At 35.6% G+C, this 144,179-nt stretch overlaps 5 protein-coding genes across 10 annotated transcripts; 2 read left to right on the top strand and 3 right to left on the bottom strand.

Moving 5' to 3' along the window:
• Window positions 1–32,235: 32,235 nt before the first annotated feature.
• Window positions 32,236–44,116, bottom strand: CUNH12orf50 (chromosome unknown C12orf50 homolog; the record flags this gene model as incomplete). Its single annotated transcript, XM_071422037.1, has 8 exons — window positions 32,236–32,785; window positions 33,370–33,461; window positions 35,576–35,773; window positions 38,711–38,830; window positions 40,116–40,229; window positions 40,327–40,404; window positions 41,601–41,777; window positions 43,984–44,116. Coding segments are annotated over 8 exons (972 nt in total), but the record flags the coding sequence as incomplete, so codon positions are not given.
• A 2,252-nt stretch (window positions 44,117–46,368) lies between these two features.
• RLIG1 (RNA 5'-phosphate and 3'-OH ligase 1) lies at window positions 46,369–52,956 on the top strand. Its single transcript, XM_071423318.1, has 7 exons — window positions 46,369–46,544; window positions 48,280–48,397; window positions 49,022–49,117; window positions 49,506–49,622; window positions 49,989–50,183; window positions 51,287–51,456; window positions 52,004–52,956. Exons 1-7 carry the CDS (start codon window positions 46,455–46,457, stop codon window positions 52,190–52,192), a joined length of 975 nt encoding a protein of 324 aa, XP_071279419.1. The 5' UTR covers window positions 46,369–46,454; the 3' UTR covers window positions 52,193–52,956.
• On the bottom strand, window positions 52,952–100,450 carry CEP290 (centrosomal protein 290). Of its 5 annotated transcripts, none has more exons than XM_071423311.1 (55): window positions 100,210–100,450; window positions 98,095–98,151; window positions 97,439–97,563; window positions 97,223–97,300; window positions 96,716–96,785; window positions 96,476–96,522; window positions 96,047–96,190; window positions 95,804–95,857; window positions 95,284–95,304; window positions 94,983–95,135; window positions 94,465–94,647; window positions 94,018–94,107; window positions 93,820–93,942; window positions 91,866–91,989; window positions 91,158–91,330; window positions 90,578–90,740; window positions 89,834–89,934; window positions 89,654–89,741; window positions 89,072–89,184; window positions 88,256–88,340; window positions 86,969–87,111; window positions 86,632–86,796; window positions 85,558–85,707; window positions 84,421–84,536; window positions 82,848–82,950; window positions 81,322–81,552; window positions 80,006–80,179; window positions 78,691–78,802; window positions 77,707–77,912; window positions 75,487–75,638; window positions 74,409–74,520; window positions 73,208–73,663; window positions 71,972–72,136; window positions 71,640–71,747; window positions 71,427–71,561; window positions 70,494–70,757; window positions 69,281–69,388; window positions 68,508–68,698; window positions 67,596–67,809; window positions 67,268–67,405; window positions 66,937–67,158; window positions 66,264–66,380; window positions 64,718–64,863; window positions 63,714–63,869; window positions 63,005–63,128; window positions 60,656–60,784; window positions 60,292–60,378; window positions 59,198–59,362; window positions 58,752–58,874; window positions 58,295–58,455; window positions 56,488–56,629; window positions 54,773–54,846; window positions 54,525–54,628; window positions 54,024–54,127; window positions 52,952–53,739 (listed from the first exon to the last, which is right to left on the bottom strand). In XM_071423311.1, the coding sequence occupies exons 3-55, from the start codon at window positions 97,538–97,540 to the stop codon at window positions 53,554–53,556; spliced, it is 7,395 nt and encodes a 2,464-aa protein (XP_071279412.1). In that variant the 5' UTR covers window positions 97,541–97,563; window positions 98,095–98,151; window positions 100,210–100,450; the 3' UTR covers window positions 52,952–53,553. The 5 variants fall into 5 exon arrangements, with proteins under 5 accessions (XP_071279412.1, XP_071279413.1, XP_071279414.1 ...); XM_071423312.1 differs by having other exon boundaries at window positions 54,537–54,628; XM_071423313.1 differs by lacking the exon at window positions 95,284–95,304.
• On the bottom strand, window positions 60,799–62,983 carry LOC139588229 (RNA polymerase-associated protein LEO1-like). The gene has a single exon (XM_071423320.1). It carries the CDS (start codon window positions 62,475–62,477, stop codon window positions 61,773–61,775), a length of 705 nt encoding a protein of 234 aa, XP_071279421.1. The 5' UTR covers window positions 62,478–62,983; the 3' UTR covers window positions 60,799–61,772.
• An 18-nt stretch (window positions 100,451–100,468) lies between the features above and the next one.
• On the top strand, window positions 100,469–130,214 carry TMTC3 (transmembrane O-mannosyltransferase targeting cadherins 3). 2 transcript variants are annotated; one of them, XM_071423316.1, is made up of 16 exons: window positions 100,469–100,620; window positions 101,225–101,267; window positions 108,167–108,282; window positions 108,871–109,087; window positions 110,194–110,412; window positions 114,136–114,235; window positions 114,940–115,055; window positions 116,700–116,872; window positions 117,705–117,957; window positions 120,743–120,891; window positions 122,740–122,860; window positions 123,466–123,577; window positions 124,306–124,409; window positions 125,592–125,761; window positions 126,550–126,776; window positions 128,267–130,214. In XM_071423316.1, exons 4-16 carry the CDS (start codon window positions 108,899–108,901, stop codon window positions 129,076–129,078), a joined length of 2,745 nt encoding a protein of 914 aa, XP_071279417.1. In that variant the 5' UTR covers window positions 100,469–100,620; window positions 101,225–101,267; window positions 108,167–108,282; window positions 108,871–108,898; the 3' UTR covers window positions 129,079–130,214. The 2 variants fall into 2 exon arrangements, with proteins under 2 accessions (XP_071279417.1, XP_071279418.1); XM_071423317.1 differs by lacking the exon at window positions 101,225–101,267 and having other exon boundaries at window positions 100,503–100,620.
• Window positions 130,215–144,179: the final 13,965 nt, after the last annotated feature.

Genomic DNA, 144,179 nt, shown 5'->3' with positions numbered 1-144,179 from the left:
GAAGGAAGGAGAATAAGAAGCAGCAGATGTTAAACTCTCAGATTGAGACATAAAATAGAATTTAATCTGGGGAAAATTAAAGAATTTTTTTATAGTTCAGTGTTGCAATCCATTGACAGATACATTTATAACAGATTTTTATTAGAATCCATGCTCTAGACCACAAAAAAAAAAAAAAAAAAAGAGAAAGATTACATTACATTTTCCTTTACCTTTGATAAATCTTAACCACCAAACATCTTGCAGCATTGACTTTGTATTCATTATGGAACTAACTTAAACCACCAGTTATAGTGATGTTTATTAATTCACTCTTTGCCTGTCCCTCAATAGCAAACATATTTCCAGAATATGAAATTTTTTGATGCATAAGTGAGGTGGAATTCATAAATGAGAGTATACCTACTCTGCTCTTACAACTGAATTATCATGTTATTCCAAACAGAGGGTTCATCTGGGCTATGCTGCAGAACAGCCCTTTAAGTGCTCAGGTCAGAAGGAAGAATCTATTTGTTATTTCTCATAGAATAAAGCTAACACTGAAGACCCATGTAACATATCACAGGGTAGGGTTGATTCTTTCAGTGACCGTTCAAGAAATCTTACTGATGGTTCTTCATACTGTGTTTTTTTGCTAATATTGTAATATTTGCATAATGTGTGTGGAGGTATTATTGGAAGCATCTTGAAGAAAACATGTTGCAGAAGGAGAGGAAGGGGAGTTGAATCTAGAGCAAAATTTTGTTATTCCATGCTAAACCTGGAAGCTGGCTTGTTTTCCATAGCAGTTGGGAGATACTGTGACTACTTTGGCTTGTTTCTCTTGGACTTTCCTTGTACAGTGTGTTTTCCAACCTGTACTGGTTTGAAATGATCAGAATGGCCCTACCTTAGTGGTCCAGAGTAATTGTCAGGGTACTGAAGTCAAAAACACATTTTGGACTTCTTTCTATCATAGTTTTAGAAAAGATTAAAGGGAGTTTGTGGTGCTGCTGTGCAGTACTTGTAAAAGGTCTGATATCTCATCTGTAATAAGAGGAAAAATACTTATGATTTTTTGAGGTGATACCTAAATATTGTGTCTCATTGATCTATAAAAAAATTTTGCGTTGGTGGGAACATGGAAAATAAAGGGTTATTTACAAGCCGACTGCTAACATTGGGGATTGGAAGGTTTAATATAAATGCTAATTATTTTCATCTGTAAACAAAAGAGAATTAGTATACTACATGCAGTCAAAATAGATGAAACAGTGGGATGCATTTAATTTAGTATCTTTTTTTATGTCAAAATATGTGAGTTTTCTTTGATTCTGGCATTTCTCGCTGAGAGAGAGGTAATATCACATTTTGGAATCATCATTTAATAACAGTCCTTCTCTTACTTACTTTGCACATAAATGAAAAGAAAATACAAAACATATCTTGCTTGTAAAGTGTTAATTTTAAATTGTCTCCTAATTGAGTTTCTCATATTGTAATCTCAGTTTTCATTTATACCTGTGGTGATTCTAACAAAATCATTCATGTTTGAATGAAAATTTAACTTATAAGAGTGGATAATAATTGCTACATTAATATGAAACTAAGTAAGGGACAGTTTATGTTAAATATCATTAATTTTTTTTTTCCCCAAAAGATGGTTGGGCATTGGAATAGGCTCCACAGGTCATAGCACAAAGCCTGACAGAGTTAAAGAAACATTTGGCAAAACTCTCAGGAACATGGTGTGATTGTTGGGGTGTCCTGTGCAGACCAAGAAGGAGTTGGATGCCATATGCCATCAAGTGCAGGGACACGCACCAAAGCTTGCCAAAATTGATCCCCGCGGAAGGCCGAAACAGAAAAGAAGGACTTACCAACACTCTGGAATGGAGATACCATCAAAGGAAATGCAATTGAATGGAAAAAAAAATAGAAAATTGGGAAATTTAGTGACTAGAAGAAAATGGACCAGGATTACATTAGGTTCAGTGCAAAGGACAAAAACCGGCCAAAACTAACCTCACAGATCTTACAAAAGCAGGGGAAAAAATCAAGGAGGAAGACACAACTTGAAGGGGAAGAAATCAGGGACATGGCATGAATAATTAAGAAAAAAAAAGAAATTTTCTCCAAAGTCAAAGCCATCAAAAGGCATGCCATATGCCATCAAGTGCAGGGACATGCACCAAAGCCTGTCCAATTGATCCCCATTGAAACCGCAAGATTTTGTTTTCCTTTCAGGAAGGGAAACGGGATGGTGCGAAAAAGAAAAGAAAGGCTTACAGACACTGTGGAAAGGAGATATGATCAAATGAAATGCAATAGAAAAAAAAAACCAAAAAAAACCAGGAAATTGGGAAATTTAGTGCCTTCAGAAAATGGTTTATGAGGAAATGAGCTGCAGTGCAAAGGACAAAAACAGGCGAAAACTGACTTCACAGATGTTGAAAAAGCAGGGGAAAAAAATCAAGGAGGAGGACAGAACTTGGAGGGGAAGATATGAGGGACATGGCATGGATACTTAAAAAAAAAATTTATATCAAATTTTTTATATCAATAAATTTCATTTTTTTTTTTTTTTATCCAGAGGGTGGTTGGGCACTGGAACAGGCTCCCCTGGGAAGTCGTCATAGCACCAAGCCTGAGAGATTTCAAGAAACATTTGGCAACAGTCTCAGGCACATGGTGTGATTTCTGGAGCATTCTGCGCAGCCCAGGAAGGAGTTGGACTCTGGACTTGATGGATCCCTTCCAACTCAGGATATTCTATGACTATGACTTGAAATTTCAAGTTAATACAGTTTGTCAGATAAAAAGTGATATTATGAGTTTTATTTCATCGGCGGTGTAATATGACTACAAAGTAAGTTCTGCCACTGCTTAAAGCAGCAAACATTTCTTACCTCTTTAATTCATTCATTATAAACTTGTATTTTTAGAACAAACCTTAAAGATTAGATTTTTAGAAAGAATTTGTGGACTTTGAACATATTCTGAAGATTTCCTTTCCACTTCTGTGCTCAGTAAAATTTTTCCATTAACTTTGACTAGCCAGATGCTGAAACAGAATAAGCTTATGTATAAAAAGTTTTTGTTAATGAAATCACACTTTATATGAAATCACAATTCATATGAAAATATCTTGTCTTTTTATTATTTTTTCTTACAGTAGGGGAAAAAAGTGTGAGAGAGATATCTTTATATAACAAGACTTAAAGAATAAATTATAAATTATAAAGATAGAGACATATTTACATGTGTGACATGCATAAATTCAAAGTCCAGAGTAATGGAACCTTTATGTTAAAGAGGAGGCTTTGGTCAGCTACTTAATAGCCAATCCTTTTGAAGGAAAGAATTCATTCTGTAAAACCCAATAGCAAAATTTTAAATAAATTATATTTCCTTAGTTTCCACTATGTCTAGTGCTGTGGTGATCCTTGCCACCAAAGAACAATTTGAAAAGCAATTAATTTCATAATATTTTTAAATTAAAATTTCACGTTACTATTTGATCATAGTTAGAGTGGAAAAAACTAAGGACATGGAGTTTAAGTCCTCATTCACTTTGCTTTTCACTTACAGGTTTGATGCTTACACTGAGCATAGATTAATAATTAGCTCCAAGGCAGGATTTGTTCCCATAAGAAATAGTAAGGGTCATAAAAATATACCAATTCTTGCTTAGCTCCAACTAATCCAGCACTTTAGAAACACTCATCATGGAATCTATTCTTTTGAATGCTGTGTGTCAGGAAATGTATCACTATTATACATATAACCATTAAACCTTAGCTTTCCCTTAGGGCCTGTTTCCAATACTTTATTCATGTAGAGTTTTAAGTAACTTGCTCAGCACTCATTTCAGTGTTATAAGGAATAGATTATACTTTAGCTTACTGTTATGCATGGGATTTTTATTTTTGCTGAATAACAAATCTAACAGAAATATTACTTCTGTAATGGACACTGATAATGTATTGTTGAACTCAAACCAAGGTAGTATGAAAACACACAAATGCTGTCAAGAAATGAGGAATAAGCTGAGCAAAAACCAAAAGTCCCCATGCATTTATTTTTATAGAAATACACATATATATATGTGTGTGTGTGTGTGTGAGTGAAAGCTTGCCCACACAGGTATGTAAAGTGTGATTGCTGTTTGCTATTCAGAAATAACTAGTACAGTGTAGCAGTTCAGCACTAGTGGAAATAAAATGCAGCCATTTCCATATATTTCCAAAATATATTCCCATGGAATATTCCGTAGGAAAGTGGAATGCCAGATGTATCATTCAAGGACTATGAACTAAAATGCAGCATCAAAAAAATGTAATTTCTGTAAAAACTACAATGAATAGTGCTGTACAGCAATGACACACCTGCAAGGTTTTCATTGACCCTTCTTTCTGCATGTGACCAGAAATATTTGGAATTCAAACTCCCAAGTATTTACATGGAAAAATCATTCTGAACTTTCCAGCACAGTGCTCCTGTTTGCCTGTGCTCATAGCCTTCAGAAATTTACCACCTAGCGTCTTCTAGAAACACACCTAGCACTGGTATTTCTTTTTGTTACTAGCTATGTCTCAGTATCTATTTCAAATTGTCACCTTGGCCTTTTGTCCATTCTTGCTCTTCCCTGCAAGAAGTTCTCTTTATCCTTCATTGGACAGAGATGTTCCTTCTCTCTCCTCATCTTTCTCTTTGGCCTGTATTTTCCTCTCTCCTTCCAGCTTTGGTAGGACAGTAGTACATAGAATAAAGCATAATGACTCTCAAAATCTTGTCCCCTCACAGGAGAAGCCAGCAGGCAGTGTCAGTATGTTGGTCTTTTCAAAACTTTTCAGTTCCTTCTTGTGAATGTGTTTGCCAGGGAATATGTGGTTGACCTTTCTGTCTGCCTTCTCATTTCAGCAATCACTAAGTGTTTCCTGTACATAAGCTGCCTAAGAAAAGTAAAAGTTTGAGGTCCTATTTAAGGGAATTTGTACAGATGTCTTGGTCCCTTTCTGCTTTCTTTCTTCCTTTACAAGTATCAGAACTTAGTTCTTCATCTCTTCGGTTAGTGGTCTGTTATTTGGCAATTTTGGCTCAGATTGGCTAGACTGCCTTCATAAAAAATTAGAAAATATTTCCCTGAGATGCCTTTATACTAGTTATCATATGCACCAAAGGTTTGACAGCACAGTACTGACTGCTTCACACTGCCAGAGAGATATACCAAGGAGTAGAGCAACCCTCCTAATGAGGAAAGGCTAAGAAAATTTGGCTTGCTCAGCCTGGCAAAGTGAAGGCTTCAGGGTGACCTAATTGTGACCTTCCAGTACCTGAGGGGACCCTACAAGGAAGATGGAGACTATTTACAAAACCATGTAGTGAGGACAAGGGAGAATGGCTTCAAAGTGAAAGAGCACAGGTTTAGATTAGTCATTGGGAAGAAGTTCTCTGCTGTGAGGTTTGTGGAATAGGTTTCCTGAAGAAGTTGTGGATGCCCCATCCCTGGAAGCATGTAAAGAGAGAGCCTCAGCACGTACACACACACGCACCTTCTAACCAATGCATTGAGTGCCAAGAAAATTACTAACCAATTGGAATTAAACATGCTAACTTGGAAAACTGGATAAAAATAGGCTGTAACATTAAAGTGGGGCTTTTACCACTGAAACTTTGAAGTGTTATGCCCATCATTATTTGCCACTATTGTCATAAATCTCTATCTCTGAAACACCTGAGAGAGGAATAGTTTTCTGTATGGTAATCTGTAATCTTTCTGACTGTCACAGTAATTACACAAAAGAAGCTACTTTCCTCCTTGTCTCCCCCTTATTTAATGAATATAACATCTCTAAAAAATGTACAAACATACTTGGGAAAATTACATTAGTTTTAACTTTTATGAACTTTAAATTCATATTCTGAACAACAAATTCTCAACCAAATAACTATAATTTCAAATCAAATCTTTTTTTTTTAAGTTTCTTCCAATTTTCCAGAGCTTGCAAAAGGAGAAGCAACATTGGATGGTCAGGAAAAACTCTACTGAAATGTTTCTTGAAGGAGGAAAAGAGCACCCAGTGTCATAGAATTGTAGAATGGACTGAGCTGGAAGAAACCTTAAAGATCATCTGGTTCCAAGCCCCGTGCCATGAGCAGGGACACCTTCCACTAGACCCTGTTGTTCATAGCTCCATGAACCCAGCCTTACACACTTCCCGGGGTAGGGCAGTCCCAATTTCTGTCCTTGGAACTAGGGTAATAATTTTAATTTTTTACTAAAAAAAAATCCAAAGTAGAAGTAATGGAGGAGTTGAACAGCAAACTGAACTGAGAGGTTTCAACAAAATTGTAACACCTGATCCAATTGCCTCACCTCAGAGGGGCCAAACAGACTTGGCTACAGTGCAATCTCAAGATAATGGAGGGAGGGAGCTGCTTAATGTGCCTAGTGAGATTGCAGACAAGGAGAATCAAAGATCAAAGTACAATTTTGAGAGTGTCAAGAGCCATGGCATTCTGGAAAGAAATGCACTAATAACACAAGAAAGCATTACAGATGTATTATTCCAGGTGCCCTCTCGTCAAATTAACTCCCTAGCAGGCATACAGTGCTTGTATAGAGCACCAAGTGAAAGGTTTTTTTTTTAAACTACCATGAAGTGAAAATCTAAGGTATACAAATCCAAGTGCAGCAAGCATTCGCATTTTCAAACACAAAGAATAGTCATGTAGCTGTTTTCTTAAGCAGTGCTCTTGATTGATGGGCTACCTGGAATAACAGTCTATTCTCTGTCTCTGGAAATAGAAATGTTTATTTTGCGGTTACTATGATTTCTAGCCTTCACAGCTGAAGTCTACAAGTGATGTTTGCCCAAAATAAATTGTTTCTATTCTTTTCCTGAAATCTCTCATCTCATGGTCTTGTGAAGTTTTATTATTCCCTCCTGTATTAAGAAAACATAATGGCAAAATATTGATTTTTATATATGCATATATACCCAGCTAAACACAGAGACAAATACAAATAATTTTTCTCATCTAAATCCTTTTTCTGCTGCACTTTAACATAGTCCACTACTCATCAAAATATAAAATGTAATGAGCGTTTCTATTGAGTCAATGTGAAATTTTACTGAGAGATCTAAACACCCAGTCAGTAGTGACTTGAACCCTTCTAACCCACCACAAGTACAGATAACTGCATAGGAGCCAAAAATTTCATAGTACTGGTCTTCAGCTATCCTGTCCCTGCCAAAAAATTACACATATGACCTGGAATAAATAAACAGATAGAAATTTCCATTTTTGAAGAATAATTATTTTTGGTAATTGATCCCATGGAAATCTTTGGCTGACATACAAAATTATTTGCAAACCATTTACAGACACTACTTCATTTTTATTTGGAAAAAAATAGAAATATGGTGATAATGGATTATTTCAAGATGTAGAATGGGCGGTAGGGAAGGAACACTTAGCATAACTACATTTAAAAAACACTTTAAAGTTATATGACATGTAAAACCCAACAATTTTATTATATTATCAGATCTATGATAGAGGGTATAGCAAAATAATACTTGTCAGAGACTTCTAACAGCCTACACTTTCTTCAAAACATTTTTTATTGTATCAGTTTTGTACAATTAACATTCCTATGGTTGTGGGGGCACCTAGTGGCAAACCAAGCATGTTTATATATAAAGTAGCTGATCCTCAATTATCAGAAACCAGATTTATTTTCAGAGAACTATTCTCTTGCTTGAATAAAAAATGCTTTTTGTGTAAGATTAAATTCAACATGAAGTCACATTAAGAAATAACAGCTGGACATAACACACTGGCAATTTCCCCGACTCCCTCTCCCTTCCCTACTCCTGTCTGATATGTGTCTATAGGAGCTGAAAAATAGACTCTGAAAATAAAATCCCTTTATATCCTGTATTCCCTGTCAGAATTCATTACTCTCTGAGCAGCTTTTCTTAGACATTTCACATGAGAAGGGTTTAATGTTTAATGCTAAACTTACTTATTTGAAGATATTTCATGCTACACTGGATTTTGATTTAACAGAGGGGTATGACAGAGCAGTGAAATCACAATACAAGCAGAACATAGTAATTCAATATATAGCAGGAACACAATGCAAATATGATTCCTATTACTGGTCCTTATATGTTTTTTATGATGGCACTGGGTACCCCAGTCACCAGGAGGGAATATTTATATTGAATCCAGCCCAAGCCTGTTTCTATCCAAGTTCATTTTGTTGCCTGAATTTTTGCACTCTACTGAGCAACTTGCACCCTTCCTCCATGCTAGTCAGGCTAGCTCAGGAAAACACTCACATTCCTCATTAGCTTGAGAAATAAATAAAATAATCAATTACAAAACCAGCTGATCCTCTCATCAGGTACAGCCAGCTGATCTCAACCAAAGTCCACGCTCCAGTCCTCCTTGTGCTGACCTAAAATCAGCTTTCTTTGAAATAGCTGTTGTCACTCCTTTCTTCCCTGAGCTACATGAACCAATTGCCTGCACCCACCTTGTCTGAGCAGTTTTCCACAGCAGCATGAGTGTTGTTCAGTCACAACACCATCTCTTTATCTCTTTTTCCTTGACTCCATCTGGAGGGGACTATGCAGGGGCAGATTTCCCAATTACATCAATGCTGTGCTCAGATACCATGAGGAGATCAGGAGATCACCTGAAAAAACTGTTTTCTCTCTTTCATCCCAAGACATGCAACATAATATATGCAATAGGTACAAAGGTAAGGAGATATTTTTCATTTACATTAGTTTCCTAAAAAAGATATTTAAAAATATTTCATCATTTCAAAAACCAAGAATTTTATATGAACAGTGAATGTCTCTCTGGAGGTTTTATGATTTTATGATTAGATTTGTTTAATTATTGAAATTTCACATGCAGCTTTCCAATAAGCTTCCTCAGTTGTCTTCCTTAAGGCTTTCTCCCTGATCAGTTGGGCAAATTCATCTGTGAAATTATTTTTCCTTTTACTCATTTTTGTCCAAGGCCCATATGAAGAAAAACAGGCAAGCATTCAGGCTAAGCCTTCATTCTACAGAGCAAAGTCCCAGTGTTCCCAAGGTGCACCATACAAGGATGCTTTACTTGCTCCTCACAGAATCCTTGGCACTAAGTTTTGTCCTACACCTTATTTGATGGCACATTCTGGATGCCAAAGACACTGACATTTTGATTATGATCTAGCCGTGTAATTACAGCACTAATTCACAAATGCCAGATTTAACTTGGTTTGTTTGGTTGGTTTGGGGTTTTTTTTTTTTGTTGTTTAGTTTTGGGGGTTTTTTTTGCCTAGATATATCCAGCAGCAAGCAATATCTCCACACAATCTCCAGTGGGCTGTGCAGATCCTGAACAAAGTCTTCAAGGCTGGTAACAGGCAGTGCAGCTCCTCTCTAGAGACTTGGAGAGGCAAAAAAAGAAAGTAGATTTTTCTATGGGACTACAAAACAGTTTTATCACACTTAGGAACAGAAAAAGCAAGATAAATTTACAGTCTAAATCCAAACACATATCTGTGTTTTGATCCTGTACTGGTGCCTCATGGGGCCCACCTCCAGAAGCCAGGTCCTTCCCCAGGAGTCAGTAACCACCTCCCAGCAGGCACAGAGTCCTGACTGTGCAACCTGCTCCTCACAAGAGAGAAAGAGCACTGATCCTGCTCTCCTCAACGACCTCATGTAGCTCAGTCACCAACATTTTGACTAACAACACTTATCAGCTGGATCTCATTATCAGCTACAGAGAAAGTTCACTGAACTCATTATAGATAGCAGATAGGAATCACTTGTTCATCTTTTTGTCAGGATACAGAAATGCCGTGCAACTCTGTTGCTGTATTATAAGTTTTTCTCTGTAAAACTGCAGATTTTGACATGTCTCACTTAAGCGAACAAAATTTTTTTATGTACAGAAATGGATTCTTTTGTTCAAATTATTCTATCCAAACTACCTCTCACCATTACACTGAAGCATTATAAAGTAGGAATAAAATAGCACAGAGTGAACTGCCCTCTGAATCTCTGGCACATGGTCTTGCAACTTTATCTAGGACTTTTCTAGAAAAACTAACTGCATTTAAGACTGCTTAAAATCACAGTGTCAGTCTTTTCCAGCCCACATTAGGAGACCATAAGTGAGTAAACCTATAAACATAAACAAACACAGGAAGAGGTTAGTCAATTAGCCAACCTGATTTTCAGTGTTTATACAGCTGTCAGGCAGTAATTTCCATGTATGGATGAAATAAGTAAGATATGCTCAGCCAGAGAGGGATGGCCATAAATGTACAAAATACAAATATTTGTGTGAAGATTTTGCTATAGTTTAGATATATAAAGACACTGCATTGCCTCACCCATGACAATTAAACTGTTTTTTATTGCATCATTATTATAGTGCTGAAAAGATAGCATTACTCTCAAAGTGACCTGAAAAATACTTGCTGTACAGTTAAAACATTAGAATTAACTTTTTTTCAGATTACTTGAATCAGAGAGATATCCTTTCACATGGCAACAGAAAAGGGAAGTATTATTTTTACCAATTATGATGTGCAAGTGTGAAAAATTACAGGAAATGAAAACTATAAAACAGATGAACAAACTTAGAAAATTTACTGACATTTCACAGAAATTGCAAATGTATCTACAGGGTCTCTAGCCAGTATCACTAAGATGTATTTTGTCATTGTCATCTTTTCATCTTTATTTGTCCATATATAGATATCTTTTCTCTGTTTAAGTGATGTATCTCCTCTATACCCTCTTTATTGTCCTCACACAATCTTACCATTTCTCTACAGCCTTATCATTTCAATACTGAAAGCATACAAGATAAAGTTGATTTTCATCACCCAAAACTAGGATACCATGATTTTTGTAGACCACAGATAAAGAAGGCATTCTGGTAAGACTTATTTTCAGCACTGAGGAGATATTCTGGAGCATTCATTCACACATGAACCAGGTCATGTCCTAAAATGCGTTCAAACAGATGATGGAACTTCACTTTTCTCTCATGAATAGTCATCTGTATTTATTGTTATTCCAGAAAGTCCAGCTAAGTTCACCTATATCAGAACATAATAAGTTCTCTCCAGGTTAGGGAACTTGTTCACCCAGCACAGTATTCTGTCTCAGACAATGGCAACAGGAGATTTCATGGAAGGATACAAGCCTGAAAACTTTCTTATGTCTGCTTCCCATCTACTTTCCCAGGACCTGCAACTACTATATTTATGATACTAGTGGGTGCGCCCTAACCTAATCTCTTATTTTCCATTAGAATAACTCTTTTCTGTAAATCCTTTTTGTTTTTTTAACTGATGATACCCTCTTCTACAGCCTTCAGTAGCAGCAACTTTCAGAAGATCACTGCCTCATCTATAAAGAATTGCTTTTTTCTACCTGTTCAAATCAACCTTTTCTAGTTTAAATGCCCTTAAATTCTTTTACTATAGTCTTAGAGAATAACATCTCCAAATTCAACTTCTTTCTCAGCCTTCTCTGAACTTTCTTTCTAAACTGAGGTCCCTGTCTTTCCTCATTGCCTTTTCCTATTACCTTGTTCTTGTCCATATCTTACAGAACTTTAATTTTGTCTTAATCTTCATGTATTCCTTGATGATATTCAATATTTTGCTGACCATTTTGACTGCTGCTGCATTTTAAGACAATGATTTCTGTCCAAAATGACCATAAGGTATTTCTCTTTAATTGTAAGCATCAATTCAAAATTTGATACTGTGTCAACCTGGATGCATTCCTTATATTGCTTACCTTAAAGCAGTTCAAAGTGGAACTCAGCTACCACCTTTTCTCAAATCTCACAGTTTTGTAACATCTTACTTGAAGCCTTTGCCACTGACACAGCATTTGGCTGTCCTGCAAATTATCTACTGCACTTTGTACAATAAATCTAGGAGCCTTCATTCTGCTGGGGGACTTTTAACTGCTTATGAGCTAAAAATTTATTAGGTTTTGGAATTTCTTATTAATTTAATTTCTCCTTTGAAACTATGCTTAGGATTACCATGCTCTTACCCAGCTCTACACTGATTAGGTTGGCTACTAACACATGGGACATATGTGATCACATCAAGACAACAGGAATAGGCTGACCTGAGTAGTTCTGGACCTCCACTAACACATGTGCCCAGTGCAAATCACCCATTTTGTGGATCTTTGTTCTCACGTGGACGGAGGAAGGCTTCATCCCTTTAGAAAGGTCTTTCTAAGCCTGTTCACACCTTTTTTGCATAGCCTTGAGAGGCAGGCACACAGCAAGCCTTCAGATGTTTGCTTCTAGCAAATTTGCCAGCTGTTCTTTCAAAGTATAAGACTGTTACCAAAGAATCATCCTGTGCTGCCAGGAGGTATATACTCCCTGAGTTCTCCTGTACTTCAAGAAGTTCTTCCTTATGTCCCTGCTGAGCAAAGCTGCTGTGCAGACTGCTTGGCTAGCTATGGTTTCATCATCACTCAGCTACTGCTTTTTATCATTTTCTGAACAAGCTTAACATTTCCCCTCAGAGGGTTCATTAACTCAGAGACAGGGGAGCCTAGTTCCAGCTATCACTCCTTACCTGAACATCTGCAAAAATTGATCTCAGCTTTGCCATTTAAACTAATCATCATTAAACAGTTAAGATAATTAACAGAGATATAAGCAATCTACAGTCTGAAACTGAGCTGACATTTCAGTTTCAATACCTTCCTTTCTGGGCTGAGTTAAGCAGTGCCCACAATCAGCCTAGCCCACTTTGAAATGTCTTTCAGACTAACATGATTCACTCACGTGTCTATGTGATCTTAAAATAAATGTTGAAAGTTTCCTCAGGAGTTATGTCAAGCAGGGGCCACCCATCATTTCTGGTTTCCCTTCTCCCACCAACATAGACCTTTTCTAATCAGTAAATACCTGAAATCCATCAGGTATGGGTTCAATCCAACCTACAAGTCTGTATGCTTGTGTGACACATTGTCTTCTGACAGCATCTTTTCCTTCTGGCACTGTATGTGTATGGAAAAGGCCTTGATGAAAGATGCAGAAAATGAATTTAAAAAGAGAGAGGAGTATTATTTCAGGGAAGAAGTAGTGAATATGCACTAAGATCCCTTTGATTTGAGCACATTGTGAGAGAATAGGTGGGGTCACAGAAAACTGCTCTCAACAGTGCAACCGGGGAGTAGAAAATGAAAACTCCTAACAAAAGACGCTATCTCAAGGAAGTTTCTGTAAATGCAGACCAGTGGAAGATTACAAAACTGACACAGACATGTTTTACTAGAAGAGGATTAGAAATAGGACGTTGGTCAAAGCACATACCCACATCCAGAGGCGAAAATTCTGCAGTCAGCCATTAAAAATATGTGCATGAGTTAGAGGAAGAACATGCTTCCAATTTCTTGCTTATAATCTGTTTCTGTCAACAACTTAAACACCAAGATGGATAGTAAAGGGAAGTAATGTGCTACAAGAAAGTAAAGGCAAGATACTGAGGTCCTTCATTGCTGGCATTGAACTCCATCCCCACATGCTTTCCTAACTGCAGTACTGAGAACTACTAAAAATGATACAGTTAAACTTCCACATGTGCATGTAGTATCAGATTTATGCCATTGTTTGAAACATTTAAAGTCTATTGAAAGTATGAAAGTCTAATTGAAAATATAAAATATATAATTTAAAAAATATAAAATAAAAGTCTAATTGAAGTTATAGCATTCATTGATGTTAAAAGAGAAACACATAACCTTAATTTGAAAGTTCCTTAGAGAAAAAAAATGTAGTCTTAAGATATATTTCTCACTAATTTAGGTGAAGAGAGAAGCATGAAATGAGGAAAAATAGGTGGTTATTTTTTCCAGTAAACATTACAATTATGAGGAAAAAAATAAACCCACCAGGTTTAAGTTATTCTTTTTTTTAACAGTAAAAACCAGATTACTTCATTTTGTTTTCAACTGATTTTGAAATTGATTGATAATCAAAGTCATATGGTTTATTTTGTTCAAATATATAATTTCATCATGAAGCAAAACTTATTAACAAAGCCTTGGATCCTGCAAAGATTTATGTACATGCTTACAGTTACAGTATTTGGCTATTCTCATTGATTTTGATAAATCTTTCCAATATCCAGGATTTTCCGTACCTACTCACAACATGTACTTCTGTGTGTGAATGTAAACTTCCTCTTCTTGCATTTTTAAATTTTCTGCCTCTCTCCAATGTTAATTTTTCTAATTCTGAAACTGGATAAGTCTGTGCATCAATTTTTTCCTGCACTCTAAAACGTTCCCAGAAAAACAAATGTAAATCAGACTAGTAATAGAGAAACAAAAGATCATTTTTCTAACATTGACAATGGTCTAAGAATACTGCTACCAAAACCTGTAGGATTAAACAATGCTTTCGTGAGTAAATTCAGCAGCCTAATCATTGTGTCCAGACCTAAAGCTCCAGCCTCCTTAGTTATTTATAAAACAACTACAAAACCAAACACAAAGATTTTTGTCCTGACTTTTGCAGTAAGATATGGATCCATGGTAGTTAAATATATTTATTATATATACCTTATAAAATCAGTAGATTTTAGTTCAAATTACTTCAAATCAATAAAGACCAGATTCCAAGAAGATTGGTTTTCAAGAAGTGTTTGAACAATGCTCTCAGGCACATGGTGTGATTCTTGGGGTGTCCTGTGCAGGGCCAGGAGCTGGACGCGATGATCTTGATGGGTCCCTAAATTAGTGAGAAATATATTCTTAAGACACACTTTTCTTCCCTAAGGAACTTTCAACTCAGGACATTCTAGGTCTCTACATTTCTATTTTTTTTCTAATTCTTGGTCTGATATGCAAATTCCTTATTTTTTTATGCATAGTACACAGAATATCTCATACGGAACAGATAAGACGGAAAAAATATTCTCTCTTTAAATGTACAAGATCAAAATTTAAAAGTTTTAACAGCAAGAACATGGATTCTTTTTAAAGATTTCCTTAATGAAGTTCCACTTAAAGACTTTTTACCACTTCTATATTGAGAAGCCTGCTTTTGTCAAGTTTGTAAGTGGCAAGTACAAAAATACAGGCTGTTGAAAATAAACTCAGATTTCATAATACAGTACCTCTTGCAGTCTTTACTATTCAAGGCAACATCCTGTATCTTACCTTCTCATAATTAAAACATCTTCTACATAACAATAATACCACCCTAAAGATCCACTCAAATAGTTGGATTTGTCTTCTATCTAGATAAAGACATTTTCTTCTTTTTTATTTTCATGCTAGATTTTACTTCATTCATGATGAGAGATTTCTGGCACACATTATCCTCTTTGAGAAAGAAGGGATACAATAACCGAGACATTTCTGCAGTGAAAACTTTCTAAGAAAGGGTCTGTTCACTAGCCATTTATCTTATTAACATTCTTTGTGGGTTACTTATAGATGAAGAAAGTCAGGCAGAACCATGGATGTTACTGTAATTCCCCTCAGCCACTGCAATCGATCTCATGGAAGTATCAGTTAAACTAATTTTTAATAATTGACGCAGCTACAGTGAGTTTTAGTCAAGTTCAGGCTATAACTTAAGGATAACTAGATGTTCATTTCAATCACTAGCCCCACATACACACTGTGGGATCTGAGAATAAACTACAGCTGAGTAAGTACAGCAAAATTCACTCCAACACAATGAGCAGAGTCATAGCAGCAGTAGTCACAGTCATATCTGTAGTTCTCCAGAGCTTTGATTTATATATGTCTAATTATTTTCAGCAGATATTCAGGCTGAAATACAGCAAATTGAAATGAACTGACAGTTGTCTTGCTTTGTAAGTTGCCCTTTATATGCTTTGAACATGGTCTCTGATGCCAGTTAGAAAGCACTACTAACAACTAAACAGGAAGACATCCAGAACAGTCAGTGTTACTTTGTCAGTATCAGAGTTTGGGCACCTTGGACATAATGAATAGGCTTAACCTCTAGGAAGTTATGATTACCATTAGCATCTGCAGGGAAGAGACAAGAGTCGTAGTTCTTCATTTGCTGTATGAAAAATTGAAATGGTGTAAACACTTCACAAATAAAATAAAAAAAAAAGAGAAGCAATAAATTTCTAATTGTATTGCAGTGACTTCGTGATATAAGAAATCATTCTGCTTCAGCATGTTGGTTTATAACTGTCTATTTTATCTGGAGTATTGTATCTGCAAAGTAATTGTAAGAGAATAAAGAAGGAATAAAGGGCCAGAGGGGGTTTCTTTTTATTTACTTCAGCAGCATTTGACAATTCACTGGGCTGCTTTGTTATGTACTAGACCTTGCAGACCACATCAAGACAGCTTGCAAACATCTCATTTTTTATTTAGGCAATGTATACTCAATGACTTTAGTATCTGAAGTTTCATCTGAATTAAATTTTGTGTAATGCCAGCCTTGGTTTCTTTTCATTTGGAATCTGGCAGAAAAGAAGTCACAGAGGGGAAAACATGAAAACCCCACATTCTTGGTTTATGTCCTTTCTCCCAGCCACATTAGAAGCAGACTATGAATTAATTATGAGTCCATATGAAGCCAATAACTTGGTGACTGAGGATTTTTACGTGTTCTGATGTTTTATTACAGTATTATACTTTGTGATTGCATTTTTGCTTATATTCAGACTTGCAAAGATCTATGTGCATGTGTTTCTCAGGGGTTTTTTAAACAGATGAGTTATCTGAACATAGTTAATTTTAGTGCTAAATATGTTCATTTGGTACACATTCAAGCAGTTCCTCTGAAAAAGCAAAATTAATAATACCAAAGGGGAATACTGAATATCTTTTTTAGACCAAAAAAATTGCTGTTCCCCTGGAGGTCCAAATGAGCTATGGGAATTAATATTTTTTTTATCTCTGGAAATGAATAGAGACCTGTGACATTAATTATGGATATGTCTTTATGGAAAGTATGGATCAAAAGAGAGTATAAACAAATAATTATACAGCAAATGTATTCAATACCATCTCAGAAACAAATGTTAATCATTCTGTAACCTCAGAAGACACAGTAAATAGTTCGAAAGTTATTGTTAAACAAGAACACAAATCATTAAATAAATGATCACAGGGCTACAATGTTTGTTACAATACAGAGAAATACTGGATAGCTGTGTCCAAAAACTCAGATGCAGGTTACGTGCTTAGTATACAAGCCTATTTACTCAGAAGGGTCTCAACAATCTTATAAGTAACTTTCTCATGACTCACCAAAACATCTTCTAAAAGAGGTAGCAACAACATTATAACAGCTAACAAAAAGAACATTGAGTTTACACGGGATATCATCATGTCTCTGCAAAATGCAACACTACTCAGATTCCCTGCCATGTCAGTTCCTCCAAGGTGGACTGATATTGTGACTCTGCACAGAGCCTCAGCTGATAATGCTCAGCTATGTGGCCAAGGCTTAGATCTGACAAGAATACTCTTGTTAAGATGAAATAAAGCTAGTGAGCTAAAGTCACTTCAGATAACAAAATTAAAAAAGGAGTGTACTTATTGAGATAGTGAGCGGCTCAAGGATTCAGGAGGAAAAACGCTCACATGAAAGCAAATAAAGCTCTTCAGCTTTGTTTCTGTTGTTAGCGTGCCTAGTAGAAAACTTCAAACAAAAGTGACCTAGTGAGTTGGATTACAGATAAGATCCTACCACAAGCCATGTAGAACATCAAGACTTATAAGGCATTTGGGTTTGATGTAAGCTAAATGTAAAATCTGAGATCCTATCATTCTGAGGAGGTAAGACTACATGATTTAGAAATCCTTTTTAAGTTTAATTTCAAAAATTTGACTTCTCTCCCAAGGAAAAGATAGCTTTGATTTTTAAAGAGAACCACTAATAATATTAGAATGCCACAATGCTAAAAGCAGCATCTTGCCTAGCCTGTCAAGGACCATGCAGCAGGGGACAAAGAACAGCTTTGTGAATATTTGCCATGAAAACACAGAATTGTGCCTGATGGCAGTATGAAAGAAAATTACACTGAAAAATACCTTAACTGCATGCAATAAAGACAATTTTTTTAATCCAAGTTTAAAAGGTGTCTGTATATTACTTCTCAAAAGTCAAAACAACATGCCAGAAGATTCAGCGCACGATAACAGCCTTGACAATGTTTAGGTGGCCCCATGTGTCAGGATTGAAGGTGGCAAAATATTTCATATTTTGGCCAAAAAGCCTTCCTGGTTGACATATTTGATTTTGTCAAAAACCTTTGAAAGTGCAAATGAGCCACATACAAATTCAAACTCTCAAACCTTTGAATTCAAAAAGTGACTTAGAAGTGAGCGAGAAAGAGCTTCTTAAGAAGGAATTTTCAGAAGTACAGAGATGAGACAGCAAGGAACTCAGCAATTTATGAGAAAAATATTAAGATAAAAGAGTAAAATCTTCAAGGGGATGTTGTCATCTTGTTGCAAAGCTCCATACCTTCTCAGTGATTTCTCATGGGCAGCTCCTTACAGCACTAACTCCTTATCTCTCACAACACAGCAAACAAAGTTTTCTAACTCTCTTCTCAACCACCTAACTCACTCTTTTGTAGCCCTCTTCTTCTTATTGGACACAGCTATGGCCTATTAAAGGCAGGGCTGTTCCTAATCTTTGGTGATTAATGCAGCTGCAACTCCTCAGGGGTGAGATTGCCTTCTGCATTATTCTTTTACATTCTATCCTTCCACAGGGGAGAAAAAAAATAAAAGCAGACTAAAAGACAGCAATGTAACATTAGGCTATACAAAAGGGCCTATACTGCCCCCACTGGAGAGGCAAGTGCTGGATTAACAAACTCTCTTCATTGGATGTGGTGAGTATATTAATACTCAGCCTCCTAGCCAATTAATCTTAGCTATCTAGCTCTCTATCTTGTTGAACCACCAATAAGCAATTGCTGCAGATCCTCTTTGTGACTTGTAAAAGATCCTAAATTGATTCAAAGTGGGTGGAAAGAGAACTCTTAGCAGTCACCTGTTATAACTTGTTTTCTCACAAGCTAAGTTAACTCTGCATTATTTAAAATATATAAGACAAAAAAGTCATGTTATCCACATCCTTTTTTTTCAGGTGTTGGGAAACAAACTGAGAAGTCACTTCACACACACTGTCACTACATATCCTCCTGCAGCAGTCAAGCTTTGAAAATTGATTGATTAGCTCTTATTGGTCCTTTCAGAGAATGCTTAAAAATGTTCATGGATTATTTTCTAGATAAGATTCTACTTTCTGAAATTTAAACAGAATCATGTCTTTTGCTGAAGAATGGTCTAACTTCAGCACCAAGTTCCATGGGGTAAACAGAGATTAGATGTATTTATTGTTTCCCACCAGCTCTAGATTTAGGCTCCAACTAAACTCGTAATTTTTTAATTTCCTTTCTGAAGTTCTTAAGTCTCCCAACACATGGCATAAAGATACTCATCGGCCTTCATAATCTATCCAAGACCATGCACCCTACAGTTTAGAATTTTGAGTGTGTGAAATTACTGACATGTGCGGACTGGCTTTCTGGGGCCTTGATGGACAGCTGTATGAGGAGAGGCTGAGGTCACTTGGTCTTTTCAGCCTGGAGGAGGGGAGACTGAGAGGAGACCTCAGTTTACAACTTCCTCATGAGAGGACAAGGAAGGGCACACACTGGTCTCTTCCCTGTGGTGCCCAGTGACAGGGCTCCCCAGAGACATTGCTGGTCACAGCACCAACCTGACAGAGTTCAAGAAGCATTTGGAAAATACCCTTGGACATGTGGTTGACTCTTGGGGATGGTCCTGTGCAGAGTCAGGAGTTGCATTCAAAGATCCTTGTGGATCCCTTCCAACTTGGCATATTCTGCCATTCTGTGATTCTTTTGGACATAGAATTACTGATATATTTTTCTAATTTCAAGGATAAGCTCTCAACACTAAGATAAATATATATAGCCCATATTAAATGCACATAGATAAAAATGTCTTGAGTAGTATTAAAAGTCTTCTTATTTCAAATTATAAAGCTATGAAGGTAAAATTAGGAAACAAACAAACAAACAAAACCACAAAAAACCAACCAAGCAAAAAAAAAACCAACAACAAACCAACTAAGTCAACCCTCTTTATTTCATAGAAATCTTAAATATTTATTGCAAATTGGTAAGATTTAATCACTTGGGAAATCAATAATTAATTAGTAGAAATTAATGTTTCAGATATCTTATAAATATCAAAGGCTCTTAATTATTACTTTACAAATCCAGATCAGCAGAAATCATGAAGGCTTTAAACATTGTGGGAGGTGGAAACAAGCTAAGAAGTTGAGAACTATAAAATTATAAAAAATGAATCAAATACTCTTTGATCTTACATTGTAGCCTTGTTACAGTGAAGATTAATACTAAAAGCATGATCCAGTATGGATCTTTTGATGCTCACTGCAACCAACAACAAAGCTTTCCCAGCTTTAATGATCCAGAACCAGACCCATAGAAATGTCACAGTATCGATCATATACACTTCAAGTACAGCTCTTCAAAGCAAGGAAGCCAGCAGTTGCCAAAGGAAAGCAAACTTGCTTTTGAGTCTTACAAGAAAACATTTTAATGATTTCCAAAGTACCATTTTATGTGAGCAAATTAATAAAACTCTGGATAACTAAGTTCAATTTTAAAAAACAAAAAGCCGCTCCACTCCATCCCAGGAGACTGAAAAAAACCAACACTAAGCCTCACTATGTATTCTTGAAGAAAAGCCCACTGTTTCAACTTTAAAGTCAATGTTGGCCACTTCTATCTATGAAAAAAAGGCATAAAAAAGGCATTTAAATTAGACAATATTACTGATTCCCTTGTTCTGACATCTGTCTTGTAAGCACAGTATATATATGAAGTTTTTTTTAAACTCTGTGCAAAAATAGAAGTTTTCCTTTTAATTCAACTACTGGATAAATGCTGTGAAATTTTATGTTGCCATTCTTGATATTTTTTTGATATTGATATTGTTCTTGAAATTGATATTTTTATGTTTACATAATGAAAAACAAAAATCCCCAAACATTGGAGTAAAAAATCTTGTCAAAAGTTTAATTGTTTTATTAAAAATTGAAACAAAATGATCTTTAGGGACCCCAACCCAAACCATTCCATATTTCCATGAAAAATAAGCATGTATAGCCTCATTAAGCTCTCACTGGCAGAAGACAGAGAAAAAATTGCAAATAATCAGTTCATTGTTGAGTATGTGATTTCTTGTATAATATAAATATGAAAAAAATCCTGTGAAACTGTAATGGCAGGAATGGATAACAGATTGATTTGCACCAGAACCAGATGACAAACAGATCCTGAAGAACCAAAGGCATTATCATCAACTATCCCTCAGAAGATATTAAAATCCTCTGCTCCATCCCAAGTCAAACAAAACACAAAGATATCATTTTCCTGGTGTTTTGTGACACTTGCATTTTTTTTCAGACATCCAACAGCATAAGCTATGAGACTTCTCAAAAGACAGGCATTCCTCAGATAAATCATACATGGTACTAAGTTCAGCTCTAAGTTCACCTTTGATCTGTGCATACTTAGTAAACCTGAAACATCAGATATACTCAGCATGCAATAAAGAAACCCTCAGAATCTGAGTGGTACATCTATCCCAGCATATAAACACCTCCAGTCAGCAGCTAATAGGATTAAAATAGCTGGGGGAACAGAAAGGGGCCGGTAACTAGTGTAGTGAAGTACAGAGATACAGAAGTCTGAGCATTTATTATAACCTGGACAATTCAGTCTATTTGTCACTTTATTCAGTAGCCAAAAAACCTATTTACTATTAAAACATATCTTGCTACAAAAGCATGCAATTATATATATCACTTTGCTTGCAAGAGGAAAAGGCGAAAGCATTTTTCTCTACCACATACTTTTATGCTTCAGTAGTTTCAATTTGCACCTAATATTTGGAGTTTATCTACGTTTCTCATGCAAAATTTGTAAGATGGTAATAAATGGGCATATAATTTAGACTGTATACTGTAGTCTGCCATGTTTAGTTAAGAAGTGAATGCAATTAACTACAGTATCTGGCATAGATTCGTCCTGTGTATTTAATAGGAGGAAAAAGAAGGGAAAATAGAGCTAAACCAAAGCAGCTGGATAGAAAGAAAAATCAATCCTGGTCATATTAGAGGATTACATCCAGTCATACAGGATGGCTCTAACTCTGATTATTCTTGAAAGCCACAGTCTGTGGCCTGCCCTAATTCACCATCAATACTGATGGAGAAAAGAGCACACTACGTTCAATTCATCAATGCATTTAAGAGGCAGGCTTTGACAGTGGAGTTCTGCTGGCATCCCTCCACAGCTAATATTTCTTGAGAAAAGGTCACTCTGTTGTAGATCTACATCCTGGTTCACAGGAATATGTGGGTTGTCCCTACCTGGTACAGCATGAACTGAATTCTTTGTCTGAGCTGTCTCTATTTCACCAAGGAGGATGTATTGTGTTCATCACCTATTCACTAGATGCTTTTGTTTTTCTTCACTCTGACTGATTTTCACTTCTATTTTCTCTCCATCTGTATTTTGCAACAGGTCAAACACAAGCATCCTACTTTTTATTTCCCCACAATTCATTAATGCTAACTTTTATTTCCAGCACATTCCTTTGCCCACTGTGGATACCATGCTATGAAAATTAGAGTCTTAATCTTCCTAAACACCCAAGCTGACATGATATAATTGCATTCTCCTAATGAGTGATTCATTCATAGAGCAAAGTCTGGCTGGACAGAAAGTAATATAATTGCAATGATTGCCTGCAAGACCTCAAAAGGCAGAACCTCACAAGACCTGAGTTTTAAAACTCATAAAAGATATAGTTGAATCTCGCAGGAGAAGATCAGGCAAGGCCAGAGAGGATTGGCCACAAAAGAAATCTCTCGCAGGAGAAGATCAGGAAAGGCCAGAGAGGATTGGCCACAAAAGAAATGTCTTGATTGTTGTTGAAGAGTTATCTTTTGGCAAAATTAAGACTATTTCTCATTTATTAAGTTCCGAAGTGATGGTGACAGCAGAAATTTGGGTACAATGGGGACAGCCAAAAGTTGGGTACAATAATGCTTTATTTACTTCAGTACAGAGTATCAAGGGCAGAGCATAATGAGAAAGAGCAAAACTTTGACCACTACTTAGCATCTCAAAGTAAGTGATTATAATAGCAGGATTTGTTTGCAATGACCAGAAATTATAAATACAGTTATATTCTCTTTATTCTGTTTCATTTTATAGTGACTCTCTATGATTTGTTCTAGCTTTTAATCTTTCAGAACGAAATCAGCTCCCAAAAGAAATGGACATGTATTTTTTGATTTTTGCTACCATCTTGACTACCAAAAAACTTGCAGAACAAGGGAAGAACTAGAGTCTGACAAAATAGCAAAGTTCTCACTGTGAAAAAATAGGCAAGCAACTACAAGGGAAAAAAAGACCCAAACTCCTTTGCCTAACTCTCTCTTCTGTTCCTAAGTCACAATAAGCAAGTCACAATAAGTGCTTATTATTTTCAAAAAACTCACAGAGCTCCTCCATCTCAGAACGCATTTCCAGGAAAAACTCTTTAAAACCTCAAGTTGATCCAAAAGCTGAACACAAAAGGCAATCCACAGTACCAAGAAAGAGAAGGCACTTCCAGCTTCTGTAATAGGTACAGAAGTTCTGCTGCTTTCCAGGCATTCCATTCTGAACCAGGTCCCCATCCAGCTGTACCTGAGGACTTTTCCCAACACATTTTCACTGCATCTACATGACATCTCATATGCCTGTTCCTGCTTGGGGTATGTATAAAGCAGATATTGCCAAAGGGTCAGGCAGTGCATACATAACTCAATATAATTTGAGTTATCCTGTGGATTTTTCCTCCAAGGTGAGTCTCCTTCAGCTACTTTGATTCCAGCATTTCCCAAATAGCTTCTGTGCTTCATGCTTTGTCTCTACCTGGCCCACACCTGGCATTACAGTTATCTTGGTTACACTTCAATTAAAAGGACAATGCTGTGGGGTTTTTTCAGAAATGAGCCTGAATTTTCATGACTTCTCAGTCCTCATAGTTTGTGGGAGGTTCCACTGAGACATCACTCCTTTGCTATCAGCCTGAACAGCCCTGCAGGATGGCTCCACATCACCATCCTTGGATCATGCCTCGGAGAGTGACTGTCGGATGCTGAAGCCTTCTGCCCTACCCTGAGTTTTCTCTTGCCAATTTACACCCCACACTGTGAAGACAAAAACTGGACAAAAACAACTGTCCTCGCTGATGCCTCTGAGAGTGATATAGCTGTTCTATAATTCTAAGGGAAATTCCTGGGGCCAGGTGAGAGAGGAGAAACCAGAGAGTAAAGTGTCACCTCACAGGGAAGGTACCATTTACCCTATCGGCTTCACATTTCTGCAGTTAAATTCCATTAGATAGAGAAAACCTTATCCAAAATAAAGAAGTCTTGTGCATTTACCCCCAACACAGCAGAGAGGCTGAGCAGGATGCTGCCAATTCTCATGCTTCATTAACAAGCTTATTTTTTTAAACTCTGCTAAGGCACACCTGAACAATCTGTGTGTCCTGGATTAGCCATGGTGCTGTCAATAAATAATCTGAAGAGTGAAGTTTTCACAGGAGTCATAGAGAAGTTAATTTGATTCTTTCTTAATTTTTAATATTGATCATTCCTTGAGAAAGTAAAATAAAACCAAAAATAATTCATATTTCTGGAGGCCTGGCTGAAAATTTAGTGCCATCAACTTACAAGGCTGGGCAAGGGGGAGGTTTTTTTTAAATGGGCTGACCATTATTATTAGATTATTCAGTGGTAACAGTTTTATTGTTTTTGCATCATTTTGCAAGAATAACCAGGAGGATGTGTAATCAGGAGGAAGAGTCTCTTGTGACACTTGCTTTTAATCATCCTTATAGGGCATGACTGAGTAAGTTACAATGAGCAGGCTCTCTCTTGGACAGTACTCCTCCAGAAAGTAATTGAAAGTTAAATTGCGGATATAACTTGTGTTACTATTGAGTTATAAATGTACGCAAAGAATCATTTCTAGTTCAATGTTTTAGTAGCTGACAAATTTCTTTTATAAGCAAGTACTGGCAAGAAGTATTGAGTAGGAAACCTGACACAAGGCAGGTGCTTAATCTGCCAGGAAAAAAAAAGAATCTAGTTTAATCCTTGTTATTTGTTTTACAAGCAGGAAAATGTTACACTGCAAAAGCCCAAGACAGTAAGCTGATCTCTTAACAGGTGCCTACTAAAGGTAGAAAACATTCATCCATGAAATCTAGATAATTTATTCATTTAAATAGCTTTCCAAGATGACCACTCTAATATTAAACTTTCTCTTCATTTTGATGGGAAAAAAAAAATTAAAATCTCCATGCTACCATACATTTTGCTTTTTTTTGTTATTTGCTCTTTGTATTTGCCTGTACCAGATAGCCTGTGTTGGTTGTTCAGTGTGCTCAGCTCCCCAGCACGGTGTGCTCAACTCACAGCATAGTTTGCAGAGAGGAACACCAATTAAAAGCACATATCAAAGAATAACAAAATCCCAAACCACTGAGCATTTTGACAACAGTCATGAAGTTAATTTTCAGGAAGCCTTCAGTTCCCTTAAAAATAGAATATTTAAGCAAAGGCTACAATTTTATCGGACTGAGATTAGCAACATAAATTAAGGCAGTTTTCTTGCCAGTTCTCATCCTAAATCCTAGTGCTCACCAGCTATGTATGTATCTGATGATTTTTAGGGTAATACTAATATTACTTCATTCAATAGTTTCTTCATACACCATAATTTGCAAAAAGCTAGGCTTCTGAGTCACAATTCTTTGAGAGAACTAAGGACATGGCACCTTCTCCTCAGTATTTTCTCCTCTGATAACCTGCAGCTGGAATGAGTAATTGTGAGAGCAAGAGGGGGGGGGTCACACTGATGATAAAGAGGACAGGTCTCTGTGGGGAAGATTTTCCATGCCTGTGCTGGACAGTGGCTGGTGCAGTGTGCTTGCAGAGTCCCAGACCAAATTTCAAGCTGTGCACCTTGGGGGGAAGCCTGATTGCAGCACCACTGCCTGCCTGCCTTGCAGAGCTCAAAAAGAGAAGCCAGTGATACACATTGGAAGAATAATCTGACCTACTAATCCACCTTACAGGTCTCCAAATTATCTGCAAATGCAGAGGGGAATAAAGGACTTGGATACTTCTGAGAACCAGTCAATAACAGTCTCTGCTCAATACATGGCATTGATCAAAAGAACAAATGTTAGGATGCAAACAGAGTAATGTTAAAAACGGTACTGAAAATGAACACCATCATAAAAATCAATGAGAGAGCTTCCTCTGAACCACTGTTCAGTGCTGACCACTTCATCAAAAAGGCATGTGGCAAACAGTTTACAAACAGACAACAAAAATGAAGAGATGCTTGGGTAAACATTGATTATGTAGTGAATTAAATGACTGGGACAGCTCAGCTTTGAGAGGTACTATTTAGGGTGCCATGAATAATACATTCACTAAATCTAACTTCCAGAGAGCTGGGAATTTTCTAACAACCTGGTTCCGGTAGAAAATATGAATTTGTCAAAACAGAAGTGTTCTGTCAGAATGTACCATTTCAAAAAAAAAACGTTTCAAAGGAATAACAGCCAAGATTACTTCTTGTCAAGGGCTTTTCTCCCTTTAGAAAACGGATTTGTTTCCTCCAAGTGTGCTATCTGGGATCCCAATTTTCTGTGGCAGATGTGTGTCACAGACCTCCTCAGACACAGAGCAAATGATAATTTATCTTCAAGACTCCAAGGCAAAGCCACTGTAGAGACAACCAAGAATTTCAAACTCAACATTTCCAGTGCTCTGGAAGCTCTAGATGCAATAACACTGGGCTCATAGAAAGGCAGAAAATCCTAAATCTCCCCAAGATGAATCACTCTGGATTTTACAAGTATGAGTTGACTTCACAATATCCTTAATTTTTTATTTAGCATGCTCCTCTTCATAAAGGAAACCAGGAAGTACACACAGAGCATAATTCAAGGAGAACCAAAGTGTACAGGCACTACCTGAACAGTTACTATCCTGAACAGGCCACTATCCTGAACAGTTACTCCTGAAAAGCATTTTGGTTGAACAATGAAAAAGTCATGGGGCTATTTTTTGGCAGAAGGCCTCCACTGTGCCCTTCCTCATCCAAAAGTCTGCCTGTATTCATTGCAGGTCTTCCCCCATCCTTAGGAAAATGCTGCCCCACAAGTTGGACATTGCATCACGTACTAGACATGATCAACTAGGTGGAATACCCTGTCACAGGAGAAAAACAGGTTTAACAGGCAGGACTTCCATCTCATGAAGATATGCTGTCTGTGACCAATGACTGTGTTGTCCTCCAGGTGTATTTTCAATACTTCCCAGAATAATTTTTCCTTGGTTTTACCTGGCACTGAAATGAGACTAACAGGCCTGTCATTTCTGACGTCCTCCTTCTTGCCCTTCTTGAAAATCAGGGCAACATTTTCCAGCTTCCTGTCAGCTGGGTCTTTTCCAGATTCCCAAGATTGCTCAAAAATCTCAGCTCAGGCCACTGACACTCCCTTGGTCCATCATCCATGTTGAAGACAGAGGCAAAGAATGCATTAAACACCTCTGCCTTGTCTCTGTCCCTCTTTGTAAGACAACCATCCTCATCCTGTAACATCATGATGTTATTTTTACACTGCCTTTTGACAATAATATATTTGCAAAAAACCCTCTTTTTATTGTCCCCCACAGTTCTGGCTAGCTTCATCTCCAACTGAACTTTGGCTACACAATTTTTTTCCCTACAGTGGCAAACAGCATCTCTGTATTCTTCCCATGCCACCTGACCTGGGTTTATACCTTCTTTAATTTCCAAATGAAATCTCTGTTCAGCCAAGCTGGCCTTCTGCCTCATCTGCTTGACTTATGACACTTGGGAATTGCTTTCTCCTGGGATCTTAGGAGGTGATGTCTAAAAAGTGAGCAGCACTGATGAATGCCAGCACCAGCAAAAATATTTTCCCAGAGGACTTCACCCACTAATCCTCTGAGCAGACTCAAGGCAGTTCTCTTCATATACAAGTGCAGGGTTGAAGTTTTCCTGGCATGTTTCCTCCTGTCTAAAGAGATTTTAATCTCGAAAACTTTGTGGCTGTTGAAAGGAAGGATGCCCAAAAGGAAGAATTTCCTTTCAGGAGAGGGAATGAAATCTTGAGATTTCAATGAGGATAAATTGGGCAAGCTAGCTTCGCTCCATATTCCTGCACTTCATGTCATCCCATTGGCTTTCCTTGTTTTCATGTTGTATCACGTTGGGTTTTTTTTTTTAATTTAATTTTTTCAGTCCCTCCTCTGTCTCTTTGTTTCCCTTTCTTCACAGATTTTAGGGATTTCAATGGGAATAACTTTGGCAAGTTTTGGTCCATTTCACTGCACACAATTTCATCTCAGTATCTCCGTACAATTGGTTGTAGTCACTCCATTTCAAATTTTTGGGATTTTACAATTTCAGTTTTGATTCAAGAATTTTCTTTCAGGAGAAGGACTGAAATCTTGCAATTACAACGAGGATCAATTCGGCAAGCTTTGGTCCATCTTACCTTTTCAAATGGCCCTGTTAATATGTAAACTTGCTTAACATCCTTTTTCTTAGGAAGTAAAAAAAGGAAAGAGGGAGTAGGATTTTAAGCATAATGGTTGTGCTCTCATCTGCTTCAAATCTTACATATCACAGTAGCATGTTTCTATCATTATTTCTACTTGTAAAATACCCCAAATACAAATAAATGAAAGGCATTAAAAAACATCTAAAATGTTTCCTGACAGGAAAGATTAAAGGAGACTCAGTCTGGAACATCTCTTTTCAAAGACTTCTCAGTTTCCCTGAGAAACTTGTGGTGACAACTGTCCAAAACAGGAGATAACAGAAAACACCTTTTGGAAAGTGTGTAGAATGAGAGATAAGTAGGGTTATATCACCACTCTGTTTTATGAAAAAAAAAATTGCTATTTAGCAATTTTGAATGTAGGTTGTTGTAGTTCTCCCCCAAGCTGGCCAGTAAGGCTATTGTGGCCTTTTGTCTGAATGCAAAGCCCTTGCACAACACGGCGGGGAGGCTTTAGCTCCGGAGGGAGCGAACCCAGCGCACGCCAAGGAAGCGAGGGCTCTGCTAGGCGTTGTTCAAACCCATTCCTGGGACTGCACCGCACCCTGGTGGCCGCAGGCCCAGTTAAATAATCGACAGACTCGGTTGGTTTTTTAAATAAATTTATATATTTACATAATGCATTGCTGTACAAGGGAGCTTTCATCAGAAAATATCTTTATTGGCTAAAAAATGTCAAAATACTTCTTTTTAAACAACGTCTACAATTCCCAGGGACATTTTACTTCATTTTTATTTTACAACAACCAATGTTTTTCTTGTTCAGGTGCTAACTTGAGATGGACTTTCCTACCTTAATTAATAAACAAAATATTTAAAATATCAGTGCTGTTGAGATGCTGGGAGTCAATGGTGTTAATTTAGGCATATAGGTTTGTTAAGGAATGCAGGATCTCAAACTGGAAGCTTTGCAAACTTTTGTCAAAATACAGGTGGTAGCACTGTTATTCTATTTACTAAGGAATATGGTTCACCTAGATGAGATGTCTGATGTGCTTTTATAAGTACCATCTGGAAAAACATTAGCATATTTTAACATATCTAGGTTGAAATCAACAAATCACTTATTTCCCCTGGGCCTTCCAATTCAGCAGCAGATTATGGCTATGCATACTTAATACCAGGGCAAGTTCAACTCTGCTTCAGTGGCCCTCTGCCTCTGATTTTTAGCTCATTATCTCAGAGCTTATTTTCGACCACTGTGAGTGTAAATCAGTGGGGGGGGGGGGTCTGTCATGCAGTGATTATGTGGAAGTACAGAAATGCAATCAATCTTTAGGGCCTCACTGCATGAAATCCTGAATACTCTCAGTTTCCTTTGGCTCCTCTCTGGGGTTTTAATGATAGAGAAACCCAGGCAAGATTAAAAAATATAACAGGGAAAGTGTCTGTGATCTGGAAAACAAACAAGTATTTTTATTATTTTAGAGAATCTTAGTGTCTTTGAAGCTGTAAAAGGAAAATCTTAATTAAGTGTTTGATCACACAAACCACTTGATCCCTTAATGTTCCTCTCATTTCTGTCAAGAGCAGCTAACACCTGACAGGAACTTTAAATATCTTGTTGAGCCATATATTTAATGTGCAATGCTGAGATATTTTTTGGTATCGGTGAATTCCTGGGTTGAGCAAGCTATAACTAAAAAGAACGGTATTTGTATTTTCTCTACAGGAAGCTCCAGGGAAAAGAGAACTGAAGCTGTGATTCCACAAAAATTGAGGATCAGCCCAGTATTACCCTCATGGCCACATCCTTTTCTTCCTGCATTTCCTTGTGTTTCCCTTGAGAAGAGTCTGACACTTAGCCCAACCATCTGCTGGGTTATTTGCATCTTAAGATGCTAGAAAATTATTTTCTTTTGGTTTTGGTTTGTTGGGTTGCTTTTTCAGGGTGGGGAGGTGGGTTAAGTTGTATAAGGAGGTGCCTTGTTCTTTGTGATCCCAGTCAGAAAGGTGCTCAGATTCGATAAAAGACCTCTTAAGATCATGATTTTTTGAGACCACACTAAAAAGAAAAGGAAGATAGTGGAATTAACCATATGCTGGGAGCCCCAAGTCAAATAGGGCCTCTAACCACAGCCCAGCACCATGGGTGAAACCCTGCAGATTTCACCCATGGGAAATCACCTTATTTTGGTCACTTACAGGATTTTCCCGAAGAGGCCAACTCTATTCCTCATTTCTACTGTCAAACAGAAAGGATGTCCACCTGAGAACTTGCTGCCCTGATAAATAAAGGTGAGGCCCAGCAGGGAGTGTAATCACCTCTACCAAGCAGGAGCTGCTGATTTTCTCCTGTGGTAAGGGATCTGTGTGGTACAAGTCTGCAGGCAGCACATGCAGCCTGTGCTGCACTTATAGATCCACATAGTAACAATACTAAATACTTGCACAAATTGAATATTGAAATTCTTTTTAACGGAATGCTAAAATCAGACCAGCATAATAACATTTGCCCGTGCCTATTTTTGGTCTTATCAAATTTAATACTCTAAATTGTGGAGACACCAGACAAATAGCAAATGTAACATTTCTATTACTTTTATGTGAAAAAAAACCAGAATTAAAAGGCTTTATCGAGATATTAAAAAATAACTTGACACAACAGCCCTCTGAATTGAGATTATAAATTGCCTCAGGCAGACAACATGTGAAATGTTGCTTCAAGGCATCATGTGCTACAATTTGAAACACCAATGTCTAATGAGAGGTGGAAGGAACATTTTCAACACACCTAGTATTTGATTTTAAAAAGATGCTTCTTGTTTTGTACATTTTTACTTAGATAAACCAAATCCTCTAGGTTTTTCTATTCCTCACTTAGTTAAGAACAGTGATGCATAACTGCATACATGTCTATAATCAGTACATCATGTTCTAACTTAAATGATTAAAAATTAAATTTCAAAATAAAATAAAAATTACATCACTATTGAGATAATCAAGTAGGGCAGAGAAACATACGACTATATTTCTCATAGAACAATAGAATTATTTCAGCTATAAGTACCCTGGAAGGTATCTGATCCAGCCTCATGTTCTAAGCAGTCACAGAAGAAAAGGTTCCAAGGTGGTAAAATGTTTTCATTCTCAGTTACATGTGCCACCAAGACAATAACTGGATCCTAGTGTTACAGAAAGAAGTTTGAAGGGCTGTCTACAAAAACTGATTGTGTTCTAAGAATGGCCAAAGGTCAGGTAAATGCAAAAATCTGAAAAAACATCTGAGAAAAAGGTATGAAATCATGTATATGTAACACGTCATTAAGAGGTTTGTTTCCCCAGAAAGGAATATTAAAGTATCCTTCTTATCAGTCTTTATATAACTCTTCAAATTTCAGTTTGAAATGCATTTAAATACATATCTCAGTTAATTCTGAGTTTTCTTGTGAATTTCTTTAGTTCATAACACATTATGAACTGCTCCTCCGTTAAAATTCCAAAATCTCAAGATCAAATTCAGAGTGAGTCCCCAAATATGTGACAAAGCAGATAAACCATGTAGGAATCTGGCTTTTGTACCAGGAAACCACATTCTAGAATGCATTACACTATTGCTGTTTACATTAAAAGTCCTCTGAAACTGCTAAGTATAACTAATAGTATTTATTCATATTAGGAATTATGCCTTAAAAATCTATCAAATAAAATAGGGGAAGGATCTGCTTAAGGATTTTTTTCTCTATGAACTATCAGTCTATGGTGTAGAGCCGTAGTCTGTAAAAATAACTTCAAGTGCCAAAATTTTATAGTAGATTAAACATAGTGGATATAGATCTTTATATGTCACCATGCAGAGCATACTTTTAAGAATTTTTAACCAGTTTTGAAACACTATAGTGTGCTTCCTTCCTGCACCTTCTTTTTGGAATTTGCAGTTTCTTCATCTTTCTTCATCGTCTATCACATCCAAGTGGATAATTTCCTTATTTCCCTTTAGATGTTTCTTTTTCTCCTTTTTTATTCACTTCCATGTCTTCTTTACTCTGCTGTCAAAACAGATATACACAAAATTCTGTGCATAATTTCTTAGAGTAAAACTACATGCTCCTTCAGAAACATTTTAAGAAGTAAAATTAAACATGAGATAGACATTCTAATCTCAGCTTTCAAAGCAGCTGTAAAATGTATGAATGGTCTTTAGGGTATCTTGCAAACATTTGTAGCCTGAGTCCTTTCATGGCTTCAGACTTGAGCTAGTTATTGCAGTTCAGCTGAAGCTTCACGAACAATCCAGCAGAGAAACAGATCAAACTTATGTAGTCTCTACTGTGTTTGTCTGGTGATAGAATCCAACACTTGCCTTTTGTAGCACTTTATTTTAGCGTATGCACTCTGCTTTCATTTAAGTGTTATTGGTAAAAGAAATAGAAATCACAGATTAGTTATTCAGGCAAAGGTACATGACTGTAAACAAAACTATTAACTGCTCTTTCAGCTACTGAACATTGATCAGAATCTTGCAAGTTTTGAATGAGGAAGTTTTACAAGCAGTTTTACATTTTCTAGGTGGGCAGAGACGTGCCATTTCTCCTAAAAAGGCTGAATTGTAACCATTTCTATCAGTTACCTGAGTAGTTATTTTAAATTTAGAGAATGGTTTTGCTTGTGGATTTCTTTTCCTCCAAGCTGGTGAATTAGAAGATCCTGAAGTATATTTGCCTGTAGGAAAAGCATACACATTGTTTCCTAATTTCAGCCACAATTTCAAGAAAGAGTCCCTTATTCTGATATGTAAATTAAATATTGCATTGACTGAAGTTTCAATGAATGTAGCAGATCAGTCAGATATTGCCTCTGAAACACAAGCTAGTACTAAAGGCAGACTCTCTAGAACTCTGAAGATAATTTGCAACATCGTAGCATTTCCATGACAATCATGTCATCTTCCAAACAAGGAGATTCTGCTATGAACATCCTTGGTTTTAACCAAGGGAATGTTCCTGGGCTAAAGACCTTCCCAAAGACATCCACAGCTTCTGTTTTATCCCTGCTTGTGAAAGGGATATATATACAGAATATATATATACAGAAGGCTATATTATGGCTTTTTGCTAGACATTCAATCGTGCCTCAGAATATGCTGCCTAATCACAAATCATTTTCTAAAAAAATCAATTAAAAATTAATATTATTAATATCTTTCTTTTAATTCCATCTTAATGCAAGTAATTAAAATTATAATTTTGTAAAAATCCTACAATTTTCTGTTTATGCACAATGTGTAAATGTTACCATAGTTTTCTGTTTGTGTCCAAAATCTCCTATTGGTGTCAGGCTGATTCTTTTGTTTGGAGCCTTTCTGACCATAGGACTCAGGTACTGCTGAAAAGAAAGGCAACAAAAATATAAATGATTGTTTTTAAAGAAAATGCTGATTCCCATTTTTTCAAAAATGTTCCATCATTTTTTAACCTGAAAATTTAATAAAATGCATTCTTCACATAAAGAATGTTCTTTCTACATAATCTCTATACCACGTTGTTCACATTTAATGAAAGCAAACATTCAAAGAAAAAAAGAAAAGACACAACTATTTGTCCTCAAAACAAAGCATCAATATTGGAATTTGTTTCGGTTTATTCACTTTAAAGTAGGCATTACTCTGTCTGAAGGAGGTCCTTGTTATTAGAAATTATGACAGGGAGGCACCTCAAAATGGAGAATGAACCCAGCTTAAGAGAGATGACTGAAACTGCCAAGATGAAATCACTTTTTTGATTTCTGATTATTTAAATAATTTACCACAAAATCTGTTGACAAAGTGACAAATAGAAAAACAAATAAGCCACAGAAACCATGAACAGAGAAACTGAAAATTCAAATTAAGCCCAAATGATGTACTAGATTGGGTGAGGCTATATATATATTAGCAAGATTAAAATAAAGTGAAAGATGTAATAAATCTGAAGCAGATTGTCAGAAAGAAAGATGCAAGACTCAGAATCCCACCTGTAGGCTTCTTGTCAAATTAATGACATAGCATGTACCATCAAGAAGACAGTAGAGTAAGATGAAGGAAAGTACCATCCTTTATGAGCAGCAGAAAGAATAGATTCAATCCTCTGTCCGACATAATTAATGTGAAAAAAATAATACTAATGTTAAACACAAAGATTTACACTGCATTTAAATTGATAACAGAATTGTGAATATGACCAAAACTCTTGTTTATTCAAGACAAAAAATAATCCTAAATAATGAAAGTAAATACAAATTCATAATCATGAAATCTCCAGTGAAATCCCAGTTATGGAAATATATGCTGCAAAGCAAGCAGCATATTTCCTACTGGGAAAAATAAGGTTGAACAAGAAACATTTCTCGAGACACGACTGAAATTCTACTTAAATTCTACTGAAATTCTACTGCGAAACTTCTACTATAAGTAGTTAGAATAAAATAAGAGCTTAAAGGTGGATTTTTCAAGGTTTATTAAATATTTGAAGAGAATAAATCACAGAAAACATGCTGTATAAAGTGGGTATCACTATATTTGTGCACATCACCACTTCATTGCATCCATGAATTCCTACTGTAGAGATGGCTCAATTATTTTTCGTGAACATTCTGTCTGACAAACTGTAAAGCTTTATAAATCTTTACGTTTCTGTCTATGGACATGGCTAAAATCAACTTGTGAAAATTATGCATGATCAAATTTACTCATGCCTGTATTTAAGCATAAATAACTTATTATTCAGCTGCAGGGGCCCAATTGAGAGCAGCACAATATAGACAGGCCTTTTAAGAATTCTGTGTACGAAGGAACCCACCTGTAGGTCCATTGAATTTCGGTTTTTGAGTGACAGTCCGGTAGACGACATAAGCTGATCGTCGAGGTTCTGGAGAATTTAAATGAGTGTATCTTCCAGTGTCTCTCCCATATGGACTGGAAGAAGCAGTTTCATCCTCCTTACTTTGACCCCTTTGTTGATAACCTGGTTTTCCTTTGGGGTCTGGAGTATGAATTCCTAAAAGTGAAAATACAACCAAAATGGTTGTCCTATTATTCAAAATTTCACAGAGTGCATGCAACTGGAGACCAAGCAAGATTAAAAAAATGCTCTTTGTAGATAGACCAATCCAAGTATGGGCTGCCCATATTTGACACTAAGAACAGAAATTTACTAGATAGTGCTAAAACATCTCACAGTTTAGTAAATAGAAATTAATAAGCTGATGATTTTTTCAAAATACCTTTGCCAGTTACTGCATTAGCTGAATTTCTTCGCTCCTCAGAAATCCTTTTATTTTCCTTTACTTCCTTAAAGTGGTGGTTCTTTACCAGTTCAGTGTTGTTTGTTTCTGAGGGATTAAAATAACATGTATTCACTTTTTAGAAAGCACAAAAAGTGTTCATAGCCAAAAATACTGTGGTATTTTTATTTTATAATCTCCTAATTCATAATAGGTCCCTTTGGATGGAACATGGTTTCACATGTTAATTATACTAAAAATGTCATTCCCCAGAAGGAGAGCAACAGTGTCTATATTTCCTCTAGCAGAAGAAATCTTAAAGACCAACTTAAAAATTAACTCTAAATGCAAAAATCAGACCATCCTTTCTCTACACTGCATAGGTGTGGACCTCTAGAACATCCATGGCTGAGCCCATGGAGGACAACCCATGCACTTCAAAGGATACCAGGCTGAACCATGAATGACTTCAGCCTGTAGCATCTGGATACACCCTGGACATGTGCAGTGCAGGAACATAACAAAATACTACAAATGATGGAGGTAAATTTGCAACAGCACTGGTTGCATAGGTAAGCCCACTTCAAACTACAAACTGAACTACACAGGGAAAGTTGCATTGCAAAGTAGCCACAGGACTCTTCTGGCCCTGCTACTCTTTGGGAAGATGGGGCTTTGTTCTCCTTTTTTTCCTGCTAATGTAAATAAGCACTTTTGGTTCCTGCCATTTCAGGCCAAAATGAGGCAGAAATGCTCTACTTCTGCTTCAGTTTATGGGGTAGTTCAAAGACCAAAATCTGTCCTTTTTTTTTTCTTTTATTCTAAAACTGCAAAGAAATGACTGGATAACAATCTACTCACAATAATATTTTGTAAATTGACAAATATACTCTGGAACTCACTTGTGAAAAGGATGAAACTTATCATTAAGGTACTTTAGTGTAGGTATTTTAATTTGCTTACATGACTAGTTTTTGATAAACATACTCTATCACAAGTGTTATGTTCTTTCCTTAACAATATTTTTACTGGTTTTATTAAGTCCTGTGTTCCTTGAGATACTACCTACAATCAAATCTGTTTTACTTGGCCAAAGTGGAAAGTGAACAGCATTCCCCATGATCTAACGTGTGCATCAAAGATTTTAGTAACTCAGGGACTCATAAAAGAATCCATCAGAGTATGCAAACTGGCTGAAAGAAGCAGAATTAAACCATAACATACAACAACTGCTGTCATCTTGCAGTGAAAGAATTCACACTGTTAATGGAAATTTCACTTCTGATTGGTTTTACACAAAATGTATACTGTTCAACACACTTGCAGAGGAACAAAAGTAATCTAATCTAAAAATTTGGAAATATATAGTAATGAAGTACCTTTCACATTGGAATACTTTGATGTAATTGGTTCTTTTTCCCTAGGTAGTGCCTCAAATCCATTTCCATCAACAAATGTGCTCCTCTGTATCACAGAACCACCACCTCCTGCAGGAAAGGAGTTTCATAGTTATCTATACTTGAGAGCACCCTGAGAAAGGTGAACAACGCAAAGAGTCTGCTATTTAAATGGCATGTCTTTAGCTGAAGTGAATAGAAACCAAATAGCTGATTTGAAAAGGCCCACAAAAATTAGAGAAAATAATCTGGTAAGCAGAGCTGTTAAATAGTCTGTTAAAAGCTTTAAATACATATAATTGTGAACAGAGATTCAATTATTGAATTGTGGCTCAGTGTTAACTGTTTATACAGACATAAAGAATATCCAAAAAGAAAGATACTTTTGTACATAAAGGTGACAGGAAAAGATGTAGAATGTAAGATTCATTTCTACTGTGCAATAGTTCTGGAGCTAGAAGACACACACCAGTTTGCTTCAAGCTAGAGGAAGCAGCCCTAGCATGGTATTGCACTATTTTGTATTGACAAACTAAGGGGGAATAAAGAATACTACAATTATTACTATTTTTATCATTAATAAATATTTATGAAAAAAGGATTGAATATCACTAAGTATTAAGCAAATTCAAGGAGAATGTGGCATTCTTCAACTCTATTAACATGATTCAATACTGAACTCAACTGGTCAAAACAGTGTGTCTTCATTAAGGTCAACCATGTTAATGCAGAGGGATTGGATCCTGTTACCCAAGTTGCAGGATTACAGCTTTCCTATTTTTCTGTAGGATAACTGAAAAATACAAAGCTTTTTCATCTTAACTATGGATAGTCTCACAAAAGTAACAGTTTTTGAAAGCATTTAGACTTCAGACAGTCACAGAATCACAGTCACAGAATATTCTGAGTGGGAAGGGACTCAAGGATCACCAAGGCCATCTCTTAAATGAATGGCCCATACAGGGATCAAACACATGTCCTTGGTGTTACTAGCACCAGGCTCTAACCACTTTGTCTGCATCTCTATGCCTGCTTTTTCATAACTCCACAGAACCCTTTCTTTCCCAAAATCTACTGTAATCTGCATAAAGGATTTTTTCCACTGCAATCCTAAAATAAGCATAATATATAATTGTAAACAATGTTTATGATTTATTGTTATAATTAATGATTCAGCATGAGAAAGAGTGTCTAGAACATAAAGAACATATAATAACTCAAATGCAAAATGTGGAAGTTTAATGCGTGCATATTTAGTTATTTTATTTATCACATGACATTCAGCAATGAGAAGCTGATGCTACAGTATATTACCTCCACTGTCAAAGGATTTATGGTCTGTTTTGGGAATACTCTCTATTGATAATCTTCTTTCTGAACTCTCCTTTTCTTTTCTTGTATTATTAAATCTGGTAGGAATCGTGTTACCATCACCTGGAAAGGTAACAGAAAGAATGTTTAGCTGTGTGTAAGCACAGGTAATGGCACTGACATTCTCTTCCTCCTACCCCTATGAGCCATTGATTAGTTTAGTGCAATTTCTCTTAACCTCTCATTTCATAACCTTCTTTCTCTTTTATTAATTATTTGAATCCTGTCTAGTGTAACTGATATCTATCTTTCATGCTCTATAAGAAAATATCATAACTCATCGACTAAAGAAGACTATGGCTCCAAAGTAAAGACCTAGCTATAAATTACCTGTTTATTGATGAGCTTTTCTCTACTCATGAATTACATTTATTAATCCTATCTAATGGAATTTATGGCATTTCCAGAATGCATGTCATCATAGTACCTGAAGCCTCAGAGAACTCAATTGAAAAACTGTTTTAGAGAAGCAAATCAATCTTTTTCTATTAATGTATCTAATGATAGATGACACTAAATAAAGACACTTTTAAAAGGTATGTTCACACATCTGTCACTGATTCCCTCATCTATACACTAAATATATCTGTGTATTTGTTAGAAAGAATTATCAAAACTATTTTAATAACAAACATTTCAAATTTAGAAATTAGAAGAGAACAGTAAATGATAAACAATAAGAATTGAGGTAAATGTTTATAAATTCGTATTCCTTTGACCCTAATTATGATGGATAGTCCAGAATTCAAAACAAAATGTAATTCTTTTGTTCTTCTCTTTTACAAGACAGTTGAAGGAGGCATTTAATCTAAATTTAGTAATAGAAAAGTTTGATTTAACACTACATTTTGACATCAAGACACCCAAGCAGAGGTCCAGGAGCACCTCTGGAAAAGTGGCTCATCTCACCCTTTGGCAATGCCTGGTGATTCAATAAAAAGGAGATTCATTGGAGTTCCTGTCTCTCTTCATTTTCACCAGAGATCCTAGATGAGAAATTCAAACTACATTCCTAACCTTAGGATGGTTAAAATTAGACAACATAAATCTTTATCCTGAAATTATATGAAAAATCGATGTTGTGTATGTCAGAAAAGGTTGTGTTAATAGCCCATTTCTACCTTTTCCGTCCACAATTGATGCAGGTCATCAGCACAAGTGTGACTATATATGGCAAAAAAGAATGAAGTGTTTGTGCAATTTGCTGACAAATGAAAATATGTTTCTGCAATATTTTATTTTCACCTAATTTAAAAAGCAGGGAGGAAGTGCAAACTATGTAATAGTTTCTCCTGTTACAGCAGTTTTAGAAGTGGTAAATACAATCCAAAGAAATCAAAATACTTGCCTTTCTGCAAGTTTTGCTCAGTAGTTTCCAAGGGTAATAACTCATCTTGCCACGGTGAAGACACAGTTTTTGTTGATTGGTGTTTGTAAGGGTTCTGAATCCCATAGTACTCTCCTACACATGCCCCAAGACGGGAAAAAAAAACCCCTAAAGTTCACTGTATTGGAAGCATTATTTGCTTTAAGGAAAGAATGATTAATTTCATATTTACCAGATTTATAGCATATATCCCTTATTGCTCTTTCCTCTTCAATATCTATAACAGTCTTAGGCATCCAGCTAGAAACATCTGCAGGAAATATTTGTAAAAGATTACAAGATAACTATACTAAGACCTTCGATAATTCTTAATAATAAAATATGATAATGACTTTAATTTTTGTCATTGGTTATTTTAGGTTTTGACTGCAACCTGTGCTTCTGGACTGAAAAATGATTACTTAATATTAGGTATTTTCATGTGCAATGGGATTGCAGTTAAAACACATTTTTAAAAGCAAACATTTGCTAATTCAAAAGGATTCAAAAATATATTTAATATTAATTTTCAAAATAATCTTTCATTTATTCCCACAAGGAAATCGGATTCAATGTGTCACCAGAGAGTGCTTGTCACAAAACCTCTGCCCAAAGTTACAAAGCTCTGTAATGCCTGCTGGCAGAGCTGGTGAAGTGAGTGCTCTGGATCTCTCTCAGTTAAGGCTATGAGGGTTAGCAAAGCCCTGCTTTCTATACTGTTTAAGTGGCATACTCAGGCTGAGGCCAAGTTAGGAGGCACTAACAGGCTGGTCTACCAGACAACCTGATGGGCAGTGGGAAGGTGAAAACTGGGTTGGGGCAGCACAGCAATTTGCTGAATGCATGCCCGAAAGTAGGTCATTCTTTCACTTTTCACTCTCCAGGAATGTGTCATTTGTTCCATCCCTATGAGTCTCTTATCTCTAAGTGAGATATGCTCAATGGTTTAACTGTTTTAACATATATGTATATATAAATGTAAAAACATTCAGTTCAACTACTGGAGAGTTTCGCATCAACTCTCATTGCTAGATTTAAGAATAACTTTCTCTAAAAAAATTACTGCCTACAGAGTTTGGTAAATCAGCTGAAAAAATTACTTAAGTCACAATTATCTTTTGTAAAAAATTTGTGACTTCACTTTCACTGACGAGCGCATACAGCCCTTGTTCAAAAATTTATTTCTCAGAAACAAATACCTCCCAAACTTGTCATTTCATCCCAGAATTTTGAAGAGTTTTTGATGGCCATTTGAATTGGATTGCAGGCTTTAGAAAATACTGCCTGCTCACATCTGGTGACTACCAGTTCCAACATTTTAAAGATCAGCTGAAAACTATCTCAAAAAACTTTTCAACAAGTCTTTCCTAAAAATTTAATGGTTATTATAATAGGCCAGTTGTGAGGTACATTGCAAGAGCTGACAAAACCCATAAAACTTGCTTATAAAAGAAAAAAACTGTTTACAGCTGTCTTCCTCATCATCATCATCTTCATCATCCTCTTCATCATCCTCTTCATCACTGAGGTTTATAATCAGTGGAGGATGAATCGGTACTAAAACATTGTCTTGATTTCTGAGTGAGTCCTGACGATGGGTTGGATGCAGAATGCCTCCTTGGACATCCTGTTTCAATGGGACATCTGCAGACAAGAACATTAAACTTCATTCGGTAGAAGGAAACCAAAGTATCACATCCAGACTGGCAGCAGCAGGCATACTTCTGAAAACATTATCAAGATTAGGCATTATCTTGTGCAGACACTGGCAAGAGAGTACCTTCCAACTCCAGAAAGTATGAGAAACACAGGTGCCAGCTCCTCTGAACAGACACAGGCACTGCTGAGTACAGACTTTTGAAATGTGGAACATTTTCATCACTGCACTATTTAAAAAAGTTGCAAACATGCTGTAGCAATCCCTACAGCATCCATTTTGAAGAATTTAGCAATGCTAAGCACAGGATTGCTCATTTTAAATTTGAAGACCTTTTTTTTATATCAAACTAAATCTCAACTCTCATTACAAGGTACAAAATAGATTTTGTGAAGGAATGTAAAGCGCACAAAAATAATTTACACTTAATCAGAAAAAAAATCAGAATATATATAATTTTCCTAAGGAATTTCTATATTAATTTATATATTAATTTATATTAATATATAAATTCCTAAGGAATTTATATATTAATTATATTATTAATATATTAATTTATATATTAATTTGAATTTATATATTAATATAATATATAATATATTCTATTAATTCGCTAAGAAATTTATCTCCATACATAATATTTCCAGCAAAATGGCTTTAGTACTGGGACAACACATTCCAAGAGCCAGGAAATACAATGGACTAAAAAGAAAAATTATGAAAGATGGTGAGTCTACGGGTATTGTTCAAGCTGACTGATTTTCAACCACAGTATTCTGTGCATTATATTAAAAATAGTGAAATTTGATATATTTTCCAGTCTAAAAGAAAGAGTGGGCATTTTTCTATTATTCCAGTTGTTTTTATTCTTGTGCATCTCTTGCTTGCCTATGAGCAGCATGTATATAATGTTAAACCTATTCTCATAACATGATTGCAAATAAGAGTTGTTGCACCTCATGTAAGAGATGTGTAAGATACAACACTAACTTGATGGAGGCTTTTTCAGTGTTCACAACAGGCTATTTTTAGCCCCATGTAGAATAAGCTAAATTAAATTAGTTTAACAAGATTTTTGAGTATAAGAACAACAAAGAAAGCACACTTAGTATCTGCAATGTGGCACACATAGGCTTTGAACTTGTACATATTTCAGTAAAAACTAAAAGGGTTTGGTCTGTTTTCCAGCTGTGATAGCTGTGATTGTCAGACATTGCTCTGGCACAGGATACCCTTGCCCACAGTGTCTTTTGGGCACAGTCTCTGACTTGCACCACAGCCAAAAGTGTGCTGTGTAAGGGGGAGCTGTGCTGAAGGCAGAATGGGCACTTGGAAAAACAGCACTCCAGGTCTTGCCTTCATCCTGTGTGCTTAGTTAGGCTCCACATGCCCAGATACCACAGGCTACGTTTTCCTGGGGCAATTTCAGGAACATCAGGTTTCATGGTGACTTGCTCTCCTCACTCCTCCTTCTGACAGCTGTCTTTGTTGCTTGCCCTGGACTATTGCCCTGTTCCAGGTTCCAACTGTCTACCACAATTTCTGGTATTTAAGAGCTCCTCTTAGAAATGGATGAGGAAAAAACTGGACTTGTAATGGTGGAGTTTTCTACAAATAAGAGTGCTGCTTTATACACTATTACTGTACTTCAGTAATATTTAACCAATGTTCAAGCCCCAAATTTTTATTCAAAACTACAAACTGGAAATACATCTGCACAAACAGCTCTGTGATCTGATGTTATCTCTACAAGGGGTGTCTCATCCATACATGTTGTGCTCTATCAACAGATATTGGTGTCCCTCCTCATCCCACCACACACATTGCTTTTGATTTCTCTTAAATTATTACCTGCATACTAAGCATTTGAATTACTAGAGAGATTTAATCTATCAGAAATTCAAGTTAAGCAACATTTTTATTCCATGGATCTAAGCAACCTAAATGTGGCTTCATCTTTTATATCACTAATAGGTATGAAGATTCATAATATGACAGCTAAAATAATTCATGTAGCAATCTTATTCAAATTCCTTTCTTTCCCTTAAACTTGCTGGGCTAGCAGATCATACCTGATTGATTCATCATGGTGCATTTCTTGACCTTACTATATATTACATAAGCACTGGAAGGATATTTTTGTCTATTTCATTACTCAAGTGAACAAATTGTTTAGAAAATATTTTTACTCACTGTTACTAGGTGGCAAATAAAGTCCATTTATATTACGGGGTTTTCTGTGAAAGAAGTCACAGCTTATCCTCCTACAGCCTACGGGCTCTGTCTCCCAGAAACAGGAAAACTTGCTGTAGTTTTGCTGCAGGAGAAAACAGTTTTCAGGTGTTGTAAATATAACAATCAAAATGGAATAAATGGATTAGTACATGCTGTGTGAATAGAGGATTGAATATATGAGAATTCACACTGCTATAAATGTATGATCAAGATTTTGTGGGACCACATTCTTACCACATAGTTTACAACATTTCAAATTATCTTTTATGACTTTTATCATAAGGTCTAGATAGCTCTAAAGTTACTGAGTTAAGTCAATGGTGTTTGGTGAGGTAAAATTTTTTCTAGATTACAATAGGGGTAAGACAGTCTACTTAGTTTACTGCAGACTTTTCATGAGCTGGTGGGAAGGGAAAAAAATCTCTTAAGTCATTTAACTGACGTGGCTGAGTTTACTTTTCTGTACCATGGAAAAATCAGATAAATCTCCAATTAAATGTGCTGTACAAGTGCAAATCTTGCACTTGTACTGTCTTACTATTAAAGGACATCAATCAATGGGAAAACACGTGGTAAGAAACAAAACCCAGAAAGATTCCTGACAAAAACTGAATACATTTGGCATTTGATGTTGGCACTACTGCTATTACACTGCTCACACCATCTTTCAGCTGTTTTTAAAGATGACAAACAAAAACCTAATGGGAACAATAGATTGTCTACATGGATTTGTTTAATTATTTAATTGTTTCTTTCCTCATACATATGCTCATACTGCAGCTCTCCCTCTATTGATCAATGTGACACCAGTTAAAAAGTCTGCACAATATTGCAGAGATAGTACTTTCACAACACGAGTCATTCCTGTTAGTCATACATAAAATTGTTGTTCCACATCTCATTCTTATCAGAGTTTGCAGTTTTTAGCACCATCTCTGATGATGCAATTCACTTCTCCTTATAACCTGAGGTATCTGTCTCAAACATATGATAAACTTGTAATTCCAAAGAGGCAAGGGCTCACGAGATTCACCCTGAATATGTAAACTCAGGCTTATATCCTGGATGTAAATGGCATCCCACCTGAAAATTGTAAATGTCAGGTTGGGGGTTATTTCAGAATGAGTTTCTGAATAATTTTTAAATGAAAACAAGGCCCTACTTGAAAATATTGGAATGTTTGGAAGCAGGTTTCTCCCAGTTCCAGACATTAACAGCTAAGTCTAAGAGCAGCATCTCCAAAAACTTTTGGACTGTAGTCAGTACAATTGGGCCACTCCCTGAGACACAAAGCCCATCTCCCAGGCATTAACACCTAACTCCCTGACCCTTAAAAATGGATGGAATAACCAAGAGCCCTAAAACCATCCCTGGATTTTTACCAGGTGGAATGTAAGTACTTTGAATTAAAGCTATCAGCAGTCAGGCAAATCATCTTATCCTGAAAACAGTTTTCTTCCAAATTCCAAACCTTCAGACAACAATAAACTCAGTGGATAGTGTAGCTAAAACAAAAAATAGTTGAAGGAAGCATGTGGTACCTTCTCCATGTGGCTGAACTGTTGAACTGAACTGAGAGCAGTTGTTAGCCAGGATGGAATGTTACATTTTAACAGTTGCCAACTGCTCTTCCAGCTTGGGACACCAGCATGATGCTGCTACATGACCTGTCCAGGCTGAACACCTTCCTTTCTCTCTACTGCATCCAAGTAAAATATAGAATATCATGTCGTTTCAAAGAGTCGCCCATTCTGGTACTTTTTTAATGTGAAGTGGAACAAACCAATTTAGTGAAGCTTAAATAATACCCAACTTCTTGCTGATGCAACTGTGGTCTTAAAAACAAATCTCTGATACCACAAAGATACCACAGCCTGCTGGGCAACAACAGTCAGAGGGAGGAGTGAGAATATGTGTGGCAGAAAGAACCCTCGGCCACCAAGGTCAGGGAAGAAGAAGGGGGAGAAGGTGCTCCAGATGCCGGACAGAGAGTGTTTCCTGCAGCCCGTGGTGAAGGCCATGGTGAGGCAGCTGTGCCCCTGCAGCCCATGGAGATCCACGGTGCGGCAAACATGGAGCTGCAGCCTGCGCAGGGCCCCACGCCAGGGCAGGTGGGTGGGGGGGCTGTGAGCCTATGAGAAGCCCGCGCTGGAGTAAGTTCCTGGCAGAACCTATAGACCCTGGTGTCCATAGGTGTCTACTCTCGCAGGAGCCGGCGCTGGAGAAAGCGCAGCTGCCCCCGGCCGGGCCGTGCCGGGCCGGGCCGGGCCAGCGGAGCCGGGCGCCGCTGGGCCCGATGTTAGACGGGAGGCGGCCCCGCCCTGCGCAGCAGCAGCAGCGCCCCGGCCGCGCCGGACTCCATTTCCCGTGGCGCAGCGCGGGCGGGCGGGCGCAGGCACGGCGGCGGGCGCGGGCGGCCGGCCGGGGCCATGAGGCGGCGGGGCGCGGTGCAGCGCAAGGTGCCGTGTCTGTTCGTCACCGAGGTGAAGGACGAGCCCTCGGCCAAGCGGGAGCGACAGGTGGCTGGGGCAGCATCGGGACGGGAGGACGGGGGGCAGGCATGTGGGGCTGGGCTGTGCCCGAGAGCAGGGGAAACCGCTGGGCCGCGGCTCACAACAGCACGGACCGTGCCGGAGCCCCCAGCCACGGCCGAGTGGCCAAGAAGGTCGGCTGCAGAGTTAAGGGAACCTCACGGGGCAGGCTTGTGTAGGGTCTCCCGCTGAAATGCAGAGGGGAAGGCCTGTCTGAGAGCCGTGCCAGCTCAACCCCACGCTTTTCGTGGCAAGTGCATACAGGTGTTCACCCTGATGCTGTGTTTGCTTTTTCTAAGTGAAGGCCACTCCAGCATGGCCGCACGGGGAGCCTGTGTGAAACCTTCCTGCCATTGCCGCCTGTGAGCCCCGTAGGAGGAAAAATGAGGTCGTGAGATGTGGACAATCTGGGGCGGCACACTCACCTGTCTAGCTGCAGACCTCCAGCTTGTGTTCCCTGATTTTAGTAGCAGCTGTGTAGTGGGATGGAATGCAGCTGCGGGTGATATTCTCCCCTTGGTGATTGGCTTCTGGATGAAAGAGCTGAAATGGTTGCCAAAACAACAGTAACATAATTGTTCAACTTAGAGTTAAACCATCTCAATAATGCTAATATAAGGCTACCTTCCTACACTGGTGATTGTTCTCACGGGAAAACCTGACAGAGTAATAGATCTGGAACTGGCATGTGCTATTTTTGTTTGGCTGATTTTGGCTTGGGTTTTTTAATATTTTTTGTTGTTGCTTTGATTTGTTTTTGTTGCGTTTTTAAAGTTCAGGCAAGAATAAAACGTGGTTATGATTGGTAGGGAAGAAAGGGGGTGGTACTGGTGGTAAAACCAATGGGAATGTTTTGTCACTACCCTGAAATTTTTAATGTAATCTTGATATATGCTATTTGTTGTGATTACACACCTTATAATATGAAACAGTCATGTCGTGTAACACAGGTTCTCATTTTATGAACTCCACATTCTGTTTCAAGACTTCTGCAAGACAAGGACTTGCTTTGTGTTTTGCTAGCAGAGAGAGTCCAGATTAAAAGACAAAGTTGACTGGGGAGAGAAGAGGGAGGTATGATAATTATAGAGAAAAATATTTGAATCCAAACACCACTGACTGCATGTTTGCAGTGAAACTCTTAGAGAAGCTGTACAGAAGTCCTACAAATTTGTACTAGTTGGCTGTTTGTTTAAGATCCACAGGTCAGGTATTTCTTTCTCTTTCAGAGTGCGAAAGTGTTTAACTGACATTGCTGATACTAAGTATTTAATACCAGGATGCTTTTGCTACCTTGCAGAAGCACACCTGCTCTGTGTATTGCACTAACATGGTGCTATTGACTTTCATCTCCAAACTGAAAGCTGGGGTGAGCTAGTCAGGAGGAATTTCTATTGCAACCTTAATGCAGGAAGGTGGATCTCAAAATGTTGCTGTGTTGGAGTGCAACCCTTGTAGTTTATATGCCCTGTTTAAAGGGGAAAGCAAAATCATCTTTAAATAATAATCAAAAATGGGAAAGAGGGAGAGACTTTACAAACAGATTGCCCTAGTTCTTCTGTCTTAGAGTACTTTGCAAACTATCAAGTTTTGAAGAAATTAGTAGAAATCAGCCCTATAATGTGTAATACTTAAAGGGCTGGATTTATAGAGGCCAACTGAAAAACGAGCACGAATCCCTATGAGAGCAAGGCAGTAACATAGCCATTTGTCTTCTTTTCAGCCATTTAAAGTTTTGGCAACTGACACTATAACTGGAAAGGCATTAGAGGCAGATGTGCACAATGCAGTTCCTACTGAAAAGGTGGATGGAACCTGCTGTTATGTAACAACGTATAAAGGTAATAAGGAAGATCCATTTGCAGATTTCTCATGCTGACTAGAACTTGTTTTACTTAGTTTTCTCTTTTTTTGTATGATTTATTTACAGCTGTTGTGAACTCAGGTGTCATTAAGCATCTTCACCACAAAGTAATAGTTACCATAGACTTGGAACGTGTTTCTAAAGTTGTTTTAGCATTTACTCTCTAAAATATGTGAAGTATGATTTAAATGAATATCAACATCCAGGAACTATTCCAGTTTTTAAACTTCCTATTAGTAAGTCTTCCTTGCAAACTGGGTCATGTATTATATAGTGTCTAATTTCCTTGGGGAGATTTATAGAAGTAGAGAGGTTGGGAGGAAATGGGAAGACTGTGGTTCATTGACTCACTGGGGCTCATGCCTTCACCTGCAGTTGTGAGTAAACTCTGTATTACACGAGGCAGGACTGTACATAGAATCTAAAATAGATTTGGAAATTCACATAGTGTACTTTGAATTTAGAGTGGATGGCTTTGCTTATAAAATTTCTCTAGTGGCAAATGGGAATTCCTATCTTGCCTGTTATGTAGCTGGTTTCAGTACTCTGCAGGATATGGTCACCTCAGTAAAGTGCTGGTTTTGTCTTTGGAAACTCCTAGGACAACCCTACCTATGGGCAAGGTTGGATCGAAAACCCTCCAAACAAGGTGAAAAAAGGTTTAAGCGATTCTTGTATTCATTGGAAGATTGCAAAGGTTAGTGAAGATTTCTTGCCTTCTTTTTGACAATGTGAGGTATCCAGTTAGAAAAACAGCTAGGCTAACAAATAATCAGTTATCCTGCTCCAGTTTTTTTAACATCACCCTTTACATTGAAGAGCTTTAAACTGGAATAGGTAGCTAAATTTTTAATCCTAATTTTTGAACTTTTAAACTTCTTAAAGGCTAAATGCATCTTTAAACTATCCTAATGGTAAACCACTTGAGTGTGACAGATGTTGGTGTTTGTACAAAGTAACTGGGACTACTGTCTGTAACAAACAAGGTTTAAATCAATCGTATTTTGATAATTGCATTGAAAGACGACTAAAGCAAAGTTGGTTAACAGTTTATCAAAAACAAAGTGTTGCATTTATATGTCTAGAATTTGTTTGGAATATTGAAGAGGATTTCAAGCCTGTTCCAGATACTTGGATTCCAGCAAAGGACATAGAGTTCTCTAATGGCAATCCTTTGCCTGATGAAAATGGACATATGCCAGGTACCTATGATGCAGCACAGGTAAAACTGGGGAAAGATGTGTGTGAATTTCTGAAGTGAATTAGAATTAATTCCAGAGTTAAAAATAGTTAACATATTCAGTAAAAATAAAATTGGAATGTCATTCATTCACTATCCAGAAAGGCTTTGTTTTTCTGACACATGGAAATAATTGCAGTTTGCTGTACAAACTTACAGGCCTTCAGCTGAAGGCATAATTGTCATATTTGCATTCTTCTAAGATACAACAGTTTTTACTCTTTCTCTTTGTAGTTAGCTGTAGGGTTTTTTATAATGCCTTTAAAAGCTTCTCGTATGCATTTAATAACTTCAGATATTTACTTTGGTAAAATGTGTTTTGTCATAGGTTGGGTGCCTGTGGAGAAGAACAGTAAGCAGTATTGCTGGCACTCATCTGTTGTAAATTATGAGGCTGGAGTAGCACTGGTATTGAAACACCATGCTGACCCAGGGCTCCTGGAAATCAGTCCCGTGCCGTTATCAGAAATTTTAGAACAAACATTGGAGCTGATCGGAACTAATATCAATGCAAATCCATATGGTAAGTTTATATGGTCTGTTCTTAAATACTTTTTTCTTAAGTGGCATTTTTGAGTGAAATCAATGCAATTTCTTTGTGTTAGTTTCTTAAGAGTTTCCCAGTAGCAACCTTCTTAGAAAGGAGAGAAAGGGCTGGCTCAAGGACTCTCACCCAGAAATACCTTAGAAAGCCGAGTTGTCATGGGACTAGTTATGTCTATTAAACCTCAGTTACTATAAAAATGCATTGCTTTTGTCTTCCAAAAAACCAGCAAAACTGTTGTAAATATTACTGTTAAAATACTAGTAGAATTTTTTAAGTTTGTTTCTTGGAGCCTTCACTTTTTTGCATACTCTTTTGATGAATTGAAGTAGAAAACTTTATTCAGCCATTTTTTGGAGCCCCTAAAGTTAGTTTTTGGAGCCCCACAAGTTGCAATTCTTAGATGATAAAATAGGATTTTTTTAAGGAAATGTAATTTAGCCTAAATTTCAGTTGTGGCTTCTTCATTTAAAGGCCTTATAATGAGAAACCAATTACATATGAGCACAAGTGAGTTCTAACTTCTGTGCTTTGCTGTTAGGATAACTTGCAAGGATGGATAGGAAAAACAGTCCTCCCTGGTCCTACTCACTTCCTCAGTACGTACAAGACTTGCAACAAAAAGTTCTAATAGCTGTGTTCTTAAATGAAGATTTATGTTAACAGGAAAAGGCAATGCAGTTGTTAACAGCCCAGTTTTAAGTATTCATGCAAAGATATGTCAGATTTTCAGGAACTAAGATGTTTGTGCCATTGATCATGATCTGAAACGTGGAGGATTTAGCTGCTAGCTGTATGGTGACTGAGGTGGTGACCACAATGGAAAACAGACAACTGTATAAATCTGTCATGTTTATTTTATACAGAGGAGGAGGATGTTTTAATAAATATAAATTAAAATGTGAGGAGAGACAGCTGCATTTGGTAGTTAAAAATTTAATTAAGTGTTCTGTTAAAGGCAGGACAATATTGTAGTATCTAATAGAAGTTTACCTTTACAGAGTGCTTTTAAGATATCTGCAATAACAAAACTGAGGAAACACTCTTAACTAGGAGGAAGGTATTTGTTTCTTTAAATGTAGGATTGGGAAGCAAGAAGCACCCTGTACATCTTCTGGTCCCACATGGAGCTTTTGAGATAAAGAATCCACCTGCCTTGAAGCAAAATGACATACTGTCTTGGTTTGAAAGCTGTACGGAGGGTAAAGTTGAAGGAATTGTGTGGCACTGCCATGATGGATGTTTAATCAAGGTAAGTATGTGGATGGACATGTGGAAAGCACTGTAAGAATATAAAATGTGATGTACTGTATTCATTTTTTGTCTTTTTTTCCAAATTCTTTATTAGTGAATGTTCTTCAACAAATGAGATGACAGTACAATTAGTAAAGCCACTGAATGACAACATAACATGTTGAACTTTCATTCCCAACATGCTTATAAACTAATTGAGAATGTATTTTCTTGCCTCTCTGTATAGAAATCATTAAAGCTTAATTCCTCTATTTAAAAATTAAGTTCTCATAATGTTGACTAATAGAACAAGTATTATTTAATAAGAATGTGATTTCTGATTAATTAGGAGGTTTGTATTATTTCTGAAACTGTGGAGGACACCTTGGTTCTAGTTTGCCTTTTGCACTTTGTTGTTCATGTTATAGAGATAAATTATTAATGATTTTAAGTGCCCTGATGCAGAGGATCCTAGAATCCACAGCCACCCACACACTTCCCAAGCTGGGAATTTTTGCTCTACTCTATCAAAATGGCTGAACTGATCTTCTTTCCTTTTCTTTTAGCTCCATCGCCATCATCTTGGTTTACCTTGGCCACTTGCAGAGACTTACCTGAATTCTCAGCCTGTTGTAATTTCTTTTAATGGAACTAAATGTGACTATGACTTTGAACCAAAGAGTTTGTTTCACCATTTTTCAATGTTGGATGGACAAAAATTTGACAGACTGAAAGATATCAAGTTTGAGGCTTGAAATTATTTTTTTGTTTTAAGTTAATTTTTGTATGTTCTGCATTCCTCTCACTTGTGTCTACCACAGAATTCTTCATGAATATACTCTTCTAGCTTAGGCAACAGCCCAGGTACTACTGTATCATTTTAAGTTTATCCTAAATGACTAAATAACAGAGATATGACTGCCAGAGCAGAGATCTAGCTTCCAGCATGTTTATTTTATGAAAAATCCTTGATTTTTGAACACATTCCTGGAAACTGTTAGCATTAAGTGTAGGAAGTATGTTTTCTACCACTGGCTGGTCCTATAAGCTTTACTAATGAATGCAATCAACTGGAAAAGTTACATAGGTTATGCTTCTACAAATGTAATTATTTTGACACTGTTGTATGTAGATTTGAGACTTATCATAAAGCTTCTTAACAGTGAAAAGACATATTTCAGTTGGGACCAGAATTAGTCTTAAAATTTGACAATTTTTTTTGAAGTTGTAACTGTTTCTTACGGGGGAAAACTTCCTGGTATCACTTAACTGTACATCTGCAGCATTATACTATTATAAAAACCCAGTTAACCTATATCTTAGAGGCACTTGCACTATTTTGGGACAAAAAGAGTAAATAATAGAAGATAGTTTAATTTTGGAGGGCCTAGTAAGTAGACAGAGACCTGACTTGGCTTAGTAATTCCCATTTACAACTGTGTCTCAATTACAAAACTTCATCACAGGCATATTAAGTAAGATAAGGTATATAAATAATAAAGGTGAGACTGAACGATCATTTGAGTTGGCTTTATTTCATCTCTGCTATAAAAGTATACATCCAGCAATATAAAATAAACAAAATGAAAGATTAATTATGTACAAAAATACCAGTGGTTTGGCTGAGATACTACAGCTTCATTTTCAGTTCCTTGTTCTTGGAATTTTTAACATTGAGGTAAAAATAACCAGGAATGTAAGAAAAGACATCCAGCACATTCACCCTGAGTTCAGAGTTAAACATTATGGTTGCACTAGACAACAAGAGCAAATTACATATTGTTACTGATCTGGGACTTAGCATACTTAGTATGCTGACAGTTTAAATGCTTATTAACTTTTAAGAGAAGCCCAAAGTTTCAATTTTACCTGACGCCTTATTACTCAAATTAACTGTTCTGAATAAAAATATATTATTGCACAAGAGCTGGGAGAGGTAAAACTCCCTTCTATTTTGACTGTTGTATATAAATACTGACAATGAATTGTTGAATAATCCAATTCTGCCCTCTTAGGTGTGTGCAAACTAACATAACTTTAAGAGACTTGTATAATTCCAAGATAAACACAGACAATTTTATTTTTTGTATCAATGATGAGGATACTGAACACTACCCTAATCGACAGAAATATTGCCTGGACTATCCTGAATGCCAAACTCTTCACAAAGCTGCTTCAATCTCTCTTCCAAGATAACATTTTTTTTAACTTCTTCTTTGTAGTTATATTTTAGATCCTCAAGTTCTTCGAAAAAGGAAGGATTATAGGTTTCTAGTTCTCTTCTCAGCTCTTTTGTCTCTTCCTATTGAAAAGAATGAAGGAGTACCACCTTTATCCAGAACTTTGATAATACTACACAACACCTTTTTTGCCTTTTTCTTGAGGGCAAAAAATTATATATGATAAGAGAATAACAATCTTGTCTAGAAGCAAAAAACTCTACTCTTCATAAAAACAAAATAGGCTTTGTAAACAATGTTTAAAAATTGACTTTGTCATTAAATATTAATTCAGCTATTAAACAGCTCTTTCGAGCTAACCATAGTTTTGCTTGTTATCTTGCCTAGGATGATCCTTGCAGCTCACCTTTAATTTCTGTTTTTCGAGCTCTGAAGTCTCCAGCTGTGACTGGAGATCATCCATTTCTTTCAGTAGTTTGTCAATTTTATCCTCCACAGTTTTATCGTGTCCTGCAAAAATAAAGATTTTTTTAAATGAAATATTAAGTAGTGAAAACCCCTGGCACAAATAATCTTGTTTCAATAATTCTGCATCTCCTGAAAGATGAAACAGGTAAATAAAACGAATTGAGAACACCAAACAAGTCACCTGGGGAAAATCATACAAAGTATACAGCCTGTTGCTCAAAATAATTGATTATGGAGATTTTTACTGAAAATTCTCTTTAAAAAGCTTGTACATGTACTCAAAAATCCAAGACCTTAATCTGCCTGAGTTTACACTACTTCAGTATTCATCTACTTCAAATAATTCTGTAGATTTATTATCACTTTGCACACACATGTTAAGTAGTTTCAGACCCTAAATACAAGAAGATAATTGTTTTAAGGTATTGAAAATTACTACCAGCTGCAGGACCTTCACTTGTAGAGGTGTGTCTTTCATTCCTATAAGCGTTCATCTGATGCACTAGTTCTGCTTTTTCTTTCTCTAATTGATTATTAGTTAATCTGGAATATAAAAAAAATAGAACTTTTTTAATTATTAGAGCATTTTAAACCATAAAATATTTAACTAAAAATTGCAGTGACCATTTCCTGATCTTATTTCATGTATATTGGCTGAGGTGTTTAGTTAGTTTAGAAGTACATTACCTTAAAAGCTGAAGCTCCTTCATGATGTTTTGCTCTGTCCCTGCAGCTTCAGGAAGATGTTTAAGATGCTCAATCTTAAGAGAAAAATTAAGGACATTTTATTGTTGAAAACAATATCCATGGCAGTGCAGTTCAGATAGAGTTCTCTTGAATACAAGATTAAAAAAGAATGAAAATAATACTAAAGATGTATCCAAACATTAAGCTATCAGAAAAAAATTAATTGTTCCTGTACAGTTTCTGCACCCAAAGCTCATTCTTGAAAGCCTTTCCAAAGTTAGTAAAGATCATTGCTACATATTTCATGAAGGGTGAAGAAATAAGTATTTAGAAATTAGATTTACAAAAAAGTTGGATACATAGCTACACCAACATACTGTATACATATGCATAAGGAATTTCTATGTCTAAATAATTTAAATGCTTTAAAAATATTACTGATGTGCTTATTTGCACATGTTTGTCCCAGTTCATTTTGAAAAACTGTATAAAAACCCTGTGATTTGCAATGCCAACCCCAATGAGGGTACACTGACTAGGGGTGACCTGCAGTTAAGTTATAAGAGGTTTATGACCAGAGAGGGAGGGAGCCTCTGAAAGAGATGCCTGGTGAAGATGCAGGAGCACAATAGTGGTTTAAATATATGATTATATACAGGTAATAAATGCAGTGACAGTGCATGAACGTGCATGAGGCTACTGGCAATTACAGGTTTTTGTTCTGTTACTACCTAACGTGGTAAGGATTTGGGTTACTTTTTTTAACACAGACAGGCTCTGTTTTTTGAAATGTAGTTAACTTTGATTTCATCACTTCATCAGTACTTGAGACATGAAAGAAACTGGAAACTGTGTTGCTCCCAGAGTAATACTTCTATCTGTTAAATTTGCTGCTGGTATACACTTCATGTTAATAACACTGATGTTAGAAAAGGAAAACCAGGGAAAAATTAACAAAGTAATGGTTTTACAGGAATCAATTCCAAGTTCTATTTATTGAACACATCTACTTCCTCACATAATATATATATATGACTTCACAAATTGGAAGTTTTGTATTTGATACCTTACACCGAGAAGGGCCAGTACCAGATGCCTGGGGAAGTAAATCATCTGCATATAAGTAAATGAGATGAAAGCTGATGTAGGGGCAATTCTAGCACTGCACCTCTGTACTTAAAAGCCAAAACATGATGCATTTGTTCAAAGGTTCCTGAGTTCAAAATTCATTAACTCCTCCCCATGTACAATAGTACTTGTTAGACTACTAGAGACTGCACATGAGAGGGCAGACTGGAAAGAGAAATGAGGATCCTGTTTGGGATAGCGAACTCAATACGCTCCTGCCCCCCACCAGAAAAACCAAACTGGAGGGAATAGGGAAATCTCTGCAGCAACCTCACTGCAGAACAAGCTGGAAAGATTGTAAGACCTTTTGAAGCATCCATCTACAGGCTTTCATGTGATCACTGAAACTATAGTAAAAAACCCAACAGAAGAACACAGTAGAAAAATAATAGTTGACTGCAAGTCAAGAATATATATTGACAATATATGGTAAACCTCATTAATTGGCTAAAATATGTAAATATAGCAACTATGACTGAAAAAACCTACAAAGTAAAGGATTGGAGAAAAAACAAGTATTCTGCCACTACAGACATTACAAAGACAAGCATTCTACTTTTACAGTTATCTAGCTTAATTTTACTCACTTGTTCTTTTAGATCTTGTAAATTTTTGTCAGCATTGTGTTCACGTTCTGTTGCTTCCTGAAGCAGCCGTTTAAGGTTAGCAATGCTTTGGGTTTTTTTAGCAATATCTATTTCCATTTCCTTCAACTTAGTTTCCTGCATTCTGGCAGTATTTTTATTTAGAAAGAATAAGAGCAAAAGTTAATACTTATGCAGAAACAGAGATTAAAATATCTTTAGGAGAATAAATGCTGTAAAATACACCCTAAAATATATTTGGGGCATTGGCCTTGAAATAACCACTGGCCTTATAAATACAGTTTTCTGAAATAAGCATTATGAGAAACACGCCTTTAATCCTTGAATAAATAAAGGTTTTTCTAGATGTTACACTTCTGTAGTTCTCTTTTTGTGCCTACACTTTATTAAAAGGGGACAGGAATCTTTTTATGCTATTGCACATAAACCCCAAACAGCTGCTGCTAAACGTGTACATACTGGTTCAGTATATACACTAGTTGGATCTTACTTCAGTGTTGTAACTTTGAAAGTATTTTTTCAATGATTTAGTAATTTATGGAAAATGTACTGAGAAAAGGGTTAATACAGATGGAGAAGATGAAGACTCCAAGGCCAAAACTATTCTGCAGTAAATTGTTTACCCTGGAGGAAGAGCAGTCTGAGGAAGATTCCATTTTGCTTTGAGCTTTACAAGGCTCCAAAAGGTTTGTGTAGAATTTGAAATGTTGTAAGGTACCTCTAGAGGTCACACAGCCCAATCTCCCATCTGAATCCATCTGGATTTTCAGATAGCAATACAGTGTCCAACACCTTGCTACCTGCCAGAGTCTTCTGAAGGGTCACTGGGATAACACCCCTTTGTCTACCCTAAGAAACACTGTTACCATGTATATGCATTGGTAGATGTGCTGGTGAGGTGGATTGCATGTTAAAGTTCTCCAAGCAGCTTCTCTAGGTTAGTAAGGTCTTTATATTATTAACTTACTTTAAATTCATGTTAAAGTAAATGCAAATAGATGGCTTTATTCACATGAGTTGAAATAGGCAAGTACAATTAAACATGACCATTATGTATGACATGTATTTTGTACCTATACATAACTATGTATCTCTCAACTAAATAGAACCAAGTAGAAATGTTTTTCAAAAGAGGTGAAGAACAAAAAGAATAAATGTATGAATGCTGCTGTGCCGATATGCCAGCTGTTAAGGGCCTGTGATCTTCACTGCATGCTCATATCCTCTCTAGCTGTAGTCATTAGCTACTTCTGTCCCGTCCTGCAGTCGGTTTTGCCCTCCTTAGACAAAATATGGTTGTCATCTGGCCTTGCATAGAGACATTTTACCTCACTGGATAGTTCAGGGGAAGCTTAAAAACAACCAAATGGCTTTTTGGAAGTCTCAATGAAGAAATGGCTCAGCAATATGTCAGAGTAGCACTAGACCCTCCAAGGGATCCTGTGGGAGTGCAAGATCAGGAAGGGAGTAAAATCTTGGACATCAACAGTGATCTGACCTAAGATGAAATTAGACAAGTCTCTCTCCTGTCCAGCTGATATTATGTCCTAACAAGTTTACTGTCAGAGGTTCTGATTTTGTAGATACCTTCCATTTCCGTTTATTAAAGAGTACTTTGCAACACATCAACTTACTTCACCCTGAAGTCATCCAGGAGTCCAGGACTAAGTATTTCTTACCAAAACTTTGCTCTCTGCCATCCTTACACAGAACACAGGTTCTTTATTTCTCTCAATAGCATAAGCATTGTATCATTTTTCTGTCCTCTTATTACATTCTCAATTCCTACCTTGTTACAATGGACTTCCAGTTTCTGCTGTCAGCTCCATCAAATTGGCTCTCAGCCAAATTTAGCTTCTTAATGGTTTCCTCCAGCTGAACATTTAACTTCCCATTTAATATCTCCAAGTTATTCTTCTCTATCCGTAGCTTCTCTCCACTGTCAGCTTCCTATTGTTCAATAAAAGCAAAGCTTTATGGAATACTTAAGCTCACGGGAAGCATCTCAAACGACGGTGAGAGAGGGTCAGTGCTGATGTAGAGGAAAATTGCATCCAAGACTACTAGCACTACAACTTCCAGATTTGGTCTTGGGCTGGACTTTGGATATCTCCTCTCCACATACAGTGGGATAAAACTGTCATGGCAATATCAGTGTTATATCAACCATTAAGAAAAATAAAAAACGTATACTTACCATAACCAGTGCCTAGTGGAAATAAAGGGATGGATTAAAATGATCATACCTTTTTCAGTTCTTTACGCAGTCTCTCATTTTCAGTAATGAGTTTTTCCATTCCTTTGGTTTTAGATTCATAACGCACATTCAGCTGGCCCTCCAGATCAAGTTTCGTTTTTTCCATTTCAGACTAAAGATCAAACAATTTGTTAAAACACATTTACATAACTTAGTAGAAGACTTCAGATTTCCATTTTTAAAGCACAGCACAGTTACAGCTGCATAGCACAGTGAACATTTTATCACACAGTTAAATATATCCTTAAGGTACAAAGTACCCTTAACTGTGCAGTATATTACGCTAATATTAAATTTTGCCTTTCTGTTCTATATATTTCATAACTGGTATTTTCAAAACAGTTTTGTGCCAATCAGTATCAACAGGCTTGCTACTCCATTTTGTTACTAACTTGCATATAAACTGTTACCTAAACATAGTTACTAAATCTGTACCTTTAGCCTCTCATTTTCCTGCTCAAGACCAAGTAATTTCTCATTAGAAACCACAGCTGGAGCTTTTTTCAGTTCTTCATTTTCTCTTTGGACTCTCTCTACAACCTTTTTCATTAAGCCAATTGTTTTTTCCAGTTCTGGGACTGTCTTTCCACTTCTACCACCCTACAGAGGAGGGAATGAAAAAAGTAAAAGTGAGAAAATAGTTCATCTTAACATTCTGAGATACTCCAAATCTTACCTTATTGCTAATTTTCCCATTGCAATTCACATTTATAGGAAAAAAGATGCTTTATTTTGATATGACTTGAACCCTAGAATTTCCAGCATACTTACCTCTCCAAAATACCTAATGATTTATTAATTCCTCAAATCAACAAATGAACTCCTTCATTTTCTACCTTACCCTAAAGGGCTGCAGTTAAGTCTCAAAATCTGCTGTACTTGTGAACTAAACTGAAACATTAGGAAAATAAATCAAAGAACTACCTAATTTATTTATCTTTTCTTTAGAAAAATTCCCCAATCCAACAGACTATGCAATTACTGTTGAGGGCATTGGGGAAAAATGCTGGGCTGGAAGCTTGAGGAAAGAAAAGAGGGCCCTTTTTAGCAACCCTCCTTCTGCTGAATTAACGTGACAAAAGAACTATATATTTTTCCCTTTGGAAATACTATTCTATTAAGGTAGTTGACAATAGCTAGGGTAAAATTTAGCTGTGTCACCTTCTGTAGCACAAGAAACAAAAACCTTCACTAACAGTAACTTACCCTTTCTACACCTGCATCAAATCATTTACATAAATACATTATTATAATTTTCATTATTATGGTTGTAACTGCTATTTATTGTACAAATATGCTTCTGAAGGTAACTAATGCAAATGACAAAATAAGGCCATGATAGTGCAAATATTGAATAGTCATTCTAATGGTCCTGTTAACTTAATGTCATTAATTCACTATAGCATTTTGTCAATAAAATAAACAAGAACAATTCATGTTTCGTTTTGGTTGATTCCAAATTATTTCACTTCAATAATACTTAGCTGCTTTTTATTTCATTTACTTATGATGAAAGTTAGAACACTCACCCCTCTAATGCTGTTCAGCTTTCGTTCAGCTTCTGCTTTCTCTTTTTTGAGAAGTTCACACATTTCTTTTAAGTCGTCTACTTGGTCCTACAAACAAACAAAAAAAAAAAGTAATAAGCAACTTAAATCTCAAATTGAGGTGAAAAACTGGTGAACAAAATTGCAGTGGTTTTACTTGGAAAAATTTTAGAGAAAGCAATTTCCCATCTCAATGACATTTTCCATTATTTCTACTAGTTATTCAACCATCTCATCTTCTGTAAACATGTGAAAAATTTACAGTACATACAGAAAAAATATCCATTTCTTTGTAAGCAATTCCCTGACCAGCGTGAGGGTAAAGGGGACTAAAGTAAGATGTTACCTTTAGTCTTGGCAAATCTTTACTGGCCTGCTCCAGTTGGAATCTTAGCTCAATGTTTTCAGATGACAATCTTATATTTTCCTTTTCTTGTTCTCTTCGATACTGATCACTTGATCCTGTTCCTGATGTCTTGAGAAAAGAGGGAGAAAAATTATTATTAAGCGGCAATGTACTAATTCAATACAACTATCAGTTGTAGCTGATTAAGAGCAACAGAAAACTAGTATTTTTCACAGAAATTAAAAAAGAAAGCATTATTACCAGTTTTGATCTAATCTGCTTTGTCTTTACCAACTTCTCCTACATTTCTTAAACTTGCTTAACCTTTAAGGGAAGTTTACAGATCAGTATAAATCAGTAAACATTTTGTCAAACCAAAATTACTTCTCAAACTATTCTGCAGAAGTAAACCTCAAAGACTAAAAGATAAAGAAGATACTGAATGAAGTAAGCTGTGACACTGTACCTGGGAATAGCACCTAATTTTAAGGGGATACTCTGATAGTTTTTTAAATAGTGCATATGTCATAAGAAATTTCAATTATGTCAAACGGATCAGAGAGCAAGCCAGGAATAGTAGTATGTAACTCTCATTGAATCTGTTAGTTCCCAAAATCTTAAGTCTTTATCCATGGAGGATAGTGATTTCAACTACACAAAGACAGCTTTGCATACTTAATAGTGCCAACTGAAATCATTGTGATACAGTAAATTATTATGCCTGACTAGTAAAGAGTAAAACCATTTAATAACTTAATAATCAGTGTTTTTGATTCATTACTTTATCACTAACTATAGCAATCAAGTATTTGCTTCATTAAAGCATTTTTTTAGTGTAAATAATAACATAACTCTCTTGAAGAATGAAAGGCATCAATTAGCTCCATGTATCTTTAGGGTTATTTGTAAACTCTCTGAATCAAAATTTTAGAATTGACAGTAGCTTACTTGCAAGCTGACATGCATGCTATTATGAAAGTAATAAAATTTGCTTTATGGACCATTTGGTGAGTACTTCAATATCCCTGCAGACCATGCATAGGAAAGCACTGCATTATCAAGATCAAACTATTCTACATCATTTGTACTGAAGAAATGCTAGAGGGCCACTACAGTATCAAACCTTGGGCATTTCACAAAATTCTGGGGTAGTTTCAATCCCTTCTGTACAGCTTGGGTCATTTTCCTGCTTATTCTCTGTAGTGTGTTGATTCATTTCATTATTCATATTTATTTTCTCTGCTTCACAGTCATTAGCTTGATTAGGAGGTTGCCCTGAATTAGACTGATTGCAGCTCATTTTGTCAGCATCAGGCTCCTCTACACATTCTTCTTCATCGACATTTGACTGCTTGAAGATTTCTTGCTTCCGCTCTTCTTCTTCATGTTTCTCATTAACTTTTCCATTTTCAGGCTGGGTTATATTTTCTTCTTTTTCACCACAGTTCTCTTTACCAGCTTCAGCTACAATTTTGGTTTTCAGTCCTTCCCTAGAAATCTCTGTGTCCTTGCATTTCTCACCATCTTCAGGGTGCTCTTCAGGAGACCCTCCTCTGCTTACATCTGCAGCAGCCTCCTGGACTTCATTAGGCAGGATGCATGCTTGCATCCCTGTGTCCTCATCTACTTCACTGCCATCAGTAACTCTATTATTAGTCTGATGTTTGATTTCAGCCCTATTTGAAATAGATTTCTTGTGAAGGAAATTCAGATACTTTTGTTTACTGACAGTGATAGGAACAGACTTGGTCAGTTCAGTTTGGTCACATGTACTCTGAGTCAAGTTGAAGACAGAGTGAAGCATGAAAGAAAAGCAGAACATAGTAAAAGAAAACAGGAAATAAAGGAAACTAGAATGTACTAGTTAAGTCTATTAAGTCTATTCTTGAAAGATTCGGAAAACTTAATAATGCAAAATTTGCAATGTAAGCAGCCTTGTAAAAATCAAAGTGGGACAAAACCACCTAATGCAACTGAAATGAAGATCAGTATTTCCCCAAACTCTGTGCATCATTAATTTTAAATCGCTATGTAATATAAAAGTAGTCTCTCAGTTGCAGACTCGTGTTTAAAAAGCTATTTTTTTTATTTCTCCACATATGCTAGGATGCTGAATATTTCATCTTCCACCTGTAGGACACAGAAACTTTAAATTTTGGGGATTTGGGTTTTTTTTTTGTGTTTGGTTTGTTGGGTTTCTTTTAAACCACTAGAAGTTGAGTATATCATATCCTGCTGTAGGATACTGTCATTTAAATAAAACCAGCTAAATGACATAGAATACCAAATAGAAAACAAAAACTTTTCCTAAGTAGTATTCTGTGTACTATGGTTACATAATTAACTTACCGATGGTTTCAAAAACGTCTCTCTTGAACATTGTTTCTGCAATGCATGAAGTTTTTCCTGGAGGTATTGATTTTTGAAGTGTAAATCTTCTACAACAGAGTCTCGTGGGATTGCTTGCAGTGTTCTACATCAAAAAATGAATCAAGCCAAAACAAATAGAAAAACACCCCTTAATGTAAAAGCATTGTGAAATTCTGGATTTCTACACTGGATTTTCCCGATGTTTCTAAGCTAGTTATTCTGAATCAACGTTGGCCATATTTCAACTAATCCTAATGAATGGAAGATACTTGCTTTGGCAAAAGGAATCCACTCTTTTCAGATGTATACAGTTTCTATTACTCAGGTACATTATCCACTGTGATAGTGGACAAATGGTTAAGCACTTCCTAACTGCACTTAGCAGTTCCAGTAACTTTCACCAACTCTAAACTGCAGTTAAATTTTTTCACAATACAAGCCATATGTTTTTCATATTATTTAGCTTTTTAGAATAATGAGCCAATGCTGCATATTCTCTGAACATGCACAACTGCTCCCAAATACTTTTAAGTTTGCTCATCATGGACTCTAAGAAGAAATTTTAAAATTCCTATTTCTTTTTTTCCTTCTTGAATTACAGTTTGCTTATTAGAGACTATCTCATTCCACGAATTTTTTTACTAATTTAGACTTCTCACTTTTTATATTCTTTTAAAAAGTCTCCCACCTCAAGTGTGCAACTTCATTTTCTAACTCTAGATTCCGTTTTCTTAGTTCTTCCACTTCTCTTTCAGTTTCTGTGGCTCTTACTCCAACAACACGGTCAACAGTAACACCAGTAGTTTTCAGTTTCTTCTGCAGAGCAACTTTCTCTTTTTCACTCCTGCAACATCCAGTAAATTTACATTTTAAAGCTTATTTGCTAAACTGCTCTCTTAAATAGAAAATATTTTCTGTCTTAAAGAATCACATTTGCATTTTATCTGCCAACTGAACCACACCCCCTTTTCTATTTAATAAGGTTACTGTATAGACACTAAACCTTACCAAAATCTCAACTCAAAGCCCAAAAAAAACCAATGGACGTTAAGTCAGTATCATGCACATCATAAACCACTTGTTTTTTGCCTTGTTCTATGTGAAATTCAGGCAAGGCTTGCTAAGAATAAGAGCCATTTTGAAGCAGTTTCAAATCACAATTTACAAACAGCTACAATCACCACCACCACATCTTCTATCAGTAAAATCTTGCCATTACTTCACTGAAGTAAACATCTGCAGAGCGTATGGACATATGGTTGTTTCCTGAAAAGGCTTCCAACTCACAATCCTAGAACTGTCATTACTGCAGTAACACTACAAGTATCCAGTCCTAGCAACCTGATTAAATAACACCACTGTGAGAAACAGACTGTCTTGATAAAGCTGTTATTTCCTTTATGAGAATCATAGAATGCCAAACCAGGAAGCTTAATAAAGGACTTAAATTAATTTTATCTCAGGACACTTTCTTCTAATGAAGGTAGTTGGCTTCCAAAAGGGAAAGGGTACTAGAAGAGTCAGCAGCCTGCTGCTTGAAAATTAACTAATCCTTTTAGTCTCAACAGCAGTGTCAAATTCTCGCCATCAATCTTATAAACGTAACAAACTGCAATAATTACTGTATGTCAAACATATCTGGATTTCTCTTATGTCATCATTTTGTAGCTGAATCAATTAAAACCAACTCACTTGGTATAAATTTCCTTCAATGTATTCAACTGTTTGGATAAAGCATCTGCTTCTTTTTCCTTTTCCCTCAGTTTGTTCCGCAATCCTTCCATTTTGATTTGCCATTTTTTACCTTCATCCCATCTAATTATTTCCTCCTTGGACGTCTGTGAAGAACATAAAGAGATTCTGTATTCCCCTTTGATTTCTTCTCTTACAGCAAAACAAGCAAACACATTAGAAAACTAAGAATCATATATTCTTCATTTATCAGATTAAACCAGGAAGCCATAGCAGGCATATTTTATTTGCCATAGTTAAGTAGCAGGTTCAGCTGGATACATTGCTGTGATTGGTGGATAAAGCTATTGCAGTTGATTGCTCCTACCAAATTTGCACTTTGATTTTAATATTCATTTTACAAAAAAATAAGTGAAGCATTTCATGAAATTAGAGGTGCTACTGCAATGTGTCCTTTTACTTCAAATTACACATTAGATTTAAGACAAAGTAGGTTTTTTGTATGGCAATTTACAACAGATGTGTCTTCTACAACTCACCAAGGGCTTGCTTGCCCCTGCTGCAGAGCTTTTTTTTTCCTACAAGAAATGTAATCTCTACTTAGAGTTAATAAGTCAGTAACTATAAATTATACATTGGTTAAAACCTGAACCAATAGAATCACAAATGGCTACTGAAAAATCACAGTCAATATTCCTGTACTAAATTTTTGGTTTGGTTTGGGGTTTTCTTTGTTTATTTTTAGTTGGAATTTTTCTTTCTCTGGTTATTCCCTGTACTGCATTTTCTGGTTTTGTTCTAAACAGTTACTGCTATGAAGCGATGGAATGAAAGGAAAATCATGGAAAAAAGGAAAAATGCATGCCAAATCTGAGAAAAATACCTAAAGACACAAAGCAACAGGTATTTAAAACATTTCAAATTAATTGAAAGCATACGTGCAGCTGTAGAGTAATATTTCACATCATACATCAATAGTCTCTCATTACACAAGTATGATATAATATTCCAGCATACTTAATAATTAATATGAGCAGCCACTAATTAGTTACTGACATAGTAACCAGCAAGAAACCAGCAAAAAACTTATAAATTAACATAAATTAATCTGAGTGATTAACTCCAATCACTCAGACTTCCTGTATGTAAAGATCACAATTGTCAAGAACAATCACTTATAGAGACACCATCCCTTTTAAGATTCACTTTTTTGCTCCTCAGTATTTTATGCTTTTACTATTGCATTGATTTCACAAAAGACATTTGGCAGAACTCATGTAATCAATTTCACCGCTACCTAAAAAAATCTTAGTTTTCTGAGATTTTGTAGAATTAAACATCCATTAGAAAAAGGCAGGAAAACATTAAGATACTAAGTAACAAGAGCAGTAACAAAGAGCATGGGAAACATGAGACGTTGCAGCCATGAAACTGCTTTTTTTCTGATCAAGTTTGGCTGGGAGGTTTTAGAAGAAATTGGGAGAGGTGAACAACCTTGACCTCAGTTGATGAGCTCTTTCAAAGCCATGATATAAATATCACATACCTTGTCCTCTCTTAGACCCTTTTTTTCTGTTTCTTCACACTTTTTCTCAAGTTCACTTTCCAACTTTTTAATTTTTTTTTGAAGCACATCTATCAGATTTTGTTCATCAGCTTTGCTCTGAAAAATTACAAATTTTTACAGCTTCAAGTTTAGTGACTACTGAGATTTTTTTCTCCAAGCAAAAAATAAGGATTTTAATTCCAAATTGGTAAAATTAGTTTAAAACCTAAATGATATTTTTAAAATTATCTTTAAATTATTAAAGTATTGGAATGTAACTTTTCCCTCTGAATTGAATAATCAGCAGCAAGTAACTGAATTTTAAAAAATAGATAGATGACTCTTCCGTAAATCCTTTACTTTTCTTCTAAAAGGAGAAATAAGGAGAGCCAGGAAGAAGACAAAATATCATTTTTCCAAGAAGCTATGAAAGTGGTTATTCAACTCCTCAGACTCTTTCAAACATATTTCAAGAAGTACATAATTTCTTTTTTTTTTTTTTTTTAGCTGAGGCAAAGAAACAAGGTAATAGCTTACATGTAATCCAGCTGATTAGGAAAAAAATAAATTTTTTAATCAAGTGTAAGATACTTAAATCTTTCATCCCCCCAGACCAGCTCATCTATTCAGAAACTTGACCAAGATCAAACATAGTTTGAAAAGTCACTTCTACCTGAATGCTACTGCTTAGCCTCCTAATCCGGTTCTTCAGTTCTTCATTTTCTTTATCTATTTCATTTTTTTCCCTCAATATTTTAGCAAGTGCTTTTTCTTTCTTCTGAAACTCTTGGTTTAACTCATCCCTTTCATCAGACAACAAAGCTTCCTTGTTTTTACTTATTTTAAGGTTCTCTGTAAGTTTTGTAATCTGATTATTCAGTTCCTCTATCTGTGTCTGGAAGGAAACAAAAAAGTCAGCAGAGGTCCCAGTTCAGGTTGAAGTCCTGTTCCCTAACTGCTGTAAAACACAACAAAGCAGTACAATGGCATTACCTAGTACTCACCATAAGCCCCTTGGTTTCTCTGTCAACAATCTCCTGCACATTCATATATGCCTCTTTTTGTGACGCAGCAGAAATAATTTGCTGTTCAGCATTGGCAGTCATTTCTGCTCGGAGCTCTAGAAGTGCTCTACTCAAAGCCTGAAAAATAATTAATTCAAGTTTTTTTGTAAGTGAAGATGCTGCTACAAAACAAGAAAAGGCAGTTATATTTTACTCTGACATGTTATGCAGTTATATTGGATCTCCTGCTCAGCTATACAAAGAATTCTTAAGCATTATGAAAAATTTAGTCGTTAAGTGACATAGAGATTAATTTTTGTTGACTAACTTTGTGCTGGTTCTCTTTTATGGCTAACTGCCTCTTCAACTGTTCCACCAGGTTTTTCATTGTTGCTGTGGGTGCTCTATTATTTGCTTCTTTTTGGACCTCTAGTTCAGCTTTAACATTTGCCAACTCCTTCTCCTTCTGAGATAATATGTTCCTCAGTTCATTTGCTTCTTCTTTGATTTGTTCCACATCAACTGTGTGCTTTTCTTGAAGCCTAATAAAAAAATAAGCGTGAATAAGGTACAGTGTAATAATTAAGTTAGCAAACTCTAAATAAATCACAAAGGACACAACAACAACAACAACTATTATTATTATTATTATTATTATTATTATTATTATTACTATTATTACTATTATTAAAGAAAAAGACACTTGGATTTGGAAACAGCAAAGAAAGACTGACTCAACAAAGGCAGCCCCCATTTAATAAGAGAATTATTCATGAAGGTCAGCAAAATTACATTAGAGCGTTGTTAATTTGTATTCCTGGCCCTTACAGGTAAAGAAAGCATCATATTTTTTTTCCTTTTAAACATGGGTTAAACTTTCATGAGTTTAAACTTGCTCAGCAGTAAACCCAAATGGATGTGTCATGGGGAGAAAAATGACAGAACACAAGCCAGCAAGTAATGAAGTACCTTAAACACAACTTACTTTTTCATTAAATGGCACAAAGCTAACAACTAAACAGCATTTTTCCAGGCCACAGTATTAGCCCCAGTGAAGGGCTAGAGATTAAAAATAACTCACAAATGCCAACTATACTAATGCATTTGAGATTTTTTTTTTTCAGCTAAATCCTAAAGTCAGCAAAAACACGTTCATTTTGATAGATCAGTCCTGAAGCAGCAATACATAATTGACTTGAACCACTCCAATGTGCCTTATATTAATAGTTAAAAAACTTACTGGGCTCTGATTGTCTCAAACTCATTGATTTTCAATATAGTGATTTGTTTTTGTTTCTCCAAATCAGATGATGTTTTCTTTAATTTTCCAACAAGTGAAGCAAGAGAATTATCCTGTTCTGCTACAGTTTGCTCTAAGTGATGAAAATATTTGCTGTTGGATAGGGACATAGAAGTCTTTCTCCCTAATTCCTGTAAAACACAACAAATGCAAATGATAAACATTTTAAGCTTTAAGCAAAAGATAAGCATTAGTGATGCATTTTTAACTCATTCCTAAATATAATCAAGAATTAATAGCTACCATTTATTTACTGGGATGTGATTCTTAGTTCACAGAAAAATGGGTCAGGCTGGTTTGAAAAGAGCTTTGTACATCTAATGATCAACAGAATACAGCAGAATACAAGCTTCACCTTATCATAAGGTGCAGAGAGGAATTTTGAATTGAAATGGATCAGCTTAATATAACCACACATTGAATGAGAAGAATACAAAGCAATATATAACTTCCTCCCCTAGAATTCTCTATAAATTAGAATGATATGCAAAGGGCCCATATATACTGAGGTCATAACTCTGTTTTTTTACAGTTGACTTCTAGCACCTCTCATGTGAAATCTTTCAAAAACAATGCAACAATTATAAATCAATCACCATTTTATTTTTCCTGTCACCAGTTATTACTCAGTTTTGACTGCCAAACTGTTTTTTCCAGCAACAAAGCAAAAAATATAGGAACGACTTCACAAATTCTACAAATACACGACTCACCAAAGCAGCCGCTTTGAAGTTATTAAGGGAATTTTCAGTGTACAAATCTAACTTCTGGTGTAGAATTCTTAGGTCTTCCTCATGCTTCTTTGCTATTTCCTCTTGTTCCTGGTAGTTCAAAATAAAACTCTAGTGATTATCACATTATCACAGAAAGTTATGAAACTGCAGTGCCTTCAAGTTGTTTGTTCACTCATTGCTCAATAATGCTCCCCAGATTTTCCTCTAATTCTCCAAGTTTTTAAATTATTTTCTTCTAACTATAATAAATTTTTTTTTTTCCTTTTTACACTATTGGGGGAAAAAAATCAACTCTTGCACTTTTAAACTAAGTAGCAAGTAGTGTGGTGTAACAGCACAGAAGCTGGAGAACAAAACAGTTGGTGCTGGTCTTCACCAACTGTGACTATCAGTATGGACAGTAATTTCCATACCAGGTACATTTTGAGTTTATATACCTTGGAATATAGTGTGATCCCATGGCTGGAATGCTAGCACACAGAGCACAACAGGCTCATTTTAAGACTGCATCTTCTGGGTGTTTTCCAAACAAAACCCCTTGATTTCTCCCAAAAGAAATAGCTCCATGTGTTAACCAAAGTACACTAAGTGAAGATGATAAAATCTGCTTTGGAAATGTGCTTCTGATCTAAAACCAATGCATGTTTGGTCTTGAAGTACCTCTTTGACAAAACATTTATGTTTTAAAATACACTTTATGGATATAAAGAAAAAACAATATGAATTATACTTGAATAATATAAAGTATGCTTAGATACACTTTTTATGCTTTAAAAAAATGCTTTTGTTTAAAATATGCTTAAAGAACAATGTTACACATAAATGTATGTCTTTCTTGTACTTCCGAAATTCACTGCCAATGTAATCCAGAGATTTGCTGCAAACACTGAAAAATCCCAAAGAAATATACAAAATAGACTGAGACCACTTCAGCAGAAATTTAATTTTCTTCCTGTCACACTACTTTAAATCCTAGACAGACATTATATACATAGCCTCTTGACTAAGTAAACTTACTATTCTAAAAAGCAAAAAAATTCTATATGAACTTTCCACATATAAAGTAAGTAATTGTCTCTGTTCTGTGTGAGATCAGAAACTTTTATTTTTAGATTTCACTAGCAAGGAGAAAAAAAGAATCAACTATAACAACTTGAAAATGGAAGAAATTTCAGAAAAAAGGTTTAACTACCTCTCTTGCTTTGGCAAGCATATATTGATATCTTTTTAACACTTCCTCCTTTTGATTTAATCTTGCTTGCATATTTGCAATGGTTTGATGAGCAATTTTAATGGCATGATGGTACTCTGGGTCATCTTCTTGTTTGCTTAATTCAGACATTATTTTCTCTCCTGATGTTGCAGGTAATCGAAGTCTTAATTCATTTATAACTTTGTCTCTTGATATAACATTTTGTTCAGCTTTCCACAGAGCGGTCTCCTTTTCTTCTAATTTCTATAACAAAAGGCAATTTCTGCATTTTCAGAATTCAAACACTGCAAAAAGATCTCACTTTTCAAGAAATGTACCAGAAAGATTTGTCTAAATATACTTATAAACACAAAACACTTTGTCCTGGGATCTGTCTGTATGGGATTACTATTAGATTAAAATGTCCTAGAATATCATTACTATGTCTCTATGTATTATTTGCTTGGCACATGACACTTAAACAACTCCTTTTGTCCTACCAAATGAAGAAGCTGGTGTTTTACCAATTATTTAGGAACCACAAAGTCTCTTCTGTAGCAGAGTAGCAATTTAACAACCCAAGATAAAAGTATTTTGTAGCACTTGCTAAACTTAACTATGCATAGTCAACTGAATTTTGTACAGCAAGACTAAATGTATTAATAAAACATTATAAAATTCTAAAGACTAAATGGATTAATAGAACCTACTAAATGGATTAATAAAAACATTATAAAATTCTCCTGTATGATTTTTTCCAATGGAAAAAATATTTCATTTTACTCATGGTATGATTATATTATTTACATTTTCTGAGTGTTAAGCATGTCTAAATGACATTTTAAAAAGGATATTTTTCATGGGAAAAAAAAGTAAAGGCATATGGAAACACAAACTTTGTCACGTTAAATTATAATTTATACATTAAATTACCTCTTCCAGTGATCTGCAGGTTGCCCTAGTTTCCAGTATTGTTCGAATATATTCCTGAATCTTTCTTAAAGCCAACTCAAGTTGTTGTGGGACTGGCAAACTAGGGTCTGGAACTGAGCCTGTAGCATCTTCAAACTGCACAGAAAGATTCATATTTATGTAATCTGATAGCTCTGAAAAACATGCTTATGTGCCTAATTTTAGTGCATGTACCTTTAAAGCTGTGCTAAGTATTTCAGTTTGTTGATGATCATACTGGTCTAACTGGCGCTGCAGTTCTACTTCTCTCTGGTCCCAAGCCATTTGCCTTTCTTCATGAAACTGTAACAAATGTTTGATAGAGGTAGTTTATTTATTGAAGGCAATGGGAATTTTATAGAAAACTTCAACTGAAAAAAGAGTTACCAAAAAGGTAAACACTCAAATAAGCTATTAAAAAGGATTATAAACCTAAGATATAAACACCTGTGTTAAAAAGCTATTAGAAAATCAATTAGTAAAATAAGGAATAGTATATTTTTACAATAGCATGCAGGAATATATACCTTGTTCTGCTGTACAATTTCTTCTTCCAGGTTACTGATTGTACATTCATATTCAGAAATTATATTACGCAAATACTTCACCTCTTCTTTTTGCTTGACTAATTCTCGACTGAGTTTAAGTTCCTGCAGATGGAGTTCCTCCATTTTCATGTGCCATACAATTACCTTGCAATGAATAACACACAATATATTATAATTTACCACAGGCCAACTAGATTTGGCTTCACTTGTTGGCTTTGAGGCAGGATGGAACTTCTCAAACTAACTGGAAGACACATGCTCTGCCTTTTTAAGCTTCTTTGCTTGTCTTGAGAGAGGAAGCATGACAAGAGTATGAAACTGCAAGGGGAATGACTGATAAGTGCAGCAGCCAACTGGAGAGGCAACAGGTTTCCCTTACACTGACAAAAGTGCATTGCAAACAATTTTCAAATTATTCAAGTTATACCTTATGTATCTGTCCAGACTGAACAAAAAAAAAGTATGCAAGAAGTTTGGTTTGTATTTTCTAAAAGAGCAAGAGAATTCAAAATCATTAAAAACTGTATGTATTCAAAAAAATGTACATGTACTAAAAATAACAGACATAAATTTGTCAAAATGCTCTAGAAAAATATTTGAAAACTGACTTAAAACTATAACATGCCCAGAGCATTACAAGCATTGCTTACATGCAGACAACTTTAGTCAAAACAGATACAACCATAATATCTAACATACAGTGATCTTGAAGAGAAGTGAGAAAGCATTCTTAAGATTTCAGGGTGGCATTGCTTACAGTTGCAAAATATACTTAAGCAAAATTTACATAAGCATAGTAACATTTCTAACCATGCTGTCTAAATTACTGCCTCTGGATTTTTTTAAAAAAGACATGGATCTGAAGTGAAGATTTCACTGCAAGCTTATGGGACAAAACTTCAGAATGCTAGTTTGTATTTCATTTATTTCATTATTTAATTAGATTCATAATTTAATTCAATTTAATATAACTGCAATTATAGTTAGCGTCTAGTTCCTATGTGCCTTAATTGGGCACAAAAGCAGATAATTAGTACATATACCTCCACTGACTTTTACAGAAAACAAAATATGATAGCTCCCATATTCTAACAGTGTATTTTGAAATCAGTAAGTTTTACATTAAAACATATATTTAGAAAACTATCTAAACTGAAACTAAATTTAAATGCAGATCAGATAAGCAAAGCTATTCAAAGCTATAAAATCACAAACCTTTTGAGCTCCTCTGCTATCCTTCAAAGCACTTACTAATTCTTCTAAACTTTTCAGTTTCAACTCCAGCTCTAAAGCTCTGTTTTCTGCATTTCTACGCTCCTGCTGGGCATACTGAACTTCTTCCAAGATCTTCAGTTTGTCATTCTGTAGCTGAATCATTGTTTTAGAGAATTTTTCTTGCTGTGCTAAAGGCAGAGCACCACTAAACTGTCGCCGCAAAGACTGAACCGTCTGTTGTAGATGTTTGGCTCTATTTCTTCCTTCAAGTCGGGCAAAATATAAGGCTTGATCTCTCTCATCAAGCTTCTGCTCCAAACGTAGATTATGGATCTCCATCTTCTGTAGTTTCAACTTAAACTTCTCCAACTGGTCTACAGCAACAGAATGACTACCTTGAAGAGCTACAATATCTTGATGCAGTTTTGCAATAATTGCTTTTTCATCTGACTGTGCCTAAGAACAAAATTGATAGAACAAATTTATTTTTCATTTTGACGCAGAATATGTTAACCCAGTTTATACATAAACAAAAACAAGCTATTTTTAATATATATGTGTTATATATTGTGTGTATTATTCCACAGAGAAGAGTAAGAATCAGCCTCTAACAGGCTTTTAATTTTTCCACTATTGTTTCTACAGCCACATTTTAGAAGTACACCTTTTCAGATACTTATCTTAAGAATGGTGTCTTTCCAAAATACCAGAAACTGAGGAAGAAATACGTACCTAAACTTAGAAAATATGATAATGTTAAACCTGACACAAGTGTTGGATTTAAGGTCTCAAACCGTTTTATAATGTGAAACCAAATTCCAATAAATTGTTTTAGCTAACAACAAAATAGTAAACCTGTTGCAAATCTTCAATATTTACAAGTAATTTCTTGCTTGTGAAAAATGATCAGACTTTCCTTGACCATGAGCTATTGATGATACAAGAATGAATATTATGTAAATAATATGGAAAAAGGTCAGGATCTGTAATAGCTGCACAGCTAGAATGCAGTAAATAGAGAAGGGAATAATTAATGTAATATGGAACTTTTGAAAGGGTATGGGCACTACAAGGACTAGCTTGCTAAGATTCTTCTGAAATACTTTTGATGTTTTCTAATTCATTGCAAAATCACTTCATTTCTTCTCACTCCAGGGAAAAAAGAATCCAAAGTGCAGTTTTAATAAAGGTTAAATTTTACCTGATAATCTAAAATTTGCATTCTAAGATATTCCACTTCTTTATCTCTGTATTGCTGGCGTGCCTCCAGAGCTTCAACTTGTGTTTGTGCTACATCAGACAGTTCTCTTAACCTTCCAGGGAAAACAAGAATATTCTGTCACTTGAAACCAGTGAATAACCTATTATGTTTTTCTACATAGAAGATACCAAGAAAAATTATGTTTCCTCATATCAAAACATATTTGGATTTCATTCATTTCAGCATACTCTTCTCTACTACTTAAGAGTTCTGTTTAAGAAAATTCTTCTGTGTTGCCTCTCAACTTTTTCACAGGACATTTTCTTATACACTATACAGAAGTTTGCTAGCAGTAACCTACTCGAGGAAAATAATGACATGGGTTTTTTACCTGACCTACTCATCTCTGTCCTCTATTTCTCTCCTACTTCAGGATATAAATACTCAACATTTTATAAATGCTCAAAACATTTCATTCTCAATTCCCTTCTCTGCTTCCCCAAATTTAATAACTTACTTGCAGTGCCAAAAATCACTGCAAGTATCCCAATAGATTTTTCTGGTTTAGGCATATAACAGGATTACATTAATTACTCAAAGACAAATGTTCATACCAACATAGCTAAAAAGCTCCAATTTCTGCAAAGTTAATCTCTTCTAAGTAAATGGAAATCCTCCCTCCTACTGTACCTTAATGTTTGAGATATGAGTCTTTCAAAGAAAGAACTGCTTTCCAATTAGTTCTACGAGATTTTCATATACAGAACGGGGGTTGTGGCACAGAAACAAAATCAACTTTAATTAGTGTAAAAATACTAGTATAAGTATCTACTTGCATGCTTACCCTATCTATCCCAGCCAGCACTTAATTCCTTGTTCAAATTAAAGTGAAACAAATTGCATTCTTTATAGTCAGGAATTAAATGTTTCATTTTCAACACTAAATTTGGCATGTATATATGCATTGAAAACTGCATGTAAGTCATACACAAGTAGTGTATCATGTAAGGCTAGTATGCCTGAATTTTCACACATTTCTGAACGTACTTAATTCAAAATTTATAAATTCAAGACTTACTTTGATACTTCAATCTTCAGCTCCATCTCACGCTTCTCTAGGTCCATAATTTGTCGTCTGTCTGCATCACTTACTGCCTTACTTACACTCTTTGACAGTTCATCCCTTAATTCCTGTTCCACTTTCTGTGCCTCAAGATTGATTTTGGTGAGCTTAAAAAAATCAAAACCAAAAACAAATGAACAAAATGGCATCCTAAGCACATAATTGCTCAAACTCAGCAATGAAATAGGAGCACCAAAAGTATTTTTTCTTTTTCAGTCATTACAAAACACAGTTAAGCTCTGATGAGGTTGTGTTCAAAAACCAGTTTCCCTTACTCTCTGCTTAAACATCTTTTTTGTTTGCAGGATTTCATGCACATAGCAATGGATACACAGTTTGGCACAGAAAAGGATTCTAAACTAAATACAATTCTTATTAGTGAATTTTCTTAAAATCATTACTGCAATAACTTGCTCCTAAACTAAAATGAAAAATAAAAACAAATTTTAAAAAAAGACTTTAAACACTTTGGGAAATGAATAGTCTTATATATTTTTATACTGTCTTTTATATTGGCATTGTTAACACCAACAGAGTTTATAAATGCCAAGGCTAACAATAATATTGTGTTCTTTTATTCCTTCTAAAAAAAACTTTCTTAATTAAATGACATTCAAGCAGTCTGATTTTTCAAGTTGATTATCAAATACTGAGAAACCAATATTTCAATTCAAACCAAAAAGCATTAAAAGAAATAATCTTAATCCATCTTAATCCTAACACAGAGAAGTCCCAGTACATAGAGTTGTGGCCCATTATTCTGATACCACTTCTTCTTAATAAAATAACTGATTTCCTAAGCAAACAAAAAGAAGTGCAGGGTATCCTCACATATCTGGAAAACTAAAAGTAGAATGCTGAAGTTGATTTATGACTTAAAAAGATGTATAGTAGACTTCTAGTTATCAGTTCTTAAACTGGTATTACTTACAGCTTTCATTAATTACATCCACACATTCTTCTTATCTCTTTCTCAAACAAAAAGTAATTATACCAGCTTAGGAGGTACTGACAACAGGAGTATATGAAACAGAAAATGTATGTCCTTGAACTACAGAAATGGGGCAAAAGGGATACAGAGGTACTAGTAATAAAGAATGGCTTTAGGCGTTCATCAACTCAGAATGGAGGAAGACCATCAGACCTAAAGTATAAAACTATCACAAGACAAATAATATATACAAAAAAGAATACGAAAAATGTGACACTAGGGTACATCACCTAAAGCATTCCTTATAGAAATAAAAGAACTCATCCCATCAGAAAAGGCTTCAGCAATGCTGCTGCTGAAAAGCTTTATACACTTTCAGTTACTCCATCTCCCAGATTAAATCAAATCAAAACAATGTAACAAACATTACTAAAACAACAGAGAAACAGGGAGTCACCCAACAGCAATCTAAAATAGACTACACTCTAGCAAAGGACAAGGAGTTGAAATTAATACAATCTATCTTCATTCCTATAAATTTTTCTCTTTCAGCCCTTGTGCTTAAATTATAGACCAGTAGTGTCACAAGAACAAATCTGTACAATTGCTATAAATAAATTTATTGTAGTAACTATAATAAAGTCTCCTGCTAGCAAAAAATAAATTTCTATAAAAAATTCAAAAATTAATAGTGCAGATGAAAAAACCTAACAAGTTTAAGACCGATAGGCCAGGAATACTGAGCTTCATCAGCTTCAATGGCACATGACTTCTATTTCTGTACTATGTGTGGCATAGGATGTAGCCAGTCTGTAAGAGAATCACAACACTATCACTTGCACAAGTGATGCAAAGTTCTAACCTTTTTTTGAATAATTGGTAATTATAATGAAAAAATTATAAGAAAAAGAGATCATATGGATTAGACAAAAGAAATAACAAGGTTGGAACAGACTTTTTTCTTGCAGTCCACTGACAAAACTAGGAAACTATCTGTCAAGATGCTCATCATGTGTTGTATTATCAACTAAATTTTAAAATAAATAATAAATTAGTTCTATTTTTACCAATGGCTCTCATATGCAAAATTGCAGCTCTTAAAGGCTACAAAACTATGTTTTGCATCATAAGTTTACTTATACACTTAATTTATTGACACAAATTGATATAAATAATTTTTGAAAAGCTCAAAAATATGTTTTTAAGATGTATCAAATTAGGTTGTTAAATCTCAGCAGATTTACCTCAGCAAATTTTGTTTCCAATTCAAAATTACGTTCTTCTATTTGCTTTACAGTACTCCTTAAGTGTTCATACATGCGTTGTGAATGCTCTGCTCTCTGTCTTTCATTTAGCTCCTTCATTTCCAACATTGTGATTTTCTTAGAAATGGACAAAATCTCACTGTTGGTTATTGCTTTTGTGACTTTGTCCATGGCATTGTCATCCCCTACAAGAAAAAATATTTAAATTAAGACATACACAAACTGATTCAACTATGAAAATTATTTCCACCATGGAACCAAACAGGAGTTTTGCTTTATCTGTGTCAAGTAAACTTTAACATCTGTGCATCTGGATGCATGGTTATCTTGCCTTACTTCATGTTTAAAAAGTGCGTAATTTGAATAAAATACTGCTATCAATTATGAATGCATGTATTTGCAACCATGGTTACTGAGACTGATAGCTATTTTTAATGTAGCCTTTCACCTTATGCTTAATACAACTGGCAAACCTTCAGGAAATTTAATTTAAAATCTGTAGAAGAAACAGGGCTGAATAATGGGAATGAAATCTATACAAAGAAAACCCATCCATTAGGAAAGAATACTTTGTTACAAGGCATGAAACCAGCAAAATGAACTGAACTGCCTTAACAAACTCTAAAACACCACAACTGACAATCAAGTTAGACAATATTAAGAAAAAAATATTCAGGTGATGTTGCATTAAAAGCTTTTAAACCCTTGACCCAATAACCCAAGAAAGTCAAAGTGGAAGAGTTTCATTAGAAAAATACTGAACTTGCTTTTAGTGAAATGAAACTTACAAACAAAAAAATTCAGCACAAAAATGGACATCACTACTGAAAGACATAAAATAATTATGATTTTTTTTATTTTTATTATTTTAAGACACATCTATTTTATAATATTTTAAAGTATTACTTTTATACAGGATATACCATTTGGTGTTTAATGTTGCAATATAACTTTCATACTTGCCCAGTTTAGTCATCTGCTCCCAAGCTTGTTCTACAGTGTGAAGTTTTTCTTTTGTGATCTCCAGTTCCTTATTCAGTGCAGTTATCTGTGCTTTCAAGGATTCATTCTCACGCTATATGACAAAAAAGTTACAACATAACAGCAAACTATTTCATTGTAGCAGATTTCATCTTTAGTATCTACGAAATCTTTTAGATAAACAGACTTTACTTTTGTGTGACCTATATGCTACATATATAGCAACAGAAGACTATATGTTGTGAAGTGTAATATGCTTGTCAAGTGTAAAAATACTAGTCTTTGTCCTCTGTATCTTCCTGTCACAGCTAGGAAGTATTTATTACCAGCAACTGTGAGTATTTATTACCAGCAACTGTGATTCCTACAGTGGCTTCAATTAGATGAGAAAATCTTTGTCATACTGAGCACCTCATTAGCAGTGGGAAAGAAATACTTCTGGAGTACTTCATCCCACAAAGAATACTTCATCTTGCACACAAATACCTCTGAGACAGATCACATTTCTTTAGTTCTTTTAGGCATCTGACGCCAAATGTTACTTTTGTAAATGTTCCTTCACTCCTCCAAATAGAAATACAAATTTCATTAACCAATACAACAAATTAACCAAATACAAGTACATTAACCAGTAAAACAAATTGAATACTTCATAATAATTTTCAGTTTTAGTTTTCTGGATACATTTTTAGTTGATATATTATTCTCTAGCTCTAGGAAGATGCTCAAATAGGTAATGCAAGTTTTCATATGCACAAAATTCCATAAAATAGACATAGGAGTCCTTCATTCTTTACCACCCATGAAAAGTGAGAGGTAGTAACATATCTTTGAAGTCAACTTCACAGTTCTTGAGAAGAAACTCCTTTCTACTTCAGAATAAAAGTTTCACGAGAAGAGTTAAATATTTGCAGTACCTACAATATTTTGCAAGTACATTATGAACAATCTTTGGCATCTTTTATGGAAGTGAAATTAAGTGCTTTACTCTTTTTGGAACTAACCATTTCATTCCTGGGAAAGCTGGAAAGTAGTAAGAGCACATACTTTGAGAGTAAGCTTTCAAAGTGTTTACATTCATTCTACTTTCCTTATGACCTCCAAAACTGAAGACGATAGCAAACATTCCTCCTGCCTGTCTCATTTTAGTAAACAAAGAACTAAAAATAATTTCTGTGAGAAATATCCAAAGCTTAGTTTGAAGAGCAAACAAACAAATAAACAAAGAACCAAAAGTAAATGCTTTTCTGTCTGCCCATTTTTTCCCCTTAGGGTTAAAATGTAACACAAACATTACCTCCATGTGTTCCATGTTTGTTGTCCGTTGCACAAGCAAATTATCTTTTTGTAACATCTCTCTGTATTTAGCAGTTAATGCATTGTACTGCTTATTGGCCACTTCTAGCTCAGACAATGGCACACTATTGTCTAGCACTTTTTGCAGAACTGCAATCTTAAAGCAAGCCATTTCCTATGAAAATAATCAACACAATAGGTTACTAAGGTCACCTAGAAATGTAAACATAAAACTACTCCATGTAAGAAGAATAATAATTAATACAGTGCTTTAGATATTAGTTTATTTTTCTACATTACTGTTCATCTTCAAAAATCACCTGCAATACACATTGACAAAACTTCTCTGATATTCCAGCTCTCTGGGTAATTTTATCAACAGTTGCCTCTCAAGGCACTGCCAAAACTATCTTGTAAAATGAATACAGGTCCTAGAAACTTGCAAGACCAAAAGGTAAGATTCAGTTTCATATGATGATCATAGAATCATAGAATGGTTTGGGTTGGAAGGGCACCTTGAAGATCATCTAGTTCCAAACCACTCTGCCAGGGGCAGGGACACCTTCCACTACACCAGGTTGCTCAGAGCCCCATCTGACCTGGCCTTGAATGCTTCCAGGGACAGGGCATTCGCAACTTCTCTTGGCAACCTGTGCCAGTGCCTCACCACCCTCATAGCTAATAATTTCTTCGTTATATCTAATCTAAATCTACTCTCCTTCGATTTGAAGCCTGTCCCCCTTGTCCTGTCACCATACACCATTGTCAAATGTCTCTCTCAATATTTCTTGTAGGCTCCCTCCCTCCCTCTGGCCTTCCCTCTGGAAGGCCAGATTTAGGTCACCACAGAGGCTTCCTCCTTTCCAGTCTGAATAATCTCAATTCTCTCAGCCTTTCCTCACAGCAGTCACACTGCTTTTGATGCAGCCCAGGATGTGCTTGGCTTTCCAAGCTGGAAGTGCACATGGCTGGGTCATGTCTAACCTCCCATCCACCAGCACTCTCAAGTCCTTCTCAGCAGGGCTGCTCTCCATCTATTCATTCCCCAGTCTGGGTTGATACCAGGGGTTGCCCTGACCCAAGTGGAGCACCTTGCACTGTGAATATGAGATTCACATGGACCCACATACTGAGCTTGTCCAGGTCACAGTACTTATATAAATACAAAGAATATTTCTACAAGATTCGTAACACCAATTAGAAAGCTTTTGGAAAATGCATTCAAGAAACTAGTAATAACTACATTTAAAAATAAAGGGTATTTCTTTCCCAACTGTAAAAATAAAAAATGTGTGCTATTACTACCATAAACTATACCTTGAATCGTTGCAAGTTTCCAATCTTCTCTGTAACTGCAGTCTCCATATGTGTTATTTCACCCTTTAGTTTATCATTCTCTTTTCTGAGGTGCCGCTCCATTTCAAGTAAAGTGGTACACTGCCTTGTTAGTGATTTTTCATTAACTCGTAGAACAGTTATTTTTCTATTATTTTCTGCAAGTACTTTCTTTGTTTCATCAGAATCCATCTGAAGTGCATCAAGTAAATTCTGCAAAACATTTTTTTAACAAGAGCCTTGTACAGAAATATGGTAAAGCACAACTACATACAAGATTTCTTGTATATTTTTTAATCTAAATGGAAAAATTCCATTAATTTGTCTGAAATAATTTCTTTTTGCTAATAAAATACATACACAGACTCAACATATGCTCAAACATACAGCATTCTAAGAAAAAGATGAATCTTCAAAAGAAGTAGCTAAGTACATTTGACTGACCAACTGGAATTTTAATTAATGCTGACACTTTCAAAATTTAGAACAAGAATGGTTCTCTGCATTCACTGTCATCAGTCTTCCCATTTATACTAGAATAAAAAAAATGCATTGGAACAATTTTCTAAACAAATAGAAGTCCTGTGGCTCCAAACAAACCCTAATAACCTCCTACTTTGAAGATCAAACCTGTACTTGTAAAGTAAAAAACCACAGGATTCCTTCCATAGAAACATCTATGTGTATGTGTGACACACGTGTTTGCATGCATGTGTAAAAGGATGAATTGTTTCCTGTTTTTCTGAAACACTGATTCATATACATTAACAGTTATATATAATGACACAACTGAAAGTAATACCCTTAATTCTTAGTGTAAACCAATGTGTTTTCAAAGGGCTTGTTGGCTTGCTCCTCCTCCCAACCAAACAGCCTGGCTAACAACTGCTGTTCAGAGAGCAGTGTGGCTGTAAAGAGTGTATGTGTGAACAGAATACCTGCCTTAGAAGGCATTTCCTCAAAACTGATAATGTTGAAGAGAAAGATCACCATTAACCAGACTGAAGGGTAACCATAAAATTAGAGACTTCTTTATTTGAAGTTATCAGCTTGAAAACTGGCATTAAAAAAGCATAAAAACTTCTAACAGCAAGGGCAGAAAGGGTTATAATGCAGCACTCTTAACCTAGTACAGCTTCAGAAGCCTCTCCACTGTCCCTGTATCTTCTACACATTTGTGAGTGACTCTTCCCTGGTGGACACCACACCTCAGCACTCCAGATAATGGTCTGGGGGTACTAAGTGCAACAATTAGGGACCCACACCTCATCAGGTGAGTGATGTGACCTCTTGGGGTGGTTTCTCACCAGTGCATGGATTAGCAGACTGCAGGAAGGCCAACAGGCACAGGCAACACTGGAGCACCCCCATGCATACACAGCACTCTGGGACAGGCACAAGAGGTGTGTGTACACATTTTCCCATCTAACAAACTAGAGTAGTGTATTAAAACCTCTGTTCTATGTCCTAAAATCTTTTTGAAAATTGAAAGTAACAAAATTACTTACAGAATATGCCTTTATCTTCATAGCATCTTCTTCTTTTTGCTCTTCTAGTTTTTTCATTTCCTTTTTAATATTTTCTGATTCTTTTTGCCAGCTTTCTTTTTGACTAAAACAGTACCGAATTTTAATTTATTATAATGAAAGAGATGATGATTTTTAAAACTGTAACTTCAAAAGCAATTCTAAAATATTGCAAACCAAGGTACTTACTTTTAGCAGTAATATAATTTGAAAAGCACATGATAAATTGTAGATGGATTACTGAAAAACAATACCCTCTGTTTAGCCCACAGCCAGTTAAATGATGAAAATAATTCTTCAGTGTCTTATTTATTCTTCAAACGTATATTATATTTGCTTAAAGGATGTAATTTCCCACCATTGTTTTGTTATTTCAGTGAAAACCACACCCAAAACATAAAAAGATTCAGCTAATTCAGCTTCATTTGGCCCAAACTACTCTCCTCTGTCCATTTTTATTTATTTATTTGGGAGAAAAAAAAAAACAACTATGCTCTTTCATACATGTCTAATAAGGAAGTTCCTATAGACTATATGGCACAGTTTAGGATAGTTTAAAAAATCGTTCATCAAGGATATTTTAGAAGTTGTATTTTCTCTCCAAAGAGGTATCTAAGTTTCTTAAATAATGGAGTAAAATGGAGGAGAATTAAAGAAAATTCTTTGAAAGTCAATTTAATGGGATGTCAAGTCAAAGAATCTCCTTCTGTAACTTCAATCTCTACCAGCTTTAGAGAAAAAAGCTTGAATCATCATTTTATCCCCCTTGGATATTGGAGATATCTCACCTAGTAGTAAATGAGGCAGTATATTACAGCCTTCAATAAAAACTGTCTCTTTAATGCTTAAAAAAGAGATAACATTGTCTGGGAATCTTAACTGAATCAAAGAAGAAACAGAAATTTCTGAAAGGTTAAACCCTTATTACAGAAGCCATCTGGGTAACTGTTCATCCCAATCCAGAGAGTATCCAACTAATAGTTTGTTAATTGAAAAATCCAAATTATCATATTCATCCCTATCCTCCCAACAGATGAAAACAGTTTTTAAATTTTTTTGACCATAAGAATAATTTTATGGAATTTAGGTTCACTGAAGCATATAAAAGAACTAGGAGTCCAAAAGAAAAGCAACCACAAAATCCTGACAACCTGAATTTTTCAGAGATCTCTGACTGTATTTGGACAGCAGTTTGCTTTTTTCCCTCCCCTCCTCTCCACTCCCAAAAACCTATTAGAACCCATCCCTGAAAGCGAAAGAAAATGAGGCTAACAACCATCATATCAGGTTCTAGTAAGTGCAAGGTATCAGAAGCAGAAAGCACAATGAAATCCTCATGATAAAACATGCAAAATGAGAAGAGTCCAACAGAAGATGGTTTTGTAGGAGTTTTTTGAATCTCTACAGGACTAAAGAAAATGTATGGAGTCCATATCCAAACATGGCAGCACTTACAACATTAACCAAAGAAATTCAACACAACAGCAGATCTTGTTTCAAGACTGTTAAATATTTAGAATATTGAACTTTCATAATTCAGAAAAAAGAGCAATACCTTTGATATTCTTTATACAGCAAGCCTTGTTGATGACGAATCACTGCAAATTTTTGCTTGTAGTCCTCCACTGCATCTTCTAATTGTTTAAGCAACTTTTCTTTGTTTTCCAGTTCCTAGTTATTATTTTCCAAATAAAAATACAAAAATTATTAATGTAAGTTTTAAACATGAAACTAGCAATTTAATCAAAATGGCAGTTCTTTGTGCTTTCATGATAGATGCTTCTGCCATGAACTGCGTGAACTATGAATATGAAATATGCATTTTCTTTAGAAGCAATAGATGAAAAAAATCCAATGAGTTTTAGCATTCACATTAATCGGTGTGAAAAAGAGCACAAAGCCTGCACTGCAGGTTTCAGCCCTCAAAGTTCAAAACACTATGACCGGTAGCTAGCTCACAAAGAAAACTAACTCAATGTCTTACTGGCAAGGGGCTTTTTCCTCTCATTTTCTCAAATAGTCTTCTACTTTATAAGCATACAGAGTTGAAAAATATTTTCTAATGAAAAATAAAAAAACTATCAAAGACAGAAAAAGATAAATTAAAAATAATAAAAAGGTAACTTTCTTTTTTTTACTCCAATTCTGAAATAGTTCTTCATTACTATATGCCTGATTGCTATGCTTCTCATGGGAATCACTGGAATTGGTTTCAATGTATTCATGCCTTTATTTACAATTGTCAATGTATTTTTGACAAATCACGGAATGAAAAATCATATAGTAAATTTCTAGAGACCTTGGCTCTATAGGGAAAAACTGTTCAAGTAGGATTTGCACATGCAGACTCAGGTGTGGCATCCAGACAGCAGTAAGAGAGAGGTTCTCATAGAAAGAGTGTAACTGTGGAAGTAGAAGGAAGAGTGGGCAAATATTTAGATCAAAATTCAGATTTAAAACATAAAAAATCTGAATTGCTGTCCATTTAGTTAGCTATTACCTTTCAGGCTTACAGCACAGCACAATACTTACAACTTTAAATTACAGAATATCCCAAAGAGTTTAGTAGATGTTAGAACACCAAAATAATTTTGGAGACATCTTTCATGTCCACACATAGCATTCTGCTGGACTTGAAAGGAATTATATACATGTTACAAATACTCTTTATTTCAAGGAATATATGAGTTACCTGTGTAAGATGTATTAAATATTCATTCAGAGAATTAATTGTATTAACACTTGAAGGAGCCATTCCTTCTGGAAGATTCACTGTTTGGAAGACAATATTGGCACCTTCTGACTGATGTAGTAAGCAAATTTCATTTTTCATTTGTTCAATCTAAAGACAGGATACAAAACTCTCATAAAGAAGTAGCTCTTGCTATTAGATTAAAAAAAAGATGAAAAATATACTGCTACATCAGTTGTTATTAACAACCCAATAATTTCACTTATATTCTAAAACACTCTAATACTCCTTAAAATATCCTTTAAAAAATGCCATGATTTCATAAATCAATAAATGCATAATAAATTAATCCAAATTTATCAAACTACTCCAGCAATCAGGGCAACTACACATATAATCACAGTTTTATTCCAATTGTTTAAAACATGGTGCATTCCTACTCCTTTAGTAAAATTAAGTTTTGGAAAGAATTATTGCAGTGGTTATTTGACAGTTTTTTCTAAATAAATCTTTGCATTTTCATTTAATTTAAAAGCTCTCTGGTCTACTAACACTATTTCAGAGGATTCGTTTATCACCAAAGCTGTGATAAAAAGCAAATTTAAATTTAGCTTCTTGTAAGATAATATTTCATTCATCATTCCTTCCCTGGAAGGACCATTGCACAGAATGAATTGTACAACTTAAAACAAGATATAGGACTTTAAAGAATGACTCATCATTTTAATCACTGAATTTCTGTTACATATTTACAAATAAAAAGTGTAAGACTCTTGGTTTTTTTGAAGAAATAGATCTGTGAGCTTTTTTGGACACAGCTCTCCCCAGAAAACAGGCATGCTTGGTGTTTAACATGATGGAATATTGCAAGGATAAAGTAACATGAAGAAGAGTAAGATCTGAAGTTAAAAAGGACAAATTAGTTGGTCCACGACACAAATTTCAGTGAGATTTGTACAATGACATTGTTCAATAAGCTGAATTCAGTGTCTTATAGATCATATGGATTGTTCTAAATTATCAGAACAGCCACTTTTGAAGTTGGAAATAAATTATATAAAATAAACTATATACCTTTTCATTGGCACTTGCCAGCTGATTAGACAAACTTGTTGCTTCCTTCTGAGTCTCTTTTAGCTCGTGTCTCAATTCCTCATTTCGTCCTGTAAGCTGGTCAACCTGGGCTTTCAAGTGTACACTAGCATCAAAGATCCCCTCTGAATTCTTTGACTCCATTGCCTAATGCAGTAAACAGTTAATTAACATAACAAAGAAAAAGTGTAGAAAGCTTTAATTTTTTCAGAGTAAACTGGAGCCCTCAAGTTTAGACTACATGAAATCAGCAAAAAGCATAACATATTATCCCTGTAAATCCTACAAAGCTAAATCATAATTTAGAAGGCAAGCTTACATGAACTAAGCGATCCAGACTAGGGATTATTAAGGCTGTTTCTCCTCCCTTCATACTAGTATCCTTCTGCATTTCCTTGATGGCTTGCAATATTTCTTTCATTCCTTGTTCAAGTTGTTTATTCTCTTCTGATAACTCTTTTACTGCAATAAAAGTCGTAAATCTGTCAAAAAGCACTGAAAAAATGATTTATGGTTTCCTAGGACATTTCATCATGATTCTTGTTGATTTGAAAAATCAAAAGAATGTTCATGTTATTCATGTTACACATACATAGGCATAAGCAATTATGAAATGAAAATCAAGAGCTGCTAGGAATATCTGGGAGATGTATTTTTGTGATGAAATATCAAAAAAAAAAAAAGCTTCATGGGACACAAATTACTTTACTGAACCTTCCAGTCTTCAATGTTTACTTCACTTTAAACTTCTTTAGTAGCCTGTCTGACTTTTGCCAGCTCAGAAACACAGCTGTGTTGGAAATGTCTGGGTGTAACAATGAGCTATCTAGGAATTGCCTGAATTCCTTCTCCAGAATAAGAAAAAAGGAGCATTTAAATTATGTGGCTGTCAAGGAGTCTCAAGACTTCTACCACCTGTAGTTTCTCAAAGAAATTCCAATTTCCAGCAAAAATGAGAAGTGTTAAAACTGAAAAAAACACAACAAACCTGTCAAGACATTCTCTGCATTCAAAAAATATCGCTACTCATCCTGAACACCCAGGAGTGAGCTGCAAAAACTTGAGTAGTTTCACCAAGTCTATTTTGAAATTCAAAAAGAATTTTAAGAATTCACATTTTCTGGGGAAAAAAATTAAGCTTCTTATCCAGAAGAAATTAGAATTATTTTTATTTCTGTGTTTTCAAACAGTGCACTTCAGCTAACATAGATATATATGTAAGCAGCAAGTGGCTCTAATTCCCCAATACTTCCTTTCAGCCAGAAAAGCCCTACAGCTACTACACAAGTTGTATAATTGTTACAAGTGGGATTACTCACACACCTAAAGACTTTACTAGGTCTGAATCAATAAGGAAAAGCACGAGAGATAACATTTTCATGTATTTAGTGTGAATAAACTATGTTTCATGTACTATCACTGCTTTGTTAACACCACAAATGTATATTTACACATTGACACAAGGATATACACTAATAGAAACACAAGATTTTTTTTACAAGTCAGATATTTATGATCACAATTACAGAAACAGAACAACTAAATAAGCAAACCATCTATAGGTACCTGATAATGTTCCCTAGTTTTAAAACAGGCTGCAACTCACATTTAGACTGAAATTTGGCCATTACAGTCCTGTTCTTCTCCAAATCTCTCTCTCTCTCACGTAATTCAGTTGCAAGATATTCATTCTAAAAAAAAAAAAAAAACCACAGAATCTCATTTTAGCAGTTTAATATTTTAGTCCCAGACTTTTTTAAATTTGAAATAGGAATTCATGAAGATTTCCCCATTCACATACTGATTTCTTGCCTAAATAGGAACACAAATGGATTCACTGGAATAGTTACATGAGGTGTATCCCATATAACACTGGCCATACCGAAATATGTACTCTTGGGTCATGCAGCAGCTGGAATAGTGGTCTGGTACAAAACAGAAGTCTGTGGGGCCTTGTAAGTTGTAGCTCTAGTGATATGAAAATATCAAGAGCTTCAAAATTACACTTGTGTTTAACTAGTTGCCACTCTATCTCATAGACTTAGAACCTAAATGAACCGAAAAAGTGGTTTTTTCCAAGTGATCTGAATTCTCGTGTATGCCAAAAGTTTTTCTAAGATTTCCCACAGCCTTTCTGTTTTCAGCTTTATTTTTCTCTTCAGAAACTTCAGCTGGTGCTATTCTATCTGCAAGCATGTTTCTCCATTGCACATTACATGAGCTGCTAGCATGTATTTACAAAAAATATAGAATATTCACTTGTCTTCTAAAAAATATTACAAATTATTCATTCTGGGATTTTTTAAAAGCAGTTAGTAAATGCCCCTAGATAAGTATTTTAACAAGTATTTACAAAATAGGTGGTTTTAGTTTTTGAAAGAGAAATACAAGAAATGTTCATAAACTTGCTTTATGAACCTACTTTTGCTTCTACTTCAGCCATGTCATGTCTGTTCAAGAAATCCAACTTCCTCATATTCTTTCCCTTCTCTTCAGTAAAGCTATCAGTCATTGGCATATTATCAGCATCCAATCCTAATGCAAGCAGATGTAAAAGTAATACATTATTAGGAAATTTTAACTGGTCTTCAACCAAAAGAATACACTCCATTTATTGTATCTGAGTTCTAGGTTTCTACCTTTCCATCTGAGCATTATGGTACCATGAGTGGAATGGAATTGAAATTTTAAGAATTTTGAAACACATGAATTATGTTGATTTACTGGAAATTTTGGGAAGATGATCCTACGCCTATTGCAAAGCAAAGACAGAAGGCCCAGAGGTGCATTACAAGTCATCACAACTCAAGAAGATACTGGGCTGTAAGATCAGGAAATCCAAAAGCACTCACCTCTCCCAACAGATTCAATGCAATGTATTAAGCTCTCTAATTTAAACAAATGAGCAAGTATAACATAGCTACATTAACTATAAACAGAATTTTTATGTTTATGTATAAGCAGAATGTTTTTAAAATGACAGTTTATATCAAAAACATCCTACCTATTGTTGCAACTCTTCTTCCTTTCTCCTGAGCCAACTTACGAATGTGTTTTTTCAGTTCAATTCTTTCCTCTTCTAGTCTTTCAATCTGCATATTATTATTCACAGATCAGTATTCCATTTTGTTCAAATGCATTTTTATTATGTAGCTTTTACACAAAAATAGGATTTATCACTTACCTCTTGCAAAAGAATCTGGTTTTCAGCTCTATATTGCTGCTGCTTCAGTGCTTTGCTGTTTCTGAATTCATTTAAATCAATCATTGTCTTTGGCTCAAGACCTAAAACAAAATACATCACAGTCATTTAAGGAGGAACATTAATTTTAGTTAATGAAGTTAATTTATGTAAGAACATAACTAGAGAAGTAGAGTTAAAAAATAATTGGTGGGTAGTTGATTGTATTTCAACTATCTATAAAAATATATAACTATCTATATAACATAAATACACATCTTATATTTCATGTATTAAGAGCAGAAGAAAGCTTAATTTACCACAGTTACTCAAAACCTAAAATAAAATAAAGTAGCACCTAAAATTAAATTTATTTACATTTAAATTCTTCTATTTAAAAAGAAGTCTATCTGAAGTTTTCTCTGTGTGTTTCATCTAGCATTACAACTTCAGGACGCTATGGTTTCCAGATGCCATATTATGAAGTTTATTAGGCAATGCATGACCAAAGAGGAATCAAAACCAAAAAAGAGTAGAGAACCTATTCTCCTACTTTGTTCACTCAAAGGAACCTATAAGCCAAGTCCATTCATGCAGTTTGTCCAAACTAATTAAAACTACTTGGAAATATTAGCAGAATATAACCAGCTATTTCCAGTGACTTGGTACAGTAAAAAATTTCCATTACAGAATCCTATTTCAATTTTTACACAACAAATAATTGAACACGTACTGGATATAGCATACCTAAGCGCTCTCTGAGTTCTTCATTTTCATCAAGAAGGTCATTTATTTTAAGTTCAAGTTTATTGACTTCCTTAATTAATGACTCAATCTCATGTTCTCGTATTTTGACTTGCTTTCTTAAATCTTTGATTTCAGCAACAGCTTCTTCCAAGCCATATATTCCCTGTAAAAACCCCACACAGGAAGTAAGAACTAAACAACCAATAGAAGACTTACTAAAATAGATAATGAATCTTTCTTTCATCATTACACAGACAAGAAAAAATGTTTTTCAACCTCTCACTCTTCTGCACTATGCTTAGTGAAAATAGTTACTGAATAAAAAGCAGATCCTGTAAATCTGTCCCTGACTACAGAGGAGCCTGCATATTTCAAAAGTGAGTCCCCCAACTACATGATCCTTTGAAGAATTGTATCTTGAGCATTCAACTACTGTTCAATAGGGAAGGGAAGAATGAAGGGGAAGGGCACCAAAGTTAGTTATTTAAGTTTTAATTAGATCAATTAAATAAATATGGGAGGACAAAACAATCTCCTAAAAATATGATTAATACCCTCTCCACTCTGACAAACTGTTTACCAGCTCATAGTCTCTCATTCTTTTCAAAGTCTCAACAAGCTCTTTGTCTTTTTCTCTAGCATGTGCTTCTGCCAATTCTGCTGATTTCTCAGCCTCCATAGTTCTCTCTTCTAGCATTTTAAACTTTTCTTGCATATCCCCAATTTGGTTCTGCTGAGCAAGAGATGAGTGACCTGGAAAGAAAAACTTTGATGTTTACAATTCAACTAAGAATTCTTGCTATCTGTCATTAATCAAGACAGAAACACTTCAGAAAACATTATAAAGGAGATTTTCATTTCCTGCTCTTGTTAATTAGGAAATTACAAGACACTCCATATAAGAGGTTTGGTTCTCTTCCACCTAAAATTTCCTTCAAACAATATTTATCATAACTGAGTGCACAGAAAGGACATCAGAATTTATTTGGAATTGCAAGCTATTACTCCCTTTCAATTCTTCATGGAATCTGAGATCTTATATTTTATGCTCTAACTTTTACAGATCAGGTATAATTTTTTTACCCATAAAGCCCACTGAGGTAATCTGGAAAAATTTAAACTCTTCATGAATATTTAAAAAAGAAAATTAAGAAAAAATATCAGAGACTAAAATTACTCAAATACTGCAATTTTTTTTCCTGTATTTCTAAAGAAATAAAGAAGGCAAAGTAAATTTGTGGTTTCTGATTTTCCTGATTTTGACATTAATACAAAACAGTCATGTTACCTTTATCTTTTTGGAGATCATCTTTTAATTTCTCAATAACGAAGGCATTTTTCTCCATTTCTTTGGTATACTGTTCAACTTGCTCAGTGAGCAATCTTATCTGAGCATCTCGCTCTTGCACACCCTATGCATGCAAAAAAAAAAGAAACTCCATTAAAGGATCCTTCTTTACTGACAGGCAAACTACCAATGAAAAACACCACAAGGGAAATGAAGAAATTACATGTAACTAATAAAAAACAATTTATAGAACATTAAATATACTATACTTACAACAGAGAGTTCAGATATTATCTAGAAGTTTGGTATATAAATGCAAAGCAGGAAAAATAAAAAAGAAAGTAAAAATAAAGCACTCAAACACAGAAAAATAAGCAGCATTTTAGCATAATGACTTTAAATAGAAACAATACTCTCAGAGTTTGGCAGTGTTAGAAGAAAAGCTTTGGATAATACAGGTTTCTTGGCAGCTTCCTCATAAACAATTGCCATTGGGAACTAAGAGATACAAGTTCAAGATAGCAAGGATTAACAATCCATCATACCTGACACATGAATTGCAGACAGCCTTTCAGCAAGCCAACTAACTTCAAAATTCATATCCTATCTTGTTTTGGATGCATATACATTCATAGGTACCTACAGACTGTGGAAGTGACTTACTTCTGTGTATACTACCCTATTTCTGTACTTGTACATGAACTTCAGAAACAATAGAGAAATCTTAACATTACTTTTTCTGTGACTAATAAAAAGTGCTAAAAGATAAAAAAGAGACTTAAAAATTTACAGGAATTAATAATAATAAAATGTAAAATAATAATATTTTAATAATAAAAACCACAAAAATCGCAAGGTCCTTACTTTATACCAATGCTCTGAAAAACAACTTACAGAATTTCTTACAAATATAACCACATTTGAAACCTAAAAGTACAGAGCTTAGCAAAGTTGTAAAAACCTAGATACAACCCATTAGAATATGAACACACATTGAAGGATAGCAAGCTCAGTCCATTTTGAGCAAAAACCTGAGCAGTAACTTGATTCATTTTTAAATGTCTGCTTAAAATGCATGCTTATTTACACAAAACATTTCAAAATGCCATGCTAATAATGCCCTCTCCTTCCCCCAGCTCCCCCAAAAAGCAACCTCTATAGCCATCTAATCAGCTAAAACCAAACAACTGCTTATCAAAGTTACTTTCAGCTGCTTTCCTCTTCTGATACTTAAGGCTGATTTGTAATTTAGAGTGTTTTTCTCTTGAGAAGCTATCTGTCACCAGGTTTGGAAGGTGACATAAATATGTCTCACCATACTGCTCAGTTTACAAGAACCCAAAATGTAACATAAATGTCATTACACATTTGCTTAAAAAACTTGAAGCAAGGCAGGAAATCATTCAGGAATCAGAGAGTATGCTTTCCATAGAGACTATTTCAGGATTCCTAATGGGCCATTATTTTGGGGGGACAGGGAGGGGGTTATGTTTTTTAAGAAAGTGGAGACATTTAGAATCATGAAGAACTATGTAACTTTGCCTGAATATGAGAGATACACAAATTCAGACAGTTCTGTCATACGATGAACCACAGAATTAACGAGATGAGATAAATGAACACAAAAAATAATGTACTAGGTAAGACTGTTCCTTAACTAACAAATTTAGTGGAAGCTAAAGCCATATTTTAGAAACACTATATAATAGATTAATATGAAATTAATAGAGTCAGCTACCAAGAGTTCAGGTCATACACACATGCATACAGAGAAGTTTCCTTTGTACATTGTCTATTAAGCTAACTTTGCAGTGGAATGAATTGACCTGTCTCTTAATTCTCAAAAATGACTATTTTGTATTTGCAAACTACGAAAGTATAAATACATATTTGGTCAATAGCATATGTAGTTAATGGTGATTTCTATGTGTGCAATGTCTCACATGAACTGTACCTGCTGAAGGGACAGTATACTGTTTCTGTCTACATCAAGTTGGAGCATTTTCATTTTCTCTTCCAAGTTAAGTAACATTTGCTGATACTCTAGCAGTTCATCATCTTTTGAAGCTAAGATTTTCTGAAAAGAAGATAAAATACCATCAGAAAACTTGAAGTAATTCCTAGAAAGGATTTTAAAAGTACTAAAAAATACCTTCCATTCTTCAACTTTTGCATTTACAGCTGCCATGAGTGGATCATCTTCCTCATTCTTTGCTTTCAACTGGTCTGAAAGATCCTGAACCTAGACATGCCATTTGGATGAACATCACATTACAAAAAGGTTTGGAACTAATATATATATTATTATGTACAAACACATCAAGGTCATGAAACTTAACAGATCAGTATTACAACAGCAAGGGAATGACTTTTGATAACAGTGCATGACTAACATACTATACTAAAAAAAATGTTGTGGTCTGTAGTAAAATTTTACAATCTGTACCATATTCAAAGATCACACTATTTTTAAAGAGCATTACTCCAGAGGAGTGTAAGGTTTTAACTGCATAGATAGAAGGTTTTAACTTAAGCTAAAATATGAAAACAGAGTAGAAACCTAAAAAAGAATTATACTAAATAATGAGTCATTTCTTACTTGAAATTTGTATCGATCTTTCTCTTTTCTTAACTCATCCATAATAATATCAGACTGTTGCACAATTAGTTTCATTTTGCTATATTCATCAGTCATCTTCTCCATTTCTTGCACTGATTCCTCAAGGTTTTTCCTCATTTCTTGGTTTTGAATCTCTAACTTCTCATTAGCTTCAGTCAAATTCTGCAAAAATAAAGAAAAAACTGCTTTTAGAAAGTGCCTGTTTTAAAACCTGAATAAGAACTTGAAAGTCTTATACAAAATTAGCACAAAATAGAGTATTTCCTCTCTAGGTTATTGATTTTAACAAACCCAAACAGCAAGTAAGACAAATCTCTCTCCCCATCAGTAACTTCATTACCTCTAGCAAATTCAGAGATGCAGATTGTATGTATGACAGAATCCTTATTATGAATTCCCTTACTCATGACTTTATCTGTAAATTGACACAGTGTCATGAAAGACACTATGGTCAGTAAAACTCCAATAGTTACTCAATAGAATTCATAGATTTTTACCTGAATTTCATCCAAATACTGGACAAGCTCAGAGCTTCTTTTGGACAGCTGTGATGTGTAATCAGATACCTCTCCTCTTCGTAATGGAATTGCTTCTTTTTGAGAATCTATTTGCCTCTGATAGTCAACCACATCCTGACGCAATTGCTCATTCTGCACAAAAAGCAATCCAAACTTCAATCAGTTTCTAAGAGTTGGAGACAAAGTTGTTGCATTTCTAGCAAGCTAACACAAAGAGCTAAGACACGCAAAACCCATCCGAATTCCTACAGTCTGCTTTTAGAAGTCTTAGAAGCCTCACCTTTTTCTTTATGCGCTTTTTCTTCATATTAAAAAGGAGAAAACAAGACCAAGAGAACAAAGCATGAAAAATATTAGAAATTAGCTTTGCTTTTGGAAGACCAAATATTAATCAATATAGAGACAAAATAAAATAGCTTTTGTTATACCTCTGCAGGCATATATATACACACACACATATATAGAAGGGTATATTGACAAATGATTATCAAGGTTTTACCCCCAGGACAATAATTAAACAAATTTACTTGGAAACAATATTTAACAAAAATCTTAAAAATTCAAAACCCAAAATCCAGGCCAAGCTAATGCACAGTAGGAGTATTCAAATTGAGGTCAGACTTCCTGACCTCAATTAGCTATGTTTCATTGGAGCAGATGTACAACATATTTACTTTGCAGTAGTACACAGGAAATGTTCCAAAATTAAATATCACACAAAAAATTATAAATACAGAAATATAGTAGTATATTTATAAAAAATTTGAAAATACAGTTAATCAGCAATAATTTTTGCTAACCTCTTTCCTGAATCTGATGTTTTCATTTTCAGCATCTTCAATTCGAAGAGCAAGCTACAAAACAGAAAACTTTATAAGCATCACTGACACCACAAAGAACTCCAGAAACAAAAAAACAAATGCACAGCAATCCTGTGTCATCAGTGCTTTCTTTTTTTTTTCAGATGCTTTTTTCAGAACATCAACTTTTCAAAATATTTGACAGAACAGCTTCTAGAGATGTCAAGCTCAAGTCCTTCATACCTGTTCATTCACTTTCTTCTCCTTTTCCAACTCTTTTTCTGTATCTGTTAACAGTCTCTCTTTTTGTTCCAATTGCTTCTCCAGTTGGTGGATCTCATCACGCAAAAAACGAGTATCACGACCACCAGCAGACTTTTGTGCCATCTTATGAGCATTAAAATAACATTATAAATACAGTAGATATTCAAAGTAGAAAGAACTAAAAAAACCAAAACAGATACTAAGACTAAAATAAATGGGGTTTTTCAAGCATAAAAAACTCAAGTAATCGTTCATCCAAGACCGGTGCATATTCAAAAAACAATAAAAAGCATTTGCTAAAATGTAGGGCTATTTCATGACTTTACAAAACTAAATACTAGTCTAAAATAAAATAATTAAAAGACCCCACCAGAGCACTCTGTAGACTAACAAAATTTTAAAACATACCTCTAATTCATTTTGAAGTTTCACCAGCTTGGTTTTAAAATTATTTTCTGTTAAAATAGAACAGATACAGTGAATTACCCAATAAGGTAAAAAAAAAATACATTAAAGCAACTGACTTCAGAGCAGTTGGTATTTTGTCCAGCTCTCTAAACTTTAAAAAAACCCACAAAACAGCAAGAACAAAACCCTAATAACATATTTAACAAATCTTTTAGGAACAACATAAAAAAGCTTGCTCACCATATTTGGCTTGCTCCTCCCCAGCTTTTTCAACTTCTTCTAGTGCAAGTTCTACCTCTTGAGCTTTCATCTGAGAAAAGAAACATAGCAAGCAAAGAAGAAATATTTACTACTACCATAAATTAAAAGATTGTTCCATAGACCTTATGTTTAGAACATATTTCTTTTGAGAAATTTATTTGCATTTTCCATCTATCTATGTTATTCCAATTCACTTCACTTGCAATTACTAAATTCCAGCAGCTACACAAGAAAAGTACTCTGGTGCAAGCACACATTTGGCATATAAATTACCTTAGGAGTAAGCAGTATTTTCAGGAACAGGAGAAAAAAAGATGCTTCAACTTAAACAAAAAAACCAAACAAAAACACAAACAAACAAACAAACAAACAAAAAACCAAAAAAAACCAAACTAAACCAAAACACAAAAAACAAACAAAACCACACAAAACAAAACTAATGTGAACTAATTTGCAGAATTGAAGAAAGTAAGCCTTAATACAAACCTTCAGTAGTGACTGAGTAATTTTAAAAAGCTGTATCATTTTTTCTGGAGTTTCAGTTTTTAAGTCTTTCCCATCAACCTAACAAAAGAGACAAAAGTGGTTTTACACTAATATCAATGAAATACACAAAATAAATCTTTCATGTATGTGAAGGAGCAGAGATGGCTTAGGGAAGAAGGTATGACAGAACCCTCATGTTCCCTTTTTCTCAAGCACCTTGATCATCATATCCAGCAACCTGTCTGCCAGCTCCTCTTGACGAGGCAGAGTATCTGGATCAACTTTCATGAGCTTCTTCCAATCTAAAACAGGTGCCATATTGAAGGTGTGACTTTTTTTTCCTGGAACAAAGATTAAAATAAAAGTTATCAGGTATTATCAGTGCAAACCAATTTTAAGTCAAATGATTTAATGGAGGCTGGCCACTGAACACAGCAGATGATTCTAATAACTGTAACACTGATTAACATTCTGTTCATGTTTTGATCTATTGCAAACTTGGAGTCTATAATAAAACCAGTTTTTCTTTAAGAATTACACCATGCAGACTCAATGAATTCTTAGAACTATCAGTGAAGATCAGGACACTCATGAAACCTGTACTTTAATTTCAATATCCTTATTTTCTTCCCCATCTCTTAATATGGTATTTTTATGCCAATGAACAAACACAAAAATCATTATTTCTAATATTTAAAACACAACCAAGTGTGAAACTTTCAGTTTCATACTGTGAACACCAACTTCTTGGCATTCTATTAAACATCATTTCTTTTTGATTAGAATACTTGAATTGACAAAGGACATTAATCAAGCTGGAAACTGAGAAAAATCTCATCAGAAAGTGATGGAAAGTTTTTTCTACTGCTTACCTACTGGATGTTGTGGGCCACAGTGATTTCTCACATACCTGAAAGTCAATGCAGTATCTGAAAAAGGCAGAAGGGATTGGAAATCTTGGATTATTCTGTTCTTTGGAGCTGTCTCTAGACTTTCTGATCAATATTTCAAAAAGTAAATTCTACCAAGTTTAGAACAGAACATTTTTAATCTACTTATTGCCCTAAATTATGAATATAGCACAAATGATTAAGAAAAAATAAGAAAGAAATAAAGCTAGCTAGAATAGTAAATGCAGTATTATTCAAAAAACTAATGACACAGCAGTGGTATGTATTTTATAGAAAAAAAATCAAGCTCAATCAATAATTTCAGCAATACTTTATGCTGAGCACAATATTTTGAGATCTGATCCATCATGCACCCTGTTCCCCCTTCAGCAGTTTAAAGACTCAACAACTGAAATCTCCTTCGTTAATAAAAGGCTGAAACCGGTATTACTTTCCAAAACTAATATGCCTAAGCATTCTGAAAGAAGAGCTTTCAGACTCAGAAATACAACTGTATGCTTAAGGAAGGATAAAAATGATCTTCATCCTTTCTGAATATGTGAACTACTTGAAAGGTCCCCTATATTTACTATATTTCTTCAATGTTTGCTAACCATAAAACAGGCATTACATTCAATCCATGACTTCACAATATATGCATTATTGCTTTTCTGTTTTGTTGTAATGGCAAAGGATAACACAAAGAGAATGCTGGCACTTTGACTTATTCAGTCAACTAAATACTACTTGATTTCAGCAACATACTTGTTTAAGGATCAGAGTTCTTAAACATATTTATTTTTTCTTAAGCAATGAGATGTAAAACTTAGACGTTTTAAATGCTCAACAATCAAAACTATTCTGAAAGCAAATACACAAACTTACTACTGTCAATCTTTTCCCACCTTCCATCTCTCATATATCTTTTTCCCTTAACTTAAAAAATAATGACCTAAGAAAATATCAGTCCTAAAATTTTATCCAAAAGGATAAAACAGAACTGGATTGTACATAAACAACTGAATCCAACTTGTTGGGAGACCAGCTACAGTAAGGTTGGGGGGCACAACCCATGCACAGAGTATGGTCCACAGTATGTACATACTGTGAGAAAATATATTTAATTGAAAAGTTGTTGGTTTTTTTTTTTTTTCAATCTTTGCTCATCTGTTGTTGTTAAGTAACACCCGTGGTTTTAGTAAACAGATGATCTGTGTGGTAAGACGCTGAACTCATGGCTCTACAAAATGTGTGAAATAGATGGGGATTTGGTATTAGTTACCACAAGATTTTCTGGACTTACTCAGGGTATAAAGCACACATAAAACGTTCAGATGTCGTAAAGTTCAGCAGTCTCAGATGGAAAAGGAAGTCTGGAGGGTATGCTCAAGTACTACCAGAACATCAATGCCCTGGTCTGACTACAGGAAACCACGCAGAGGCAGCCAAGCTCATGAGGTAACGACACCTTGCCATCACAGGGAGGTCACGCACCACTGGGAAGAGCAGATCTTTTCCTACCAGGGTGTGTGCAATGGGCAGCATAGAGTCCCCTGCACACGAGGGGGACGGAGCATCAAGAAGCACCACAGCCACGCGGGAGATGTGCTCTGCTAACTGCATTTGTTTACATGCCGTAACCCAGTGTAAGCTACTTTTGACTTTCAAATTGCATTTACCCGGAGTAGCTCTGAGAAGCACAAGATCTTAATTACAAAGCCCCAACCAAGAGAGGATCTTCGCAGGTTCCTATTCTCTCCTCTTTGGCATATCCCAGACACAGGATACAGTGTCAACCCAGGATCCCTCCAGGATGCTGCTGAGACAATTTTGTCCCCGTTTCATTCCAGCGCTGCTGAACTAACAAGCTGCCTTATTCTGCAGCCGCCTTCCCAAGGAGGCGCAGCAGAGGCAGCAGCTGAGAGCAAACCGGGTGGGACGCCCTATCCCCGGGCTCAGCCTGCGCCCGGACGCGCCTGCCCGGGACCCGCGGCCGGCCCGCCGCCGCCCCCAGCCCGGCTGCTCCCGGGGGAGCCGCTCCGGCCGGGGGCAGCTTTTGGTCTCCTCGCCGGAGCACCCCCCGCCCCGTGGCCTCACCGCTCCCGGGGGATGACGGTGGCCGCTGCCAGGCGACGCCATCAGACTCTCCCGCGGTCCCGGATACTCGTGGGCGCAGGGAAAGTCAGCGCTTCCGTGGCACCCACAGACAAGACCCACGGCGCCAAGCGAGCTCTCCCAGTGCCGAGGAGCAGCCAGGCGGGCAGGGCACGATCCCGCCCGAGAGCGCCGCTTCGCCGGGGCAACGGCCCCGAGCACCACCCCCGCCACCGGGCGGGCTCCCGGGGACTACAGCTCCCGGCATGCCTCTGGGCCGACCGCCCCGCTCACTTTTTTCCCGATAGCCTCTGTGGGGCGGCGCGCATGCTCCATGTGCGGCGGCAGCGGAGTGCGCGGTGGGTGGCGGCTCCGGTGGCGGGGCCGCGGCTCCGGTGTTGGTGCCGGCCTCAGGTAGGGCGGGCACGGCGCGCTGCGGCCGCGCCCCGCGGCGGGCGTTGCCGGGCCGGACTGGGGGGAGGAAGGAGTGGGTCCGGTGTAGCTGCTGCCCGCGGTTGTTTCGGTCCGCCGGCTGTGCTTGCCGTGCCCCGTTGGTGAGCCCCCCGCTCCTGCCGGGCGGCGGCGCGGCCTCGCCCGCTGATTGCGGCGCTTGAGCGGCGAACGGGATCGCGCCCTGGCTCTGCCGCCTCCGCCGCCCAGGCTGCCCTTGCCTTGCCTTGCCTTGCCTTGCCTGCCTCGCCCCAGCGCTGCGGGCAGCGTGCTGGTTCCTGCCCGGACGGCGGGAGGGCTGCGGAGCTGCCCGGGTACGGGTGCGCTTTGGGGTGGACAGGGAACAGTGGGGGCCAGAGGGCGCGGGGAAGGCACACCTATAAATTACTTGAATCCTTTGGGTACTACTAGCCAGCAAGTCTGAGTTTTGGTAGAGGCCTGATAGCTGATAAAGTTTTGGCTCCAGTGTTTTAGTTAAAGGGGTATGAAGACATCTTTTCAAATAAAAAAAAGAAAACTAGTAACCATTTCAGGCATGTTTATCTCTTTGTATTTGTTTGTTCAACAGCTGTGGAGAGCTGAAGTGGATTTGCTTTGTTTTGTTTTTAATGGTAAGAGAAAGGCGATTATAACGTTATGTTTGTACTTTTGTCCTTTTTTGGATTAATAACTCTTTTCAATGTTTTTGCTATCTCTTGATCGGTATATCTTTGATATTTACTAGGAGACTGACAAGATACAAGATGCCTTGCACTCCTTATAGTTATGCAGTTTGTATAGTTATGCAGTCACAGCACAACTCCAAAGACTTCTATATCTCAGCCAGGGGTTGGTTAATTATAGTTCCATATTGGGTGCAAAAAGCAAGCTGTGTAGTTAGGGAAGGGAAAGAGACTGGGTTATATTTAATGAATGGGTAATGTTACTAAAAATGAAGTTAATTATGGTTAGGTGTAAAACAATGATTTATTAGTAGCATGGACTTTTTTAGGTGTAGGAAGTGACACAGAAAATAATGGCACCTTAGCCACAAACTAAGCCTTCAGGAAATAAATCCTTCTGTGGCAGAGAAATTAATCCATTGATGCTGGAATGCTTCTGTTTCAGAGGCTTTTTTTTAATCATCTTCATCATATTAACCAGCTGTTAATGCCAGTATAGCTATTTAATGTGCTTACTTAATACGCATCTGCATTTTTGAGTGTTCTGTTGCAGAATCAGCTGAGAACACGTTTCTACATTTACTGTTAGTGAAACCATATCTGGGTTGTTGTAATTGTGTAGTGCAGCTACTAAAGACCATTGGTGCAGAAATAAAAAGTATTTGGATTTGAGGTGGGCATTGAAACTCCAAAAGTGAAAAAAGAGTAAAAGCAATTGAAGTATTAACCCCACACAAAATGAGAAAACATTTAAAATACAGAGTGGCTTGGACCAAGTAAATTAGTATGTTTTGCATCACCTCACATGATGAACTTTGTGTAAGTGAATCTTCTTTTAGTGGGAATAGATACTTACAGTTCTGGAGCCAAGGAATCACTTCAGCTCCATGGTGAACAGTTTGACCTACTCTGATAGAAGAGTTAGGCATACATGTTAAATCACAGCTTTGATAACAGTGTGCCCTTGCAAAGACTTAATAGAAAAACTGCACCATGAAAAGCCTAATGGAATGTTATTTAAAGTACATAAGAAATCTTATACAGACCCAGCATACTAAGTAAGGACAGAGTACCAGAGTCTAAAGGCTGTGTTTTCAGCTTATACCTCACATGTAGCTTTTGTTCATTTATTCTTTGGAGTAAACAAGCATACAGTTTGTGCTGTTGCATTTCTGGAACAGTGAGAGTGGTGATAAGTGTTATTTTAGAGACACTATTTTTGCATCAGTGAGGCCACAAAAGATGTTTTATGTAGTTGCTCTAAATAGGATGGGCATTATTTTGCTACTGTTTAAATGTAGCAAAAACCCCCTAAAGGCTTGACATTGAAATGTGAGATTCTGTTACTGATTTAAGTTTCTAAGTTACAAAGTACAAGCTAGACCTGTGTGGTTTGTATTTCAACTGGTGTGTACTAGTTGCAATATATCCACTCAGAACAAATTGAAGCTAAACCACCAGCTAAACCAGTAGCTTCTTACCAGTAGCTTCAGTACCCATTTTAAATTGTGTTTCATTTTGGTCCTTGTTTGTATCAGAGTAACCTAAAATGTCCGGAGTGTTAGTCCAGCTGCCTGGTTGCCCGCAAGTTCTTTCCCTGTGGGAGATCTTTCGTCTGGCCTGCAACACAAGTTCTGACTTTGTATCAGAACTGCCGGTGCTCTTCTTGTTAATCCTTCAGAACCATGTGAAGAGATGGCTGCAGGCCTTCCTGAGCAGTGAAGAGTATTTCTTAGTAGTCCCATGCCTCTTTATCTGGTAGCAAAAACCTTGCAGAAGGTTTTCACAATAAAATTTTTCTTGTTATATTTTTCCTGGTTTAGGATTTCAGCAAGATGAAAGGGAAATTCAGGCATGTTTTGTATTATTTCTCCTCTCATCTTCCCAAATACTTCTTGCTTTCTAGATCAGATTCAAGCCAAATCATTTAAATTTCAGCTGTGAAACTAAGTTTTTTCCTGTTGGAGTTGTACCTTGGAGTGGCATGAGTAGATAAAGTTTAAGGCTTTGTTGGAAAGGCAAAATAGAAACAAAATTATGATCTCTCTCTGTCAGTAAACATTTGTAATAATCAGCACAAAATGTTCACTTTGACTCAGAATAAAAATAAACAAAGGTTAGCAAGTAGGCAGTACAAATTAGGACATTAGCAGAGCCTCAAAAGATTAATTAAAAATGCTATTTTGAAGTGACTGTGCTATTGGATTGTATATATCTGCTGATATTCATCAGTTCAGCTACCAGCTCTTAGATGAACTAGTTGCTTACTTGTTTAAAAATAAAAATAACCCTAGGAGTGATTTTAACAGCTTTTCACTTTATTCCACCTTTGATAATCTGAAGGTTTCTGTGTGAACTGTAAGTGATGCTCTAAACAGTTCAGAACCTTCAGTGATTAATAAAGTTTGTGTCTCTAGTAAATAAATCTCTAGTATTGCCTGATTATTTTTTAGTAAATTGGCATGACACATTTCAATGCCTTTCAATCCATGCAAGTGCCATTACTCAGTAGAAGAAAACAATTTAAATGTATGTTTAAGTTTCTAAAGTTTGATAGTCAGATGTGTCTAACAGACAAATCATAGTTGTTCCTGCAAGGGTCTTTTAATGTAAGGTAGCAGATAGCTAATGATGGAATGCTAAATAACTTTTGCATGTTTTGGGGATTGCAGCTGTGTTCTTGCCAAGATAGACACTTGCCATTTTTTTCTAAATTGATGGACAGAAAATGGCTTCTGCACTCCCAAATTTCCCAACTGAGGATACTCTTAGAACATCGTTATGCATTTTTTATTTACGACAGAGGTTTTCTTATGCAGACTACTTCATCTTGCAACATGTGGTGTGCTAAACCGTCCATAGTGTCATGGATTTAGTAGCAATCATTGAAAAATGTGTTTTCTTACCTTCTAAAGGTGCTTTGGCTCTTTTGGTGGCTGTTACTTGGTTTTTTGTCAGTGCATTTTTTCAGTTTTGTGAAACTTTCTTACATTTGACTCTTGCCTGTTATTCTTGAAGACTGGATGAACTATTAGAGTGATCTCAAGAAGCTGGAACAGGATAACTATGTACTTTATGAGCCAAATGGGCTTGAGAGTTCTGGTTCTCTTCTGTCCTTTCCATTTAGTGTCTGTACAAATGTGAAAACGGTGCTGTGCAAAGTGCAGATTTCTGTGCCAAACAGCCTAAGAGATTTAGTCCAATGATAAGCTGTTTTGCACAGACTGGGTATTCTTTTTTTTATAGTTGGCTCTGATGACTACTGTGCATTTTCTGACTCTTAAGGTTTACTTTGCTGTTCATTGTTTTCAGCTGTATATTCTTCATGACATGGTCAGATATTGTTGTAAATTAAAGCATCCAACAGAAGTCTTTGTAATAAAGTATGCAAAGTACATGTCTGTCCTGATTTCATCCAGTCAAATGGTAGCTCTGTGGCTGTGCACTAAACCACAAGCTGGCAGTCATACAGCCCAAGGGCTGCTTAAGGTATCTCAGGGGCAGTCTTAGTAGCTGTGAAAGTAGCAGGTAGGTGAGATGAAAAAATAACCTGAGAGTTGGTCAGTCTGTTTGCAAGTTTAGGACTGGGCAGTGATGTGGTTCTCCCTTGCAGCAAGTCTGTTTTAGCAAAGAAGTTGTTAGGCAGCATTTTGCAGGTGTTTATCAAATACATCCATCATTGGAAGTGAAGTACTGGTCTTTGCAAGACCATACTTGGCTTGATCAACATGTCAGTTGGTAAGAAGGAGAATATATCCACTCACATGAGCAGCCCAGTCATATCAAGGCTCCAGCAGCCTCTTGCATGTCTGTGATTTGCAAGGTTCTCAGTCTAATATACTCCTTACATGGATTCTTTCTTTCCAACATCAAACTGATAATAGATTAGTTGGCGTGAAAGTTATTTTGGTTGCCAAGAAGCAGTTGCTGTTTTCCACTGAGTTTAAGGGCAGGCATACTTTTGCCTGGCTTACCAAGTACGGGTGATCTTTTATAAACCTCTGGTTTAGTTTTGCATTCTCAGCATGTTGATGATCATTGCAGGTTTGGAGCTTGGAGTGTGAGGGTGGACCCAGCTACAGTAGCAGACAGGAAGTAGTAGTTCTGATTGCAAGACTTGCTCAAAATCTGCATTGTTATGCTAACATAAAGGACTGCAATTTTATTTATGCTTTAGGTCAGCAAGAACATTAAAAGTACTCTGTAATCAGACCAGTTGGAAAAAAGTAATTTTCCTAACTCTGTGTATCTTTACAGTACATTTCAGGAAAATAAGACCTTAGAATGCCAGAATGCAAGTCAGAAGGAGTAAAGTACCTGTACTGCAGTTTTGTGCAATCTACAGGTTTTATGTGACCTTACATTTCCCATTTTTCTCTTTGTGCTTAGCCTGGAAGCAGAGTGCTTGAATATGAGGGCTTTACCAGATTCCCATTATGCCTCTCAGTTTTCAAGACCTAGTGCTTTAGCACACAACTAAAATTTGAGAGGGGTATGGTGTGATGCTTTAGAGGTTACTAAGTTTGATACAGTTCAAGCAGTATGTTGGGTGACTTGCTGCTAAAACCAGAACAGTGCATTTTGTTGCATATATTCATTGCCTACAGTAAATTTAGTAAACCTGTTCAGGATTATCTGGAGTGTCTGTGACTCAAATACTTGCCTTGAAAGACCAAGGTATCGCCATCTATTTGCATGTAGTTGTAATTGTACCTGTGATTGAAATGTGCAAAGGTGAATTGCAATAAAAGCTTTCCGTGTTAAATGTGGATATTTTCTGGAGTTCTCTGATGGTGGGCTAGCCACTAAAACATGAACTTTGGATTTATCTAATATCTGAATTTATTTATGCTTAAGAGTTCACTTTCATTCAAATGAAAACAGTATTTTCCCTACAGCTGTCATGTAGGTAAGTGGAGCTCTGTCAGGGAGCAGCATGGTCAATAACGGTGTAGTGTGGAGTTCTGGGTGGAAGGAATGCTAGAAATTCAGAGCAAAAAGCATCAGAATCACCTGGGATTAAGGGATAGGTATAGTAGATGTTTTGACATACTTTTTCACATGTGGAAAAGTGAAAACCTACTAAAAGTTGAAAGAGCTAATAATTAAGGCTGGTTAAGCTTTTCATTTTGATAAGATGCAGTACTTAGGAATCAATTTTGGTTTTTTGCTAGTTGGGTAACAGTAGCTGTTTCTGAATAAGTGTTGTTAAAGAATTAGAAGTCACCAAAACCCTAGTCACCTAACAAAACCTTTTCTTAAAGGTTGAATTTAAATAAATCTTACAGTTGGTTCTATGTGGTAATATTACTATGTCACAGTATTTAAAATAACAAAGGCTAGTATGTTGGAAAATCCTGACATGTTTATTGTAGGTCCTTTTCAGATATCACTGCTTTTCAGTAGGATTAGTGAACTTCAAGAAGTAGGAAGTGGACTCTTTAGAAGCTGTTGCAAAAAAGGAATTTCAAATTCTGGCAGGGTAGAAGCATATGTTTCATATCCACCTTTGAAGGGGGATCTAAAGTAATGAGTTAAAGTTCAAAAGTGTATTCCTGTAGCATGCTTTGTTTTCTTTTTTTAATAAGATTTCTCTGTCTGCCAAGAGGATCACAGACATGTTCAGTTGTAAACTTATCTTAGTGTTTTAAAGTAATCAGATCAAGCCCATGGTAGGGGGATTGGAACTAGATGGTCTTTAAGGTCCCTTCCAACCCAAACCATTGTGTGATTCTATGAAAAAGGTGTCGCAACATCCTTCAACATTATGGTGGTTTTTTTATTTGTTTTTGTTAATTACAAAGGTGGTGACAGCTTTAAAAAAAAGGCTTTCTTTGTTGAAGTGACATCAATGGCCAGTGCTCCAAGTACTAAAAAACACCAAATGGTTTGGTTTGATTTCTTTGAAATTATATATGTCCTGGTTTTCAGTTTAGCTGCACCTGCATCTTGTTGTATGTGTATTCCTTCCTGTAGCTACTGTTCCTTTTCCGCTAGTTGTGGTGGTGAGTGATTGTGAGCTCTCAGGTCCACCCTCCAAACTACAAACAAGATCACCTATCTAAATCTTTGTGGCCTGTATTAAGAGTTCAAGAGGGGAAGTATTAAGAGTTCAAGTGTGGAGTATTAAGAGTTCTAGAAGCATTTGGACAACACTCTCAGGCCCATTGTGTGATTCTTGGGATTGTCCTCTGCAGGGCCAGAAGTTGGACTCAGTGATCCTTGTGAGTTCTTTCCAGCAAAGCATGTTTTATGATAAATCTGAACACAATTTTTTAAAAGCCCAGTAGACCAGAGAAAAAAAAATCACCAGAATTTCAGTGTTTAGGCCAATAAAGCAGACTGTAGCTTTCAAATAGCTCATCAGCTTTGATGTGTGAACTGTGATAAACATAAGGCTGCAGTCATTATGTATTCATGGATCCACATTATCTGGCTAATATTAGCTGCTCTGTGTCCTTACAGATGCTCCCCCTCTACAGTTTGGGGGGAAAATACTCTTGTTCAGTCATGTCCATTTTCTCAAAATGAAGTCAGTGTTCAACTGTCTGTAGCTTTTCAGTATCCTCAGTCCCAGCAGTTGGCAGTGGTCTGTGCAGATTCACTAATGGTCAAAAGAAATACCTTTGACCTGTAGTTACCTTCTTACTCTTCCGAGGCAGAACAGTATTTTCGAACAACCCAATACACAGTAATTTCACCTTTTGATCAGCTCACCCATAGAATATTATGTAAATAATCATAAAACTGCTGATTAATAATTTCTAGGGCTTAGGAAGTTAAGCAAGATGAGAGAAAATAATACAAGATAAAGTTAATTTTGTTTTTTTGCGTACTATTTTTTTTAGACAGTAGTCTCATGAACAGTCCATGACATCAGAGCAACTGGCAGAGTTGAGGAAAAAAATGACCTTTTCATGAACTTCTACAAAGAATGCTAATGAGCCTAGTGTGACCTTCAATGGTAAGTTTAAAATTATTAATGTCCTTTACCTGCCCTTGAACCCCTGTATTTATGAAATTCTACAAGTTTCCAGTTTGTTCATCAGAACGTTCGAAGTTTCTTTAGTTTTAATTGATTTTGAAATATTTTGAGAAACACCTTTAAATCTAAACCCCATAAATAATTGACACAGTATCTGCCTTGTTGCTAACTAAGAATTTGTATATGTTAAATTACTCAGGATTCCAGAGAACTTATTTTTCATAGTTTATCAGTTTACACCACTCTCTTGAACTGCAATAGCTGTCTGCAAAAGCTACATCATAATTTATTATCAATGCTTTTTTTTTCTTTGCCCGCAAGTAAAACATGAAAAGTAGCATTGTATCTACCTTTTGTAAGGCTTTATAAGGGTAAGATATTTTAATGAGAGTATTTACTTTAAAAACTGAACCATGTTACATGTGTGACTTGAGGAAAAACTTTTCTATCTTACTGATTTATAGGTATGGAGTGTCATTAACTTCTAAAGTGTTCAATGTCTTAATTTGACTTTTTAAATCAAGTTTAGTAAGTAAAACTACTCAAGTTTCTCTACGTATATTTCAGTTCCTGTCCATGAAACCTCCTTGAGAAGATGGCTGACGTAAGCCTGAAGGAAGCTGCACTAATAGTTGGTGTGGTGGCAGCCTGCTACTGGAACAGTCTCTTTTGTGGGTTTGTTTTTGATGATGTTTCAGCAATTTTGGACAATAAAGATTTGCATCCTTCTACTCCATTAAGAAATCTGTTTCAGAATGACTTCTGGGGCACTCCAATGTCTGAGGTAGGTGGTTTGTGAAACACTTTGAAACATTTAGGAAATTGAAAAAAGCCTTGCAGAGTGTTTTTACACTTCTTTTCCCTAGTGTGGTTTTAACAGAATAGCTTGGATTTGATGGAATTTGGTGCTGTTAGTGTTTTGTACAATAATATCAAGAACACGTGTAGTTTATGTTCTTTCCCTTTGTTCAATAAAAGAACTGGTAAGAAGATGAAGTTGTACTGACAGCATACAGCTGCATGATGTTATTTCCTATGTAATTGCAATATCAAAATTGAACAACTCTGACCAATTTCTTTTCTCTTTTCAAATTAGATATTGCCATGCAAGGGCATTTATTTCTGAATGCAACCTGGAAGGAAAAAATAACACTTAAACAACAAAGCTTGGAATTAGGATATTGATTCCTTTAAATTTATTTAAGTATATATATATATAGATATGAATTCAGAGTTTCTGATTTGTTATCATATAGAGTGGCTGTGTATTATCTGGAAAGCTGCATTGGCATTGAAGCTTTTGATAAACATTGTTAAATGGCAATAGCTAAAGGATTTTGATACAATTTTAAAAGTCACACATGGTGTTATTGCTGAGCAAATGAATAAAAATTCTGTCCTATTCATGCATTCTCTGCTTATCAAGGCATTCCACTTTATAATCTTTTCTTATGTTCATAACCTACAGGGTCAGTTCCTTGTGACATACTATTTGCTAGCTCTGCAAATAGACTCTGATACATAATTTTCATATAACCCTGTAACCAAAGCTTCCGGATGCCATTCAGTTCTGTATTCATTGAGGGTTAAATAGGTTCCTAAATTCCCCCAGTGAAGTTTCAAGTAGTATGTTTTTACATGTTTTTACTGAAAAAAAATCCTTAACCATGCCCAGAGGAAAAAAGCTTCTTTTTTTTTTTTTTTCTTTTTTTTTTTTCTTTTTTTTTTTTTTTTCCCGTGGGGCTACTGATTTTCCAGTCTTTGTTTTGAAGGTAGATGCCTGACAGTGGAAGGACATTCAGGTATGGATAGGTGTTTAGGAAGGTATTTTGGAGTGAAAGTCATTTCGTAAGTTAGTGGTGACTGATGGTTTTATTTGTTTTCTTTCAGGAGAGGAGTCATAAATCTTATCGTCCCCTTACAGTTCTAACATTTCGCTTAAACTACTTGTTCAGCGAGTTAAATGCGGTTTCTTACCACTTTCTAAATCTGGTCTTTCATGTGGTGGTTTGCATAGTCTTCCTCAAGGTCTGTAAGCTCTTCCTGGACAACAGGAGCAGTGTAGTTGCATCCTTGCTCTTTGCAGTGCACCCAATACATACTGAAGCGGTAGGTACAGCTGTGATGTGCTTAATTTGTTTGAACTGTGTTAATTAAACTTAAATTTCATGGTGTTTGTATCTGCTTGTATATATATAACTTCAGAAAGTATGATTTTATTTGTACTTAATTTTTCCTTTGCAGTGAGTGGTGGAAGTGACAAATTTCCATGCTCAAGAGTTGTTTTATATTACATGCAACTACTGGAAAATAATTAAAGAAACATGAATTTAGTTAATAAATAATTTAGGCCTCTGCTATTCACATTGGCTTTTATGACTTCAGTTTACGTAGACATTTGTGTTCTGTGGTGATTCATACAGTATCCTATTTTGCAAATACTGTGAATGCCTCTTAATGCATTTCCAGAATCCCTTGTGGCTAATCACCTGCCTATTGTGTCTGCTTTCTTTTATGTCAATTGTCTCAGTGGGATTTTCTCTAGGATTGTTGTTCCTATGCTATAGCCAGCTTTGGCCCAATTCTGTTTAAACCTTCCATTTTTTTAACATACAGCATGCCAGTAAGAAGAAATACATTTCTCTCCTCTCTTCTTTTGATTCTGAAGGAATTCTTTGCTGCTATTTAAAAAAAAAAAAAAACAAAAAGCTTTGTTTGTACAAGTTTTCTGATTATGTACTTTTTAATGGCCAACCAGGCTTGCAGTGTTGTGGAGGAAATCAAGTCTTGTGATCACCATTCATTAGATTTCTTTCTGCCAGAAAATCTGATAAAGCAGATTTCTGGCATTTTCTGCTGTTATTTCTGCTCCCGTTCAATTTGCTTTCCTGGATTTCAGTACACAGGTATTGCAAAGCTCTGTCTCTTTCTTTTTTTAAAATAGTATTAGCTTATTTTCAGAAAACTGAAAATGTTTGAATCTTTTGCTGCTTTGAAGATTATACCACTTTATTGAGTGGAAGGAGTTTTTTTGGGTGGCGAAGAGGGGAACAGAGTCTTTTGATTTTAATAAAATGAGAGGGCTTTATGTTCTAATTTTTTGGTCCTGATTTTTTGGGTAAAGAGTTTGCATCTATCTCTTATTCACTAGTAGTACAGATCCCTTTAAGCAATAATTAAGAAACCTACATCATTGCATTTTGAGCAAATTTTACAGGAATTGAGTTGATAAAGTTGGCTGTTATTTAAGCTACTAATACATCCTTGCTAGAAGTTAATGGAATATTTAAAATGAGGAAGTTCAGCACCTAAAAATTCCTGCTTGCTCCAAAGCACAAACCCCTTTAAAAACTTGGATAAAATATGAGTTTAAAAAATTAAAATTCTTTATTTAATTTGGTTTTCTGGTTCTTTGAAAAAACATGCTTTAAATTGCCAAATTTGGCTTTACCTCTTTGTAGTAAATGTGACAGGATCTTTGCAGCAGCGCTAGCAAGTTTCCAGTGACTTAGGTTAGTGGCTCACAGGTTAGATCAGGCAGTGAAATTTTATCACTTCAGTTCCAAATTTCAGTGATTCTTTATTATGATTGAACTTTCAGATTCCGCCAAAATAGCAAGTAGCAGAGATGCTTTTAGTACTGTGTCATCAGAGTTAGTAAGAAGTACCGTGCAAATCCTACAGCCCGTTGTGTAACAGAAGCTGATTGTGTAAGGCAGAGCGTGTGGAAGGCCTGGTGTGGGCCACGGGAGGGCACTGCAACACAAGGATCGCTACAACCTGGCGCTGGCCTGGAAACACCAACCAAACTGCAATTCTAGTTAAATCCCCCTGCTGGAGTACCCCGGTACTCAGTGAAGAGTTAGATAAGGGCTTGCTTTCTTCTTACCCTCACCTCTTTCACCGTGTAAAAAGAACAAATGGAAGTTTCCTTACACAGAAAAGAGGAAGTAATAATGAGATGTATGTTAGGACTAGGATTTTTGGATTTTTATATATTTTATAATTATAATTGAAAGGTATCTGGTCTTAATTCCTTTAAATTAATCTCTTCCGTATTAATCACCTGTACAGGAGTTTGAAGCAGCAGATACAATACATAAATATTTCAACCCTTTGCCTATCTTAAGATAAACAGTTTTTTCCTGGAGAAGTTATCAAAGCAGAAAAAGTAGAAGATCATTTTCTGCTTGAGTTAAGAATTAGAAGCTAGGCTCTTGCAGTGATATCTGTTTTTCTGAGGAAGACGTTTTTAGGAAATGAGTTGAATAACAGCATCATAGATTCATCTGTCCTTATCTTTACAATTCCAGTTCAGTCTTGCTAACTGCTTTGCTACTGTTCTGGCCAGAAGTATGTAAACCACCTTTATAACTACAGGATGTCAACTAACTTTGTGAGTGCTGGAATTTTCTCTCATAAGTCACGTTTGTATCCAGAAATAGAACCTCTCTTTTGTTGGCAGTCAACTGTGGAGGCACACCAACATGCTTTATTAATGCTCTCTTTCAACTGATCTACAGATAAAGTTCTCTTTAATGTCTTAATGCTAGACAATTTTGGATTCCAGACCAGGAATCTTTGAAACATCTTAAGATATTTTTGGAAACAAATACTTAGATGCTCTTCAAAATATTAACACAAACTGTAGTGTCTTACCAATGGTGAAACATGCTCTCTCTGTGCGTGATTCAGTGAATCCTTTGGTAAACATACTGTAGTCCCAAGAGAAATACTAGAGTATGATTTCAGATTCAGATTAGAATGCTTTTCTTTACACTGTGACCTTGGATACTGAGTTACTTTCTCATTTTATGCTGTGCTGGATCAATCATGCTTGACCGAGAATGTACAGCAATAAAACTTTCTAGCTGGGTCCAGATGGAAAAAAGTCAGTTTTCAGCATTGTCATAGTTAAATCATGAGCTATGCAGTGTCCTTAGCTAAATAGGACCATCTACCTCAGGACAGCATGCTGTTTTTCAGCCATGTTACTTGTAAAAATTTGGAAGCAGTCAGAGGCACTACAGAAGAGGACAAGTGAGGAAGAATGGTGGTCCTAGAAGGTACTGTAGGCAGCACAGTGGCTACTGCAATAGCCATGAGCATAATGACCTGTCTTCCATATCTCAGTGTTGGTTTCACTTCAGCATTTTTTGAAAACAGTTTTCGAAATGAGAATGAGTGTATTTCTTTGGGAATTCTGAAAAAACCCTTTGCCATATGCATTTTAACTCTACTTTGAATTTCATAAAATCCACTCCTTTCTGTCTCATCAAGGGAAAAGAGGTTGTGATTGAACACTGAGGCAGAAATATTGTTGAGTACCTCAGCCTTCTACTTGTCCATTGTTACCAGTTTTTTCAGTACTGTTGGTGTGGGGAGGTACACCTCTGACATTCCTTTTCTGGTTAACCTACCTGTAGAAGCCTTTCTTGTTATTCTTTATGTCCCTTGCCATGTCCACTTCCAGCTTTGCCCTGGCCTTCCACACTCCATCTCTGCACAGCTGAGCTTTGTCCCAAGTTACCAGTCCTTGCTTCCTCTGCATGGGCATTTGCTTCTTTCGCTTTAGTTTGACCAACAGTTCTCTACTCAACAACACTGACCTCTTACTTTCCTTACCCAATTTCTTGCTCCCGGGGATTAGTAACTCCTGTGTTCTATGGAATACTTCCTTAGAGATCTGCTATCTATGTAATAATAAATATCTAGTAACATACAAAAGGCATACCTAGATTATTAATAAAAACTCAATAAATGCTATCTTAAAATATCAAATAATAATAAATACTTAATAATAATTAAGGTTTTTCTTCTTTTATTTTTCAGGTAACTGGAGTTGTGGGCAGAGCAGAGCTTTTATCATCTATTTTTTTCCTGGCTGCTTTTTTGTCATACACAAAGTCTAAAGGTCCAGATAATACCATAGGTAAATGATTGACAAATAGAGATATAATTTAGTTTCTTTGCCACTGACAAAAATGCTCTTAGAACCATAATAGAGGTGAACTGGTTATTCAGCAAGTGTGTACCAAAACTCCTTCAGAGCCAAGATACCCATATAATACTACTTTCAATTATAAATTGCATTTTTTTCCCCAAGACTTAGGCATTTCTTTAATGCCTTCTTAGTTTTATAACACCTACCCTAGGATATTCTTGCACTGACTTTTATTACTGCAATTTAAGTGGAAGTGTGCTGAGGTGCCTCAGATGGTCAGTCACAAGTAAACTCCAAAGTTTCAGTGCAGATAAAGGAGGCTTCCATCTTTGCCAGAGTCAGATTGACATAGTGAGAAGCCATGACTCCCTATAAAGTATTCCATTTGAAAAAGTGCTCTGGTGATTTAGGAAGTACTGAGATATTTTGTTTTACTTATTATAAATTAGTCTTTTACCCTTAATTTATTTTATTCATTTTAAGGGAGGCAATTTTAATATTGGTGCATGTGTATTATTTTCTGTAGAGCAAAAGTGGTCATCTTTCGTAAGACATTACATATGCTAAAAATATTTGCAGAACATAGCATATTCAGATGTGAGGAGCCAAAGCCTTCACTTTTTAAAGTAATTTACTTTATTAAATATGTTTTTTGTAAGATGGAACATTTTCAATATCTTCTTTATTTGCAGTGTGGACACCAATTGCAGTGACTGTATTTCTAGTAGCTGTTGCAACGCTGTGTAAAGAACAAGGAATAACAGTAGTGGGGATATGCTGTGTTTATGAAGTCTTTATTGCTCAAGGGGTAAGCTGTTGAAAAATAAAGTGGATTTCTGTTATGAGACATTAACTACTTTGAAGCATCATATTTGGCACTGATCTTTCTCAGTTAAGGTTAACTCAATATTTCTGTTACATTTTTCAGATTTTTTTGAGTCAATTCATTTTTGACAGTTAACAGTGAGGGAATCAAATAATTTCCAAGTTGTCCTTTACGTACCATGTGGAGATGTTAGCAAATATACTCAGTAAAGACTTGACAGGTCGTAATGGAAGCCTTTGGTTTTAGCTGACTGAGATTTGCAAATCCTAACTTGTAACAGTCTTGATTAAAGTTTGAGGTGCATAAAGGTGGAGGATTATTTGGTTTTAATCCCTGTAGTAAAAATAGAGAACATATTATATACAAATTCATTTCATCATTTTCTATTGAGTAACCAAATGCTTTAGAGTAGTTCTATTTGAATAAGTAACATTCTTAAGGAATTTGTTGTTCTAAGAATACTGTTATCTGATATATTTCATTTTAAGCATTGATAAGCCTTTAAATTAATAGTGACTTTTCCGTAAAGAAACAAGGTTCTCCTGCAATTAAATAATTCTAGACTTTTCAATAACCAAAATAAATTAAAAATTAAAATTTAGCATTCCATATTTTAAGAAAATTTTATAGTTATTTCTTAATTGCTTGCCGGAAAATTTTGCCAAAAATGCGCCAATAAAAGCCAAAAGATTGTCAATCCTGGGGACACATAATCAAGGCTGAAATACCAGAATCACATAGATGTCTTAGTAACTATTGCCTTTGCAGGTCTAGTGAATTAAAATACAATTTTCTAGCTGGATTTTTAAGGAAATCACCAGTATGTGACTGGTTTTCAGCCCACTCTTCCTTTCTTTTAGTAACTTTTGATCTGATCTTCAATTTCACTGAAGTTTAATAAGATTGTGTTAGTCAGTTGAGTAGGAAAGATAAAACGCAAACTGAGGCTTCTTCTTAAAGCACAGGTGTCACATGAACTTAGATTTTTACCTGTCCTCAAAAACTTTTCAGTTTGTCTAGTTTAGCCAGCCGGTATATGTGAATCAATAAATCGTCACCAGCAGAAGTCATGAAGACAAAGGGAAAGAGGTACACTGAGAAGAAATTAGCTTATGTAATGGAAACCTCTGCAAGGTTATGATGTTCATGAGGCAAGGAGGGATGACTTACTGCAGTAGTGGCATAAAATATAAAGCCAGGGCTAATCAGAAAGCAAGTAGTATTTCTGTCATTCATAAGGAATTTTGTTTATAGGGCAAGTTTTCAGAGGGGCTGATAATTCTGAAAATAGTGATTTTTCTTCTTGAGAGTTCCTTTTGTGGTTTTGATTCATTTGTTCAAGCCTCTGAAGATGGTACAATTTTTTGATCTGTCAGCACAAAATAGCTATGGGTGTACAGGTTCAGCTGTGATAGCGTTAGCAAGAATACTTGACTAGTTTATTAGTCAAGTTTTATTATTACCTGATTTTGGGGACTTGTCATGAAGGTACTAAGAAGCTGAAGTAATTAACTATTGGGAGCAGACGTTTACAGAAAACCAAGGAAAAAAGTATTAGGTAGCTCATATTTATCTAAGGAACTAATGAGTACCCTGTCTGATTATAAACCATTTTTTAATTTGCAGTACACCTTGCCAGCATTATTGGACACAGCTGTACAGATTCTTCGAGGAAAGGGCAGTATTCCTTTCTCTATGCTCCAAACACTGTTGAAGCTCATAGTCCTAATGTTCAGTACACTCCTGCTTGTAGTTGTCAGAGTCCAGGTTATCCAGTCTCAGCTCCCAGTGTTTACAAGGTAATAGTAAAGTGCTTCTTATTTACAGTTGTTTATAAATAAGATGTGACTTAATGAAGTCAGAATGAAATGGCCAAAAATATATGAACTTACGTGTTATTCACCTGTTTCAATATTATTATTCAGTGTCTGTACAATATTGCATTTTTTGTGAAGTTGCTAAATGATATATTTCAGCAACTGTTGAATAAAATGTTCAAAATACTGAGGTATCTGAGCAGGCAGCCATTTAAAAAAGTTTACAGTTGATAGTTCATCTTAATAATTCAGAAATTACATGTCTTACTGCTTAAATATTTTTATTGTCTCTTTATTTGAACCTTGTCTGAATTTTCCAAACCTCTTAAATTTTTCCTCTTCTACATACAGAATATATTTTACATTTTATGTGTGTACTATGCAGAAACCATGGTTGTCTTCAGATAGACTACTTGAAGATGTATATGAATGACGTTAGAACTGAAAGACTAATTTTTCTTAAGCTTGAGCAATGTAGAAACACAAGAATCTAGAACTGTCCCTGAAAAATTGAGACAAACTATTAAAAACATGAACAAGGACCACTGAACTCAACTTGAGGTGTAAATCATTCTGTTTCTTCAAACTTATGTTGATTATATCCCAAAACAGTTTCATAAACATGGAGGAGGCTCTGTCCCTCTCTTCAGTGAATCACTGTGCATGGTTTCACACCTGACAAATGCAGGAAGAGTAGGATATTTTATGTCTGTAATTAGTAATTCTAGCTATGACTCTAAAGTTTGCCACAAAGTGAATCAACATCATATCTTTCTTCATTAAAAGCTCCTTTTTCTCCTTTCTTTTGCTTTAGGTTTGATAACCCAGCCGCTGTTAGTCCATCCCCAGCAAGACAGCTGACTTTCAACTACCTCCTCCCTGTAAATGCTTGGCTTCTTCTCAATCCCTCAGAATTATGCTGTGACTGGACAATGGGAACTATTCCTCTTGTGGAGTCTTTGTTAGATGTTAGAAATATTGCCACCCTTACCTTCTTTTGCTTTCTGGGATCTTTAATGGTCTTCAGTCTCCGATACCCCGGAGATTCCTCCAAGACAGTACTGATGGTATGAATGATGCCCTGGTTTTGTCCTTTTGTTAAGAGCAAGTGGCTCAGGTTCTATCATCACATGTGTAATCTGCTGTGACCCAGAGATACTATGTGTATCTAGCCTTTTAGGCTAGAATGAACACATAAGAGGAAAATTGTCTGGTGACAAAACTGCTAAATTGCAGTTAAGTGTGTGATTCTGTTAGAGATGAGAATAAATATGCCCCTTGTTATGTATTTTGTAAACTGTATTGCAGCCTTTCTCAGATATTCAGAGCTCAACTGGCACATGGTGGCTTTCAATAGAATTTAAATGTTTCAAGGACCAGAATGCATTTTCATCCTGCAAGCTGTCTACTTTGTTTAAATGTCAGTAGTCATGATATGTATTTAGCAAAAGATTTGATTTTCTTTCTCATAGGTGTAAAAGAAAGGACATATTTTTGCATTTAGGAATAAGTTTCCACTTTTGTTATTGTTGTTTTGTTTTTCTTCTATAAGTTGTTTTCATATTATGAAAAACTAATTTTGTCAAGCTGTAAGATCAGTTCCTGTGTCTGTTCAGTATTATATATAATCTTAAAACTGAGATGGATTAACAGAAAAGAATATTTTGGAAGAAATGGGAAGGATCAAAGGAGCTGGTATTTTTGAAAAAAAAAAGTCATCAATTATTGATTCCATTGCAAATTTTTGCAAGGTGAATGATAACCTGATACCATACTTTTTTATTAGTTCAGTGATGAAGTTATGCATACAAATAAATTGCATGCATTTATCTTAGTCTGCTTCAGAAATAATGCATTTTTTAGTATGTTAATCAGCAAACAAAGTTTCAGATGGGTGGAAATATTTATGCATAACCTAAGATTTAAGTAGTTCTTTGCTAAGCAGCTGGCAAATTTTGATGCACTTCTAAAAGACCTAGCATTATAGTTCTGACTCATATGTTTTCTTCTTGTCTTGTCACTGGAGCAAGGCAATATATTTCCCTAGAAGACCAGTGAAAATGGTATCTAGTATTGCTGATGAAATTTCTTGTCTTGAATTTGGAAACTGTGTATGAAGAGAAGAAATTATTTATATAGTAAATGTGCAAGGTGACATGCTTAGGAAATAAGTGCCCAGCACTTCAGATATGCAGAGTAGTTGCATTTTCCTCCTTATATAAGCTGAGGCATAAGTTTTTCTCCACTGCACTGTTGGCAGCAAAAATGTGTGTCAGGTGTGGTTCACTTTTTTTATAGGACAGCTCCTGAATATTAAGGCTGTTTATTTCCCTGCATTTCTGTTTATTCCCTACCTGGTGAAGTTCACAAGAGGAAAGGGTTAATGGGTGTTTTAGCATACATTGGTGTAAGTCAGCTAGGTTTTGTTTGAGTGTGGTATTTTTATACGTGTTTTTATTATTTCAAGTGGGTTTTATAGGAAGGATTTTCTGAGGTCATTCACTCCGGCATGCAAGCCTCAATGTCACCTGACACAGTATAGTCCTGGTTTAATGCAAGTTGTTTTCCTTTAATCTATACCTATGCTGTGTATATAAATTTCAATATTATGCTGATTTTCTTCAGCATTGAAGTGCCTGGGAGCAAATTTCATAGGAAATGGGAACGCAATATTTTATATTAAATATTAATGGTTATGTGCTACAAAATGAAACTATATGATAGGCCAAAGCCTATTACTCCCTTTCAGTAAGCCATTAATATCCCCCAAGTAATCAATGCATTCTGTATGTTGCAAGGCTCTGTTGTGTTTTTGTTTTCATGGAGCTTAATGAAATGCTTTGGATCAGCAGCTGGGCTGTGTTAATGATCCATGTGCATATTCTTGAAATATCCTTGAAATATGAGATAAAATCTTAAAGTTTTAAATCAGTGTTGCATTTTTATATATGTAATCCTGGGTTGATTTTCAAACTGGATTATTTAACTGTTTTAGCATGGAAGAAGCAGTTAATGTCATGCTTAACTCTAGGCAGCCAGTTGTACTGAAAGTTTCTAGAAAATTCCTCTTTCTTCAAAGAAAAATTCCATTTCTGTAGGTTTGTTTTTATGGGTTTTTTTTTTTGGTAACTTGAAGGCAAGATATTTTGAAATCATTATTCATGTCTTTTCTGGAACCAGAGTTTGGAAATCTGCTACTTAACAGTCATTCAGGACTTAAAGCAACTGGTCATGTCCACTTTCTTTGCAACAGATGGATTTCTTTGTCTCTTAATAAACACAATTTTTGATAAGAAGTGAGTCCCCAACCTAAGAACTACAATCGTGCAGTTCTTAAATTCATTGTTATTTCAGATACATTGGGGTACTCTTAGCACTCTGTCCAAAAACTGCTGTTTATTCAGTGATTGATTCTGGTTTTGTTATTCACATTTCTTACAGAAACACACAACAGACTATCGTACTGTAAAAATAGTTGCTTTATGCCTCAAATAAGCTGATACAAATTTTTAATTGTCAGATAATGTCCAAAGTTTTACGCTGTCTTGTTTCTGTATCTGGAACTCTTACTAAAATTGTTTTGAATTTAAGTAATCTGTTTATTTGTCCTCTTTTTGCAGTATAGTAAAGCAAATATACTTCCAAGCCTTTAAGTAAGGAATAGAATAATTTGCAGGTTCCTACTTGCTATATTCAATGTGAAACAGATCTGAATATTAAAAAAAGACCGAATATCTACTATTTATGTCTGGTTTTATGGGATTATTTTTGTAATTTTTAACTTGTTTCTTGGGTACAGCTTGTCACTGCCAATATCTTGATTACTAATGTTGTTTGTATTTCCTTTTCTAGGCTCTCTGCTTAATAGTGCTACCATTCATTCCTGCGTCAAACCTGTTTTTTCCTGTTGGATTTGTAGTAGCAGAGCGAGTGTTATATGTTCCTAGCATGGGATTCTGCATTTTAGTAGCACATGGATGGAAGAAATTATCAAATAAAAGGTAAATAAATTCACACTGATAAAAGCCCTTATGGGAAAGCTTGCATAGCCATAAATATGGTTATCTTCTATGAAAATAATTGATGAGTGTAAATCAAAACTGGTTTAACTTTATTCAAAGTTGATTACTGACTGAAGTTTATACAGTGCATGTGAGTCAGCCAATTAAAGTTGCTGAACATTTAATCAGTAAAAAATTAAATTTTCAGAAATGTCATGCTAGGAATGGATATCAGAGCCATTCAGTATTTTTTAAACAAAACAATTCTTTGGTTAACAATTTCTCCTTAAAAATTGTGCTCTAAAATCATGTTTTGTACACACTTTTGTGTTTTCTGATATCTTTTGCCTTGACTTGGACATACCTCCCACTGATGCTTTACCCTTTGCCCAGTGGTATCCTAATGCCAGTTCAGATAAATGGAAAGGCAGAAATTTGCAGTCTATGTTGTCTGCTATTGTTAGAGATGAGGCCTTGCAGTAAAATTTACACTAACTGGTGCTGCTGAAGCTGACAGCACTGGATAATGAGAAATTAGTGATATATTGTGGGAGTGTGGATTTCTCACAAATCCCACTACAAGGCAGTAAAAATAGAAGTGATGTGAAAGAAAGAAAGGAACCAGGAGAGGATGGCTGGGGAGAAAAATTAGGCAGCTAGTGTCATTTACTACAAAAATATTGGAAATCAGTTCTCTAAAATGAGAAAGAAAAGGTTCCTTGCTTTAGAAATATGTGGAAAGAAGAATTCCTATAAGCCTGATGGGTTTACAGATTACTGTATATGACAGTTCTTACTGATCACTTTGGTAGTATTTTAGAATTACTCTCTTAATTTTACAGTTTCCCTTTTTTAGTATTTTTAAAACCAAACATGGTAGACAAAACATGCATTTTGTTTATCTTAGAAGTGGATGGGGAAAAAAACTTGCAGTTTTTAGTAAACTCTTGTGAAATAGGTAGCAGAGTGAACAACTGTTCGTAAGTCAAATGTGAGAAATAGTGGTTAAGGGTGAACACCTGCATGTCCACTCCAGAATGAGATTTTTTTTTAAATAAATAGTATTCATAATTGTGGGAAGGCTATTGAATGTTTGACATCTTTTTTATAATTGAATTAGAATCCAGAAACAAAATGATCAGCATGTTAATGTGTATGTTTTAGATCTGTCATATTTCAACTCCAGAAAAATAAACTGCACAATATGAAGGTTATTCCTGACAAGCTTGTCACAGAGAGTGACCTTTGCCCCAGTTTGCAGCTTTATAAATAAAATTGCTAGAAAAACACTAAACCTTTCTCCTACTTAGATATTCCAGTAGCACTAGGATTACATTTGCTTATGGAAGACTGGGTAGTCTCCACAGACCTCTCCATTAAGGTGTGTTCAGCAGTGTGGGAAAGATTTGCAATGTGTGAAGTAAAGAATATGTGTGGAATTGTCTGATGTGAAACAAAAGTATGAGAGGATTTTTTAGTTGCTTTTTTCATTTTTTAACATTTTGTTAAAAATAGTGTTTTGGAGAACCTCACTTTTTGGCATCATATGTATTGTCCTAAATTACAGATAAGTTTTAAGAGAAGTAAAATTTTTGTGAACATTGTATAAAAATTCTATTGTGTTGTGTGAATTGGACTTGTTCTTATTAAGGGACTTGCATGAGCATAACAACAAAAGCAGGTAAACAAAATTAATTATAGATTGAACATATTTCCTTTCAAACTCTGGAGTGTGCTGATCACAAATGTGGTCCTTTGTTTGCCTTTTAGCATATGATATACTTATTCTAATAAAAATTAAAATTGCTGATGTGCTTACAACAAGTCTGTGTTTGTTTTATTTAATAGTGTACTAAGAAAAATTTCTTGGGTTTGTTTGGCTGCGGTGCTGTTCACTCATGCCTTAAAAACACTGCACAGAAACTGGGACTGGGAGTCGGAGTACACTTTGTTTATGTCTGCTTTAAAGGTACTGTATTCTGTTTGGAAAGGCTAATGGGAAGTTCTTGTTGCTGTTCTTAAGAAACTGCAGTGGAACATGATAAAAATTGACAAAAATTATGCCTGTTTCAGCACATTAATTTCTATATTGAGAGTATTGACATCTAATTAGTTGCTTTTGGGAATGCTTTAAAGGAAGTGTGATGCACACATAGAAATTCATATGCAGAAAGTAGATGATAATTTTTCTTCTGTTAAAGCAGTTGAATTCATTCTCTTGTCTGGATGAAAGCCGGATATGTTTCAGTTCAAAAAGTTTGAGGCATAGAATTATTTCTTCTAAGTTCATACGGCATGATAAGGCAATTTGCAAAATATCCCATAACAGTTAAAATGAATTTTAAGATGATTGGTATTTCAAAGAGCAAATAACTAAAACAAATTGATGTTGCACAACAAGATCAATGTAATCATTCTTGTATGTAGTGTTCTGTTATTCTTTGCATATAGAGGCTTGATGAAATCTGTCATTTGCAATACATTTTTATGTCTTAAGATATTGTTAAGAGAAACTCAATTGTTAAGTAATTTTAACTTAATACCTTATGCTTTGGTATCTTTTTCTGGGTTTAGGTGAATAAGAACAATGCAAAACTATGGAACAATGTGGGGCATGCATTAGAAAATGAAAAAAATTTTGAAAGAGCTCTGCAGTTTTTCATACAAGCCACACAAGTGCAACCAGGTAAAGCTTTAACTAATTGCCATCTCTTCACTCCTGGTATTTCAGTATACTTTAGCTTACACTAACAGCTTCTCAATGGACTGTTGTGCTTCAGCTGAACTTCAAAATCAAACAAAGTCCTATAATAAGTTAATTGATCCTGGGGTTTTGAAAATAAACTAAAAAAGTCCTCCAGAAGAGATTTCTGTCTATAAAAAGCTGCAAATACTTTCAAAACTATTTCTTGTATGATATTCTTTATGAATTAACTTGAACTGTGATTTCCTAATGGAGTATAAATATGGCTTTATTTTTTTTTTTTCAAAACTAAGGAAGTGTATAAGAAAATTAAAAAATCTATATAATAATAAAATGCACATTTAATCCATTTTACATATTGTTACAAAAGAAGTTCTAGGTATTACTGGACAATCTTTCCTTTTAGAAGATTAATAAATAACCTTCAATTTATATGCCTCTATTACAGCAAGAAATTAGATACAGGGAAGTATGATAGCACCTTAAACTTTTTGCAGTTTTAATTTTACAATCCTTCATTAACCAGTTCCTGGTTAAATTAGTAGCTTCATAATTAAGATGAAAATGGATAGAATTGCTTTCTTCTTTTAGTGATGGAGATGTTTCATCAGAAACATCTGTATTTCACACTACTCTGAACACAGAAGTGTTTAATTTCATGATACTAAGTGCATGGAAATATTTTAAATTTCGTTCTTTTCTTTATTAAGATGATATTGGTGCCCACATGAATGTAGGAAGAACTTACAAGAACCTAAACAAAACAAAAGAAGCTGAAGAATCATATATGATTGCAAAATCATTGATGCCACAGGTAATTAGGGACTTCATCTACCACTGCAGCACAGTACCTCTATTTCTGATACAATTTTTGGGTTTTTTCCTCTGCTTTGTGTGGCTGTCTACTTTAAAGTTTATCAGTGTTCTTTTAAAAGCTATCTATGAAAAAATAGGCTGTATACTCATGGCTGTTAAAAAATGCTAACTTGGAACTCTGCTATAAATGTTTTAATTTACTTTATATAATACTGTGTTGTGTTTTGGGGTTTGGGTTTTTTTTTCTGGAATTGTGGTTGTAAAAGAAAGCAGCAGCCAAAACCTACAGTTTCTAGTAACAATTGGTTTATTTTCACTCACAGCTAATACATTGATGATGACTGAGTTTTTGAGCCCTTCAGAGAAGGCTTAAATACAGCATTGAAGGTTGGAGAAGGTAGCCACAGCAGCAACAAAAAAATTTGGCCTGAATATGCTTTTATAAACATGTGTTTTGTTACCTTTTCTATTTGTTAAATTATATTTATACCTAGGAAATTTTACTTGTTCAGGCTGTTTAGAGTAAAAGATAATAGTATTTTGAAGAATGTGTGAAGGTAATAAAAGCTGTGGTGAAAATGAAACTGGCAACAAAAATGAGCAGCCTGTTGAATAGAAGCATGGCATTTAGAAATCTGTGAAATACTGTTTCTGTGAAACAGTGGGAAGATTCTAAATGGATAAAGTATAAAGAGTACAGCAGTTGCAATGTCATAGGATTTTCATCTCACTACTTTTCATTTTCTCTATCAGCTGGCAAATCATTGGCTGTAAAATCTTACTTACACTTTTCTTAGGCTGAAGGGTCATAAAAAGGAATTAAAATGTCTGACAGAATCTCAGTTTATGCTTTAGGAAATATCTTCATCTGACTGGGGAAAGTTTTTCAAGGTCTGTTTGGTTTCAAATGGCTATCTACATGAACCAAATTAAGTAGCAGCAGAACTTAAATATTGTACAAGTTTTTTTTCTTTATTTCTATGAAAACATAGATAATATTCTATTTATTTTTGATATGATTTTTCTGGGAAAGAATTACTGTTCTTTGTCATTATCAAGAGCCTACACAATACTGTCCAGTAGTACCCTAAAACAAATGTGGCAGAGTGAAAAGGAATTCTATACTGATCATCTTTCATATTTCTCCTCATCTTGTTTGGTAATATATTGTCTTTGACAGATTATTCCAGGGAAAAAGTATGCAGCAAGAGTTGCTCCTAACCATTTAAATGTTTATATCAATCTTGCAAACTTAATTCGAGCAAACGAATCTCGCCTCGAAGAAGCGGATCAGTTGTATCGACAAGCAATTAGTATGAGGCCAGATTTCAAGCAGGCTTACATCAGCAGGTATATTTTCTAATTTTAGAGATACATATTCTTGAGTAAACTTGTTTGTATTTGTAGTACTATGAACACTATTCAGTTTGTACAGTTCAATTAGCTTCTGAAATTGTTTCATTTCTAAGTGAGAAGATGAAGATTTGGGATGATAATCAATTATTCATTACAAGTCTGTTCTTTTAAATTCCTCCTTCAAATGGCATATTTCCATGTAGATTCTGTATTCAAACATTATATAGAAAGACACTTCCATTAGATTTCTTTATGAATCTCTAACTCTAATTTCTAACCTCATAGTTTAGTTTTGAACTAAAAAGCTTTTGGTTAGTGTGAATCGTGGAGCTTTCTTTATACTTTCTTGTTAAAGATGGTCCAGAAAATGCAAGTCGTAACTATTTAGATGACATTATTGCATATTAGTTAATAGTTATGTGGATGTGGGTATTGAGGCTTCTGTCCACTGTTTTGTTCGTTTTGATTCCCACTGGGATGTTCAAGGATGCCTGAACTATAGCTTTGCAGTGTAATTACAGAGCCAAATCAGGCACCCTTGATCAGTTCCTTTTTGATCACCCTTTTTGTTCTTGTCCTGCTTATGCATTTGTTGTATACAGGTTTTTGAGAACTGAAAGCTTTAGGAATAGAATGTAAAATAAGGTCTTGTATTGTTTTGTGCTTAAAACTAAATAAAAAAACACTGTTATCTGATGCCTACTGTCTGTAGGAAGACAAACTTTAAAAAAAAACCTGTCAATTCTTATATGGGTAACAAGAAAAGTATCGTTCTTCAACAGGGGAGAATTACTTCTAAAAATGAACAAACCTCTGAAAGCTAAGGAAGCTTACCTTAGAGCTCTAGAACTAGACAGAACCAATGCAGACCTGTGGTACAACTTGGCAATTGTTTACATTGAACTGAAAGATCCAACAGAAGCCCTGAAGAATTTCAACCGAGCTCTAGAACTCAACCCAACACATAAACTGGCGTTATTCAACTCAGCGCTGCTAATGCAGGAATCTGGTATGTTAATTGTCTCTTCTGTGCTTATTGCATGTTTGCCTTTATAGGATCCACACTGTTTAATTTTTTATTAACTCTTTCATTTTTGGAAAGGAGAAGTACATAGCATCATCAAAAAAGAAGCTATTTATTATAGCTTTGTTATTTTTTAGTGTATGGAATTTGTGCAAAGTGTACATACACCTTAGCTGATCAGCATCTTTAATACAAGCAATATATTTTACAATATATCTTACACATATAAAGAATAGTGTTACTCAAACATCTTCAAAAGAATACCTATATCAACTTTAAAGATAGTAGTTAGTAAAGTACATTTAATACCTGGTTTGCATTTATAGTGATTGATTTAATTATTGACTCAAAAATCTAGCTTACATCTCTGGGCTTAAATCATGCTCTACAAATAGGAATGTTTTCATAGGTTTTTCTGTAATACTGCTAATTAGGATGAATTCAGTTGGATTTTCATGAGTTTGTTTTTTCATCTGTATAGCTCTGTGGATAAGGGTGAGTCCTTAGTGAATTAAGGCTGTTGCAGAGAGTATTTGGCAGGTGAGCTGCTTTCCCTTTTGTTAAATGGTAAGCTGCCCCTAAGAAAGATAAAACAGAGTTGATTGAAGCTGAAGACACTTAATAATTTTCCATCCCTTATCACATTGTAAATTAGGTAGTTCAAGACATGCCTTGTTCCTTTTCTGTAGAAGTACAAGCAGCTTCAAACAAGCAGAAGTATTAACTATTTAGCATTCACTTTTTCATACTAGAAGGTGCAATATTGTTTCAGGAGGTGAAAGAGGGCAGATTAAAACAGCTCCCCTATCCTTCAGTAAGTCTTTGTCTGGAATTTGTTACTAAAATACATTCACTGTACTATTCAGTAAAATAGCACAGACCACAAGCATGTCTAGCTAATCCTGGTATTGTCAGATAAAATTGTTTTACTAAATCTTTCTTAAACTTTGATGCAAATTAAAGTATAGGGGTTACAGATTTTATTGTTTTGGTGTTAGAAGATATCTTAGCCTGGCTACATTAGAAGTCACTCTATGTGCTCTCTAAACTCTTTCAATCTATCTTATAAAATGAGATCTTCCACTCAAAGTTTGCCTCTGTAAGAGCTGGTTTGTCAGAACTGATGTCTGTTCTGCATTCCATTTGCTCAACTGTGCATGAAAATAATTTCTCTTAAGCTTGTAGAGACGCCTTCTGTATCTGTTATACCAAACATAAATATCATTCACCAGCTAATAGAGTAATGATGCTGAATTTGGCTAGAAGTCAACTGTATATAGTTTCATTCTATAAAGAAGGTAGATAACATTTGTTTTTGCTGTTACACAGCTATGATGAAAAATAGCTTTTAAACCCTTTCACTTCTACAGTTGCATTTTAATTTGTATAAGGACTGCATTTTACAGTCTAAAAATCCTTCAGAATAAGTGTTTCAGGAAATATCTTGAGAATTAAATGCATTTTCTGTCACTTAGGTGATGCTCGACTTAGACCTGAAGCTAAGCAAAGACTGCTACATTATGTGAAAGAAGAACCACAGGATTCAAATGGATACTTCAATTTGGGTATGCTGGCAATGGATGATAAAAAAGACATGGAAGCAGAGGCGTGGATGAAGAAAGCTATAAGGTTACAACCCAACTTCCGAAGTGCTTTGTTCAATTTGGCCCTGCTTTATTCTCAGACAGGAAAAGAATTGATGGCTTTGCCTGTCTTGGAAGACCTACTGAGATACTACCCTGATCATACCAAAGGTCTGATTTTGAAAGGTGATATCCTTATGAACCAAAAGAAGGATATTGTTGGAGCAAAAATGTGTTTTGAAAAAATTTTGGAATTGGATCCCAAAAATGTACAAGGAAAACATAATCTTTGTGTGGTTTATTTTGAGGAAAAGGATTTAATAAAGGCAGAAAAATGTCTGGTTGAAACACTAGCACTGGCACCTCATGAAGAGTATATTCAGCGTCATCTAAACATAGTTAGAAGTAAAATTGCATCACTTGGTGCTATGGAACAGTCATCACTTCCATCAGATGGGACTGCAGCTACAGAAGCAAAAAAAAACTCATTTCAGAATTTTAAAGAAGCAAAAAGTGAGAAGACAACCACCCAATCAACAGTTGATAATAAAGAGCACTCAAAAAAAAAGAAACCAACAGAGAAAAGCAATGTGGACAAAGAGACTCCCAAAAAATCTACAAAAGAAATCAAAGACATTGAGAAAAAGAGAGTTGCTGCATTGAAAAGACTAGAAGAAATTGAGCGTATATTAAATGGTGAATAGTCTTTACCATGTCACAAAAGAATAAGGGGAGAATACTATTTTTAATTATTAATTTGTGAGCCAACTGGAAAGTGTTCTCAGTGCTTTGAAAATAGAAATAATGTTGACTGCGTATCACTTATCAAGCAGCAAAAGGCATTACAATGCTCTATGTAAGAAAACCACAACTTTTAAATATGATGGAGGGATGGGTGGGAATTAAAGGATAAAGGGTTGAGAAAAATCTTCATGCAGAATCCTTAATAATGAGAAAATAGCACTCATAAAAGTCGTTGGTAGTCAAGGATATTAAGTAATGCTACTTTCAGTGATTCAGTGGAAGAATTCAATGGTGAATTATTGGGATAAGCCAGACACTCCTCCTTTCCCCCAACAAATCTGTTTATATTCTCATTATCTACATTTCAGTTTAAACATCAGCTGAAATTTTTCTAGACCTGTGCTGTACAAGAAAAACAGTTTTTCTTTGCATTATTTGTTTCCAGAACTTAACAAATTCATCAAAATGCCACTGGATGTAGTACAGGAGGATGCAACAACACACTAAAATTTTCAGTTGCATTCTAAATATGGAATGATATTATTAACTTTTAGATGTTCTTTATTTACAATGCTAATGGTTTGTACTCTTTTGCCTGGTAAGAAGTCTTACGGTGCTCCTAAGATCTTTAGACTCTGCTTTTTTATTTTAAAGGAAATGTGTGGGGTTTCTTCAACTGTCAATCATCTGATTGTTTTTAAAAACTATATTATGAAGGGTGGTTTCTTCCCCAGTTCATTGAATGCTGATAAATGCACTTTGGTACAGTAACCAGTATGCTATGCAGTAGTCTATTTTGTTGACTTTGTATCAATGGCTGTGGATTGACACCTTGGTGTAGTAAATTCTTCCTTGTATAGTAATCTGGTTTTACTATTTCTGTCATTGCAACAGTATTTCTATTCTCATGACTTTTTATGACACTAATAGAAGCAATGTTTGCTCAATGCAGTGCGATAATAATTAAACCACTGAATTTAGTCATGTTTAACACAAGACAATGTAGGTAGTGTCCTTTCAAATACTAAGTTCTATTGTTTTGATACTTTGTCTTGGGTGTGTGGTTTTTATTAAATATTTATTTTGACTACTAAAATATTCCCATTTACACTTTTTCACTAGTGCATCATTTTAATTTCTTACACGAAACAAAAATCTTTCAAATTTCAGTATTGCTTTTATCCTTATGCAATGCATATATTTTTGTTCAAATATGCTACCAATTACCTAAACCGGATGTTTTCCTTAATTCTCAGAAAGAAAAGAAGTGTAAGAGATGAGTTCACTCATAATTTTCACTGATCATTAAATCTAACTCTTACTCTTCATGTTTTGTCTTATTTCATGATGTGGAAGTATTCCTTAACAATTCTACCATTTAAACTTAATCCTTTCTGTATGTGCTCAACTTTCTGCCTCAGGCAGTAATCCAGCTGTAAGATGTAATAATAATCTCTGTGGGAGAGATCTTAAATGGGTAAAGGGCTTCCTTGCACTGACCTTTTATTCACTGCTTATCATTCTTAATGTTAGCACAACAATTGCTTGCATGGTAATAACGGGGGGGGGGAGGGGAATGTGTTTTGAAAAATGTTATTTACAAGCAGCTGACAGGAACAAATATATGGTGTGCAGCTGTTCATCATTCAAAAGAATATTTAAGTGCTGCTTTTAAAGAAGTGCTCGCAGGAATCTGTTGACCACACCTTGAAAATCACTTGTCTGTGAATAACTCAGATACTTGCACCTAAAATAGCGAGTATGTTGACTTTTATAGAAACATTAACTTGCATATTAAGTCTTCCTCCAAATCTTTGTTTTAGAAAAGGATTAGCCATTGTTCTGGGCAAGATGAAGGAACCTTCATGTGAAAATGGCAGGAACTACATAGTATGAAAAGGTATTCTGATAGAGAATTTCAGAATTCTCCTCTCTTCCATATGAAGAGCTCCTCTTATTGTCGTTGCCCCACCATTTTTATTTGGTGTGTAAATTGAAGAGGGGAGTAAAGACACGGTCTCAGTCTCTGCATCTGAGTCTCTGTCATGTCTCATCTTGACCATCCAAGTAGCTCTTCAGGTACTACCAAGAACTGTTAGATTTATTGGTGCTAAGAAGTGCCATCGCTTTTAACTAAAATCATCAGATGGATAGAAACTGAATGTTGCTTGATGTCTTTCAAGTCTGTTCTCAATGCTATTCCCCCTTTGTCTCTCTCAAAGAAGTGTTAGTAAAAACAAGTATTTTGACTAACAAGTTGTATTTATCCTGTTAGGATGGGTCAGCCATTTTAAAATTAGGCTTTCACAAAAAAAAGGGTTCATTAAATTGAAGTGACATAGCTTGTGAAAAACTATCAAAATAGCATTTACACATAGGAAAACCATCAAAAAGAGTAATTTTGGCTTTTTTTGCTTGCAGGTAGAACAGAATAATCAACAGGTATTTTTACCCCTTCTAGTTCAACCTGTCTTTTCCCGCCATCATCATGTGTAAAATGCCATAAATATCATCCCTTTTCAGACTTCCCCAATTTCACTAGACGTGCAATTAGGAATTTCTAAGAGTGGGACAGGCATACTAAAATAATTTGTAGCTCTCTATTCATACAGTGCAATTACTGTGGTTGCTGAAAAAATGGAATGGATGTCTTATATCATCTTGGCATCCATATGCAAAATTTTTTCCACTTACACATACAGCTGCAGAGTATGCATTTTTAGTATTATACATATTTGTGCATGTGATTTGAGTACAGATGCATGCATTTGTCAGATTATTTTTTGGATCTTTTGCAGGTGAGTATATGCATAGATAGACTTGTAAGCATATGGATTAATTGGATATGCGTGCATATAGTTGGGACACTCGGATACCTAGAGGTTGTGCAGTTGCAGAGGGGCAACAAAAAAGTACTTTAGTTAAACTTATTCATTCACTTCCCTGAATTCCTCCCATATCAAACTATGACAGCCTTGTAGCTCACATGCCTTTCTCAAGGGTGTGGACCTTTGGGCTGAGAATGCAGGTATCTGTGCCTTCCTGAAGTTTCTTATGGAAAGACTCAATGAAGATCAAAATAATACAGGGAAGTTTTCAGCCCATCCCAGTCTCTTGCAAGCTTTGCATTGCATAAAAGCTCCAAGAAGGGTCCTCATTTAGGTGAGTGTACATGGCTAGGCTTTTCCTTGCAAGTTTTATAATTCACTTCTGCCTGGCACAATGTCTGGAATTGCAGCAGAACCTGCTTCACCTGCTGCTATGTAACCAAAACTATGCTTGGACTTTGAGCCTAGGAATCCTGCTCTGTCTAGACAGAAACCTTGAGAACGGAAAGGCTGTTAGACACCTTCCACCCATCCTTTTCCTCGCTTCCTTCCCATACAAAAATACAACATTCTGTGTAGTGTTTCAACTATAGCAAGAAGAACCTGTCCCCCAAACCTCCAACAGAGCTTATAAAAACATAAGACATTCCTTCTTGAAATCAAAATAACAGAGCTTAGTATGTTACAAATAATGCAATGCTACATTTTGTTTTAAATAATCTTAGATAGATATGACATTTTTATAGTTCTGAGTAGTAGTGCAGTTAATATTCTTCGAAAAACTTTAAAACTGCTATCTACAGTCTAGTGCCTGTCTACAAAGTAGTGGTTTGGCATGTGGGTTATATGTCCCTTGCAAACAGCCAGAGGAAATCACATACAGATATCAACTAACAAAAAGCAATAATGACAAAATCAAACCAGGGGAAGGAAAAAAAAAACCAAACAAACAAATCAAAGGACTTCATGCGTAATTATCTTGGTTTCAGAACAGCATAATAAACTTTATAATTTTCCTGGGCTAGGAAATCATCACAGAAAAACACATTTAACCTTCTCTGGCATGGTCATAATTTAAAAGATTGCTGGAAAGATAATTGGAATTTATGGGTACCATCTACTGGTAAGGAATTCTGTTTAGAGTAAAATTAACATCATGTCATTACTCCAGCATAATGCAAAAAACTGTTAGCTGCTACATCTTTACCAGTATAAGAAAGACACTACCAACAAAAAGGGAGTAAAAAATCCTTGTTCAGCTTGCGTCTTCACCAGTGCTTACAGAATTTAAAATGTCTTTTGCTAAATACTCATACAGAGGCACTCACATTACAGCAAATTTAGGGGTTACCTGCTTGCATGGGTGAGTTCAGTCTTTTGTGGTTATGGACAGAAACAAAGAAATTAAAAGCTTGACTCGGGATGTTGCATGCACCACTATGCATTGGCATTGAGGAAAAATGTATATATACTTTCTGAAATTTTAGTTACTCATAGATCATATCACATTGTAGCAGGCAATTTGGTGTATATGATACAGTTTTGGAGGGTGATACAACTTAGATGATTTATATTGTGAATTCTGTAACTGGTGAACGTGAAGCCTTAAAGGACTCCACATAGTCATTGGAATAAAGCATGCTGTTCAAATATCCTACCCCTATTTAGCATATATGTTTGTTTCTCACATGTAATTATCAGGATATTGTCTTTTTAAATAGGCATGGCAAGGTATTTTTAATTACATGAGTATTCATCTGCTCACAATGAGAGTAGGTGGAGGAGGAAAATACAACAATTACAGGATGTCTTACCAAAAGTAGAAGTCATAAATCTTGTTTTTTAAAATACCATCTAGAACATGCACTCACCTTGATTTCATTTGCAGTTGTTAACCCAGCCTTACACTTTAGTTGTACGTGAGCATCATCGTAGCGCGATCTGTGGCGCCGACTCCCCAGTACCGAGAGCTGGCAGGAGATTGTGACACCGGGAGTTGACAGATTGGGGGATTAGTTGTTACCACTCCTTGGCCTTCAGCTGAATAATCAAGGTTTGCTTGTTTGTTTGGGTGCACTGCTCCTTTCATCTACAGGAACATCAGGCGTTATGGATGATTATCTCAGTTTGCAAGATACAGTAATTTTTCTGTTAATAAAAGTGGCTTAAAGGGAGCTTCTGAACTCCCTTTCTACCCCTTGAACAAATTTTGAACAGGTCTAGAATGCTGGGTTGTCTTCAACTCTATGCATACACTTTTATCAGTTTTCCAGTATAAATAGCTACAAACAAATAAATAAAAAGAGTGGAAAGGAATGTGACAGCTTAAATCTCATGAAATTCAAATACTGAGCAAAAACATAAAAGAAGCTGAATTCTGTACTACTTCTTTAGATATATTTATGTGAGAGGGTTTTCATGAAGTTACAGTATGATCTGTAACACTGACTACTATTTCTGTAGTTCACACTGTATTTCTGCCCCTTACTTGGATGAATGTAGCCAAAGTTTTATTACAAATACTTAGGTTTAAATTTTCCATTCCAAGGATAATCCTTCAGATGGTTTAACAGATATTGCAAAGGAGCTAATTTGCATGTTCAGGAAAAGCAAAAATAAGTATAATTGAGTTTAAGGAGTTTTTTCCTTCTGATCAATATACGTGAAAAATTATGTATTTGACCAAAAAATAGATATATTGCATGAAGATAAAAGCACCACAGACATTACAAAGATGCATAAAGATTTTTCAAAGATTTTCCAATTATCTGCAGTGGTTTATCTTGTACTAAAAAGGATCCTTCTTTCCATTGACTTCCTTTATATTGTGATTATTTAACTGACTGTAAGACCTTTTCCCCTAAATAACAGCTTTTATAAAAATTCAGAGTATAAACATGACTGATGATCCTTCAGCTTACAAACACAGAACATACTGACTAGAAACAGAAAACCACATAAAACAGAAAGCAATTGAAATGCAAGAAAGCAAATGGGGGAGTTTAGTTTAAAAATTAATAACAAAAAAACAAACACTGTTATCTTAGGCTGGTTTGTGTCTGAGTGTCTTAAGAGCCTTCTAACTTATGAGGAAATAAAGCAAACTTTTAACTCATCAATTACTGACAATCTCAACTTTGGAGTCTAAAAGCTGCATCATTTGGCTGGTTTTAGTATTTATCCTCCTCCTTCTTCAGCTCTAGATGAACCTGCATAAAGGGATTGGAGGTGAGATTGAATTTTAGTAGCAGTCTTTGTATTGTATTGTTTTTGATGTCTTTATGTTCTCTTTCCTTTGTTCTCTCTGTGGCAGTGATACTTTCTCACACTGCCAGTGTTCCAGGACAGAGGGCTGAAAAGAGGAGGTAACTGAAAGATTAAAGTCTTTATATATAACTAATAAGCATCTTCAGTGTCTCTTTGCTTTTGGTTAAATGCATATGAACATATGTATTTATTTATGTATAGAAATTGCATATCTAAGTCTCTGCTAAAAAAGTGGAACACAATTATTTCAATATTCACTATGAAAAGTGCTCATTTTGCTTTATTATTCAAAACTCTGATTATTGTCCTTGGAACAGCAATGTAGAAAAATACCTACAGGGACTGATGGCCAAGTAACCGCTTCAGGTTATTACCCATTGTGAGGCAGCTACATAAATCACACAAATGATCAGCTAAAAGCAGATACTTACATAAATAAATTAGTACAGTTGTATAATATATAGAGCATAAAACCTTGTGGCTGTTTGATTTTTGCTGTTGTGTATTGTGATTGGATTCCTTTTGCTCATGATCTGGCAGGGTTTTGAGAAGGTGGGAGTTTCTGCTTCCAAGGGCAGCAGCTGTTCAAACTTGTTATCTACTGTTCATTATCACTTCAGAGGTGAAGGCTGCTATCTTTGTACTTCTTGGTAAATATATTGTTAAAATGCGGAACAGAGGGTTCATTTAACAGGCTAAACTAGAACACGATTTGCAAAAGATCGTGATTGTATCACTCTACAGATGAAAAAATTAGACAGAATTGTTCTGTGTTTCTATCCTGAATTCACCTATTTACAGAATGTTTTCTTCATAGTCCTGGTAGCAACTTTTGTATACCTTAGGCCAGTAACTATAAATCTTAAGCAACAATCCAACCCATGTTCTCCATGTGACAGGATAAATTGCAGTGCTCTAAATAACACCAGTGTAAGATGTAGCCTCTGACCTGAGAATCTTATCATCATGGAAGAATGTGATGATCTAAATCAGGAAATAAATAAAAATGGCATTTTCGTTACATATTTGGGACTAGCAAAAAAGCATCTAGGGTCTTAAAAAGTTTCTTAATTTTACCGAAATATGACAGTCTTCATGATATTGTTTGTTAACCTTCCACCAAGCCTATGATTTTCTTCTGAAGAATTTGCTTTTCTTCAACTGCCTAATTAAAGAGAAAATACTAATTTGCTTTTAAATGTTACAGTCAATTTCCATATCAAAGTTTTTCAGTTTTAATTCAAGATGATTATGCATAGATCCTGAAGCTCATGTACCTACAGTAGCACCAAATAGTGAAACTGCTGTGAAGACTATATTTGGAATATTGCAGGTACAACATGACTGGAAAGGCTTAAGTGGAATAATAAAAAATGAATAAGATATTTGCACACAAAGGTACCACCAGTGAGTCAAGACATATATACTCCACAAATTACTGGATGCTTGAGTAAACAGTAGATTAATATCACTTCCAACTTGCTTTACACTTTTTCTAAGCATTCACTTTCAGATACTGAAAGTGGGTTACATAGACTGGTTTCATTTGGTGTGGCCATCTGAGAAGGAATTCTGCAGCATATCCAAGGGGGCCAGGGGCTGTGGCACGTGATGTGTGAAGAGAGGCTGAAGCAGCTGATTCATTTTTTCCTCAAGAGACAGGACTTACAGGGGCTTCTTACTGCCATCTTCAACTCTGGGATGGTATTTGCACAGAAGCAAATAATTTGAAAGGTAATGAACACAAGCTGCAGCAAGGGTAGTTCTAAATAAATGCAAGAAAATAATTGTTCTCAGCATTGCCATTTGCAGATGATCCTGCTGTTCAGAGGCTCATCACCCCCTTGGCATATTGCCTTCTTCAGGCTCCTCAGCAGTCATGCCCTGGTGAGGACAGCACTGAGCTGGCTAACCACTTCAGCACAGCCAGAGTGAGACATTTTGCATGGCAGACACCACTGGGGCTAACTCCTGGTGTATGTGTTAGTATTCAAAAATGTCCAGAGCAAGATAACAGCAACTAAATTAATGCAGAGGCATTGCAAAGTCATGCATAACTTATGCAAGGATTTTCCAGAGAAGAATCATGCAACTTGCAGTACAGATGAACAGGAAGTGACACTATTTCTCTTAACAGCAGGCTGAATGACTTAAATGGATGAAAATTTTGTTGGTAAAAATAATATCTTTACAGAACACAATCAAATTTTGTTGTTCGTTGCAAGATGTTAGGGTTGGTGAGGTATAAAAATTACAAGAAGCAAATAGCTACATTCATGAAAGCAAAGATCTGTAAAATGCCATGCAACTTTTGATTTAAGAAGGTACTATTGTGCAAACTCCCAAAACCTCATAGGACATACCAAGAGAAGAATCCACCATGCACAGTTCCAAAACTTGTTCCTAAACTCTTCCCCTGACTATTTGGCAGCAGAAACAGTCATGGATTCCATAAAGCTAAATGGACTTTAGGTCTGACCTATGCCATAAAAAATATTATTCTTAACTCCAAAATCATTAGAAAAAGTAGAAATGTTTTGCTTGGATTAACACAGTAACACCAATTATCTATTGTAACCTAGCTTTGGCTATTTCAATATAAATGAATGTCTTGTCTGTAATGTTTCTGACCAGAGAAATGTTTGGGATCTTTGACTTTGCAGGCACAGACTGGGGAAAAATGCTGAGGATATGATAAGACCTGGATATTTGTATGCATACTGACCAGCCAATTTTTAGTTAGGTTATGAACCTGCGGAAAGTAGCATTATTTAAAATTATTTTTGATAAGTAGTAGAGTATTTACAAGATTGTCTGTAAAAAAAATCCAGCATATCAAAACTGGGCTTTCATGAAAAAAAATTTAAAAAAAGGATTTATTTAAAATTAAATGGAATTAAATAGCAGTAATCCATGTCTGGATCTGCAAAAGGCAGATTTTATGCACAGATATACTGAGACAATTCAATGGACCACAGAAAAAGGTGAAAGTAAAACACTGTAAAGTTCTCACTCTATGTAAATTGAGATGCTATTTTTTGGTTGATTTAACAGATGAATAAAACACCTGATACAATCTTCCTGAAATTGAGCTTGGGAGAAAATAATAGTTGAACTACAAATGACAAGAATTAATGGAATTATTAGAAGATGGATAAAAGCTTTCCACAAGAAAAGACAATTCTGCAATATCTGGTAGCACAGTAGTTACTGGAGATATTCCAAAAATAACTTGTCACTGAAGTCCTTTAATAATGTCAGTCATGACCACGGTGGAAATACAGTAAAAATACTGATTGTGTTTGTTGACGACACAAATATGTAAGCATTGTCAATATAGGGTATGGTGTTGTATAAAAATTGCTTATTTCGACTGGATTAATAGAAATCAGATTAAATTCAATAATAGATAGTATTAAGGTGATGCACCCTTCCCCTAAAAGGTGGGTCATCACAACCCTACTACTGGTATCCCACTTCTGTTGAAAGCTAGAATTTAGCAAAGAAATAAACTGGAAATGTACTTGGCTGTCCTGCATAACAGCAAGATTAAAAATTAGTGAATTAATTTAGCCCAAAAATGATGTGACTGTGTCAGAAAGGCAACTCCAATAGAAATAAAGACTCTAGTGACGCTACTCTGGAATACTTTCTTAGTTTTGATTGTCTATGTCCAAGATAAATAAATTAAAACTAAAATAATTACACAAAATCTCTGCTGGATGGATAAGTAAAGAAGGAGGAATGTCTTCTGCAAAGAGCCAGAGCTTGTTATCTGAGGCTAAACAAGTGAAAAGGGCATGTCTTTGTTAAGATATTCAGTAGAAGGGTTAAAACTGGAAGAAATATTGCCATTTAGGCTAAAAGCCAATGTTTGTACAAGAACAAAAAGGGAGAAAACAATTATAAATACACTCAAGCTGGAAATGAGGCAAAAGGCTCGGTCTACTGGAACAATATATTTTGGGACTATCTTTGAAGGAGAATGGTGGGGGGAGGAAAAGAGTTTATTTTAAGCTAAGGCTATGAACTGTTTTGAAAGTGAATTCATCAAATGCTACCTGTAATAATAAAGAAGTAAATTTTGTGATCCAGAAAGTTTATTCTAATTTTGTGCTTCCTTAAAGCACTCTAAGCTAAAAAATGATAGGAATTTACATCCTAGCCTCTGTTTATTTTAAAGCATATGTTTAAATTGGAGGTACTCTTGTGAAAGCAACAATGCCTATTGCAAACCGATGTATTTGACATGTGAAATCATTCTGCACAGAACAGTACAGAAATAGATCACATTAAAATGTCTTTCAGTGGTTATAATTTTAATGAAATCATAATGTAGCAGTGAAGAGTTGTCTAAACTTGCATGTTTATTGTCTTCTGGAATTATTTTGCCATCTTATTCCTTTGTACTAAGATGCTCTTGTACAGAGATGCTCTCTCTACGGGTTAAATAAATCACCTTTTAGAGAGCCAACTCAATGATGTTAAGACAAATCCCTTGATGTACAAGTCCCACAGCTGTGTGTGCCAAATTACTGCTGCAATTCATGAGGTAGTACAAGAGGTTAACTGAAAATTTGCAGTAGAATTCAGCTTTTTCTGAATATGCAAATAATTGCTTTTTTATATGTATTGGAGATGGTAGTGAAAGCCTTACAAAAGATTGGAGTGAATCAGTATTGTGAAGGTAGAGAAGAATATGCAGTTCTCTGCCTTCCTTTTTTTGCTTCCATGCCCTCTACCTGGTAGGCTAGTTTTCTAAAAACCTTTATATAATGAAAGGTATTTATTCTGTATAATAATAATATAATAACAATAATAATAACAATAATAATAATAATAATATGATGATGATGATGATGAAAAACTGGTTGTAAATTTAAAAAAAATGAAAATATATTATTAGTATTGGTTTCTAATATAATATACAATTCTGACTTTATATGAAAAGTAAATTATGGGCACAGAATTGTTTCCCAGAAACATTTTAACTAGTTAAGGTAAAAAAAAAATGACAATGTAATAATAGAACTTACTGTATTCTGTTATTCAAGAAATAAGGGAGAAATGGTTGCTGAAATAATTTCTTAAATTTCAAAACAACAGCAACAAAAAAAAAAAAAAAAGAAGAAAAAGAGCAGTGAAAACAAGTCTAAGCTCAGAAGTCAGGAATCACAATCCCAAAGGACATAGAGAATGTATCCTTTAATATAAAACATTGTGCCTCATTTAAAATAATCTAAACCTCTTCCTGAGCAGCAGAGGTTTAATCCAGCACCTAGGAATGTGTCCCAATATTCATCCATGGTACCTTGTTGGTGTATAAGAACCTCTTTTCCAGAGTTTACTTCCCTCTGGGTGCAGGTCCCTCTGTGTCTCTACCTGCTGTGCTAGAGTCAAATTCTTGTGCGTCTGTACTCTAAAAAAAAAGGATACAGGCACTTTGCAATCCATGCCTATTCAACAAATTCTTAAAAGTACATATAGCTTCATTTCAGATTCTTATTACACAAAACCAGTTAACTACACAGTTAATTTAACAATCCAAAGAGGCTTTTTTTGTGTTTACTCTGATATAGCTTTTCCCACTTTTTTCCTCCCTTAAGGATTATCTTCCTCTCTTACCTGCAATCTTTTCAGCTACTCTTGGCTGCCTTCAAAACTTTTATTTCCTAGAAGATGTATGGTTTCACCTGCTCCTGAGCAATTCTGTACATTCGCGTGCTAGACCTGTGAGGTGCTTAAATGTCTGGCGTGGGGAATCCAAGGCTGAAGTGCCAGTCCTCAGTAACCCTGCCCTGCAGAGGTTTCCTCATGCACACACCTCAAGAGCACCTTCAGCTCCTGCTTGCCGAGATCTTCTGGGGTGACACTTCTGTCACTCCATGCTTGTGCGTTCCCAAGTCCTTAAAGGCACCCAAGTGCTCAGTTCTCAGCCTGCAGGAGGTGGAAACACATGAGCTCATGTTCCAATGGACACTTACTCCCTTGGCCATTCTTAAAATGCATTAGGAAGATTCAGCTTTGCCCAAAACATAAGTCAAGAAAAGGGCATTTAATATTTTTACATCTAATTTTCTTTTAAATGTTGGGTTGTCTGTTTCTTTCTTTGGTTGGTGTTGGGGTTTTTTGTTGTTTTTGGGGGGTTGGGGTTGTTTTTTTGTGCATCTAGCAACTGTTAGTACAAGTTTGCTTTGTATGCAGAAGTTTGGGGTATAAAGGTAGACTCTTGATTGGAGACTGGCCTCAGTCTGCAGAGGGGCTATGTTCTAAGGCAAGCTTCTCATACTTTCTGCCTGAAAACATTCCATTGAGAGAAATAGGGATTTAGTATAGTTCTTTATCAGGACAAAAGCTGGTAGGAGTCAGGAATTCCCCTAACACTAGACCTATTCACATTACATCTGAATTCTTGCACCATCTTTCATACTGCTTTATCTCATCTTTACTGGAAATGACAAGTTTGGGGTTGTTTTTTTTTTTAATTCTCTCCTGTTTTCACAGAGAAGATCTTGTTTGTGTGGATTTTTTTTTCTATCTAGAATGATCTATTTTGTAAAGGAAAGTAATTTTTAAAATATCTAATGGAAAACTATAAGGATTTTGCTTTTTAAATATCTCTGAGTTCTGACCTACAACGAAGTGCTTAATTATTCTGCTTTGTACTCAGACCCCAGATATGTCTCATACATGAAAAGAATCTTGATTAGCTTTTTCCCCAATCTGGGATAAATGAGGCTAGTTATGGAAAAAAATGTTTCCTCCTCCTCCTCCTGTCACTTCTATTCCAGAGTAGGTTTTTTTTGTTTTTTGTTCTGTACTATGACTCTGGTGAAGAAAAAGTGTTTTGCTTTAATTTTCTTTTCAGGAAAAATGTCTGTTTAAATCAATGCTTGTAACTTATATCATAATGTAGAAGACATATTCAATTAATCTAGGAAAAAACGGATTCAATTTGTGAAGAAGATCTTGCATTCTTCTGTAATTATAGAAAAACATATGAATTAGAGAGAGAGATGGATAAGATATTGGCAGCCATAATCACCGAACACATTTTATTAAGGTTAGCATCAATAGGAAATGTTAAAGGTAATACAAGGATAATGACAATAGGGAAAATAAGTCTCAGGCAAAAGCAACTCTCATTAATCTATTGAGCCAGTTTTACTTCCAAAATATAATTGGAGTGTAATTCAAAAGGAATATGTTGAAAAAACCCATGGGAGTAAGGAAGAGGGGAAATTCTGCATGTATATTATATATGTATTTGTATGCACCTACATGTACTATTACATATTGGTATATAATTCTGTCTACTAAAGATTATATATTATATAATTCATATGTACTTAAAAGATTTCTGGCTGTTTTACCACATTCATACATTTTAATGAGTTTCTTAGGAGAGGCTATGCCTGCCTGTATGTTATTTTTCATAGCTCTGTATCCTTTTCTGTGTCCTTTTTTTAAGGCATAAAGCACATTTGATCACATCCTGTGGGGTAGGTGGTTGAAATTTTCAGAAAGATTTGTATTGGCCACATGGATAAGCTGTTGTATGACTGAAGTAGGAAATCTAGTGTGACTGAAGAAATTTTTGCAGTCTTCTCACCCCATCCTAATTGATTGTGTCCCATGTCTTCTTTCCACAGTAAATGAAAAGAATGTAACACTGGGCTTAAGGTGGCAGTTTCCAATCAACTAATGCATTACAGATTCATAGCCTGCCTTTTTCTCACAATAAGGGAGTGAGAGCCAAAACAGTTTTGGTTGCAGTGATGCCTTGAGTTTTTGGCTTTCATGTTTTCCAGATTCTGTACTGCATGTAGTATATAACTCTGAACTTCATATAGAGTGTTAACAAGTTCTCTTTACAGTTTAGTGAAACAAAACAATCCTTTTCCATCCCAGAAATCAAGGACAGCATTGCAGCTTCGGGCCCAATAAGTGTAAACGACAGTGAATTGTGGAGAGCAGTCTGGGAGGATGGGACTTCAACAGTATTCTCAGCCTGCCGTATCACTCAAATTAGTAAGCAAATAAACTACAAAAAATGTTGTCCTAATATTTCAGTAGATGTGTTGTGCAAGATATCACTTTGATTAAGTGGAATTTTGTATAATGAATGTGGAGTTTTCATTGTATTCCCTATTCAAATAGTATTTCCAGAAAGATTTCTTAAGTCATTATCACAGCTATTCTCACAGATGTTTTTACTATGTAAACACATTGAAAACATTCAAAATTGAAGCTGTGCTTCTACTTACAATTTGGTTGCTCTTTTATTCCTCTTGATTAATTGCATTTGGAAATAATGCTATCCAAATAGAAGAACTCCTTTCATAATAGAAATTTTTTCATACATTTTCAGGTAACCTGTGTAAGCACATTGCACAGAGAGATAAGTGAAATCAGATGTGGAAGAAAACTGTGTGGGATATAGAGCAAGAGGACTTGAAAGAAAAGGAGGTCCTGGGGTTAAATCTCCTCTTTCATAATTCTCACACGCTTATAAACTGTTCTGCTCTTAAACCATAGTGTTTGTTTGGATTTTTTAATCTCTAATGAATTAAATACGTGAAAAAACACAACTCCAAAGAAATTCGTGTGAGTTTAATACACTTTGACTAGACAAGTACCTGAGTATTAGAGTCAGCAATGAATTCATTTAACTTTGATGTAAAATCCTGATATTAAAGATTAAATTTGTCATGAGATTTTAAAAACATTAGTAATGTGGTGGAGGGAATATAATTTTGAAAAGGCTAATCACAAATTCTGTAGGCCTGTACTTCAGGATGTGGGATCCTTGATGACAGCAATATTTTAAAAGGAGAATATTTGTAAAGCCTTTAATAATAATATATACATTTTTCTGTGTATTAGAAGGTACATATCAGAAGTCAAACCTAACAGACTGAGAATCTGAGAAATAGTTTTCAAAGTGATCTGAAAGATGAATGCTG

The sequence above is a fragment of the Agelaius tricolor genome, unplaced genomic scaffold (genome assembly GCF_023055355.1).
Source record: "Agelaius tricolor isolate 1412-34295 unplaced genomic scaffold, bAgeTri1.0.p SCAF_3, whole genome shotgun sequence".
In the NCBI taxonomy this organism is placed as follows: Eukaryota; Metazoa; Chordata; class Aves; order Passeriformes; family Icteridae; genus Agelaius; species Agelaius tricolor.
This window is presented reverse-complemented; position numbering and strand designations above follow the sequence as displayed.

What these genes read in the sequence shown, in the direction of transcription:
- RLIG1 (XM_071423318.1), top strand. Translation starts at nt 46,455, where the DNA reads ATGAGGCGGCGGGGCGCGGTGCAGCGCAAGGTGCCGTGTCTGTTCGTC. An exon ending in TTATGTAACAACGTATAAAG is followed by an intron (nt 48,398 to 49,021) that starts GTAATAAGGAAG and finishes GGAAACTCCTAG; the next exon opens with GACAACCCTACCTATGGGCA. An exon ending in ATGATGGATGTTTAATCAAG is followed by an intron (nt 51,457 to 52,003) that starts GTAAGTATGTGG and finishes CTTTTCTTTTAG; the next exon opens with CTCCATCGCCATCATCTTGG.
- LOC139588229 (XM_071423320.1), bottom strand. Translation starts at nt 62,477, where the DNA reads ATGTTCTGCTTTTCTTTCATGCTTCACTCTGTCTTCAACTTGACTCAG.
- CEP290 (XM_071423311.1), bottom strand. Translation starts at nt 97,540, where the DNA reads ATGGCACCTGTTTTAGATTGGAAGAAGCTCATGAAAGTTGATCCAGAT. An exon ending in TTACTCAGTCACTACTGAAG is followed by an intron (nt 96,786 to 97,222) that starts GTTTGTATTAAG and finishes TTCTTTTCTCAG; the next exon opens with ATGAAAGCTCAAGAGGTAGA. An exon ending in GTCTGGATCGCTTAGTTCAT is followed by an intron (nt 86,797 to 86,968) that starts GTAAGCTTGCCT and finishes TTACTGCATTAG; the next exon opens with GCAATGGAGTCAAAGAATTC.
- TMTC3 (XM_071423316.1), top strand. Translation starts at nt 108,899, where the DNA reads ATGGCTGACGTAAGCCTGAAGGAAGCTGCACTAATAGTTGGTGTGGTG. An exon ending in GGGGCACTCCAATGTCTGAG is followed by an intron (nt 109,088 to 110,193) that starts GTAGGTGGTTTG and finishes GTTTTCTTTCAG; the next exon opens with GAGAGGAGTCATAAATCTTA. An exon ending in AAGTCTTTATTGCTCAAGGG is followed by an intron (nt 115,056 to 116,699) that starts GTAAGCTGTTGA and finishes TTTAATTTGCAG; the next exon opens with TACACCTTGCCAGCATTATT.